This window comes from Myxocyprinus asiaticus, chromosome 15 (genome assembly GCF_019703515.2).
Source record: "Myxocyprinus asiaticus isolate MX2 ecotype Aquarium Trade chromosome 15, UBuf_Myxa_2, whole genome shotgun sequence".
Classification (NCBI taxonomy): Eukaryota; Metazoa; Chordata; class Actinopteri; order Cypriniformes; family Catostomidae; genus Myxocyprinus; species Myxocyprinus asiaticus.
This window is the reverse complement of record NC_059358.1, coordinates 17,960,939-18,105,117: the sequence shown is the minus strand read 5'-3', so window position 1 is coordinate 18,105,117 and position 144,179 is coordinate 17,960,939.

The window sequence follows — 144,179 nt, the reverse complement described above, 5'->3', positions numbered from 1 at the left end:
ATATCCCGATTCATATCCCGAGGTTACCAGAGCCTGCCAGATCCAGCTCCGTTCCTGCTTGGTATCGGACTCCACTGCTACGTATTGCTGAGAGATGACGACAAACTACAGCCGGTGCTAGCCAGACATCACTTCAGTTTTTTGACTTCAGAGGATGAACTGATGCTAACTCCAACTGTAAGACATCGGATACTTCATATGCCACTGCCTGAACCTTGAACTTAGGATGGACCCCACCGAACCTCACCGGCATGACCTGCAGGTTGAACTGCAATGCACCTCATCATTTATCTCTGCCTGCATCTTCTTTGTCTATTGATGGACTACTCTCTTGGAATAGAATACATAGACTATCAAAACAAAAATGCCAACAAAAGCCTTCATCAGCCAACTAACAAAGGACAATGCATCTATGTAAACTTCTGCTGTTAAGACATTAGTCATTAATCGTAAAGTTCATAAAAAATCTTTCCTTTTTATTTTTAAAACACTGGACCTTAACGCTTACTTAATTTATAAATGTAAAACCTTGACTTGCACTGCACACAAATAACTAATATTGGAATTATATTCATGTTGTTTAGCCAGAGGGGAACTGGCTCCCACAGTGAGCCTGGTTTCTCCCAAGGTTATTTTTCTCCATTAACCAACATCTTATGAAGTTTTATGTTCCTTGCCACAGTCGCCTTAAGCTTGCTCATAGGGGTTCTAAATACAATTATTATTTAATTTCTATACACATTTTACAATAATTTTTAATCAAACTACACAATGATCACTGTAAGACATTATAGATATTACAGTTAAATTTTTTTGATTTTGTTAATGCATGATTTCCTGTAAAGCTGCTTTGTAACAATGTGTGTTGTGAAAGGCACTATACAAATAAAAATGACTTGACTTGTTGTCAGATTTTACTGCTGATTATAAAAATGTTCTTTGATCTTTATCTTGACCAACCATTTTGGAGATTTTGGTCTTTTCCCATTCAAGTAGATTGGAGCTGTGGTTGTATGCTGCTTGTTTACATAGAAAATAGCTGCCCTGAAGCGTTTCAAAGATGGCACGGAGTGGACTGACCTGTCTTGAAAAGGACTTTGGTTTCTTGGTTCTTCAGTGCACAAATTGTCTAAGCCCATGTTTGTTTCTAGCGACTCACAATGAAGCAAGGAATATTTTTCTCCCTTTTGAGTGGCAAACACGTAAGGACATCGTTGGCTCAGCGTAAATTTCAGAGCAAATTCAGAGTTTTTTCCAAACATTAAAAGGGACTAACGAGCACAACGATGCTTCATCAAGGCTCGCAATTTCTCACCACAAGGCGTTATCCCCACTTGTTCCAGTTCTACGGCCTCCAGATTTTGAGCTCCGTGTGCTGGAGCCATTTGGGATTTCAGCTTTGTGTCTGAAAAGATAGGAGTGCGAACAGACACCGGAATCCTCCTCGTTGTTTGTTGCTCTCCCCCTGAGAGAGCACGAGTCTCATCAGACATGCTCTGAGGCCTAGCTCGGTGGCCATTTTCTGACAACAACATCTGCGAAAGACCATGTGCTTCGTGAGCCGTCGCCATGAAAAAAATGCTGTATGAGAGAATTTGTCATTGGAAGGAAACAAAATGGGCCCCTTTGTTCCTATTGCCTTTTTCTGTCTCATTCTGGGAGAATGCATATGAATAAAGCAATGGAGGAGCGGCCTCGGCTTCTCTCTCTCTCCGCTCCCTGTTTGAAGCGCTGCTCACGGCGGAAGGGATCATGCATGGACCGGTGAACCTGGCCGCAGAATGAGGGGGCTGGAATAAGAGAATATTCCCCAACTGAGTGATGGCAAACCAATGCATGTAGTGCTTAGTCAATGCCATTATTCTTTCAGGAGATGCGAGGTATTGTTTTTTCTTTCGCCCGTTTCATGGATCACGCGGGTGTTCTGTTGAGAGAAAAGATGTACACTGCTACCTCTGCTCGATTTTTCAATGGTGGCATGGATTTCTCTCTTTTCAGACAGCTGTTGGATCTACACACGATGGTTTTGCAGTCCAACCAAGCACATAGCGTTAAGGAATGCCTTTGAGTTCACCGGCTCCGTTTGGACTTTCCCTCAACTTCTCCCCCAAGGCTCGCACTGGGGAACAATTTGTTCAAGGTGATGGTTTTGTTTGTGAGGGTGATAGACAATGGACTTTGTACCTCCTTCTACGTATCGAGGTTAGCAAATGCTCCACCCCCACATTTATCGTGTGAATAACATAAAAATATTTTTTCAATGTTGCGCATTCTCAACTAAATTTTCTATCCGGTGTGCAAAAGCAAGTACTTCATGTTGTTCCCCTATTATATGATGGGACCAGTTTAGTGTCTAACCCGTTTTTTTCAGTTAATTTGCGCTGGTGAATGAGCATTAAATATTTTCAAGTTGAGTTTTGCCTCTGCCTCCATGACCGCGGGTCTTGGGACACGTGTAATATAACTCAATGTACAATAAAATATAGGTCTACACTCAAGCCTGACGAGTTTGCTGTGTAACGAAGGGTGAGCTCACATTCAGTGAATGAAATTGGACCATATAAACGTATCCGTTTCTCCCCGGTTGTCCTTCGGCCAGTATCAGGATGTATTTGCCGTTGTACACACCTCGAATGCCCGACAACCAGAATATGGTTCAGTTTCCCCCCGCAGCTTGCTCTGGGGAGCGAACATAAAATAATGCTTCCGGAATTCAGCCTCTGTCTCCATGACCAAGGGTCTCGAGACATGCATAACAGTATTCGATGTTCATCAAGCACAAGTGTACACAAAACACACAGTGAACGTAAGCACCCATGTTGTCCCCCCATAAAGAATGCTGGTGTCATTGTAGTGAACCAGTTTTCTCAAATAAACATCCCCCCCAATGTTCACACACTCTTCCCCATTCAAAATACCAGGGAAAATGTTTATTCTGTCAGCATCCCTGCTGTAAATGTATTGCAGGGCACTCATCATTTATGCCTGAATACAATAAAGGCAAAAATGTTATTAAATCCCATTCAACCAACCACAGTAGTAGAGGTGCAAAGGCCCCCCTCCGCTGTGCTGCTGGTTGTGGGGCAGTTGTCAAAAGTAAGCCAAGCGCGCCATCTAGAAGTTACATGTCGCACTACAGGTGAGAGCCATGCATTAATTCCTCTGTCTGCCTGTCTAGTGGCTTGGCAGCAGTTGCAGGGTGTTTCAAACTGTGTATTTCGAATGATAGAGCATGGTTATGTAATTCAATTCAGATGGGCTCCACCAGTATTCAATGGAGTTGTTCCGACAGACGTCTCTGTTCGGGAGGCCCCGTTTTTGATTCGGGAAATTCACTCTCTCTTCGAAAAGAGGCAATAGAGCAGATTCCCCCTTCTCAGAGAGGATGCGGCTTTTACAGTTGTTATTTTCTGGTCCTAAAAAAAGAAGGCGGCTTGTGTCCTATTCTGGATTTGAGACATTACAATTTTACTCTAGTGAAATGTCAATTCAGAATGCTGATGCAGAAACAAATAATGTTACAAGTACAGCCAGGGGACTGGTTTGTGACAATAGATTTGAAGTGTGGCACTACACACTTTCAGAAAATGCATGGATGCAGTACAGACGCCCTTGAGGCTTCAAGGCATCTGCGTTTTGAATTATCTAGACGATTGGTTGGTGTTAGCTCACTCAGAGACTTTGGCTGCCCAACATCGAGATGTCGTTCTCAGCCATTTGAGCAATCTAGGGCTGTGTGTAAACCTAGACAACAGCATCCTGTTGCTAGGGCAGCAGACTCTGTTTCTAGGTGTGGAGCTGGACTCGCAGGCGATGCAGGCACGCCTGTCTCCAGCTTGTGTTCTGTTATTATACCAGTGTCTAGTGATGTTCAGAGTGGGACGTGTTCTCCCTGCAAGAACATTTCACAGGCTTTTGGGGCTCATGATTGTGGCATCCGTTGTCATTCCCCTGGGCATTTTGCATGCAAGATCTTTTCAGTGCTGGATGAACTCCACAAAGGGACTTCAACCACTGACACATGCGCTTCATCCCTTCAGAGTGACACATGGGTGCTACCAAACTCTGCTGCCATGGAAACGCAAGGTGATAACGACAGACACCTCCTCTGTGGGTTGGGGCGTTGTACACAAAGGTCATCCAGCCTATGCAGTCTGGACGGTCCAGCGGCAATATTGGAACATAAACTGGCTGGAGATGCTCACGGTGCTGCTGCTGTTAAGGTTTTTCCTTCTGGAGATTCAGGACAGTCGTTTCCTTATCCAGTCGGACAACAGGATGGTGGTATCCTTTATCAATTGCCAGGGAGGGATTCGCTGTCATGCAATGCTAAGGCTGGCACGTCACATTCTTCTGTGGGCACGGGACAATGTTCTATCTCTATGAGCCATACATGTACTGGGCCAGCTGAACTTGGGGGCAGATCTCCTGTCCAGACAGTGTCTGACGCCTGGAGAATGGACATTACATCCTCAGATTATGGAACAAATCTTGAGAAGTTTTTCCTGTTTAATTGTAACTTTCATTAATAAATCATTAACAACTATTATATAATAGTTAAATATACACTATATGTAAATATATGAATCAGTGGCTCATGAGTTCACTTTCTGAGAACGCGAGCTGCGTATTATTGGTATGGGACACCATCTGAGTGTCACATGGTCTGAGGCCATTATACCATCACGGCAGTTTATTGGCTGATGGCGCTTAAGCGAAGCCCCCTAGGGAGCTACATCACTGGCTCCATAAAGGCGCTTGCTTTTGTGCCATCGAGTCAGATTTTCTGTTCTTCAGTGCACAAATTGTCTAAGCCCGTGTTTATTTCTAGCAGCTCACAACAAAGCAAGGATTATTTTTCTCCCTTTTGAGTGGTAAACACATAAGGACATCATTGACTCAGCATAAATTTCTGAGCAAATTCAATGTGTTTTTTTCCAAACATTAAAAGGGACCGACGAGGACAGCGGTGCTTCATCAAGACCCTCAATTTCTCACCACAAGGCATTATCTGAGAAGATAGGAGTGCGAACGGACACCGGAATCCTCATCGTGTTTGTCACTCTCCCCCTGAGCGAAAGCATGAGTCTCATCGGACATGCTCTGAGGCCTAGCTCGGAGGCCATTTTCTGACAATAACACGTGCGAAAGACCATGCGCGTCGTGAGCCGTCGCCATTAAAAAAATGCTGTATGAAAGAATTGTCATTGGAAGGTAAGGAAACAAAATGGGCCCCTTTGTCCCTATTGCCTTTTTCTGTGTCACTCTGGGAGAATGCACATGAATAAGGCATTAGCAGATTGAGTTCTCCAAAAGGGAAAGTCTCAGTTACGTACGTAACGTCATGGTACATAACGTGGCCTCTTTTCCCCTTCTTTTTTTTCCACTTCCTAAAAAAGAAGGGGGATTATCCGACTGGGCCGCCAGGTCTAGTCGGGGGATGTCCCTCCCAAGGGGAAAACATATGCTACCGTTGCCGTGTTGTCTGTCTGAACTAACACATGCTTGCCCTGGATCAATGGCCGAAACCTCCACAGGGCGAGCAGAATTGCCAGCAACTCGAGGCAGTTTATGTGCCAATGCAGTCGCAGGCCCGTCCACAAGCCAGTGGCTGCGTTCCCATTGCAAACAGTGCCCCAGCCCGTTTTGGAGGCGTCCGTCGTGACCACGACGCACCTGGAGACCAGTTCTAGGGGAACACCTGCCCGTAGAAACGAGAGGTCTGTCCAAGGGCTGAAAAGACAGTGACAGACCGGCATGATGACCACGCGATGTGTCCCATGGCGCCATGCCCATCTCGGGACTCGAGTCTGAAGCCAGTGCTGAAGCGGTATCATATGCATCAACCCGAGCGGGGTGGCCACCGCTGAGGATGCCATATGCCCCAGGAGCCATATGCCCTCTGAAAACGTTTCAGTGGAACCGCTGTTTTCTGTTTGAACGCCTTCGAACAGACCAACACCGACTGGGTGTGCTCGTTTGTGAGGCGTGCTGTCAAAGAGACCGAGTCCAACTCCAAACCGAGAAAAGAGATGCTCTGAACCGGGAGGAGCTTGCTCTTTTACTGGTTGACCCATAGCCCTAGTCGGCTGAGGTGTGAGAGCACCAAGTCCCTGTGTGCACACAACATGTCCCGAGAGTGAGCTAAGATTAGAAAGTCGTCGAGATAGTTGAGAATGCGAATGCCCACCTCCCTTAGCAAGGGCTGTCTCTGCGACCTTCGTGAAGATGCGAGGAGACAGGGACAGGCCGAAAGGGAGGACCTTGTACTGATATGCCTGACCCTCGAATGCAAACCGCAGGAAGGGTCTGTGTCGAGGAAGGATCGAGACGTGGAAGTACGCGTCCTTCAGGTCTACCGCCGCGAACCAATCTTGATGCCGGACGCTCGCCAGAATGCATTTTTGCATCAGCATCTTGAACGGGAGTCTGTGTAAAGCCCAGTTCAGTACTCACAGGTCCAAGATTGGCCGCAACCCACCGCCTTTTTTCGGTATGATGAAGTAGGGGCTGTAAAACCCCTTCTTCATCTTGGCTGGAGGGACAGGTTCTATCGCGCCCTTCCGATGGAGGGTAGCGATCTCCGCGCATGGTAGCAGCGTTTTCGTCCTTCACCAAGGTGAAGTGGACACCGCTGAACCTGGGCGGACGCCCGGCGAACTGAATCGCGTAGCCGAGTCGGACAGTCCGGACCAGCCATCGCGACGGATTGGAAAGTGCAAGCCACGCGTCCAAGTTCCGCGCAAGGGGGACCAAAGGGACAACTTTGTCAGACGTACCGGCAGGTGGGGCCTTGCGGCGGGGCGGAGCTCGAGGTGCCACACCATGTCATGGCCGTGCTGAGTCTAAGGACATCGAAGCACTTACCTGGCTCCTTGTGACCACCCCCGGAACAGCCCAGGATGGGGAAGGAAGAGGCCTGTCCTCGTGACCCGTGGAGACTGTCACATCGGGGGCGGATTTGTGCCACAGCTGGGCGCTCAGGGGCGGGAGACCGCCGCTGGAGCGCCAAACCTGCCAAATAGAGTGGTGGACGGTCGTCGTGGTGACGGCCGTGCACACCGGATACGTGACCCAGGGAACAAGGAAACTGCTCTTGCTGAACTCTTGAGTACTGCAGCCACTTGGGCATGCAGCGCAATTAAATGCAAAAGGTAACAAAAAGATGTAGAGGTCTGCTTACCAGCTCCAGAGCAGCAGGTTTCGTTGTCCCTGGGTCACCCATCTCAAGGACGCTTTGAAGCCTTTCACGGGTTCTGGGCGGCCGCGAGACGGGTGGTGTCTGCTTCCTGCAGTGGGCTCCATGCCGGTGCAGTCACCACAGGGGGACGCACTTGGTGACGAATAGACAGGGTGTGGGATCTTGAGCCGTGTCGGGGCAGGATATGCCGGATAGCCTCCATCTACTGCTCCACCGTTGAGAACTGCTGGGCAAAGTCCTTGACGGTGTCACCGAATAGGCCAGCCTGGGAGATGGGGGCAGCAAGGAATCGTGTCCTGTCGGCCTCACCCATCTCGACCAGGTTAAGCCAAAGTTTGCGTTCCTGGTCCACACCGTGACCTCCATCACTCGGAGAGCGAGGTTGGTCACCGAGCACAGTTCCTGCATCAATTCCGGGGCGGAACTACCCTCGTGCAGTTCCTTTAGCGCCTTGGCGGACTTGCAGGAGAGCCATGGCATGCAGGGTGGAGGCGGCTTGTCCAGCGGCACCGTAGGCCTTGGCCGTCAGAGATGACGTAAACCTACAGGCTTTGGACGGGGGCTTAGGGCACCCACGCAAGGTGGTGGCGCTCTGCGGGCATAAGTGCACCACGAGTGCCTTTATCCACCGGGGGATTGCCGAATATCCCTTGGCTGCCCCACCATCGAGGGCAGTGAGGGTGGGGAAGCTGAAAAGATCGGGACCGGGCAGTAAAAAGTGCCTCCCACGACCTTGTCAGCTCTTCATGCACTTCCGGGAAGAAGGAACGGGGGTGGGGTGTGGCTTTGAGCGGTGCCGCGAGCCCAGGAATGAATCATCGAGCTGCGAGGGTTCAGGGAAGAGCAGAGGGTTCCACTCTAGCCGACACTCATGGCTGCCTGGGAAAGTGTCATCATCTCCGCATCAGCCTGTGACTGGGCAATCGTCCCCGAAGGGAGGAGCCCAGCTGAGGCTTCCGCGTCCGACTGGACGAGCCCGCTCACCGATGCTGCGCTCGAGAGCTCATCACTTTCGCGGGCTCTGAATAAGAGGTCGAACCTGCCATGAGACGAGCCGGCGGACTCATCCGGAAGCCCGATCGGGGCAGACGAGCGTGCTGGGGAACGGGAGGTCCGCGGGGGGATACCTGGCGGAGGCGGTCCCATTGGGGTCCCCAAATCGCCCCCAGTGCTAGCCGCACTGGCCTCTTACCCGTGGGTAAAAGGACCGAGGCGGGGAGCCTCTGGGGTGGCCTGCTTTCTTACGAAGGCAAGCCGCGACTGCATCGTTGCCATGGACATGTACTCGCAATGAGAACATGACCATCCACGAACGCTGTCTCCGCGTAAGCAGTGCCCAGACACGAAAGACATTGATCGTGACCGTCAGAAGGCGAGAGATAATGAGCGCAACCAGGAATATCTTTAAGAAGACGCGTCTTTAAAAAGACGTTCCGTGTGTGCCTCTCTTTTAGAGAAATATACTCTTTTAGAGAAATATACTCTTTTAGAGAAACATACTCTTATTTCTGCCGAAGCACCCAGGGGCATTCTCTGCATTACACCAGTGCAGAGGGGGGAGAAGCCACTGAAATGCGACGTCAGATCCAGCAGAGGTGAATGAACAGTCGTGGGAATTCAGCTCAGTGATCATGACCGTTCGGCTCTGAAGAGAAAATCTGAATGAGTGCTTGCATACCAGCTCCTTTTATACCTGTATGTCCGGGGGAGTGGCATGCAAATACCACTCGCCAATTTTCATTGGCCTTTTATCAAAGACCAGAGGTGTCTCGGCCTCCCAAGAGTGACCCCTAGTGTCACTACATCGACACAACATCGAGTGAGTGACAGATAGGGAACGAGACACTGCGGAGCTGGCCGTACACTCTAGCAGCTGAATAGGGTTGTGCCTTTTGCAGAAAATCTGACTCAGTGGTGCGAAAGAGAACATCTTTACGGAGCACTTGACTTAGCTCCCTATGGGGCATCGCTTAAGTGCCATCAGCCAATAAATTGGTGTGATTGTATAAGGGCTTCAGACCATGTGACACTCGAACTGTGTCCCATAACGATCATACGCAGCATCTCATTCCCCTCAGGGAACCAAGGTTCGCACATAACCGAGATGATTTATAATTTGAATGTACAGTAACATTTTTTAAAACTATATTAACATTATGTATGTATGTATGCATGTTGTCTTCATGGGGGTCCAAAAGTTTAGAACCACATTGTAAATCTGGGATTTAATATCTAATGTAAACCTGGAGTTAATTAGAAGGTTTTAGTCATTATAAATAAATAAACATTATGGCTTAAAATTTATATGAAAAGAATTCTTCACTATTTCTAGGTCAGTTAGCCAATTTGTGACATTGACCATGTTAACTCTTGTTCAGAAGGGGAGATTTTCTTGCTCTCAATGGAGCACACAAGATGCTTTTTTTTTAAATACTCTCATGCTGGGATACCATGGATCATCATGTTTTGCACAAACTTGTGGAGTCCATTCCAGCTTGAGCTCATGCTGTTATTCAAGTAAAAGGGCAGCATACTGTTCCAAAAAGATTAAATTGTGAAATTCACATAAGCTTTCAACAATTTTTGCTCAAATTGTGTTTTTGACAGTATTTATCTGTGGTAATGAAAGTTATTATGAAATGCTACCAAATACAAAAATATGATTATTATTATTTATTTATTTAATTTTTTTGCTTATTGTATTCATGCACTTTATCAGAGAGGGTTTTGTAGTGACCCAAACATGTAGTTATGAAGTAGACGAAGGTTTTTTTTTATTTATTTTTTTACATGTGCCTTTACAGGGATAGATGTGTATATATTATTGTCCACAGTCTGTTCACTTGATTCTCCGGCAAGGGTACTGAATATGGGGGAAAGTTGGACAGTAAACTCTTTATGCAAGGAGGCTGTTTTAGTATGCAGAGCAGGCTCTATTGATGAGCTATCTCACAGTGCCCAGCTACCTCAGACTGCTGACATAGCTCTTCCTCTTTCCCAGCTCTCTCATTCTTTCTGTGTCTCTCCTGAGCATAGAAATCTGCCTCCTCTCATCTATAGTGTGCTTGAGAGGAGGAGAATGAACAAGTGTGTTTGATCTAGAGATAGAGAGAGGGGGAGAGGTCAGTATCATAGGAAATGGAATCTACTTGGTATCTAAGAATATATGAAAAGTTAACCTACTTATTTGTTTATACGTATCTGTCAATGTCAGATTAAAAAAATAAACAATGAAGAGGATTCTTTTTGACTGGCTAGGGACTGCTGTGCTTTGCTATTTATGAAGGAAGGATAAAAGACAAATTAAAAGGTAGAAACAAAACACATACAAATGGTTGAATGATTTGCAATGCTCCAATAAATCAAATCTTGACACATCGAAACAAATTTACACCGAGGTGTGATTTTTAATTTTAGATGGCAAATGAGTTTTTTTGGGAGGCATTCTAAACCAGACCAGTGTGGAACTGACGGAAAAGGAGGAAGCACAGACTGACATGTGCTTAGTGTGTGTGACAGTTCTTCCTTCATCCTGTGTGTGTTTGTGTGCACACATGCACGCTCCATGGCACCGAAGCCCCCCTCCCTGCCCCGCCACACTGCTGCACTGAGAAAGGTTTCCAAGGAAACTGTCACCCATGGTGAGGTCCGGTGAGGGCGAGCTGCCTCCTGTTTGCATACCTAAATTCAGACCCCTAAAATGTACAACACACTTCCCCAGAGCAACAGCCTAACTGAGTCTTAGAAAAGTCTTAGAAAATTAGAGTCACCTGATTAATTGCACTCATTTGCTTCATCCTCTTAGCAATCAACTTGTGTTTTTAGGATTCCATTACACCGTGAAATGAAAATAATGGCTACCTTTGAATCACTGTAATCCATTCAGTTTCCTCTTAGAACCAACAATAATGTGGACACTGACTTGTATTTACTTGTTAGACGTCTTTATAGACATTCTCTAAAGTCAAAATGAAATCAAAATGGACCCTACTTGTAATGTTGTGCATGATCTGTAATTATCAGTAATAACTTGCTCCAACTCTGAAATAACATTCATTTTCTGACACCACCTAGGTTGCATGGGAGAAAAAAATAATATCTTGCCCGTAGTTAACAATAATTAATGCCTTTTAATATTAATATAATTAATTAAGATTATGTTAGTAATAGCAAATAATGATAGATTTGATTAACATTACCATCGGTATATGTCGAGATGATCTTGAGGGTGAATTTGACCTTCAGTCTGCATGTCTTTGGCGAAAAGCCTCCTCAAAAGAGTGCCGGTGGTGTTTCAGGAGGGGAGCAGTTTTCATGATCCAATCAGTTCCCAATGGATAAAAGTCCTCCTGCAATTTTTTTTTCTCTCGTTGAATATCCTGTTTCACTCAGAAATACGTCAAATTACGGAAGTAGCATAGGTTGTGAATGCCTTTTCATGTGGACTTAAATATGATAAATGTTTCAAAAAAGGTGTTACAGACTGATTCCATTTTTAAGTAAGTCCTATGATTCTATAGAAAATGTTTTTTCTGAAGAAAAAAAAAACACCTATGTACTGGTGCTTTAAAGAACCTGGGTTGCCTGGGTTTTCTTTTGTTAACAGATGATAGCTAGAACCAATATACTAGTCTGAACAACCTATAATGTAACATCAAGAACATATATAATGTAGCCTAACAAGAACCCATATATAATGCAACCAAAGAACCATAAAGCTAACTGAAGGAACCATATAGCAAAAATGGTTCTTGATAAGATGAGTATACTTTGTTGAAACTAAAGTGCTCCAAATAACTATTAAAGACACTTTATTGTTAATAGCCTGAGATGGAACTAAAGTGTTGTATTTTGGCACTTTTCCACTGCACGTTATGGTTCGACTCGACTCGACTCTGCTCGCTTTACTTTTCTGAGCTTGCTTTTCCACTGCAGTTTAGTGCCGCCTCAACGTGGGTGGGATTATAGGCTGATCATCATAGTTGCGCCGCCTCTACTGCCGTGACATCATCTTAAATGCGACACAAACATTATTGACCATAAACAATAACACGACTGCTAGCTGTTAGCTACTAGCTCATTGTGCTGCATAAAGCAGTTGTTGCATGGTGATTTTACACAAGTGTAACAGTTAAATTGGCCTGGTTGTTTTAGAAGCAAGCTTTCCAGTAGCTGGTCAACTAAATAAAGTGAAGCTTTCACGCAGAATATAGAGTTAACGTAACAAAACGTACCATCCTCCATCGTGGACTCCAGCAACGCCGTGGCCGAGTCCAGGGCACTCTCCCTCCCATTGCTCGCCGGTCTATTGCCATAGATAGCATCCATTTAATCGAACCACTTCCACTTTCTTCTGTCTGAACCACTTCGGCTGTTGTGGTCCTTGATGGTTCTGTAGTCACTTTTAAGTTTTTTTAACTTTTCCCTACACTGTTGATAGTTTCGGTGGTAGCCGTGTGCGGCCAACAGCTGAGATACTTCCTGAATACTTTTTCGTTTCGCGTCATTTCGTATGTTGCTAACGAGAGGAACATATGCACCTCGTTTATTGACCACGGCGTGGTTTTGCGCACAGCCATTTCTTTTTACAATTCGAATGTCGCGTGAACAAATGATATTGCTGTCACTGTTGCTAACTTTAAAACTAGCGGGTTGATGTCCCGTGTCGCAAATCCAGTGACGCTGGTAGTGACGATTCTCTCTGACCAATCAGTGATCTGCAGGGTTTTGATGTCACATTTAGTATTGGCTCGGCTCGCTTGGAACCTCGACCAAGGTGGTACTAAAAAGTATCAGGTACTAGGTACTATCCACAGTGGAAAACCCCCAAAAAGCGAGCAGAGTCGAGTCGAGTCAAGCTGTACCGTGCAGTGGAAAAGCCCCATTTGTGACAATCTCATACTGTGCTGTTTACTAGAGATCTGTATATTTAATGCTGCACAGCGCAGTCGTTCCTCATTGAAACCCTGCAGCTGTGATCCTAATTCTGATGAGAGATCCCTCTGTTGAGAGAGTGGGCTTTGTTTGTTTGTATATACAATTCATTTAATTGTGTTTTTGTATACAGTCAGTCAATATTGTAATAGGGTTAGGGAGCACTTTTTCTTGGCTGTTGCTGTGCAGGAGGGCAAACACAATTAGTCTGTTACCTGGCGAGCAGCCAAAGCTTGTACTGTGAGTGTTAGACTTCCTCAGAATGTGCCATTATTTCTGCACAGGTGATGGTGGTCAGTATATGATGCATTTATCTTTTAGTGATCTTTGGTTATGTTTGAAATATATCAGCATACTGCACAGTACAGCATATAATGTATAGGTTACTGCACAGGCTATTATTTAAAAAATTGTTTATGAAACTGAATGCAACATGCGAAAAACATTTCAACCAAATACAGCATGCAATAAACGTTTCAAAATAATATGCATTGTTTTTAAGTTACTCAACAAAGTAATCTATTACAATTTTGTCTTACTTGTCTACGCTGCCAATGTGTACCTTCTGCTTGTGAGGGGGAGTATGCCCTTTTTGCTGTAGCCAAAATGCAATCAGATGCACATATTTTGTCAAATGCATTCCATGTAAAGAATATTTATTCCATTATAAATATGTGTAAATCATTTATCAAAGACTTAATTTGCATTTATGTTTACACTTAAGGCATTTACAGTAACACACAATATTATGCAGATTGACTTACGGAAGTGCTTCACACATGAGACCATTGTGATCAACAGCTGGCAAACATGCAATGTATCAATTATCAATCAAATCAGTAGTTGTAATCTTATTTCAGGGATTCAAGGGGTTTCATTACTGAGATACTTTGGAAAGCATGACTCCCAATGCTAGTAGTATGCTACATTTTGTCACATGACCATTTATCGGAAATAAATGTTATTTTGCATTTTCAGTCCATTTTTGTGTAATAATGTCTCACCTTTAGGCAGTCCCATTGATTAATGAGTCAAGAAGGAGATGGATTAAAAATGGCTGTTGATATTAATTGTATTAATATGTTATCTCATGCATCAGGTTGTATACTGCACATTAAGGCAAACGTAATTGGCTGTGCGGGTATTCTATGCACAAAAGTTACTTACTGTGCACAGTAAAAATACTGCTTGCTACTTTAAAAAAACATATAAAAAATAGGTAGTAGGCCATTCCGAACAAATACATTTTAACTACAGATTACACTTCTACTTTAAAAATGTTTTACCGTTTACAATCAGGTTGCCAGCTATACCAAAAAATCTGTTCTTGTCCTAGAGAGGTTTATGGGTCAATGATCTTCATAAATAGTATGTGCACATCATACCCAAATGGATGCAACTTTCCAAGTCTTTCCAAATTATATATGGCAGGTTGCCGTATATCTGCTAACGAGTTTTTGACAGCACATAGACCTTGTCGTAAACCTGCTATTCGCAGATATGGAAACTGCCTCCACAGTGAAGTGACAGAGTTTTACTCGTTTAGCTTCTCAAGCACATTAGCAGTAAGCTTGGCTAAGGTATTATACACAAGGAGCTCTTGCATATGTTTAGCTATGGCTTTGAACCCACCGCCATGTGTTAGTGTAAACAGCAATTATCAGAAAACAAGTGAGAAAGGGAGCGATACTGTGTGGGAATGCAGCCGGTCAGGTGTAGGCATGCAGCCATGTTAAGTTGACCTGCAGTGGCCTCCCCCGAGCTCTCTCCCAATCAACCACAGTGCTAATTACAGCAGTAATTATGTAATTACCATGCCTCTGAAACACATCCAACACAAGCTGAGAAAAGTCAAAGGTAACATGGAGATAGGGCCAGGAAACATACTGGCTCGTGGACAAACACAACCACAAAAACCATTCCTTTTCCTCAACTAGGAATATTTTTTATCATTTGTTGGCTTTAAATCATCCTATTTATTTTTTTATTTTTTATTTTTTTACACTTTATTAAAGTGTTCACCCAAAAATTTAAATTCTGTTCATCATTTAATCACCCTCATGTTGTTCTAAACCGGTATGACTTTCTTTCTTCCTTGGAACACAAAAGGAGATGTTAGGAAGAATGTTAACCTCAGCCACCATTCACTTTAATTGTATGGGAAAAATTGTATGGGTACAATGAAAGTGAATGGTGACTTAGGTTAACATTCAGCCTAGCATCTCCTTTTGTGTTCCACAGAAGAAAGAAAGTCATAAGGGCTTGGAACAACTTGAGCAAGAGTGAATGATGACAGTATTTTCATTTTTTTTGATAAGCTATCCCAATAAAAGAATAGTTCACTGTAGAGCCGAGGAGGGCGGGGCTGGGCTGGAATGAGACACACCCGGTCCCCAATCAGCCTGATGGGGCACGCGAGGGATAAAGGCGGCCGGGGACGACAGTTCAAGAGAGAGAGAGAGAATTGCAGGCAGCTGTACTGTGTGTTTTGTTTAAATTGTTTATTAAATTATTATTTATATTATTAAGCCGGTTCTCGCCTCCTCCTTTCCACTGAACCCCCTTACACTGGTGCCGAAACCCGGGAAGGAGGAGGGATTCCCGTCGCAGAGTCCTCGACACTGCCGTCCACCCAGGGGAGCGCCGCTGCCGTCCGACAGGGGACGGAGTAGCCCGACCACCCGGATGCAGGGAACGGCCACCGTCCGCGAGGCGAGTGGGGACTGGACTCCCCGACCGCCTGGAGCGAGGGAGCCACTGCCGGGGGCGGAGGAGTGCCCTGCCGTCCCCCGGGAACGCGGAGGGGTCGAGAGAAGACCGCTGTCCGCGGGGGGAGGAGGGAAGCGACTCCCCGACCGCCTGGAGTGGTAGGGCCACTGCCAGGGGCGGAGGAGTGTCCCCACAGGACGCCGGAGGGGCGTTCTGTCCGCTGGGGGTCGGAGGTCTGACTCCGGTCTGCCCGGGGAGGAGCGGCTGCAGTCCGCCTGAGAGGGTGGAGTAGTGATCGGGGACCACGCGACGGCGCATCAGAGAACCGGTGAGTTTCTTTTTCTCTCTCTCCTCTCTCTCTCTCTGTCGCTCCGTGTTGGCCTTTCCCTCGCCATTTTGTTTTGTTGTTTTTCCCCTCCTGTCTCCTCCCAGGTCGAGGAAGGCGGGGATGACCCGCCAGCAGTCGGGGCGTAAGGCACGCCCCCCCCGGAGAGGAAGGGTGGGGGATGTACGTCATGCCGGGGGCTCCCCGGCCTGAGGCAACGGCGGGAGGAGTGTAGAGCCGAGGAGGGCGGGGCCGGGCTGGAATGAGACACACCCGGTCCCCAATCAGCCTGATGGGGCGCGCGAGGGACGACAGTTCGAGAGAGAGAGAGAATTGCAGGCAGCTGTACTGTGTGTTTTGTTTAAATTGTTTATTAAATTATTATTTATATTATTAAGCTGGTTCTCGCCTCCTCCTTTCCACTGAACCCCCTTACATTCACCCTAAAATGAAAATCCTCTCATAATTTACTCACCTTCATGCTATCCCAGATGTGTATTACTTTCATCTGCAGAACTTGAACAAAGATTTTTAGAAAAATATTTCAGCTCTGTAGGTTCATAAAAGGCAAATGAATGGTGACTAGAACTCCAAAATCCAAAATGGTACAAAAATGACAAAGAAGGCATAAAAGTAATCCATAGATTAATCCATAGATAGACCCCAGTGGTTAAATCCATATCTTCTGAAGTTATATGATTGGTGTGGGTAAGAAATAGAGCAATATTTAAGTCCTTTTTTACTATCAAACCCAGTAGTCAGCTGAATGTGAAAGTGAATGTCACTTCCACACCAGAATGTGAAAGTGAAAGTATAGATTTAAAGTTAAAAAAGGACTTAAATATCGATCTGTTTCTCACCCACACCTATCATATCGCTTCATATGATATGGATTTAACCACTGGGGTCATATGGATAACTTTTATACTGCCTTTTTGGCTTTCAAAGTTCTGGTCACCATTCACTTGCATTGTGAGGGCCAACAAAGCTGAAATACTCTTTTAAAAATCTTCGTTTGTGTTTTGAAGAAGAAAGAAAGTCATACACATCTGGGATGGCATGAGGGTGAGTAAATGAACTATCCCTTTAATAGGGGCTGTCAGGGAGGAGCCAGTAATCAAAAAGCATAATAGTGCAGGTAACAAGAACGGGTAATGATGCAAGCTACTGTAGACTCGAACGCATGTCAATTGTATGAGCACCACTGCATTGCTGTCACATATTCTCTGTTTTTGTATTGACTTTTATGTTGAAATTCTGGTTTAGTTCCTGTTTCCTGTTAGTTTGTAGTCCGTTTGTAGTTTCATATTATGATTGGTTTTCCCCGATTGTTTCCACAGGTGTTCCTCGTTCCCTTTTTTGCCCCTATGTATTTAAGCCCTTGTTTTCCCCTGGTTTCTTTGTCAGTCTTTACATGTGTTGTCATGTTTTGTGCCTGGTTTCCTGTGGTTTTGTTTTGTTTTGTTTTGTTTTGTTTTGTTTTATTTTATTCTGAGTTACTTTGTTCATCTTTTGTTTTTCATTAAAGCTGCATTTAGATCCTCATTCCTCATCTGCCTCGTCACAATTGCACTTACTTTTAGGCCTCGTCTCTGACAAAAAGTCTGTCTTCTGTTAAAAACTCTCATCAGTTATTTACCTTGTGTTATTTAAAAAGGTTTTGAACACACAAAACATTGTATTGACTGTGTCCTACGTATCTGCCCACGACCATCCAGGTGCGCGAGGGGTGTTTATTTATTTCCAAAATTCTGTCTTAAAAAATGAGGATGCTGTGGGTCTTTCTCTGATGCATGGTCCCCGCCTTACCTCCATCACACCCCCTGCAGGCACAGTGAAACCTCTCCCTGACCTTTTCCTTAAAACACATCGAGTCAGACCCCCTACCAGATTCTGACTTAGACACAGGTCAACTCTAGAGCAGCACACACCGCAGTCTGTAGACACATTTGTGCCAAATGAATTTTAAAATTGTAAAAACAATGTAATTTATTACAGGTCACCAAATATTGTGCATTCACGTACATGATTGTCCAAAATGGCAAAATCGCCCCCTAATTCTCCCATTCTCTATCATTTACTAAATTTTTTGGTTGTTTTTATTTTCCATCATTCTTCTTTCTATTCTTTTTTTAAAGATCCCAGACACATCCGCAGTCCGGAGGCCCTATAAGGAGCTTTCACGCTTTTTGGTTTGCTTTAGATGTTTAATACCCCTCTCTTTTGTGTCAGGGAGCTGGAGAGGCGTTAAGAGGCGCTGATAAACCCACTTAGATCCCTTCCTGGCCCGTCACCCCGGCCTGCCAAGATGCTTTAGTGGGGAGCTGATCTGTGACGGCCTGCCACTCAAACTGAGCACTCCTGAAAGCTAGCACAATAGAGCGAGCAGTGCAACCCAGAGCGCAGTGAACCCGCGAGGAGAAGGAGGGTGCGAGAGAGGGCACATTGCATCCCTTCTCTATTTCATCCTTCTTTTTTTCCTTTCTCCCTATTGCTTTCTCCTCTATGCATAGGGGGCGAGAATACCTTTGACCTTTGGTACACTCTCCTTGTGTTCCTTACTTTCGGTGCCCTCTGACCCTCCTTGGGATAGGCAGTATGACGTATATACTCTGTGACGGTAGTAATGTGTCAACCCTAAGAGATTTTGCTATACCGTTTATACCGTGGTAGATATATAGGTGCGGTTATCAGGTGGCTGGATGGCTTTAGGATAATTACTTGTGAGAGCGACAAAGAAACATGGCGTAAAATGAAAATAAAGAGCAGGATGTGTCCCAAACAAGTCAAAATGATGAAGTTGTAATTAAAGGGTGTTGTTAACCTTTGCTCCACGATGTGCCTTGTTGTTTATGGTTTCCGAGCAACGCTGCAATCACAAGTTGGAGTATTATTGCAGTTTTACCGATTTGAGTCTTATGTTTTTAGCACAAGTGTTACACAAGTGTTACACTGATGCCAGACTTACAGTACCGTTCATTTGTTATGATTAATATTATATTTTGGTTTATGCCTAATCATTTAAAATCAAAAAGAGAAGATAATCATATGAGAGGGAGTTCCCTTAATTTGAAACAATGTAATTTACTGGATTATCCAAAAATAGGCATTATCACATGGTTATTTAATTTTTTTTTATTGGATTTCCAGTAAAAATAAATGTATTGTGATATAAAATTTCTCATATTGTGACGGTTTGGTCGTACCGCCCACTTCTAGACCCACCTGTCCTTCACATCATTCTTTCAGTCTTATTCTGTCTCTCTGGCGGGTGATAGTGGGCTGGTGAGCAGTGAGGACAGAAGGGGTGATATGGATCAATGGTCTGTCCAGATAAAGGGATGCACACTGCTTGGCAGATAATAGGGAGAAAGAGAGAGAGAGAGAGAGAGCGAATGAGTAAAAGGAGAGTGACAGGCAGGGGGAGATTGACAGGGAGGGCTGTGGCACGGTGGCTGTGATCCCAGGGGGCTATTGGGGGTAGCGGAGCCCGAAATGTCAGCGGTGATATCTGCTCCTCTTGCGGTGTCTGCCTGAGTCCTATCACAGCAATGCAGCTGGCTATCCTCGCCCTCTCTGTCTGTCTCACACTCTCTCTATGTCTCTCACTTTCTGGCTGTCTCACTGCTTCAGCATTGCCACATATTCTCTTTTTCTCACTGTTTTTCTGTGTTTATCCAGATGTGTCCTACATCTCTCAGTCACCTTTTTTTCACATATAGCTGTCTCATTCCACATCCAAACACACATACATACAGTACAGTGGAGTCCAAGAGTCTGAGACCACATTTAAAATATGTGATTCAAAATCTAATTTAAACCTGGAAATAAACATAATTTTAGGATTTTGAATGTTTCTGACTTGTAGAGTCAAATGCATGCTATCAAGTGCATGCTATTATTAAAGCAAAAGGGAGACATACGAGATAGAGGAAATTCTGAAATTCAGTTTAGTTATTTCCATTAAAACTTTTAATTCAAACTGTAATGATGATCAAATTATTTTTAATGAAATTTTTTGTAAATTACAAAAATTAATTATAGTAGACTTTTAGACCACACTCTATTTCTGTCTCTCTCTTTACACAAACAAACAGCCTTTATTTGTCTAAATTATGTATAATTGCATTGGCCTTTATTGCCATTTTCTACAATGCATGTAAATAGAGCCATAACCTAGTGGTTTGTGCATGTGCTCCAACACTAAGCCATGGTGCTCATGTGGGCAACACAGTCCTTGCCAACCTTGCATTTCCTGCCCTCTCTGTCATTGCAATAGAAAAAAACAAATAAACTACCTCTAAATCTGAATGTTACATAGGACATGTTTAAAATTTCATCACTGTTGGAGCAATGGCTTAGTGGTTAGCACACATGATTTGACATGTTAAGCTGTGGTACTCATGTGGGCAATGTGAGTTTGAGTCTGGGTCAGATCATACCCTGATTCAATTCCTCCCTCTTCTCCCAAATCATTTCCTGTCCTCATTCTAATATCGCTATCAATAAAGGTGTCAAAAAGGCAGAAAATAAATAAATAAATACATTCAAAAGTCTGTCACCAATTGTGAAAATGCTTCTATTGTGCTTTTTTTTATTTTTTTTTTTTTAATAAATACAATATTAAATGAAATTAAATGTTTGTTGTTCTGCTGTTCTGCTTTTGCATTAAAGGGATAGTTCACCCAAAATTTTTTCTAAAGCTTTAGAAAGATATGGCTAAAATTTGTCTCATCTGGTTTCCACCCACTCCCAAACACACGCTTTATTCCCATCCGTAAATCTGTATTCTAACCTCTCTATCACGAGCATGTGTGTGTCTGTCTCTCTGTCACCTCTTAATGATGTATGCCTGGCCAGTGGAGAGGTCACTGTCATAGACAGGATGGTCAATTGCCGTTGTTCCACAAGCAGTGTGGTGAGCGCTTTCCCTGTAGACTGTGCCATTAAACAGCATTGCAGCCCGGCCCAGACAGAGATGTATTAGCTCTCTATCATTCTTATTGATCTCTCTGTGTTGTGTGTGTGGCGTGTGTGCACCAACAAGGGCTGTAGGCGCAAGGCACAGGCTTCTGTCTAATCAAATGCCCATTAGTCTGTGTGTGTGTGTGTGTGCGGAATGCTACTTTTGGTAGCCAGACAGACAGTGAGATTTTGTGTGTGTGAGAGTGTATTTCTTCATTGAAGGAGCTCTTATTTAGCTTAAACAACATTGACACAGTCGCTGTTCCCCAGTCCTAAAAGTATTACACCACTATCCTAATTCCATTTTGCATTTTGAAGAGGATCTTTAGCTATTGGATGTTTTTGGACGTGGATAGATGTGAGTGAGCACCGTCCTGTCCTTTGCTGTTTGGCCTGAATTGTGTTTATTGCAAGAATTCTGCTAATGGGTAGTAGTGGGAACTTGTCCAAATGTCCATAGTGCTGCAAGCATCAGAGACCAAACCAATGGCCCTTCACATGAATTATCATGTCCTACTTAAAAAATATATAACTTTAAATAAAGCTTTTGGGAGTTTTTCGCATGTGCAAGTTCAAACCCAAGAGTTGTTGAATAAACTATTCTGGTGCTTTTGTTTTAGATGGAAAATCTGGAACTATGCAAATGTTACATTAACCAGCACAACAAAACACTTGACATAATCTGTTGTGTAGAAGCTGTTATTACTGTCATTTGCAATAATAATAATACAAAAAAACTGTTGTATATCTCTGCCAGCAACAGAAAATATAATAGATTCTTGTAATGCATGCATGCAAAGAGACGCACACATTGAGGCTTCAAGCTGTTAATGTTTTAGTTTTGAACTTGGGGCTATAGCTGTGTTCCAAACCCTAGTGAGCTGCTTTGCTGTCTACTGCGCACATAGGCACCTGCCTAGGCAGCATCCTAAACTAAAATGGAGCCTCATAACATACAGATTTGTATTAAGGGATAGTTCACCCAAATGTAATGAAATTTCTCTCATCATTTACTCACCCTCATGCCATCCCAGATTTGCATGACTGTGACGAGGAGGAGGGCGTGGCCGGGCCGTGAGGACGCATGCCCAGCCCTTAATTGTTCTAATCAGCCGGGAGGGGGATAAAGACGAGCTAGAGGCACCAGTTAGAGAGGGAGAGAGACACACGTGGCTGTGTGTTTTGTTATGTTTCAGTTTCTTTATACTATTAAAAGTTTTTGTTGACTGCTTGGCTGGTTCCCGCCTCCTCCTTTCCATTAAGCAGAGACCTTACCCATTACATTGGTGCTGAAACCTGGGAAGGAGGGATGCGCTGTCGTGGAGTCCTTGCCGCTGCCGTCTGCCAGAGGAGGAGCCGCGGCCGTCCACCAGGGGACGGAGGAGTTGCTGCCGGCCGCCAGGAAGGGGAGGAGCCTTCTGTCCACCAAGGGTCGGAGGACTTGCTGCCGTCTGCCAGGGCAGGAGCGGCTGTCGTCCGCCAGAGGGCAGAGGAGTGGCTGAGGACCAGGCGACGGCTTGTCTGGGGACCAGCAAGCAAGTTTTTCTCTTTGTCTCCTCTCGCTCTCTCTCTCTCTCTCTCTCTGTCTCTTCCTCTCGCTCTTTGCCTCTCCCCTCTCCCTCCCCTCATCTCTCCCAGGGCTCTAGAGAGGCGGGGAAGACCTGCCAGCAGAAGGACGGCCGGTAGGGCAACACCAACTCAAGGGCCGGAGGGGAGTACATCATACCCGAGGTTTCCCCGGCCTGAGTCGGGCGGTGGAGGAGTGTGATGAGGAGGAGGGCGTGGCCAGGTCGTGAGGATGCACGGCTGGCCCTGAATAGTTCTAATCAGCCGGGAGGGGGATAAAGACGAGCCAAAGGCACCAGTTCGAGAGAGAGACATACGTGGCCGCTGAAGAAAGTGAAAGTGCAGATTGACTGAGCAGGGAGGAGAATTTATTGTAAAAAAGGACTTAAATATTGAACTCTTTCTCACCCACACCTATCACATAGCTTCTGAAGACAGTGATTTAACCACTGGAGTCTTATGGATTACTTTAATGCTGACTTATGTGATTTTGGAGCTTCAAAATTTTGGCACCCATTCACTTGCATTGTATGGACCAAAAGAGCTGAGAAATTCTTCTAAAAATCTTCATTTGAGTTGAGCAGATACACATCTGGGATGGCATATACATCTGGGTCATACACATCTGGGATGACATAAGGGTGAGTAAATGATCTGAGAATGTTCATTTTGGGGTTAACTATTCCTTTTAAGTCAGGAACTGTGAACCGAATGATTTTCATGACTTTCAGTTCCTTTAAGGTTCTAGAACGTGCATACTTCTGTCCATACTAATGGAAAAAAGTGGTAGTATTTGACGCCATGGGAGTAAAAACACTTTGCAACCACTCAGTGTCTCCTGCTCTACTGTTCATCAACACTGCTATTGAATCAGCAGCGTGAAACATATAGAATCAGAATCAGCTTTATTGCCAAGTACACATACAAGGAATTTGTCTTGGTGACAGGAGCTTCCAGTGTACAACAATACAAAAACAATACAAAAACAGCAGCAAGACATAGATAATAATAAAAAATTTAAAAAAAATTATACACACGTACATACACACACACAGACACACACATACATACATACATACACACATACACATATGTAGTGCAAATCTAGTACAAATCTGTTATCTGTTATGTACAGTGCAAATACAATCAAAAACAAACAAAGAGAAATGAAATGGCAGAAGAGGTTGGATGTGTTGGATAAACATGAAAAAGACTAAACTGTGTATTGCACATAGTTATTGCTCAATGGGGCAGTTTAACTGTTCATGAGATGGATAGCCTGAGGGAAAAAACTGTTCCTGTGCCTGACGGTTCTGGTGCTCAAAACTCTGAAGCGTCGGCCAGAAGGCAACAGTTCAATAAAGTAATTGGCAGGGTGAGTGGGGTCCAGAGTGATTTTTCCAGCCTTTTTCCTCACTCTGGAAGTGTATAGTTCTTGAAGGGGGGCCAGGGGGCAACCAATAATAGTGTTACCTCCCGAACGATTTACACTTATCAGACACTAGTCATTCGTATATTTAATATATTTCTCCATTCACCATCTTGGCCCATCATATTGCATTCTGTGATTGCATTCTCTGTGCAGGATAAATTAATTTTGCCAAAACTAGGTATCTCACGCCTGATTCACATATATTTTGTGAGCGGGGCCTGAGCAGCACGGTCGCATTGGGCTTTCACAGTGGTCGCGTTTCTGCAAGACAGTGCTGCGGCTCTGCGTAGAAAATAAATCTCTGGGTTCCTCACCAAATATTTTTTTAACAAGGCCATAATTTATAATTTTTGAGAGGGGGTAATTGATAAATATATCAGATTTAGTCTTCATGAAATTGCATGTACATGAGTAGGACATGCAATTGGTTTGGTAATGTTTAAAGCCTGTACTATATCCCTACACACATACATACATACATAAACAGGCAAAAGTCCTGAAGTTTATTTATTCTTTCTTTTATTTAGTTATTTTGTGTTTGTTTGTTTGTTTGTTTGTTTGTTTGTAGACCTATAAATTGAGTGTATTGTAGGTTCTGTTTAAATATTTCTCATTTGCTGTTGGTGCCAAAATGAAAACGCCCTGCTCACACCCTGCTCATGAAGTATATGTGAAACAGGCCTTAGAGGCTGGCATAATGGTGCTGCCTACCTTTTGAAACAATCTTCACATTAGAAGTGCCTACAGTATGATGCCTTAAAATGCTGTCTATGTTGGCAGCTCACTTGGTTTTGGAACAGAGCTTGTGTGTCTCTTGTAAACATGAAAGAGCAGTAACCCCTTTTTCTCTCTTTTGCTCCCTCTTACTCTCCTTTGGCTGATGTTAATTGAGTCAAACTGAAAAGAAAACAAGGGAGGGAGGCTTTTGTAGTCATTGAGATCAGGCTCTTTGATTGGGTTGTGGTGTAGAGCTTGTGTCAGCTGGAGAGGACTGAAAACAAAAGAGTCGTGGTCTGGTCATCCACTTGGTCATTAAACCCACCTTCAGCAACTCAGGGTACTTACCACAACAAAGCTCACCGCTACCCTCAATCAGAGTGCTCACGCGTGTGTGTGTGTGTGGATATTGCATTTATTTGCAGAGACTTGCTTATTTTGGGTAGGAATCATATGTGTATAGTGATGGGAAGTCTTTTCGCAAAACGGTTCTTTCGGACGGTTCGTTTCAATGAACTGGTTCAAAATACCGATTCACCAGTTAATTTATGTCATCACATAATGACGTCACTATATATAATGCTAATATGCCGGCGTTGTAGAATACATGCACAAACACATTCAGTAAATCCATATGTAAGGGCATATTGCTGATTGTAACATTTTATTTAAGTCATAATAATAAAGGTGTTTATTGTCATCAGTGTTTCACTCAGTGACCTTACAATACATCCTACATTAAAGTTTTGCACCTAAAGCACCCAATACTGACACTGATATACAAACATGGATGTTCTACACATGTTTAAAGCATAAAAAGTGATTAAACTAGTCTTAATCAACTCACCCTTTTCTACAGAAACCATGATCCAGCTCATCACAACTTCAGATATAATCTGCATGCAAAATACTCTATAGTAAAATTTGTTTACATCTCTCGACTGAAATGTTTCACCCCCTCATTCAAGTCCTCGGTTCATGCATGCTCATCAGCTGCTCACTGATCAGTAGTTCTCAGTATTATGTCCGAAAGAGGCAATTCTAAGTTTAGTGTACTGGTGACTCGCAAACTGCTGTCCTCAGATCAGTGTACTGTTGACTCGAGAACTGCTGTCCTCGGATCAGTGTACTGTTGACTCGAGAACTGCTGTGATCAACTCAATGTACTGTTGACTCAAGAACTGCTGTCCTCGGATCAGTGTACTGTTGATTCGAGAACTGCTTTCCTCGGATCACTGTACTGTTGACTCAAGAACTGCTGTGATCGACTCAATGTACTGTTGACTCGAGAACTGCTGTCCTCGGATCACTGTACTGTTGACTCGAGAACTGCTGTGATCGACTCAATGTACTGTTGACTCGAGAACTGCTGTCCTCGGATCAGTGTACTGTTGACTCGAGAACTGCTGCGAACGACTCAATGTACTGCTGACGTGAGAGCTGCTGTCCTCGGATCAGTGTAGTGTTGACTCGAGAGCTGTAGACTGGATCATCTTCATACATTGATAAAACGGTAATACAATCAAGTCATAAACATATTTCCAGTATGTTTTATTTGCTACACTCTCTGTTGTTCAGCAAAATACACCTGAAACACATGCTCAATGTCAGCAGCTCATCGGTTCTCAGTATGTCGGACACCTCCAAAAGAAGCGATTCTCAGTTCAGTGTACCGTTGACTCGAAAACTGTTATGAGCAACTCATTGTACTGTTGACTCGAGAGCTATTGCGACCCAAGCGTTCAGTCCGATTTGTGAACTAGTTGGAGCAGTTGCAAAGAAGTGTTGGCAAAAGCAGATATCACCAGTTCTAGGATTATTTTACTCACGATTATCAGCTCATTTCGATTCGGAGTGTCAGGCACATCCGAGAGACATGTTAAGATAGAGTAACTTGTGGATCAGTGTTGACTCGAGACAAATTCAATCCGATTTTGTGAACTAGTTCAACTCGTTCACTAAAAAGAACCGGTTCAAAAGAACGATTCGTTCACGAACTGGACATCACTATATGTGTAAAAGGTCTTAAATTAAATGTGCTGATTAATGTTAGCCACTAATGCCCTTAAGAGTAAAATTATGCAAAATTGGGACAGCTGTTACAGCTCTCTTAAGGATGTCTCACATTACATAGCATAAAGACTGATTTTTGATTATGTAATATTAAGTCTTATAAAGATTCTAAAAAGTACACCATTACAGTCTTAAGGGTGTTTCACAGTTCACTCGTTTGAGAGGTCTGAGAGTGATTTGCATAAATTTTGATTGTGACCTGCGGTGTGGTTCGCTTATGTGCATTGTGAATAAAAAGCTCCAAGTGTGCTTTTCCACTTTTCATATTTTGAAATATTATTGACCATTAAAATTACAAAGATAATGTAACACAGTGACACTGAGAGTGTATTCTCCAGATCTGAAATGAGTAGTATAATAGAAATGATAAAACAAATTCTAAATTCTGATTGGGTGAGCAGCCGTGGCTTGGTTGCTTCAAATGCAGAAGTTGCTACAGTACGTTGCTTGCTGACTGCAAACTCCTACAGTTAGCATAATGAACTATATACAGGGTTGGGTTGTAACGGAATACATGTAATGGCGTTTCGTATTCAAAATACAAAAATGAAGTAAATGTATTCAGCCCCCATTATGTTTTCAAGCACCTGCAATCAGAATACAGTTACCAGTTATCAGTTATTAGTTATTACCAGAATCCAGTTATCATCTCGAAAATTAATATGGTTTATTTGCATTTGCATTCTTATCTAAGTTTAAAATGTTAAAATGTTGTTAAAATATTTAAATATTGTAGTTGACCACAAACTGCCTTCTGTTTGCCTTTGGCCTTCCATAAAGAAAATAACTCCACATCTCATTTAAAGAAACATGTCATTCAGATTCACTTAGATTAGTTAAAAGTGGAGGTGTAGCACTTCAGATAAGATAATAATAACATGTCACACATAATTCTTCCAATTGTGCATTGCCTTAATATAAATATGTTCAAAAAGTATTTTGAATACGTTACTTTTTATTTGAAATATCTGGAATACTTTACTGAATACATTTTAGAGAGAGTATTTAGTATTCAGCCCAGAATACTTTCTTGAAATAATCAGCCTAACCCTGACTGTATACTTTATTACTTGGCAGAAGGATTGATTATTTGAATTATTACTGTTATATTGAACTGTTTATTGAACGTTAGTGTCTTTTATCATATTGCTTTTGCTGCCATTTTTTAAAAGCAATAAGCCACTCAAGTTTGCGTTACAGTGATTTTTTCCACAGGTGCGTGGGTTTAAGGCATTCTGCTTCGCATTGCTTACCGTATTTTTTAACAATCAACTACAGAAAGAAATGTAAAAATCTGTGTGAATGGATAGAGTCCACTTTCAAGACCAGGGATGATGTGAATTAAATTTTTTCATCTTTTTGGTCCACATAAATGTGACTGAGCTTGGTTCTTTTTAAAGAGGACTCATACCTTTTTCAGTAAACACATTTGCATTTGGACTCCTCAGTGAAAAAGCCTGGCAAGCTGAAAACAGATTAGGGTAGTTTTCTTTTAACATTTTCATGCAGGGAGGTGTGTGTTTTAGTTTCAGGTTAAGTTAATTGAATTGGATCATTGAATCGAGGCCGAATACACGGAATCTTGTCTGTGTGTTATTAAAACTGGGTTCTGAATCATTCCAAATTCTCACCATAGTGCCAACTGGATTTTTTTTTTTTTTTTTACCTATTTATTTATTTGTTTGTTTATTAGTACATGCTTGTATGAGTGCTTGTTTTCTGTCACCAGGCTTTTCAGGACTATTGTTTGTGTATTTTGTTGTGTATTTTCTGTATTTTTATTTTGGGGAAAATTTCTAACAGCAGTAAGGGGAGGGTAAAGATATAAGCACCTGGGAGAGAATGTTTTTATGTTTATTTCTGAAGTGTATGTGTGTTTTTGTCTTCACTCTGTTTTTTTTTCTCGGAAGGGTATGATTACTCACGTAGCTATGCGGCGAGCTTCCATTCTCTGTGCAGACAAGAACGTGCCTGTATCACCCCGCCAGTGCCTCTCTTTCTCTCTGGTGCTGCCAGTGAGGTTCTTTGTGAGAGACAGAGGGAGACAGAGAGAGTGATGTGGTAAGAGTAACAGAGAGAAAAGAGTAAAATAGGTATGTGGAGAGGTTAGGCTCTTGATGAGGTGATACCTTGTCCATACACACCGACACAAAGTGTGCTGAGGTAATGGTATGGTAATGATATGCTAATGATATGCTAATCCAGCAGCAGTATTCCATATCAACGGTGTGAGAGGATTTCAGTGAGGCCCTTCACCAGTGGGTGGAATGGAGGGACCTCACGATCTCACTGTACACACACATACACCAAATCGACACAGTCTCACACTCATCTCTCTCTCTTATTGTAGGCTTTGGCGAATCTAGGCAGAGAGAGAGAGCAAACAAGACTGGAAAAGAGTTGAATAACCAGCTAAACTTCAACAAGGTCTGTGAGATGTATCAAATACTTACTATTTTCACAATGATTTTGCTGGCAACATTGTGAATATTGCAATGATTTTGAAGCAATTTTTCTTTAGCCATGCCATTTTTTTTTTAAGTCTGTACCATTAGATTTGTGGTTATTTTTTATACATATTAAAATGTTTTGTTAAAAATGTTTGTTGTAAAATAGCTGTTTATTCCTATTGATTAGGGCTGTCAATCAATATTTTTTTTGTTTTACTGAAGTAATGACATGATATGCCGATTAATTAATCAAATTAATCACATATATAAATATTTGGCCCTCAAATAACAATAATTAAATTAATCATTTATTAAATAACTAGTTATATATAAATAACTATAAATATAAGATATAATATAAATAGAATAATTCAGAATATTAAAATGCATTACATTATTGTGGCAGACGAGCAAAGCATTGGACAATATAAAAAGTGGCTTTAGAAGGCAATATATTGTTTATTTCCATATTTTTGTACATAAGCTGATCATTGGCCTACAGTCCACAGTAATCCATTTTACATTTGAATTCGTCAGTCTGTACAAGATACTGTACATTTATTATAAGGGCTTAGAAACACATCAATGTACACATATATCAGACAGACGCTTTTAAAACGTCTCACTTTGGTTGCGTCGCGTCATACACACAGCGTTTTTTGGGTCGCTGTGTCACGTTAAATGTTGTTGAAACATAAAAAAACACGTTTCCAGATCTTTGCATTCGAAATTCGCTTTTTGTCCAGCTGTGTTCTCATCTTGTGTCAAACAAGCCTGAGTGTGATTTGTTATCTGTACAGCTGCACGTTGCCTATACATCTGTAGTTTTGCTTACTGTCCCCTGCTGAAAACAGGTGGTACTTCAAGCTTGAACTGATCCGATAGTAGGAATGTTCGTTATTATGGTCTGGGGTTAGTGGACATGATTAACTGTGTAAAAAATAAGACATTATTTTAAATATAATTATAATTAACACATTAAATTGGCAGCCCTATTATGTATATTTCATTTTCAAATGAAAGTTTTTAAATATCATTCTTTTATGTGTTCATTTAGTGAAAAACAGTGTGGAAAACATGCCTTGATTATTTTGGTACTTACATTTTGAATCTACTCGGCAACAATGGCTTTTTGAGTAAAATGATGGTCCTCTTATTGAAAAGAAAATCACACTTTTAAAACATTTCACTGCAAATACAGAAACATTTTGATATACTTCTTATCAAATATCGTCAAAATATTGATATAATTTTATTATCCTACATTGCCAAGCCCTAAAACACACTCATTCTACATTTTCTATATAATACTCTCTCAGGCCAGCCACAAACACAGACACTTACAGACACTTTAACTCCCCACTCAAGCAATTCATCATAAACACATAAACACATACACACATACTACACACTATTGCAAGACCCACAAGCTGACAGATTAGCACAATGATGGGGAGACTGTGAGAAGCAGGATGTTGAACTGATTTAGGGCTGTCTGTTTTTATCTATTGCATTATTAGAAGTTGTGCTGTACTCTCTCAGGTGGCTTCAGCCCGCAGCTCTTCACAAGTGATGACGCTTGACTCATTACTGACTGCCAAATGCTATTGACAAATGACAAAAAGACGGTTTGTGAATCCTTTTGGGGCCCGATTAATTCAACTTCTGGGTTGTGTTGTGACACTGACTGACTTAAAGCGATAGTTCATCCAAATATGAAAATGATGTCTTCATTTACTCACTCTCATGTCGTTCCAAACCCCTATGATTTTCTCTCTTCATAGACTATAAAAAGAGATGTTAGGCAGGATGTTCGTGCTGCTCTTTTTTTATTGAATGAAAGTGAATGGTGACCAGTTCTTCCCCTTCATCATAGCTCTCAAATCTAATTAGTTTTAATTGATTATGTGCATATTCAACCTGACACGTCACAATCAATTATAAGACACACAGGAACCATATTTGAACATGCCTGAATGAGAATGAGATTTGAGAGCTGCAACAGTGGAGAAGATTTGCATTGGCCTTTTCCTCACACAAAGTTTGTGAATGACTTCAGCAGACTTTGTGCATACGTTTTATGGACTACTTTTATGGTACTATTTGTCATTTTTGGAGCTTGACAGCCCCTGGTCACCATTCACTTTTATTGTATGGAAAACAGCAGCATTGAAATTCTGCTAAATGTCTCCTTTTGTGTTCCACAGAAGGAAGACAGCCATACAGGTTTGGACATGAGGGATGAGTGAATGTAATTTCATTAAAATAATTTACATTTTTGGGTGAACTATTCCTTTAAATTTGAGTTAGCTTCCTTGTACATCTTTCTTTTGACTTTTAGCTATTATTTTTTCCTGCACATGTTGAGTTAAAGCTGTGCCACCTTAATTCGGGCTATGCAGATGTTCAAAAATCCTCAGAAAAGGAAGAGCTTCAGTTCGTCAGGGGGTTTGTGGGACGTTACTGGGCCTCTGTGGTGAGCTTCAATCCAAAGCATTTGAGCATGGGTGCATTGTATGTGGGGGATGCTGGAATGTGTAAGAACAGTGGTCTGATCAGGCTGTTTGTGTGTGAGAGAGAAAGATGCTTCTGGCCTGCAGCCATTCCTTCAATGAAAGCTGATGTTCTGCAGAAATGTTTGATTGACAGTTCTCTCACACATACACACACATGCTTGCACACACACAAGACTTCCAATTGGCACAGTGGGTGTTTTTCTCCTGGAAGTGCATGGACCAGCTTTGAAATTGTCAAGGGGGGTGTAGCTTGCATTTGTGACAGCATTACTTATTTGAAAGGTCTCTATAAAATAAACACGCAAATCTGTTCTTCTCATTTCTGCTTTATTTCTTTGTTTTTAATGTAATTGCAACATAAGAAAATTCAGAACAAAAAACATCAAGATTTTCTTAGCAAGCAAATTAAACTAAATTACCAGCGGGAGATATTGAAGGGCTCGGGCCATTAAAAAAAACTAAAAACAAAAAAGCCAATAGGCATTTGTTACTCACAGCTATGATCCAAACCATGATTAACAAATTGCTAGTTGGTTGGAGGTGGTATTAGGGGGAGGGACTATGTCTTTGCAGAGAGTATTTGATTGGAGAAAAATTTATAGTACAAGATGAGTCATCAGTATTTTTGGTTTGTTAACACCATCCGTAACTGTTGGTAACCTTCCCTGATTAAACAGAGGATAACCAAAAATTGTTTACACACACATTGAGAAAAAGTTATATAAAAATAAAAAGAATAAAATAGAATCATTAAAATGAAAGAAAAACAAAAGCAAAATGATTCAGTGAAATCAATAAGTGCAGCACATTGTTCAGTCAGAAAATGCACAGCTAAACAGATGTGTTTTCAGTCTGGATCATGTTTTGTTATGCTTTTGTTTTTTCTTTCTTTCTTTTTTTTTTTTTTCTGGTAATTATGCTCCCATACACAGATGATGTCCTATCTTTGATATCTTAGTCTTGATAACAACTGATGTCAGTGGCGGGCCGTGCATTAAAAGTCTAGGCCTTCAGTGTGATTCATGCCAAAACACAGTTTCACAATGAATAAGACACCCTATGCCTTTGGGCATCATACATTATGTCGCAGCTAACTAATATTACCAATTGACATTTTAAAAACACGTCCACGCATGCAAGTCAGAACTTGAAACGGCACTTAATGCTCAAGCAAGCCTAATTTTAACTGCAGCATGACTGTTTTGTGAAATGAATGTCTCCCGAACAGACATTCAGTAATCATAATTTTTCATATGAATCTACCAAGGAGGTCTATAATACCTGGAAAAATCTATCTAATAATATTTGCGATTTAAAAGTTGCCTGCAGTACATTTTGTTTCGTCAGGGTACACGGTTATGCTGCGTTCCATGCAAGTTGGATGTGGGATATTCCTACTTGATATCTCCAACCATAAATGCATTCCATTCCCCGATATTCAGAACTGCAATGCTCCCGTTAGCTTAGCAGGGGTTTGACTCTCATTAGAGATGTCTCCTAGCCACCCAAATGAAACAATGCTGCAGCGCTAGCATTTGTGCTTCAGGTGTACGATTATCAAAAGAGATTATCATATTTTATACACCTGTTTTTGCAAGCGTTTGTTAAACAAGATTTAATATCATTTTTATCGATATTACTTAATAAAGTGAATGTTTATCACTTATTTTGTATATCTCCCTGAGTGTCGACATGTTTGTGTGACATTGCCATGATTCACTGTTGTTTTGCCTTGTGTTTTGTCCCGTCATCTGTTTCCCCTGGACTACACTTCCCATAATTCCCTGCCCTCATCACTGCCAGCAGTTCCCTGTTGTTCTCACCTGTGTTTCATTTCCTCGTTTACCCCTGTGTATATAACGCCCTGATTTCTACCCAGTCTTTGTGAGTTGTTGTGTTTCTCCCCTGATCATATGTACCTGTTCCCATTGTGGATGTTTCATTTGTTTTATGTTTCTAGTTCCAAGTTCTGCCTTATTCCTATGTTTACTGAGTTATTTTACACTTATATTCTTTATTAAACTTCTTGCCACATCTAGATCCAGCTCTCGTGACTTCCTTCCAAACATTACAGACATCAAACCCCTGCATCTCGGCAAAATTGGAGTTGAGAATTTCTGCCTACAAGTTGTAATTCTGGTTTCAAGATGCATTCCATTGCACTTTTCCTAGTAGGAATTTGTAAAATCTGACTTTCCGAGTTGAATGGAACGCAGCATTACTTTTCAAAACTTGATCCGACACTGATTGCTCCAGCAGCCTAATTTACACTTAGAAAACTCCTAATGTTGCTATAACAATGCAAAAAGCACTTACCAATTTGCTTGAAGTGAAAATCAGTCCTCCTTTCATGATTAATAAATTAAGTAATCACACGGTCATGCAGAACTTCTCAGGTTTGTAAATCCATAAGGATCTCTTTCTCAATGGCGATAGCGGCAGTTATGACAGTCGACTCGTCAGCAAGATCTCGCGCTCTTCGCTTTCAAATTACGTCACTTAAAGCGTGATTGCGTCACTCAAGGCCAGCTAGAAGGCCTCGACCGGAACATATCCTAAAGATCACACCCACCATGAACAAATCAATCAATATGATTGGCTGATGAATCTGACAATCTGACTTTAGTTGCCCATTAATTTGCACTGTTGAGGGATTCTGTGGAAATTCTGAAGGCCTGAGGGGGTGGAGCTTAAACTCACGCGCTGCTTCGGCTAACGAGCTTGGCTTTGGGCATGTGATTTGTGAAACAGTTGTCACGCTTCACTTGTAAGCATTAAGGAATAAATTTTGACTGGATAAACTTTTCGTTTTTTTCTATTTGTTTGTAGATTAATTAAGAGTGGAAAGTGATTAAAAATATATAGGCAAAAAGGTGATTGAGAATGAAAGGATGAAAAATATTTCTTTATTTGGCATGTTAGGCCAGCAGAGAAGGCTTTGCTGGCCCTGAGAATTCGCCACTGACTGATGTACCAGCTCAACGTTGTTGTCATTACAACAAACTAATGGAACAAATGACGAAGTGCTAGTTACAGACTACGATCTGTGCAAACATTTATAAATGAATGGAGGGCCCCATCCCATGTAGTAACACCTACTCACCTAATACAGTATGCAGATGAACTCCATCCCCCACTGCTTCATTGTGTTAAATGTATATATGCTCCCGTCATTCAGTCTTTCACATATTTTTAGATCTTCCAATACATTTTATTCCATCTTTGGCATATTTTGAAAGTGTCTCTTCAGCTGTTGTGTTAACCACAAGCAGGCTTGATGAAACGTAAACCTGATATTGAAAGCTGATTGGCTTGAATGGTTACCTCTGATAATGACTGATTGTGAATGCATATTGGTTATTTCATTTTTCCTCCATTTGGGCTTTTTGAACAGAAGCAGATGATGTACGTCACTTTAATATCTATTTTGATTGGTCAGTTCACTAATGACAGGAGGCTTTATGCCGTCAGCCTCCTCTGACATTCATACCAATTCATACAGTAATTTAAACTCACCTGGCTGTCGAGCATAAAAGAAAAAAAAAATATTTTTAACAACAACATATTTTTCCATTAAAGGCATTAGAGTTGTGAATGTTAGTAGGTAAATTGATTAAAACAACTTTAATGATATCACTTTTGTTATGTTTATTTTAAATAATTTTTTGAGGAGACTTACCTTCCTTGCCTCCTCTGACGAGCCACCACTGCTAGACATCCAATCAGATCACCTGCCCACTCCTGCGCTTCTTAGTGTAATTTGAAGTGTTTGCGTTAGTTTTCAAGTGAAACTGCCTGCTTGTGTACTTGCATACATTGTATGAATGTGTATACGATGTATGAATGTGTTTCAATGTAGGGGAGAGAGAGTGTTAGCGTGTGTTGTGGAGGTAGGGGTACTCTCAGTTCCTGCCTCCCCCAGTGGGAGCCCCCTCAGTGGGTGGGTGAGGCTGTGGATTCCCCCAGGTCATTCCCGGCACTGGACATTGGATCCATTCATCTGCCAGATATCTTTTCTTCTCCATTACAAAGCAGCGCTGCTCCCCTGACAGCATCTCCCCTGCTGCGCAATATTTATCTATTGTATTTAGTTAGGCTCATCTGCGCTCCCTCTTCCTCTCTCTCTCCCTTTCTCATTCTCTCTCTTTCCTTCCACTTCATATGATCAACAACAGCGCACAAAAACAAAACCAAATCTCCAAACACTTGTGTTAAATATCAGATTGTCTGGGTGCATATTGAAGGCTGGCATTTAAAGCGAGGTCCATTTTGTCCCTCTGTGTTGTGTAGCTATTGTATTAGTTCTGAGAGTAGTTGCGGAGTAATGTTGCTCTCTCTTCTGTCTCTCTCTGAATGTGGTTTATTTTGGAGCTTGATATTCTGGAGTGAAGATAGACAGCCCCCCCTTCTTGTTGAACTCCTAAGTGCACTGTTTTATTAGTGCTGCTGTGTTGCTGAATAGTAACCCACATACAGGGTGTTTGCTTTTCTGCTTTTGCCATATCTCTGCTTTACTCCATCTTCATATACAGTACGTAGTTTTTCTGAAGCATTCCAGGAAGGGGCATCAAATGGGAAAGTGTAAAAGTTCAGGAATGTTTGGCATGTGTTTTTTTCCGTGAAAGAATCAAACTCTAAGTGTGAAAGATCTTGTGAGAGAAAAAGGTGGAAAAAGTCAGGTGTTTTGAAAAGATGCCTGCATTTATGTGAATGCATGAGAGAAAGAGAGCGAGAGAGAGGCATAGGGGATAATTTAAGAATGTTTGTGAAAGAAAAATCGGTGAAGATTCTTAAGGAATGCATTCAATTATACATAAATAATTAGTGTAGTGAGCAGGTGAATGAATTTGTTGTTCAGGTGTTATAATGTTAAACTTGATCTTGTTAAATATAATTTATATAATTTATAACTCGATTGTGCATTTGTGTGTTTATTTGTGGTTCCACTTTTTATTCAATCGTGGTTTCAGTTCCTCTTCAATTTAAAAGTCCTACCTCTTATCTCTAAATAATAAACATACATTTGGCTTCCTAGATAAGCAACTAATAGTGAATATTCCATTAATGTAAAAGTTGTCAGATGGTATTTCTTGTATGTATGTTTTGGTTTGATTCACTTATGCCAGATAAAAACAACAATGTAAGTTACATTGTGATTCAAAGAAAGGATTCTGACATGTATTTTGTTTCCTATACTTACGTTTTTCCCATTGAAACAGGAAGCTGACACGCTGATGGGCTTTTCCTTTTTTTTTTTTTTTGCCTGCCAATAGCCTTTTGATCATACATCATTATAGTTAACATCACAGCTAGACAAAACCATTATTTACTGTACTACTTGTCATGACTTGGTTGCAGAGGGTAATGGGGGAGGGGACATTCACTTTCTAAAAAGTATTTTATTGAACAAACATTTCTGTACACTATACTATAAGCTAATGGACATTGACCAAAAGCCACAAAACTGCAATTTTGATTTCAGATGCATTCTGTCCAGTAACTTTTATTTACTCATCAAAGCTATGTTTTGTCCACATTTGGCACTTGCTTAGGGTTAATTTTGAACCTATAGTACTAGAGCATGACCGATATGGGATTTTTGAGACCAATACCGATTTTAGAGGGGGAAAATTCACTGATTACCGATATGGTGGCCGATATAGTTAATTTTTGAGCTGGAATGAAAACAGACCTTTTCTATGTGGATTGTGCACCGATTTTGCACCGATATGACTATGCAAAGGTACTCACAAGGCTGCTTTCTTAAACAAATATTTTTATCAAAGAATATTTGACATTATTATTATATATTGTGAACAATTTCTAGAAATGAACACTGAGAAAATAAAGAATAAATAAAAATACAATAAATAGCTTAATAAACATCAGTACTGTTTAGTATAAGTCAGTTGCTGACCATTTAAATAAAGAATGAATAAAAATACAATAAATAGCTAAATAAACATCAGTTTTACTGTTTAGTAACAGTCAAATGCTGACTATTTGAATACTGCCAGTCATTTAGAGGCAGGTTGTAAAACAAGAAGCATTTACACCTGCTGAGTAAACAAATAAATGGCAGCAGCGGTGTTACGCCGTATTCTGCTATACAAGTTCAGGTGAAACTTTCAATGGTGGAAAACCAGACTTTTAAATATTAAATTTTATAAATGCAACGACTGGAATTGTTCGGTTGAAGGGGGTACCAAACTGTGAATCCTGAACAAAACAGTTTGGTGAATACATGTTTACACATTAGCTTCCACTTGACATGCAATGAAAGTAGCTACGTGGTTAGCTAGTTAGCTATGAGCTCGTTGTCACGGAGAATAAAAGACAGACGTTGTTTATTTACTTTCCAGCATTGTGTCTCACCAACTAGGTAACAACGTAGCGTAAAATCAACAATTAACAGACACAATCCACCACCACACCGTTGTCTGCTGAGCTGCAAAAAGATGCTCTGCTTACCTTTCAATCTGCTACATTACTGACTGCACTGACAAACTAACTCGGCACTGCTTAACTCAGTTCAGAGTCAGCTCTGTAAACAATGGAGTCGGAGTATGCTCTGCTGGACAAACTACATTATGACACCAATTCTAAAGCGTTGTTTTCTGCATTATATGTTCTGAAAAAAGTTTTAATATCTGCGCATATCGGTAAACATATAGGTCGATACAGATATATCGGTGAAAGGCTAATATCGGCCGATAATATTGACCGACCGATATATCGGTCAGGCACTTTTGAGTACCATCTTCTGTCCCCATGAATCATGCTAAAGGCAGTGTATTATACATTGGGTTAAAGGAAGTCTGATAATGAGATTGTTCTGAGCTGTCAGCTCTGCTAGTACAATACAGTATATCTGCTCTTCATTTTCTTAGATTTGTTTTGCAATAATATACTCAGAGATGGCTTGAATTTGATATCTACTGAATGGGCTGTTTTGATCAAAGCATCTCTAAGAGTTAGACATTCATGCATATCACTCTTATATTGATAGTTTGGAAAGGGACTAAAAAAGAGGCAATGGTGAACAGAGCATGATTTTGGAAAATGGAAATGAAAGAATTGTGTAAAGCACTGGATCTTAACTGGTTGATCACAAACCAGTATGTGGTCACAGTTAAATAATGCTAAATGCTAATAATAAAGTGCAGCTAACCATATAACCATACATAGGATAGCAAAATAAATAGGCGTATCAACTTTTAAAAGGGAGGAAAAAATGTTTTCCATATTCAGTATTTTGTTGTAGACGTCACTGACTCTGTCCAAACAAACATGGCCAAATTTACTGTAACTTCTTATCACTTGGTAGAAGCTCACTAAATTAGGTAGGTACAGTCATGAACAGGTTGCGTGCCATGTCCTCATCCTCAAATACCATGAACATAATGACGTAAGGTTAAAGAAAATACAATTCAGACATCATTAAAATACGGGTTTACTTGTAACAGCAATAAACACAGTTTGTGCTGACCAAAATGTTTCTTGTGCAATTAATTATTGCCTACAAATTTGTGGTTGACCGATATATTGTAGAGTCTGATAATTGGTATTTGTGATACCATTTAATAATTTATACAGAATTATTATTATTATTTTTTTTAAAGGCACCATTGCGGGATGGTGCCTTTAAAAAAATAAAATAATAATAATTCTGTATATATGATTAAATATCTTTCTCTCTTGTGTTTATTTAGTGAAAAGCTGAAAAAAAGTCTTCATTATATTCAACTAGAGGTTTATTTCATGCATTAAACATTTTTAATTTATTTGGCCACAATGGTTGTCCACTGATTAAAAAAAAAAAAAAAAAAAAAGGAAAAAAAAAAAAACTTTAAAGCCATTACAGAGTAAATTACCAAGATATATATTGAATATTGTCAATAGGCTAAAAATATTGAGATAATAATATAAGAAATATATATTTTTTGAATATTTATTTTCTTTCTTTTTTTCTTTGTGTGTGTGTGTGTGTGTGTGCAGTATTGAGTAAAAAAATAATGCTAAATAAAAGTGAATCAAATTTTTAGCAATTTTTTGTACGTCATTTACTATCCAATTATATTGTGTGATATAATATTTCGGCCACCCTGCTCTCTGGGTATTGGCATCAGCCATTACAAAAAGCCACTACTATAGAGATACTATTTTTAATTATATAATTGTTATTTTTATTCAGTATTAAATCATTGTTAAAATTTCAATATTTGAATGGAAACTTTTTATAGTATAGAAGTACTGTTTATTTGCCACTTGATGTCCAATGCAAAATCTGGGTCTTGAAGCAAAACCAGTTGAGATCCACAGGTATAAAGGTATAGTTTGAAAAGAAAGAGCAAAAAAATATTAGAACATTCTATCTTCCACCATTTCTGTCTGTCTCTCTCTCTCTCTCGCTGTCTGCCTCTCTGCTTTCACTCACAGTACAATGAGAGCTGCGCCCATAATGGCTGCAGGAATATCAAGCTACAGAGGGAAATGAGAAAGCAACATCTTATGGGCTCATTCATCAAGAACTAATTGAGGCCTGGGTACTCTCAAGTGCTGATAAAAATGGAAGAAAGAGAGAGAAGAGAGAGAGAGAGAGAGAGAGAGAGAGAGAGAGAGAGAGAGAGAGAGAGTGAGTGTGTGTGTGTTTGCTTTTGTGTTTTCTGCTGGAATGTGTGTGTGTATGCGTTGCCAGAGAAGTGCTGAGGAATTCTTCTCCATGAGAGATGTTTTCCTGGTGGAAGTGACTGCGTGTGTGGCAGAGTAGCATGTGAGCAGAGGACCAATGGGATGGTGGGGTGGTTTGGGTATGGGGGCGTCAGCAACTCTGCATACTAAACAGGTTGGAGGCTACCAAAAGATCGAGGGAAGGTGGGGGGCAGCATTAGACCTGCTTCAGTGGACCTCTCATATGGGGCTGGAGCTATTGTGCTCTAGTCCACCTCACTGTTTTGATTCCACCAGGAGGGAATTCTGCCCCTGTCTCTCTCTCTTTCTCTGTACAGTATATGTTGTTTTTTGGATGGTGGTCACCAACATGGGATGCTGGTTTGTTGGTATACCCACAAGGATTTTAACTAGCTTAACCAGTGAGAGTTCCTGCTTGATCTCATGAAAATGATGCAAATGTTGCAAAGTTTTTGCAAAATTATATTATGTGGTTCATTACACATATTGCGGCGGTAAAATGTCAACTGTGTGGTGCTAAAAATCAAGTTAAATTTTCTCCCTGATGAGTTTTTTTTGGGTTAATGCTTTATCGTGTTTTAAATCAACAAAACCTACCTATGTACCATAAACCTTCAACCAAAACCTAGCCGATAGTGTCATAAAAAAACAAATGTGAGATGGAAAAACAGGTGAGGTTTTGGAGGCAAATGCTCTATTGAGTTTTAAATCAGCAAGACCTACCTACCTCCCTACCCTGAACCTAAACCTAACCGATAGTTTCATAAAAAGCAAATGTGAGATGAAAAACAGGTGAGGTTTTGAAGTCAAATGCTCTATCGAGTTTTAATTCAGCAAAACCTACCTACCTCCCTACCCTGAACCTAAACCTATTTGACCATGCTCGAACAAGCTTGTAAATGTAGATGAATATGTAATGCATACTTTTAAATGTATCTCCTTAAAAGTCATGCATTGTAGTAAAAGTCTTGTTGTCATAAGATGGCACTGTGTGAGAAACAGGGGGAAAAGGGTTAATAAACTGTTTATCTGCCCTTTGACTCATGATTTTTGTGAAAGGGAATAAAAGTCATTGTTGTTTTAGTTCCTTTCGTGTTCATTTCAGCAGGAAACTGCCGTGATACGTTTAATGAGCTGCATGAAAATCATTTAGCAACAATATAGGTAAACATTGGAACGTAATTCTATTAAACCAGGTAGCAGCGTTCCTTGGTCAACCATGCTGGTTGATCAGCCTTTTTTTTTTTTTTTTTGCTCGCACTGCTGGTCCACCAGCTAGACCAGCACCAAACCACCATAAACTAGTCAAGGAATTAATTTCCTGGTCTTTTTAACAGGGCTTTCCCCTTCCCCTTTAAATTTTCTCTCTCTCTTTTTTCCCTTGCTCTCTCTTTCAGCTTCACTCGCTCCATTTTTTTCCCTTCTGGGCCGTTTGACAGCGAGTCTTTGGAGCCTGAAGGATCATGTACACACACATCACCTTTAGCCACCTTTCAGTCGATGCCTATTGATTTTGAAATCACAATGAAATAAATTATTTTCCCTGCACTGGCCACTCTCGATTCTTCTAATGTAATCAAGACCTAAAACTGTTTCAGCGTAGACTCAATCAAATTTACCTGCCTCTCATTTGAGCTTGAATGTGTGTGTGAAGACAAAGTGTCAGGTGCAGGTGTATGTGAGTGTGTGCATGTACAGTACTAATGTGTGTTAGTCTGTAAGGAATGTTTTGTGTTTGCATGTTTGCGCACAAAATGTACACACTTGTGAGTCTCTTAGGAACGTGTGTATGTGCTAATGTGTATCTGTGATTGCCAGTGAGAATGTTTGTGAATGTATTTGGGCCAGTAAAAGTGTAAGAGTCACAGACTGACGTAGACACAATGACGAGAGGGAGATGGGTCAAGTAACACAGATTAGTTTATTAGTGAATCGGCTGGAACACAGTGTTCAAACAGGTAAGATGATCAGTAGCGGGGTTCTTGGAATGCAGGATGGTATGATAGTGATTGAGGGTTTGCCTTACAGATTTCCGGAGCACACACACACACACTTGGAAGGAAATGAGGGGACAAAGGAAGACTGGATGTCGACGTAAGTGACTGGATGATGACTGGGAAGACTGGATGTTGACTTGGGATGACTAGAATGAGGTAACAATGCTGGTTAGAGATCATAGAAGATAGGTTTCTAGGTAGGTAGTCTTGTAGCTTCTGACAAAGCCAGACATTGACTGAGGGGGTGTGTGCTCTTCTTATAGTGCTGGTGATGAGGGTTGATGAGTGACAGGTGTGCCTGATTAGTACTCCGGTGAGTGTGAAGGTTGAGTGAGTGAGGGAGAGCCTGGCCTGATCGTGACAGTGTGTAAGTGTGTGTGAATACAAATGTTTTTGTGTCGGTGTGTGTGTACTGTATGTGTCTGCAAGGAATGTATGTGTTAAGTGCTTGTTTGTGAGAATATGTGTGTGTACACATACTCAGCTATAGTTTGGCTACAAAATTGTCCACAAAATTGAGCTAAATCTGACAAAAACTTTTGTGGAATTTTGGGGATGTCATCTTTCTGAAAAAGTTTCATAAATAAATCAAATAATGCCTTTTAAGCAGGGACGTTTCTGAGCATAAGGGGGACCTAAGTGAAATCCTACCCCCACCCTGGGTCATTACGTTCTCCCTTCCCTCTCAGGCCACAAGGGGGCCCCGTATAACTGTCTAATTTAGCCATAACAGCTGCCTGAGTTTTACTCACAGCTTTTAGTATATTTAAAAAAAAAAAAAAAGGGCCTTTGCCTTGCTGGGCCAGCTGGTGGCTCTGGAGCCCTAAGCAGCCACTTATCACAGAAGTATTAAAATACAAAAATGCTAAAATATTGGGGTAGGGATAGGGTTAGTTTATAATAATTTTCATAACTTTATATAAAAGTAATAGAAACTTATGGTATGTCCCTGTGTGCGTATGTGTGTGTACACCTTAAATTTTTCAATCATGAGGTCTATTACTTCTTGAATTTGATATTGATCTGATTTGATATGATGTCAATACCATTTTGGCTCAAAGTCCTTTTACTTTGGAAGAAGTGATTGTATTCATACATATGAATTCACATATAATTAAATAAGCTTTTGGCAAGTGTGCCATTTAAAGTTAAAAATTAAAACAAAAACAATCCTTTAATAATTAGTGATGCTCATTACTGCTGCTATTTTTTATTGTTGCACATCATAATATTATGCACAAGGGATAGGTTAATAAACAGATTAATCAGATAATGGAGAGTGAGTGAGAGAGAGAGAGAGAGAGAGAGAGAAAGAGAGAGAGAGAGGCATTTTAGTTTCAGAATGTCTGTGGTAGGACACACACACACATTCTTGTATTGATCTGCCACCATGCAGTCACTGCGTGTCTGCATACACCTCTTAGCTACAAATCATGATTCAAAACAGGATCCGTACACACACAGACACACGTAGAGTCTCAGTGGTATCAGTGGGAGGTGTGTCATCTTAAGCTAACCTCCACCCTTCATGATATGACACTGGAAGACAAAGCGGGATTATCTCTTCTTTCAGATCTTCTGTTGCAGAGCTGAGCAAAACAGCAGCTAAAGACAAATGGTTTTAATCAAAACAGGCAGTCCAATGTTTCAAGTTTCAACGTTAAAGGTTTTTCAGGTATACTTAGTAGGTAATACCAATACCAATATTTTTTGTGTGTTTCAGGTGTGCTGTGCTGTGTGATAAACTATTTCTTTATGGACCTCACTTTGTGCACAGGGACATTGTCTTGCTGGAACAGAAAAGGGATCTGCCAAAACGGTTGCCAAAACATTGGAAGCATACAATTATTTAGAATGCCACTGCATGCTCTGTAGCATTAAAATGTATCTTCACTGGAATTAAAGAATAGCCAAACATGTTAATTAAAAGGGGCTGCCCACAAATTTTTGGCCATATATTGTAAGTCTATGGGAATTTTTCACCAATTTTACAGTCAACCAGGTGAAGATGGTCTGATCACTTATAGTAGTAACAACACACATTCACTCAAAAAGCAACACAATTTGAGATATTGTTCACGTCCATTATTCATGCTTTTGAAAAAAACAAACCCGCAGTATAAGCAATTGTAATAGTGATGCTTGCCTTAGCTTGCCTTAAGGTAATAATTTGAGTTTGCTCTTGTCTTGTGATATTAGGTTGCATACTGCAAGATCATGATCAGCTCATGAATTCAGCTCTGTTGCATTATGATATTGCTTAGACATGAAAAGCAGAATTCAAATTGTTATACATTACAATAGCAGGACAAACATGTCAACACAGTAGAGAATTTCCTGATTTACTCATTTCTTTTGAGCTTTCCCGGGTAAAATTACAGTGTCACCTTTGCCCCCACAATCCTCTTTAAACTAGCTTTGCTTCCACAAATGTGGATACGATTTTCACACATTTCAGCTTTATGAATTAGTGTGGATCTATTTATTTCGAACTCAAAGCAAATTTAAATTGGTTTTAAAGTACACTGGGAAATGTCACTCACATAGTTCTAAAAGTTACAGGGAATAAGACGAATGGATAAATAATGTGGAGGTGTCATAGGCTGAGTTGTCTTACATAATAATACAGATCACATACCGATACAAAAGCATATGTGAGTGACAGTAAACATATCTAAATATTAGTAGTATTTATACTGTATATTAAATATTAGAGAATCTTTTGTTGTTTACACAAATGTATCTGACATGTAGTAGACGCTCGCCAAATAAGAACAAAACTATGAATGTAAAAATATGACACCGATTAAAATGTGCTGATCACAATTTGATATTTTGAAAATGAGACAGTTGAGACATTTAGGAACCAAAATTGACAATTTTCCAGTTCAGACAATTTTTTTTATAAAAATTCTGCATATTACTGGGCCTCTGCACTTCTTGGTAATAGTGATGAATTTAAATGTTTGATTTGAAGGATTATTTGTTAGAATTTTGGTACTGTGTTGGTTCGCCACATGATGTCCAATGTAAAATCTGGATCCTGAAGAAAAATCAGTTGAGAACTACTGCTTCAGATAACAATTAGCATTCAGTTCACCTATAAACTATTAGAGCCTCTTGACTACATCAGCAAAATATGGTTGTGTATGTTTACATGCACTCTCGCGGCTCATTGGCTGTGTTGTGTTTTGGTCGAAATGACACTGGCCATCCATGTAAAAATTATTGTGAAGGGGTGAGCTTGGAGTCAGCATTTTTTTCCCTTTCCTCCACCCTCTCCTCATTCTCCCCCTTGCTGTTTAATCCATCCAGCTGCTGTCACGGCGGGGGAGCAGCCAATCTATCATGCCATCGAGACACATTCTTCTCACCTGCTCTGTGCCGGCACAACATCGTATCGGCCCTTTAATGAACAGCCAACATGATTCCGGCTGACAAGCAGGAAATGGATGCAATAAAGATTGTTTCTGCATGCTCTTTGCATCCCTGATAAATCACCTTACTGTTCGACAGACACCAGCCAGCGCTGCACACAAATCTGATTTCATGCAGAGAGAGAGAGAGGGAAGGGCATTGGGCCAGGAAGGGTCAGTTCAATTTAAACGCAGGCTGGCTCGGATACGGAGCCCATACGACTGGTAATGTGTGTGTGTGTGTGTGTGTGTGTGTGTGTGTGTGTGTGCGCGGTGGGAATGGACCCTGAGAGATGGACCCATGACACACCTCACACCTTACATCATTTCTTTGGACACAGCAGGCTGCAACCTGGCACACACGCACTAGAGTTGGGCAATATATTGTATATTAAAAGGATAATTCACCCAAACATGAAAACTCTGTTCAGTATAAAAGCGTCAATACAGATATGTTTTAATAGCAGCTCTGATTTAAACTTTTAAAGTTTGATTCATTTTCGTGAATCAGTTTAGACTGTCCTTTCCAGTTAATTGATTCAAAACTTTTATTCAATGACTCATTTGTGGCATTACTCAAAAATGTTAACAGAAGTCTCACTGTAGCATTTTTTTATATTTTTCATAACCAGAATTTAATTGTATTTCATGTATTGTAAACATTGTAAACATTTTAAGTTTAATAGGATGCAGTTCATGGTTTGTTGAAGTAATGGTTCTTCTGATTTAAAAAAATCATCTAATGAACCCTTTTAACATACTGATGATGCATTTCTGCCTTATTTAGCAGCTTAAATCTTAAACTTTTTTATATTTGCAATTTTTACATTATTTAGTGTACATTTATAACATTATACTTTGTATTGTATTACCCAGGAGTTAGTTAAAAAACTTCTTATCTCTTATGAATTTCATAATCCACCGCTGTCTATTTTTTTCTTCATTTAGAAAGTTGTGGAAAAGTGATGTTGGCATTTTTCTTTTGATGTTGGAGCAAAGGGGTGAATTACATAAAATTATATTTGCCGTGGTCTCCCATTTACCCTATCGAGATTTGGCCTGCAGTCATTTACTTTAGCGTTCCAAAACCCGGAAGTGTGAAAATTGTCAATTTAAATAAATAAACATTGCTTATTTATACAGTAGGTGAGATTATAAAAATAACCTTATCAAATATTGTATATTAATATAACGATATTTGATACATAGTATATATCAAATATTTTTGAAAGACTTATCAAGATATAGTTCTATAGTTAGGCTATTCTGTTATATATTTTTATATAGTTATGCTGTCTAGCCCCAACACACACACTCATCTTGAAGTCAGGTGAGTGGGATTACTCAGTCAAGCAGACCTGTGCTGCCCTCAAGAACACTTTACTCTCTGCAGCTCTGCTGATGATACAGTCGCACACACCAGCCTCGCAACCTTGGATGGAGCACTGTAATGAAAGATGAAAGGAGGAGAGGGCCACGGAGGGGGGAGAGTCAAAGTTGTATGGAGGGAATGAGAGAGGGAGGGGGCGGAACATAGGGCGAGGTGTGGGGATGGAGTGAGTGAAGAGGGAGAGATACAGATCTCTGGGTGGGTAATTTATGATCTAATCTTATGCAGCCCATGCCTGCTGTAAGTCACACTAGGGGGAGAGAGAAAGTGGCATCTAAAGAAGTAAGATTGTAGAGTATCTGAATCTTGGTGCTGAAAGGTTTAAATGAATAGTGGGAGCCAGACAATGAATGGACGAGAGTCATTACCCCTTTTAAATGTAGAAAACTAAGTTTAGTGCAAGTGCTAAACAGTATGGACATCACATCTTTTAAATTCCTCTCTTACTGTCCTCACAGTGTATCTTAGAGTCAACATGAATCCACATTTACAACCCATTTTATATCTGTAATGTGACTTTTTTCTTTTTTTTAATTTTTTTTAGCAAAACAGGATTATTAATAAAACATTTAAAAATTACAGTGGGACTTTTCCCAATTTTATCCATAGGGAAGTGTGTGTTACCAATCAGAATGAAGCCAAATGGATGAAAGGGATAAAAAATAAGTTGAAAAATAAGAGGGCTTGGCGACATCATCCAAAAATGGGAAGTCGTTTCAGGGGCGGAGCAAGTTATTTTGATGAAAAATTACGAAGACATTTTCCATTGGAATAACATGGACTAATGAATTGTGCGCAATGTGCACAAATACAGAAACATGTATTAAGAAATAGAGCTGGGTCAAAATATTGATTTTCTGATGTATTGTGATCCTAATTTGAATGATCTCGATATCTATTCTTAAAGGGCTCATGACATGCTCTTTTTTTTATATATATATATAATTTTATTATCTTCCCTGAGAACCACTTATAATGTCAGTAAATTTTTTTGCACCAAAACAGTTATAATTTAATAATATATGATCATTTTCCACCCTGTATCTGGCCCTTTGTCTAAAAGCTCAGTTTAAAGCTATCTGGGATCATATTGTGACTGGTTCACAAGCAATCCACGCTGATATCAGCCGAAAACACATACAGTGCATGCTAAAATGTTCTGAATATGCAAAAGTAATGCAGTCCATGGTGATGTTGGGTGCTTCAACCGACAACAGGCCAAAGCAAAGATGCTGGTCCTCACATCTCGTCCTCACATGAAGAAGCAGAATAAGACACATTTTTAAAAGTTGCGGTTGTACCGCTCTAAAAACGTGCTGCACATTGCCGGAAACACATGGAAACAATTAATGACGTCCATATAGTGCATGTGTAAAAAAGGCTAACAACTAAAAATAGCACAGATGGGTGCAAAAGCGGTCCAGGATGCCTTCAAAACAGCACAACAGCAAGATGAAACAGAATGGGGATCTCCTTTTTTAGAGTGCTAACTTGACATGATATCGCGTCTTTTAAAAGTGGTGCAAGATGAATGATAATGGTCAAAGCTGTTATCATTTAAATCCAGATAGGCACATGAAGGTGTCCTGTGTAAGTCCCCTTTGGATGAATCTTCCATGACAGGCCCTCTCTCCTCTTCACCTATGTGAGTGTGACTGTCTAAGCACCAGTGGGCGGGACCAAGGGTGCAATGATGGAAAATAGGTGTTGATGTCTTGCTGGAGGCAGTCAGATGCAGATGTATTTGGTTCTTGTGACGTCACAAGTTCCACAAATTCCATATGACCCATTTCTGGAGCCTGGTTTAAATAAATGCTCTTTTTCTATTAAGGAAGAAGTTTTCAGTTCTGAAACTTACAGTATATTTTTATAGTACAATTACCTCCTATATGTCAAAAGATCAAGGAAAATTTTATTCCTCATGTCATGACCCCATTAAATCATCCTGGTTACTTTCATAACCTCTGTTCCCTGATGGAGGTAATGAGACATTGTGTCGATGTAGTGATACTAGGGGTCATTCTTGGGAGCCCTAAACACCAATGAGAATTGGCAAGTGGAATTTGCATGCCACTCCCCCGGACATACGGGTATAAAAGGAGCTGGTATGCAACCACTCATTCAGGTTTTGTGCTGAGGAGCCGAGACCAGGTCCCGGCCATTTCAGCGGGTAGTTCAGCATTGTGGCAAGAGGGACATGACGTCTCGTTCCCTCCATCAGGGAACGGAGGTTACGAAAGGATTCTCGACATTGTGTCGATGTAGTGACACTAGGGGTCCCTATACAAAATGCCACAACTAGCTGAACTATGTTACATGAACTGGCGGTGTGTGATGGGCAGACTGCTGTGTGCCTCGTAGCCAGCACACCAGGCCGTCACGTAACCTCCCCCAATGCTCTTATGAGCGTCGAACGGTCCATCAGGAACAAGTCGACTACCCAACTACAGGGACAGGCTAGCCCAGCCGAGGCCTCTTTTCCCTCTGTTTTCTCCCCAAAAAGAGTGGAATTTGTTAACTGCCTGAGAGCCATAAGTTCTGCGTCGGGGGGGTGTCCCTCCCAAGGGGAAGACACCGCGGAGACCACACCCTGCCCAAAAATGGGGGGGGGGGGGTATTTTGAGTGGTATATGTCACATGGTCTTACCGAGTCTTGTCGGAAGTATGTCATGTGGAGAGGTCCCATGGTAGGTCCTACCTGAAGGGGGAGGAGTTTCTACGGAGCATGGCGACCGGGGGCAGAGGGGTCTCTGCCCAAAGAAGACGCAGTTTACCGACAGGGAAATGATTTTGCGGAACCAGCACATGTGGAGAACCTACCTCAGTACAGGGTCTCATTAGCTTCTCCACAAACTCAACTGCCAGAGGGCTAAGGAGGAAAGTCATCCAGGGATCACAATCTGTGAACATGACTGGGAGTCAAGAGTGCACGTCTTCACCTCAAGGGAGGGGAAAGGCGCTATGCGCAAGTGGTACACCTGGCCAGCTGTCCTGGAACTTACCTGCTCGTGTCTGCCAATACACGGGACGAGACCAGCTCAACCCGGAGATTGTAGAACCTCGCAAGCTGCTCTGCAGATGTCTGCCAAAGAGGCGCCACTGGCCAGGGCCCAGCAGGCTGCCACACTCCTGGTGTAGTGGGCTCGTAACCCTGCAGGAGGTGGCACGTCCTGAGTGCCCTTTGCATACGGCATCCCAGCCCGTCTTGGAGGCATCTGTTGTAACCACAACATGCCTGGAGACCTGCTCTAGGGGAACCCCTGCCTGTAGAAATGCAATGTCGGTCCAAGGGCTGAAGAGGCGGCGACAGATCGGTGTGATGGTCATGCAATGTGTCCCGTGGCGCCATGCCCATCTTGGGACTTGAGTCTGAAGCCAGTGCTGAAGCGGTCTCATATGCATCAACACGAACGGTGTGGCCGCCACTGAGGATGCCATATGCCCCAGGAGCCTCTGAAAAGTTTCAGTGGAACCGCTGTTCTCCATCTGAACACCTTCAGACAGTTCAGCACCGACTGTGCATGCTCGTTCATGAGGTGCGCTGTCATCGAAACTGAGTCCAACTCCAAACCGAGAAAAGAGATGCTCTGAACCGAGGAGAGCTTGCTCTTTTCCCAGTTGACCCGAAGACCCAGTTGGCTGAGGTGCTGGAGCACGAGGTCCCTGTGTGTGTACAGCAACTCTCTAGAGTGAGCTAGGATTAGCCAGACATCGAGATAGTTGAGGATGCGGATGCCCACTTCCCCTAGTGGGGCAAGGGCTGCCTCTGTGACCTTCGAGAAGACGCGAGGTGACAAGGACAGGCTGAAGGGGAGGACCTTGTACTGGTATGCCTGGCCTTCGAAAACCGCAGGAAGGGTTTGTGTCGAGGTAAGACTGAGACGTGGAAGTACGCATCCTTCAGGTCTACTCCTGCAAACCAATCTTGATACCAGGAGTCTGTTCAAAGCCCGGTTCAGTACTCGCAGGTCCAGGATTGGTCGCAACCCACCGCCTTTCTTCGGTACGATGAAGTAAGGGCTGTAGAACCCTTTCTTCATTTCGGCTGGAGGGACAGGCTCTATCGCGCCCTTGCGCAGAAGGGTAGTGATCTCTGCATGCAAGGTAGTGGCATTCTTGCCCTTCACCGAGGTGAAGCGGACTCCGCTGAACCTGGGTGGGCGCCTGGTGAACTGAATTGTGTAGCCGAGTCGGACAGTCCGGGTCAGCCATCTTGACGGGTTGGAAAGCCTGAGCCACGCGCACAAACTCCGGGCGAGGGGGACCAAGGGAATGATCATGTCGGACGTACTGGTGGGTGGGGCCTCGCAGCGGGGTGGAGCTCGAGGTGCCACGTCGAGGGGATTCGAGCCCCGTGGCCGTGCTGAGTCCAGGGACATCGAAGCACTTACCTGGCTCCTGCCGCCCACCATAAGATTGGCCGAGGAGGGGGGAGGTGTTTGTTCCACAGCTGGGTGCACAGGGGTGGGGGGACTGCCGCTGGAGTGCCATACTTGCAAAGATGGGACGGTGGACGGTGGATGGTGGTCGTGACGATGGCAGTGCGCACCGGACATGTGACCCAGGGAACAAGAAAACCACTCTTCTGTTGAATTTTTGGGTACCGCAGCCTCTTGGACATGCGGCGAAATTAAACGAAAACAAAAAAAAAGATTCTCCTCCTGGCCCTCCACTGGGGGATGGAGTGGTCTGCTCACCAGCTCCAGAGAAGAGGGTCTCCTTGCCCCTGGGTCGCCCATCTCAGGGGCGTTTCGAAGCCTTCCTTGGGTTCTTAGCGGCCGGCTGTGAGATGGGTGGCGTCTGCTTCCTGTGCTGGGCTCAACACCGGGGCAGTGTTGTTGTTGTTGCAGGAGGACGCCCTTGGCGACGAGCAGACGGGGTGCGGGGTCTTGAGCCGCACCGGGACAGGATGTGTTGTATGGCCTCCGTCTGCTGCTTCACCGCCGAGAACTGCTGGGAAAAGTCCTCGACGGTGTCGCCAAATAGGCCAACCTGGGAGATGGGGGTGTCAAGGAACTGTGCCTTGTCAGCCTCTCACATCTCAACCAAGTTGAGCCAAAGGTGGTGCTCCTGGACCACCAGGGTGGACATCGCCTGCCCGAAAGTCGGAAACTGTGACCTTCGTTGCCTGGAGAGCGAGGTCGGTTGCCAAGCGCAGTTTCTGCATCAATCCTGGATCAGAACTACCCTCGTGCAGTTCTTTCAGCACCTTGGCTTGGTGTACTTGCAGGAGAGCCATGGCATGCAGGGCGGAGGCGGCTTGTCCAGTGGCACCATAGGCCTTAGCCGTCATGGACGACGTAAACCTACAGGCCCTGGACGGGAGTTTCGGGCACCCGAAATAAGTACACCGTGAGCGCCTTATCCACCTGGGGGATCACCGAATACCCCCTGGCCGCTCCGTCATTGAGGGTAGCGAGCGCGGGGGAGCTGAAAGACCGGTACCGGGCAGTAAAAGGTGCCTCCCACGATCTTGTCAGCTCCTCATGCACTTCCGGGAAGAAAGGAACGGGGGCCCAGGAACCAATCATCGAGCCGCTAGGATTCAGGGGAGAGTGGAGGGTTCCACTCTAGCCCGACGCTCGCGGCCGCCCGGGAAAGCATGTCCGTCATTTCCATGTTGGTCTGGGACTGGGTGACCATTCCCGAAGGAGGAAGCCTGGTCGAAGCCTCTGCATCCGACTGGACGAGCCCACTCTCCGATGCTGCGCTCGATAACTCGTCTTCTTCCCGGGCTCCGAACGAGAGGTCGAACTCGCCCTGAGACGAGCCGCCGATCTCGTCCAAACGCCTGAGCGGGGCAAGCGAGCATGCTGGGGAATGGGAGGTCCGTGGGGGGATACCTGGCGGAGGTGGTCCCATTGAGGTCCCCAAATTGCCCCCAGTGCTAACCGGCACGGCCTTATACCCGTAGGTAGAAGTACCGAGGCGGGGAGCCGCTGGGGTGGCTTGCTTTTTTACGAATGCAAGCCGCGACCGCAACGTTGCCATGGTCATGTTCTCGCAATGAGGACAAGACCCATCCACGAATGATGTCTCCGCGTGGGCAGCGCCCAGACACGTAAGACAGCGATCGTGGCCATCAGAAGCAGAGAGATAATGACCACAACCAGGAATAACTCCCAAATGGAAAGGCATCGTTAAAAAGATGTTCCGTGTGTGCCGCTCTTTTAGAAAGAAAATACACACTTTTTAGAATATACTCTTTTAGTTGTTTCTGCCGAAACGCCCAGGGGCATTCTCTGCACTCCACAGGTGCAGAGGGGGAGAAGCCGCTGAAATGCAGCGTAGAATCCAGTAGATCAGGTGAATGAACTTCACGGATGAATTCAGCTTCAATGAATAGAACCGCTCGGCTCCGAAGAGAAAATCTGAATGAGTGGTTGCATACCAGCTCCTTTTATACCCGTATGTCCGGGGGAGTGGCATGCAAATTCCACTCGCCAATTCTCATTGGCCTTTTTCAAAAAAGCAGAGGTGTTTGGGGCTCCCAAGAGTGACCCCTAGTGTCACTACATCGACACAACATCGAGTGAGTGACAGATAGGGAACCCATGATTGATCTTTCATGCTATACAGCAACCCTGTACATTTTTTAGTAATCACTCGCATATGCAACCAATTTTCACGCTACACGATAAAAACAATTCAGGTTTTACTCACCAGCGATTAAGTAGGATAGTGCCAAAGAAGTCAAATGAAATCTTTAAGGCAAGATTTTCAGTGAATAATGTCTTAAATTTCTGTCTGTTCCTCAGACAAAGCACTGAGATCCTTTCACTGCATGTTAAAAGTTTGGTTTGACACTTTCCATGTAATGTGTGTCCAAAGATGAGATCCATGTAACTCATCTGTGTATACAATATACTGTAAAATGCAATTTCATATTTATCTATGGTATACATGGATTTGTACAATTTTAAAAATCTAAAATGTGACCAAAATGATGAAAAACTAATGATAAATAAAAATTTTACATGTATTATTTTCATAATGTACCTAGTTAGGATGTTTTCTGTATAATTAACAGTATTAGCTGAGAGAGAATTTCTTTGATTTGTAAGCAAAATGAACATTTCAGCTGAAATATAAACATATGAATCAGAATCTAATTAAATTGAAATCGGAAAGGAATCGAGAGCTTGTGAATCAAAATCAAATTGAATCAGGATATCTGTATCAATATCTAGCCATACAGTTTTAAGAAATAATTTTGATTTAATGTTCATTTAGTTCTACAGTGAGTTGAAGTCAACCTCAGATGGGTTAATTTTTTAGCCTTTGTAGCACAAGTGCTATGCCTCCATTTGCACTGTTTACATAGCACACCAAATGTAGTTTTTTTTACAGTATGATTGTTTTTGTTCGAGGGAGAGAAAAAGAGAGAGAGAGAATGCTTTGTCTTCCTCAGTGTTCTGTTCTATTGAGGATCATTCAAGGAAATTGATATTGGCAGCACTGCAGTGTGTGTAATAGTGGCCATATCGACTCCATGTGTGTGTGTGTGTGTCAGCGACTGGCAATGTGGCGTGGGAGTCATTGCCACACTCTGGGGGCCTGAAGCTCATTTGAATGCATCCCGACACTGTCTGACTCCCCCTTCAGTATACACACACACAAACACACACACACACACACACACACACATACACACACTTACTCCCTCTACCTGTTTGGACTGCCATCATTTGCATGAAATGGAAATGGAGCCCTTATTTATTTCAGCAGAAATGAACTGTATTATTAAGGGCACCATTGTGCAAAGCACCGGCCGCCATGAGAATGCATTACCCTGGCTATTTCTGGAGCGCTACAGTCACACACGCTGGCTAATTTACTCAATTCTCTACTCGTACCGCTACTTTGGTGGCCCCGCCACTTGGACGCATTCATTGGAGTGTGGGAGTGTGTTATGTCAAGATTTTTGTGAATATGGGTGGTTGAAGTGTTGAGACAAATCTTGCTTGTGTGGGTGGTGCAGATGTGTATAAGTGAATGAATTATGTGTTTCCACTGTACTAATGTGAAGTCATCTCTAATTTAGAGACATCACCCTCCTTATCGTCAACCAGTAGCTTCTGTTTCTTTTTACCTCACTGGCCTATGAACTCAAACAGGAAGTATACACAATCCCCATTTTCTGTGGTTTCTCCTAGTACTTCATCTTCTCCCTCACTATTTCTTTGTTCTGCAGAAATGGTTCCTTCTATCATTGTAGAAGTACATGTAGTATTACCATGAACTCTTGATGGATATTGACCTACTCATGCTCTGATCTAGAAACCCCTTCTCTTAAGCCGGGTTCATACTGTACGATTTTGGCCATAATTTAGCCATCTAAGACAAATTTTGGAGACCGTAAAAGATTTCTCAGTAGTAGGGCAAAATCGGCAGTCTTTGATCATTAAGTGTAACATGTTCACCGACAACCGATTAATTCTCTTTGCCTCTGACAAATTTCTAGCAGTGTCAGAAATATTGCTTTGCAGTCTATAGTGTGACTGCTCTTACGACGGCAAGATGAGATAAAACACCCAGACAGCTCTGCCAATTGGGACAGTTGGGACCAAAGTCTTGGCTACGATGTGTATTGTACAGTCTGATATATTGTACATGTCACACAGTGTGCCATGGCTTTTACCCAGTATCACACTGGGATCATGTTGTACAGTTTGACAAGCAACAATTGTAAAAGCACTGTAAAAATATTACAGTATGCACTCTGCCTTAATTGTAAGCTGATCACAACCATGATGGAGCCAAACCCCAAACTGGTCTTTGATCAGTTGTATCATCACTGTTCAACTTTTTTTGGAATAGAAAAATTAGTGAACTAATGCTTGGGTTAGACACATACTCTTTGCAAGTACATCAATGCATTTTGTCTGTTTGTACATGCTTTGCATCCATTATTGTGTTATTGAGGTGGATAACAAACCTCAAGGGACCAATTGATTATGCCATTAAACCAGATGTGTTATTATTCATAAAGATGGCTAAAACATGTAAACAGTTTAAAGGTGCTCTCACTAAGTGTTTGCTAATTAAAGTTTTACACATGAAGATGTGAATAGAACTTTTTAGAAATATGATGACAATGATATATGCTCAGATAAGATGAAGACTCCAGCCATGTCAATAACCAAATAAAAGGTGTTTAATTTAAAATTGAGTGGGTCGCCCTCTCATAGGCGCTGCCACGTAGACAGCACATGACAAACTTTGTCATGCAATTGACAATTTATCTAACTTTCTAAGCAAGATTCTCTTCAAACTGATGTTTAGCCATGGCAGTTTACACTAATGGCTACTATAGCACCCCCTGTGACAATGCTAAGGAATGCAATGCATACTTGGTTGCGCTATAAATTGTATTCTGACACATTTCATAATGCAACAACATGTCAAATTGAATCCGTTTAGGTAGAAACATTTACCTTCCTGTACTTGAATAGAGTTTCGTGCCTTAGCGTGTGACCAAGAGTTCAGTTTTTTTCCGTGCTCTGGTGTGTATATTATATTATGTATGCGGTCACACATATCCATACACACTGATTTGTAGCTGTTCATTCCTTTGCAGCCTTTGTAATGGAGTTTATTAGCATTTGAACAGCATTTTCAAGCATATGAAATCTGTCCTTTTGAAGGGTGCCACTTTTCAGTCTGGATCTGGAAAAATAGAGATATTAGCTGTCTGTTAAGTTGAGAACTCACACACACATTCATACAGAGTTTGATGAACATTACTTGGTACTTTCCAAGAGAAGTATAAGACATCTGTAATGTGACATACTAATCTCTGGCTGACAGCATCAACTTTTAAAGACATAATCTGCTCTTACACTGCTATTGCACTTATTTGCCTTATTTGATGTTTTTATTCTGAAGAGCATTTTTTTTTTTATGTGTGTGCATGCTACATTCGTGCACGTGTTCATGTGCATGAATTTGAATGTGTGTGTGCGTGTGTATGCAACTTTGTTGTATGTTAGTGATTTGAAAAAGAACAATCTTTGATCATAAGTGACAGTTCAGCAATATTGATGTTCCTGAGGCTCTTTCAACCTCTGTAAAACTCAGCCAATATCAAGTTATTACCATTGATCAGAGGCAATGGCAGATCTCAGTGTGCAGACTATTGGATTAGATGACACACATCTAAACACTGAAGTATTCATGCTTTCGAATGGAATATCTGCCTTGTAATTACTGTAATAGTTTAAAGCGCATACTAATGTACTGAGGCTTATAATCATGGGTGGACTGTTTACATGTTGTTGTTTTTTGTTGTACATGTTGTTAAAGAGTGTTTTGCTAATGTTTTCTTTTGTGGTTCATGCAAAAGATAATAATTTAAGGATTTGTCATTTTTAATGATGCTTTTTATCTATGTGACTTACAGTACACTTATTACAGGAACAGTCTGCCAGAAGCAACATGAGGTGAAGTGCCTTCCTCAAGGGTGAAACAGTGAGAGCTCATGGATTACCTTTGTATCATTAACATCTCCAGTTCTTGAGCAGGAGTTTTCCATTTCATACTTGTGTGTTTTAATAAATGGCATCCAGCACTAGAGTTTTTTTTTGTTTTGTTTTTTATGTTATGATGAACTGTTATCAGTGGCATTGTGTGAAAGCGAGTGGCGATGTTCTCTTGAACATCCAGATACTCATTCTAATCACTCCACTGTTCCTTTTCAGTTAAATCTCAAAACAAAATGCAAACAGAGTGTCCCTGTTCATGATGTACATCCAGTGATATACAGATGCAATCTTTGTTTATTTTGTATTTTAATAATTTTTTATACTAGAGGCAAAAACTTTACCACCAGACCAAACAGTCATTGACTGAAAAAGAATTGACAGTAGTAGATGTATGGCTCAAGTTAACAAATTAATTATTTGAAATATTAATTGGAGCAGCTGAATTGGTCATCAAGAAACTAAATATCAAAACAGTAAAATATTTTCCCACCACTATTTACAACAAAGTGACGCCCATGTTTGAACCTACAACCTTTAGGTTACTTCTAGTTTTTTAACCACTTACTGTTTTTAGTTGAAGGGATTTTGTCAATTTACTCATTACTCATGTTGTTTCATGTTGTTCCAGACTTTCTTTCCTCTGTGGAAAACAAAAATAGATGTTAGTCATAATGTTAGCCTCATTCACCATTCAGTTTTACTGCATTTCTTTTCAATACAATAAATGGTGACTGAAACTAACATTCTGCCTAACAGGCAGGCTTGTGGATCACACACACACATTGGAAATCAATTGAATGGAAATAATTATATAATAATGACACCATTAAGCAAGCACTCATGGTATGTACAGTGCATACAGCTGTAGCTGCAATCTCCACTGGTCTTACTGTATGCAGCTGCCCACAGTTGAGGAGTGCATGTGATCACTATTAGATCCGCACATGTGTATTAGGCTAGTAATGTCATTGGTAAAAATGTTTATATTGGTGTGCATCGGCGTACCAATCGGTTTTTAAGATTCACTCCAATATCTAAGTAGGTATTTAGCAGACACTTACAAGTATAGCCCATCCTGAAGAAACCTAGTGTTTGATTTGCCTTACTAAAGGGCACAGTGTTGATAACTCATGGCTGGTTCCTTGCCGGAATCGAACCAGTTACCTTCAAGTAACCACTATGCCACACCACCCAAGAAGTGGGCAGTAGTGGGGACTGTACCCCATATTCACCGGGTTTTCTGTGGCCAGCAGTTTCTTCTGAGATAATGTTCCTATGAGCTCAGTACTCCACTATGTGTGTTTTTGTCTGTAAGCCTGATGAGGAGACAGAGGATCAGGGAGTGTAATGCATTATAAAAAGAGCTTGAAAGAGACTTGGTGTGTGTGTGAACGGTTTGTGTATGTGTGTGGCGGTAAGGGACAGGAGGGGCCGAACAGAAATCAAATAACTTAATTGCTGCATTTTTTCATCTCCATCTTTTGTTTTATAGCAGAGCGGGGCTCTAGAGTAGCCATGTGTGATTCATGGATGTCAGGCAAGCAGCGAGCAGCGAGCAGCGCCATCCCTCACCAGGCAGTTCCAGCCCTGCACCACACCAGTGCTATTACCAAGATGAATACGACTGCTCTCCCTTTATACTCCCCAAAGCACATGCACCCATGAGGCTAATGTGAACACTGAGAGAACAAACTCTGTGGGTGAATGAGTGTGTTTAACAGACAAATAAGTAGAAAGATAAATAAAGGATTGAAGAATTATAGAAACACTAACACTAATTAAGACATTTCACAAGAAGATCTGCTGTGTGTACAAACAGAGCAATGAATATATAGTTTATAAAATGGATAGTTGTGGTCCTGGATGCTGACTGATCAATACAGTGTTCTTGCCATGTTAAAAACCACAATTTAGTAAAATCTTTGACACAGAACACCTGTGTACCTAACTGCTGTGTAAATCACTGTGCTTAAATACAGCAGAACAATAGAGCCTCATTAATTTGTATAATAAAAGGGAGATTTAATGCAAATTTATGTCCCTAATATTTTGTATTATGTATTAACCATTTTATCAAGGCCTTGCTATATTGTGATCTCATGTGGCTAGCAATGGCCTTTACCCATGACTATAATCACAATATAGCACAGCAAAACCTATTAATTCTTTTTTTAGTTTCTTTTTCATTGAGTAATTTGGTAACACTTTACAGTAAGTTTAAATTTATTTATTAACATTAGTAAATGTAATTAGTTTAACATGTTAACAATGAACAATACTTTCATTCATTGTTAGAATCTGATCTTAAGGTGTGCCTCCTGTTTAAATCAATAGGCTTGTCTTTTTGAGTGGCATCCCTTTCTTTAGTGAGCTCACCTCTCACACACTGAGAGAGTGGAAGTGTGTGTGTGTGTGCCAGCTGTGAGCGTGTATGGCAGGGAGCGCTGGATGGTGTAGCAGCTTTCATCAGCTTAGAAGGAGAGGAAAGGTGTTTTGTCTGCCAGCTTGCCTCCCTTTTGACTTGGTAAATGCACACAGGCACTTTAAGGAGGAGCTCCCTTCTTTTATCCCTCATTTGTTTGTGAGAAAATGTCACAGCATGACGGTTGTTTATTTGAAATTGGTATGAGGCACTGGATCAAGTGTGTTTGTGGTGGAGTACATTGGAAATGTTCCACTCATATTTGCTCCTGCTGAACCAAAAACAGCCTAGGAAAAGAGGTGGAATAACAAAAGAAAAAAATAATTGTTGAGGCACTGGTAGGATATAGAGATGAGTCATGATGGTTGAGACGTCCAAAAACATACTGTTTGATTAGTGAGGTTGACTTATTTTTAGAGCTGCCAGTCGATTACATTTTTTAATCTTGATTAATCGCACAATGTTTCATAGTTAATCATGATTAATCGCAAATTTTGAAAGTGCTGAGATTTGACTATATACTTTTCCTGTCAGCATGCATTTATTTCCTTCTTAGGAAAGAAAACCATACAATATATAACAATAATGCTTTAATAAAAATTTTCAAACAAGTAACATTCAAGTAACACCAAGTAACATTCAAGTAATTCAAGTAACAGTAAAATGTTTCCCAAAGTCTAAGTGGGAGGTTGACTAACTAAAAGAACTAGTCCCCATGGGTTGAATATTCATTGCAATGGGTTCTCAAAATTTTATCATCAACAGTTTTTATCATCCGGCAGACTGTGGCTATCCTTTTTGCTACAGAGATCCTGAATTCAGTTTGGCATTCACAATTTGCATCAGGGAGTCAGTGGTAGCTTTAAGCACTGCTTTGAACACATGAAAAGTGCTTACAGACAACATCTCATTCTGCATTTTCATGATAGTTAAGACTTGACGTGCTGCTCTGATAATTAAATTGTGCCTTACAGAGGCTGAAAAGTACTTGATTTCTGTCACAAGTTACATTTGGGCTTGTTTTTGTACAACAATTAGCATTAAGGTATCCTTTTTCCATCACTTGGTCATTGACACGGAATCGCTGTTGTGTGTGTGTGTTGTGGTGTGTGTGTGTGTGTCAGTGTAATGCCCAGGTGGATGCATCGCAAAGGTTACGCCCTACTCCAGCAAGTGTTTAGACCTCACACGGAGCTGAATAAAATGCCAGAAAACTAAAATCAAACTGGTAAATATGTTAATCCTGATTAAGAAAAATGTACTTAAGTTAACTTTGACAGCTCTTATTTTAGATTTTCCTTTTCTTTTCTTTTTATATTTTAAGCTTTATTAAAAGTTTTTATTAACATTTTTGCACAATCAAGGCTCAGTCACATTCACCTTTGCACAGCAAAATTTAGCAGACAAGAAACATGTGAAACATGAATATTTATCCAGTAGGTAGTGATGTGTACAAAGAATGCGAACAAAAGAAGAAGAAAGTGAAAGTGGAGATTTATCGGAGAAAAAAAGGACTTAAATATTGATCTGTTTCTCACCCACACCTATTATATTGCTTCAAAATTTATACATTTAACCACCGGAGTCTTAAGAATTGCTTTGTGTTATTTTTGAAGATTCAAAGTTTTGGACACCATTCACTTGCATTGTGAGGACCAACAGAGTGGAAATATTCTAAAAATCTTTATTTGTGTTCTACAGAAATAGAAGGTCATACACATCTGGGATGGCATAAGGGTTTGTAAATGATGAGAGAATTTGTATTTTTGGGTGAACTATCCCTTTAAGTTTAAATATATAATAAATTATATATATATATATATATATACAAATGTATAGTACTTATAATGGAATCGGGAATTTAAATATATTTAAAAATATTTTATGTTTATAAAGCTGTAAATTCATTATAATTGTTCAATTTTTATGCTGTCAAAATGGCCATATTGTATGTTTTAACATATATCCAAATGTACAAATATGTATGTTTAAAAGTTACAAATAAAATGTTCAAATAGCTACGTATAATTATGACATCAAGCTGAACATGCATGCTGGGGCTCTGCATTCTGTTGCGCTTTATCCTGCTAGAAGGATAGAGTGTAGAGGGATAGTGTCATTGTGTGAACACCCCCTTAGACACAAGTGTCTCTCATAGCATTCATGAACGTGCAATGGACGTCAAGATTTTTACTGAAAAATTACATTTTGGGTTGTTTCTCACCAAATCTTGGAATCTGACGCACAAGCCACATGGACTACTTCTATGATACTTTTGCATGCTTTTTAAAGCTTTATATAGGTTTGAAACAACATGAGGTGAGAAAATTATTAACATTTATTTTTTTTATTTTTTTTTTTGTGAACTATCCTTTTAAGACAGATTAGTTGACTAGTTGTTCAGGCCACCCACAGACAAGTAGGTTTTAAAAATGTGTCATTTTGCACATGCCTAGTTGGATATATAAAACCATGCTGTGATGTCCATCTTCATTTATTCCTCCATTCACCACAGTTTTTGAGATGAGATGGAGAAAAGAAAATGTCTATACCATTTGAGAGAGTTAGTGTCCTTGAGAGAGTTAGATATCAAGACTTCCTGCCTTTCATTTCTGCTGCCTATTTATACCTTCTTCTCTCTCATCCTTCTTTCAACCACCACATGGAGCGGTTAGGACAGATGTTGCTTGCTGTGTGTTTCTGTTTAAGATAGGGACAACGAAATTGTGTCTCAGATCCATATTTGATAGCTTCCTGCTTAGAAGGAAGAGGTCCACGGCCATGACAGTTCTATACAGTTCACACACTCACTTTTTCACGTCAAGTTTACAGTTCAATCTCAATGTCAGTGGACCACCAAAGCCACATCTCTTTTAACGTACATACTTCACCAGGGGGTAGTTCACCAGGGGGGACATTTTTATGCTATGTGTGAAGCTGGCATCCATACTTTAATATTAATCTCAAGGTCATATGCACACTCTTATTCTCTAAGTTAGTGAATGCAAGTTATCTCTGATGCTCAAATCTCAGTGTCATTGGTTTACATGTGCAAGTTTACATGTACAGTAGATATTATATTTTCAGTGTGCCTGATCCACAATGTGGGTAAGTGCTCTGCTCCTGGGAGTCCTTATTCATCACTCCTTACCACACATACACACACTTACACAAACAGCTGAATCCAAAACACCACTAATACGTTATTTACTCTGCTCAAAATTCACAGTCCAAAAGGCAAGAGAAAGAGAGAGAAAATTAAGTCAGGCCAATACAGGGTTGAGTGGAGAACTTGATCAGTAGACTTTTAAGCTAAATTGGTGACTAAAATGAGCGAGTTTATAATGAGCGGATGTACCGCAAGACTCTACACACCGAGATGTGTACTCTCAGAGTCAGTAATGATGAACATGTTGTTTGTCTGAGACATTTCCATGTTCTCTTATCTTTCTCAAGCTGACAAACACACACACTTTGCACCTTAAGGCTTTACTCTCTGTGCTATCGGCTCATGCACTTTTCCTTTTGGAAATGGTTGATCAAAATCAGATTAGTATGCTAGTGTGCATATTTGTAAATATTTTGTCTATTTTTTTAGATTTGGGCATTTTAATTGTATGACCAATTTTCATTAAACTGAATTGATATTGACTGGCTATTTAACTAAATATACATATTATGAATACATTTAAATACAAGCACATATTATATTTAAATTTAAATACTTCACATTTATGCTTGATTTATCCTAATGTAGATTATTTGAAGACTACTCAATTCAATTTAGCATAAATCTTTAAATTAGACTGAAATATTTTGAGTGGTTTGTATTGTATCACTGTACATTTGCCATGCGTTTCTATTATTTGTTACAGAAAGGACCATATTGGTTGGTACGTTGTGCAGTGATTCATGTTTGTGTTCCTCAGATTTGGGTGACACAGGTTTGGGTCTTGGCTGCAACGTGTTCCATCCTGACCCTCCTACCGGTGCTCATGTGGGTGACACAGGTTTGGGTCTGGGCTGCAACGTGTCCCATCCTGACCCTCCCAAAAAATTCAGCTCACTCTGTACTTTAATTGTCAAATAAAAGAGACAATAAGCCTTAAAGTAAAACACAAGATAAAGAACCGAAATGACTATATGTAATGGAAACAGGGAAGATACAGAAGGGTTCAAAAGTCTGCTTGTGTAAATGCTTTCTATTTTTCTAATTTAAAGGGATAGTTCACCCAAAAAAATTCTGTCATCACTTGCTTACCCTCGTGTCGAAGTTTTGAGGCTAATTTTTTTCTCTGCATGCAATTAAAAGTGGATGGTGACTAGGGCTGTCAGCTCCTAACATACTGCCCAGTATCTCCTTTTGTTTTTCATAGAATAAAGAATGTCATACAGATTTGGAACAACATGAGGGTGAGTAAAAGATGACAACATTTTCATTTTTAGGTGAACTGTCCCTTTAATAATATTTTATTTACCCATTCAAATGATATTTTTAGCATAACAATTGGAGTGAAAAGTTAAATTGATAAATTACCAGATTTTCAATGCAGACTGTTTGAACCCACTGTATATAAACATGTATAGCTGAAATAACCCCTTTATAATGTAATTTACCATAGGTACTGACATGACCATATGTAAAGGCAACAACCATGTATCCCAGAGCAACTGAGCCATGCATGATACGGCTCCACTCTTTCTCACCTCCCGCTGTCATAAGTCACTTGACTGTAATGTCAGCAACGAGTTGCAGTGCAGCATCAGTAGCTAGTGTCACTCACAGTGCTGTTTGAATCAGCATCTCTGTCAGACGACTCTTGTTCTCTCTGATTTTACATGTGTCACCAACACCGACATCTGATGCCATCTCTTCGCGCAGCCAACCAGCACAGACGCTGAGTACACAGTGCACAGTAACAATACGGCAGCCTTGTTTTCCAGCAGTTAAATTTGGGCTTATTCATCACAAAATGTATCGACAGGAGCACAGAAAATCCTGTTTTCAAGACAGATGCTATCAAATTTCTGGCACTGTTACAACTGCACTCCCCAAGGCTGTGCAATGACATTTCGCATCAAATCTATCTAGCCCAGAGCCCAAAGAGTATCGCTGCTAAGCTCTTTAGAGTTCTTCTCACAGCTGGATATATGTTAAACCCCTGTCATGTATGTGGCTCCATATAGGGCTCAGCTAGTGCTCTATCCTCTTGGTGAGTTGTAGGTTACACCTCTTTAAGGCACATGTATTGTTAGGATACATCACTGTGAATCACCTGCATTGCATGCTGCTACATTGGCAAATACATTTGAGGGTTTTTGTCAGCGGGAGGGTGAGATTTCGGCAGGGGTTGTGGTGCGCTGGTTGGGGGGAAGGGAGAGAGGTTGGAGGTAGTGTGTATGGAGCTGACAGGAGGTTGGATGGGAGAAAGCCTGAGGGGGGCTCGGCAGGGGGGCTGGCACTGACCCATTATGGGCCCACTGGTCTTTGATGCTCACAGGCTTTCAGGGCAGCTAGGGTTGGGAGGGGGTAGCTGGTAAAAAAAGAGGGAGAGAGTGAAACATGTTGGGGGAAAAGAAGGTTACCTGTGGATCTGTCAACCTTCAGTGCGGAGTGGGGAGAGGAGGCTTTGAAGTGAAGCCAGGTTGAAGAGCAGCATCGATCGCCATGGAGCAGAGAGAGAGCGAGAACGAGGGAGCTGAAGCCTGAGATATAGATATTAAGGATGGCAGTGGAAGGTTGGAATAGGAAAGAGGGTTGGTGAGTTGGAGATGACGGGAAGGCACTGTAAAATTTGTGTTTTTCATACTTTTATCCACACTGGATAAATTTATATGCCTTCTTTTTGTCTTTTTATTTTGACACATTGAAAGGAGAGTAGAGAGAGGTCATGAAATGATTGTGGAAAAAGCGAGGGTATGTAGAGGTCTACATGGGCCTTAAAATGAAACCCGACCCGTACCCGAGACCGTGTGGCCTGACCCTACCCGATTTTAAGCCAGAACCCGAAATCGCTTACCATCTAATTCTTCTCCTAGCAAGAACTGTTGCAATAGGCTGTATTTTATGTAAGCATATAGGCAACATTCATAACAGTACTGAAACAGTTAACATACACAGTTTTCACAAGGCACAGCAGCCCCTTAGTACACTAGAGCAGAAGGGAAAAAAAACATTTCCTTACCGTTTATTTGCTGAAATTTCACCTGGTGGAGAACAAACTGGAATAATATGAAACACTGCAACAGTCCCCACTATGCAGCCTAAACTTGTTCAGTTTGTTGAATCTTTGTGACAACTGTGCTTAAAACAATAGACGCAGCGCAAAAAATGAAACAAAGTGCAGGTGTCTCAACATGTGTTTTTGAAAATTTGAAGTTCTTTTTAACTTGACACGGTGTTTAAAATGTGCCGGTCCAGCGTGAGACGCTGAAGAAAAAGTGAGACACGGTGCAAATGTCAAAGACATTCGTCCAGCATGTGTTTACATAGGAAAACAATGGGAAAACAGAACAGACGCGTGCAATAATACATTCGGTGTGAATGGCCACTAATTCGTCCGTTCAAAGCGTGTCTGTGAGTGAGAGCGTGTGCACGAAACAAGTTCAGTAAGCCTGTTTGTTTTTTCATTCATACAAATCCAAAGTCCTACTTGAAAAACTGACCCGAACCCGGCCTGAAACCCATCGAGTTCTCGAGTCCTGTCGGGCGCGGGTCGGGTTGCAGACCTCTAGTGCTTGCGATCTGGAATCAAACTTGTTCTGCCCACGTGAGCACCACAGTTCTACATGTCTACAGCATTAGGCCACAGTGCCGAATGAATCGATTTTTTTTTTTTGCTCGTTACACCTATTTATAGCTGTTTACATTCAACCTAATAATCTAATAATTACCCATCTGAAAGCCCAAAAGTTCTGAAAAGCCTTCATGTTAACACCTCAGTTGAAAAAAAAAGATCAGATTGAGCTTGATCTGAATTATTTACAAAATATTTGTAAAATACTTGAAATACATGTCCACATGTGCACTACATCTGCTTTGTGATACTCTATTTGTACAGTCAATTACAGGGAAGCAGAAAACCAAAGTATACAGTACTCTGTATGATTGCTCAGTTGCTCTTCCTACAGCATTTGTCAAAGATTGTGGAGTAGATTGATATTCCTAGTGAAATCAGAATGAAGTTGTTTAAGGCACATCCAGATGTGTTAGAGGTAAGATTTTACATTTTCTCTCTGGAAAAGATCACCTTAGCTTAGTTTAGCTAAGGCTTAATTACTCTAATGTATGGATATAGAGTCAGAATGTCTTAATGTTCTCTTAATGTTCCTGAGCAGATGTTGTGTATGTGTTAGGTGTAGCACTAGAGGAATAAAGTCAGTTCTGCTGAGTACTGGGAGTCTGGCTGTGCAGAGGCAGATCAGAGGCATGCTGTGCTCAGGTTCCCCCTCCCCTCTCTGGCTTCAATTCTCTGTGCAGGCCCCTGCTGAGAGATGACTCCCACCACAATCCCAGTCTTCATCCAGCGAGCCGAGAAGTTTTTACCCAGTTCAGACCGAGCTTCTGCAAAAGACCCACTCTGCTGCATAGGACTTGATTTCACACTAAAAAGCTGTGATTCAAAATCTAATTTATACCTGGAGATAAACCTGGAAAGTTTTTAAGATTTTGAAAAAATTAAAACAGAAAAATGATGTATGCACAATCAATGAGAATATTTGAGCCTGTACTATTTGTAGGTCACTAATCAAATAAGCAAACTTGTGACACTGACCATGTTAACTCCCTTGTATGAAATGTCAGATTTCCTTGCTTCTACTGAAGCACACAAAATGCTCTTTGGAACATTCTCAAATCATGCTGGGATAACAAACTTGTGGATCCCATGCCAGCTCAAATGCATGCTGTCATTAAAGCAGATAGGGTACATATAGTAGCCTATACAAATACTAAGAAATTCTGAAACTTAATTCTCAATTCATTTACAATTAATCATTTAGCAGATGCTTTTATCCAAAGCGGCTTTCAAATGAAGAACATCATGCAATTTATCCTTTAATAGCTAAATCTTTTTTTGCAGTACTGCAATGACAAGTTAAAGAGTAAATTCAGCTTTACACTCAGCTTGCTATGTTGATGATATCATTTGCAATGAAAATATGTTTTAAAAAATGCTAAATGGAAGCATTTTCACAAGTTGTCTCAAACCTTTGAACCCCACTGTACATATACTGATCATGCACGTAGACTACACACTTAGAGAGAAAGTAAAGAGAAAAAAAAAAAAAATGCTTGTAGAGAATGGCCAATTTCCCAATGTAATCTGAGGAGGTTCATTACTCTTTTTCTGTAGCTCACCTCACCCCTGCTGGCCTCTAAAACCTTACATCTCTCTCTCTCTCTCTCTCTCTCTCTCTTCTCTCTCTCTCTCTCTCTCTCTCTCTCTCTCTCTCTTTCTCTAAACCCTCCCTCCAGCTGTGCATCTCTCCCTCCACGCTCCAGGCCTCTGCCCATCTCCCTATTCACACCTCCATCCCTACTCCCTTAATTATGATGTCATCTTTATGGGACTGTCACGGCAGGGTGAGATATAGAACGAGTGCTCGGCAGCATGTAAAGCACTGTAGGGTGTCTGGCACAGATGGGCTCGCTGCAAAGAAAAGACTCCATTTTAGACGGATGCTTAATTACTGAGAGAAGGATTGGGAAAGCAGAAATGAGAGAAAACGAGAGAAAGACAGAAGGGGGTCTGGGGGTGGAAGAGGGGGGTGTCAGTGGTAGATGTTTTTTCTTGTGTTTCTATTGCAATATAACCCTGACATTTATTTATCTTTGCTATTTATTTGCTAAATGGGAAATATGAATTTTTAAAATGAAATCCAATATCTTAGCTAGACTGAACTTGTCTTAAAAACTTAATTGACTAGATTTAAAGATATAATGTTCAAACTGCCTGTCTTTTGTATGCATAATACATGTTTTCTTTCCCTCTGAATGTCTGCTACCAATGGGGTCACGTACAGAGCTGATGAGGCCTCTGTAGCCCACCTCCCAACACCCTGTTAAAGTAAAATTGATTTCTAATTGAAGAGTTGCCAAGTAAAATCAAGAAAAACTGCTGTGAAATCATAATTGCGTGTTTATGAACAAACCAGCTTGCTGTGGCAGTGGGTAATTATTTTCCTCCGAGATTGTGCTCGCTGTTCATGTGTGAGAGTATACAAGTGTGTCTCACTGAAGATACAAAACACAATATATAGAACAGATTTAGCTCTTGTTGCATAGGTATTCTTTACTTATAGATACACAGTAATCGGTTTAGCAGATTTGACAGATAATCATTTTCCTCTGCTAATGCTTGCTGTTGATGTGTGCGAGTGTGTCTCACTGAAGTTAAAAAATACAATATATAGAACCGGTTTGGCTCTTGTTGTGTAGGTATTCAGTTTGTAATAATTAGAGACAGACCTATTATTGGCTTGACCAATATTTTTATAAATGTTTTTACCAATATTCACACTTTTCTACTAAGCCGAGAATCGGTTCTTTAATGTTGGGTATACGGTCAAGTGCTGCAATTTGTTGGGTCTCTAAGGAATAGCATTCAACAATGCCATTGCACTGTACACCACAGGAAACAACAGTGTCCACAGGTAAAGAAAACAACTAAGGTATTGTTTGCATAAATTAATTTGACTTTTTATTACTTGTTACGCAACAGCCAATCATTTTCATGTCAGAAACATTTTAACATAGCTTTTTAAACTTAACAGTTAGAGATAATACAAAACAAAGATGAAAATAAACTTGTGAACGTTTAGATTACAAAAGACCTTTGCATAAATATAATAAAAATTTATATTATGTTTTTATTGTTGTAGTCATATAACTATTTATTTATTATTGTGTCAAAAAACAGAAATTACACAATTAAAATCCGTTCTTCATTTCGGACATGAAAATGAAAATAATCGGTAACAGTCATAAAAAAAAAGTAATATCAGTTGATCTCAAATAAAGGGTTTTGTAACAGGGTAATGTGGGCAAGGAGGAGGCGGAGACCGGACAAACCATCAAAATAATGTTTATTGAAAACTTAAAAAGACATAAACAAACACACACGGCAGCTGCATGTGGCTCTCTCTCTCCTGAACTGCCGCATCCGGCTCGGCCTTATCCCTCTCCTCAGCTGATCAGCCCGGTTGGGGGTCGGCTGTGCGCATTCATGGCCCGGCCCCACGCTCCTCGTTGTCACACTCCTCCCTTCTTTGCCTCATGCCGGGGAACCCCCTCGCCAGTTCCCAGACATGGCGTCGCCTGGTCCTCAGCCACTCCTCCACCTTCTGGCAGATGACAGCCGCTCCTCCCCGGGCAAACAACAGCGAGTCCTCCGACTCCTGGCGGATGGAATGCCCCTCTGTGTTCTGGCGGCCGGTAGCGAGCCCCTCTGCCCCTGGCAGCGGCTCCACCACTCCAGGCAGCTGGCAGCGAGCCCCTCCTCCCCTCGTGGATGGTGGCCGTTCCTCCGACACCTCCGCGTTCTGGCAGCCGGTAGTGAGCCCCTCCACCCCTGGCAGCGGCTCCACTGCTCCAGGCGGCCAGCAGCGAGCCCCTCCTCCCCTCCCGGCAGACGGCCGCAGCGGCACCTTTCGGCAGATGGCAGTGGCGAGGACTCCATGACAGCGTATCCCTCCTCCTTCCCGGGTTTCAGCACCAATGTAACAGGGTAATGTGGGCAAGGAGGAGGCGGGAACCGGTCAAACCATCAAAATAATGTTTAATGAAAACGTAAAAGACATAAACATAAACACATACGATTGCTGCTTGTGGCTCTCTCTCTCCCGAACTGCCGTATCCGGCTCGGCCTTACCCCTCTCCTCGGCTGATTAGCCTGATTTGGGGATGGCCGTGCGCATTCATGGTCACAGGTTTATTCTCATTCTTTCTTTTATTTGTTAAATACTGTATAGTATATAATATACAGTAAATTACATAACCTGATTTAGCCGTGTTTCACTTTGTTATTCCCTGCTCACCCTCTAGGTCTCCCATCCATCTTCCCGTTCTCCAATCCAACACTAATGACTCCCACCTTCTGTATTTACCCCCATTTACTGGTTCTATTTAAATGCAGTCTTCTGAGTGTGTGCTGGGAGTGAAAGGGTTAATTTGAACTTTCACTGGGGGGTTAACTTGATGACTCCCTGCCCTTATCGACATTGGCGGTGACCTGCCTTTGACTAGTCCACCACAGCCAACCCCCCTGTCTTGCTTTATTGACGAAGGAACCATCCTTTGGGAGCCTTCCCTGACACTGACCTCTTGCTTATGTGCTCCTCCCACCCCCCCTTCCCCGCATCATGGCTGTCTCCAACCTGACGGCACTGATGGATGCTTGTGGTGAAAGCATCCTGACCCACCACACACACACTTACTCTGACACCAACCTGCTTGTATTGACAGGCCCGCATCGATAGTGCCTTTGACCTGACACTGTGCGGCCCATTGTGTCCTAAATCACACCAGATCATTACACATGCATGACAAGTTGAAGACAGCACGGGCCCTTGTTGCACTTAATATCGGCCCCTATTTCTGTTGTATTAAGGTCCAAATGTCTTTTATGTGTCTGTCTTTTTGTAAACAATGCATAATTTGAATTTGTTGAGACACAGGTTTTTTATGCACTCAAATAAGTAGACTAATTGTTTAATGAAAGTATTATTAATAAAGTAAACCAACTGGTCCTTTATACACATGTCCTTTAAAACAACTGATGGTGAGATCAATAGTACAATGCAAGTGTGTTGTTAATGTAAAATTTGCATTTAATAGAAAAAAAAAGCAGTAAATATTGTCTTCTTTGGTAGATATTTATCTTCCCGTTTTGATTATTATTGATTTTAAAATTTTTGAACAGTATGTGAAAGGTTTCTGCTTGACAAAATAGTTTCTTCTTTAAAAAAGGTACAATGCACGCCCTCAAATATGTAGATTTGATGGACTCATTGTGAATTGAACGTTGCTGGCATAAGGTGTTTAGTTCTTTGTAGAACAATAAGCTTGATGTCAGTGCTGGGTGATGGAGATGCATTCAGTGTGTTCGGATTTGATTAACACCATTTAAAACACTCTGCGTGCTTTTTGTTTTAATGACTTCTTTGATGCTTAGCATGGTAGTTTTCTGCCACACTTGCTGTGTGTATATGTATATGTGTGTGTGAAGTAGTGTGTCCTTGAGGCTGTGTTTTAACATGTTCAGGTTAACGTGTGCGTGCGTGAGAGTGTCACAATGCTTATGGGCAATACATTTTCACTCTCTCTAGACTCAGAGGTGTGGCAGTCACATGTGCACGCACACACCAACACAAGCTATCTCTGTTGACAGGGAAAATTGTATGAAGAGCTTTAAAGGCAATTAGTGCATTGAGCAAAAGCTTTTCTTCTATTCATACTCTTCATTAACAGCTTCTTGAAAAGAAAAAAATTGATGCTGATATTGTCTTCAATTCCTCCTGCTGAGAGGAGGCAAGGATGTAGATTTGGCTTGAACATTGTGGGGGTTACAGTGTGAAGAATTTCCATGTTTCCATTGATCATGGTATAAATATAGGGGGGGGGGGGTGTACTTGCCTGCTTTGATTATTGGGGTGGTTACCTCCCCCCATCCCCCCTGGAATCTACGCCACTGAGAGGAGGCCTTCTTTAGATCCACAAAGTCCCTGTGTCTACGTGTCTGTGTGTGTGTTTGTGTGTGTATGTGTGTATACGTGTGCAGGTGTGCATTTGCCTGAGCAAAGAGGATATACTGCATCGGTTTTTTCATGTGAATTAAAAGCACATAAAAGTGTATTTACTCTTAGCCACAATTGCATTCAGATCCCTGGAGCATGCTTACAATATGTTGTAAGAGATATCTGCATGCATGCCCATCTACCTTAAATTGTGTCCTCTGTGTGTGTTTGTAATCTTTTTATAAAAGGGTTAGTTAGAGATCTTTAAGCCTGTATGAATGCAGTCTGTTTTCTTGCTCAAATTGGATCTTGTCTAAAGGCTATTAATGATATGAACACACTCATCACTACTTGGATTATTATTCAGAACTGGTTCCTTTTTTTATTGCATTAATGGTTCATCAATGGTTCATTCAGTTCCAGTGCATCGCAGCTTGCTGCGTATGGGGCTGCATAGCCACAGACCGGTCAGAGTGCCCATGCTGACCCCTTTCCACTGCCGAAAGCACCTACAATGGGCACGTGAGTGTCAGAACTGGACCATGGAGCAATGGAAGAAGGTGGTCTTATGAATCATGTTTTATTTTAGATCATGTGGACGGCCGGTTGCGTTTGCGTCTTTTACACGGGGAAGAGATGGCAGCAGGATACACTATGGGAAGAAGCCAGGCTGGCGGAGGCAGTGTGATGCTCTGGGCAATGTTCTGCTGGGAAACCTTGAGTCTTGTCATTCATGTGGATGTTACTTTTACATGTGCCACCTACCTAAAGATTGTTGCAGATCGTGTACACCCCTTCATGGCAACGGTATTCCCTGATGGCAGTGGCCTCTTTCAGCAGGATAATGCACCCTGCCACACTGCAAATGTTCAAGAATGGTTTGAGGAGCATGACAAAATGTTCAAGGTGTTGACTTGGCCTCCAAATTCCCCAGATCTCAATCTGATTGAGCATCTATGGGATGTGCTGGACCAACAAGTCCGATCCATGGAGGCCTCCCCTTGCAACTTGCAGGACTTAAAGGATCTGTTGCTAACGTCTTGGTGCCAGATACCACAGGACACCTTCAGAGGTCTTGTGGAGTCCATGCCTCAACGGGTAAGAGCTGTTTTGGCGACACGAGGGGGACCTACATGATATTAGGCAGGTGGTTTTAATGTTGTGGCTGATCGGTGTATATGTTTTACCAAAAATTCCTATTATTTTTGTTTAGTATAATTGTGTAGAATATAGTTAGGAGCAATTATTCTTTTAGTACAAAACTCTTAATGGAATTGTTAAGGAACTAGAACTACTAAGTGGAATCCCAATTAGAACAGAACTGTTCAATTCCATACAATTCCCATCTCTAAACACTACCCTGTCTCATAGATGCAGGCTGTAATGTTTGCAGGAATGAGGCTAGAGAAAAAGGATCTATGTGCAGGCTATTAATAAAGAACTCCATGAAAGGAAAACAACTGACAATGAATACAGGGGAACATGGGGACTAAATACACAGAGAACTAATGATGAAACGTGGGGACACCTGACACTAATTAAGTTAAGGACCAATGAACAAAGACCATGAAAAAGAACTTAAAAAGCCATAAACAAACAAAAGACACAAAATGAACAATAAACATACATAGCAACCCCTGGTGGTCACCCAGATAATCCTTACAGAGCCCCCCCTCCCCTCCATCTAAGGAGTGGCTCCAGAAGCTCCTTAACACATATAAACAAAAAAAGAAGCCTGGGTAGCTCAGCGAGTATTGATGCTGACTACCACCCCTGGAGTAGCAAGTTCGAATCCAGGGTGTGCTGAGTGACTCCAGCCAGGTTTCCTAAGCAAACAAATTGGCCCGGTTGCTAGGGAGGGTAGGGTCACGTGGGGTAACCTCCTCGTGGTTGTGATTAGTGGTTCTCACTCTCAATGGGGCATGTGGTAAATTGTGCGTGGATTGTGGAGAGTAGCATGAGCCTCCACATGCTGGGAGTCTCCGCAGTGTCATGCACAATGAGCCATGTGATAAGATGCGCAGATTGATAGTCTCAGAAGCAGAGGCATCTAAGGCTTGTCCTCCGCCACCGGGATTGAGTAACGGCACCACCACAAGGACCTACTAAATAGTGGGAATTGGATATTCCAAACTGGGAGAAAAGGGGATAAAATGTTTTTTTTCTTTAAGTTCATGGGAGGAGCAGGAGGTGGAAGCCCAGGGGCCAGAGCTGCAGGAGGCGGAGACCCAGGGGGCGGAGCCTCAGTAATCTCAAAGGTCAGGGCAGCTGTGGACTCAGAAGGCTCAGAGGTCAGGGAAGCTGTGGGCTCAGAATTCTCAGAGGTCAAGGCACTAGGGGATACAGGGGTCAAGGCACTAGGGAACTCAGAGGTCAAGGCACTAGGGGTCTCAGAGTTCAAGGCACTAGGGGACTCAGAGAGCAAGGCACAAGGAGACTCAGAGAGTAAGGCACTAGGGGACTCAGGGAGTAAGGCACAAGAGGACTCAGGGAGCAAGGCACTAGGGGACACAGGGAGCAAGGCACTAGGGGACTCAGGGAGCAAGGCAGCAAGGAACTCAGAGGACTTGTCGACAGCCTCAGGGAATGACAAGGAAACAGCCTCCATGGCCGTGAGCACTGGCAGTGGCAGTGGCAGTCAGAAGGGAATGACCTCCGTGGCCGTGGGCACTGGCAGTGACAGGGGACTGGCCTCCGTGGTTGTGAGCATGGGCAGTGACAGGGAAACTACCCCCATGGCTGTGGGCACTGGCAGTGACAGGGGGATGACCTCTGTGGTCATGAGCACAGGCAGTGACAAAGAAACAACCTCCACGGCTGTGGGCACTGACAGTGACAGGGGAACAGCCTCCGTGGCTGTGGGCTCTGGCAGTGACAGGGGAACGGCCTCCATGGTCGTGAGCACAGGCAGTGACAGGGAAATGACCTCCGTGGTCGTGAGCACAGGCAGTGACAGGGGAGCAGGAGCCCTTCTCCCCCTCCACTGTGGGAACGGTCTCTGTGGCCAAGGACGCTGGCACTGGGATGGCTGAGGATTCAGGTGCTGGCTCAGGGATGTGGCCAAGGATGCAGGCAATGGGAAGGCCAAGGCTTCAGGAGCTGGCTCTGGGACAGTCTAGGCTTCAGGTTCTGGCTCTGGGATGGCTGAGGCTTCAGGTGCTGGCTCTGGCATGGCCGAGGCTTCAGGCGCTGGCTCTGGGATGGCTGCGGCTTCAGGCGCTGGCTCAGGGACGGACGAGGCTGCTTCAGGAACTGGCTCATTGACCTTAGCAAGCATGGGCTCTGGCTCATTCACCATGGCAAGTGTGGGTGCTGGCTTGTTGACCATGGCAGGCATGGGCGCTGGCTCGTGGACCATAGCAGGCATGGGCACTGGCTCATGGACCGTGGCAGGCGCGAGCACTGGCTCATGGACTGTGGCAGGTGTGGGCAATGACTTGTGGTCCGTGGCAGGCATGGGCACTGACAGCGGCAAGGGATTACTGTCATACCCCACAGTGTAATGAGAGAATATGAGCCTCAAGTCATAATCAAGGAATTCCATCAGGGAAAGTTCACATCTGCCTCCAGGCAGACAGGATTTCACAGGCTCGTTGAGTCCAAAACAATAACAGTCTTTTAACGCAGTGTCTTCCCAACTGAAAATCTGGGCGAGTCTGCAGAAACACTCAGTATACTGCTCAATGGTATCGTCACCTTGTATGAGAGACAGTAATTGTAAAGCCGCTAGATGCACAGCGATGGTCAGTTGTTCTGTAACGTTTGCAGGAATGAGGCGAGAGAAGGAGGATCTATGTGCAGGCTTTTAATAAAAAACTCAAAGAAATAAACATAAAGAACTCAAAACTCAACCATGGAACAAACCATTACATCCATGAAAGGAAAACAACTGACAATGAATACAGGGGAACATGGGGACTAAATACACCAAGAACTAATGATGAAATGAGGGACACCTGACACTAATGAACACTAGGACCAATGAACAAAGACCATGAAAAAGAACTACACAACCCATAAACAAACAAAAAAAAAGACACGAAATGAATAAATATACATAGCGACCCCTGGTGGTCACCTGGGTCTCAGTGTAAAATGGAACAGAGATGCATCGCAGGGCTTTGATGAGCAGATGACCAAGGATCTGCATTATTAATGACTGACACACATTATTACACGCAATTCACATACAGCTGTGCATGCTCCTCAGGGTAAACGTGTGTTAAAACCGTGGGTTTTCTGGCCCCTCTCGATGTGTCTCACCCATTTGGGATGAAGTAAACCACTTGCCACCTCTATTATTCAGAAGCATGCTGTATTGGATCCCAGTGCTGAATCTCACTCCCAGTCGATCATCAATAGCTGATCACACTTTTTTACAATCGCCTGGCCACATTATCAACACCTCTCAGGGTTTAACTCTCGGATCATTAATATTAAAATGTATTATTCATTAAGTAGATAAACTTATCCTTAATACCTATAGACTTCATAACAACTGATGGTGAAATTGTTAGTAACTGTATAGTTACAATGTAATAACATTGTAACAAAGACATATACAGCAAGAGAATGGGCAGATTGTTACATTCACTGTGTAACAACAAATTTTAAACACAGTAGATATTCTCTCCTTAGGTTAATGCTATTTATCCATCTTTTTCAACTATTATTGATATTTCATTTTTAAACAGTTTTTCAAAGGTTTTGGCTGGACAAAACAATTGTTTACTTCCTCTATATTTTCTTTGAGTATAGACTTCTACTAAATACAAAATGACCAAAGAAGAACTAGATGCTGTAACTGCCCTAACTGGAAGAATTTATTTGAATAAATCATTGCTAGGAATACAGCATTAAAGAAAGAAACATGCTTTGCACAGGAAAATGTGAAGTTTCCTAAGAACTGGATGAAGGGATGAATCCAAATGTTAGATACATGACTTCTTAAAATGCAGAAAGTGTTGGTTTGTGCAGTTAAGCATGGAGGAGGTAGAGTTTGCTTTGATGATAGTAACAAATCTGGTGTTATAGGGGTAGTTCATCCAAAAATGAGATTCTGTCATTTACTTTACAGTATAACGCTTATGTCATTCAAAACTCATGTGACTTACTTTCTTCTGCAAAACACAAGAGGAGCATATTGTAGATTATTAGACATAATTATGGTCAAGTCTGTTGAGAGTAACTTTACACTGAGATTATACTCATATTAATCCTGCTCTTAAACCCAACAGCAGCCTGAACTAAGTCAGACCTAAATCCAGACACCATGTACAAATTCATCTCACAGTGGTAAATATCCTCCGAGCTATGTTCTTCACACACAACAGCAGTCATTTGCCAGAAATACACATATCTACCTTCTAAAGAAACCTTTTGTCCTTTCCCTGGCACATTATTTTAAAAACATCTCTATTTTCATCCATGATCTTCTCGGTTTTCACAGTTCTACCAGACATAACTGCCAGCTTTTCAGGCTGAAATAAAAAGACCCAATAAATCACAATGGATAGAGGGCATGTGTTTCTACGGAGATGCATAATTTCAAATGGGGGTCAAAGGTCAAGTGTTGACTTGGGGGCCAGCAGAGGATCGATTAGCTCTTTCCCAACCTACATGTGGCAACCTTATCGATTAATGCATATATACCAGTGGCGAATTCTCAGGGCCAGCAAAGCCTTCTCTGCTGGCCTAACATGCCATATAAAAAATATTTTTCATCTTTCATTCTCAATCACCTTTTTGCCTATGTATTTTTAATCGCTTTCCACTGTTAATTAATCTACAAACAAATAGAAAAAAACTAAAAGTTTATCCAGTCAGAATTTATTCCTTGTTGCTTACAAGCAAATTGTGACAGCTATTTCACAAATCACATGCCCGAAGCCCGAAGCCGAAGCAGCGTGTGAGTCTGAGCTCCACCCCCTCAGGCCTTCAGAATTTCCACAGAATCACTCAACAGTGCAAATGAATGGGTAACTAAAGTCAGATTGTCAGATTCATCAGCCAGTCAGATTGATTGATTTGTTCTTGGTGGGTGTGATCTTTAGGATATGTCCCGGTTGAGGCCTTCTAGCTGGCCTTGAATCTAGCTGGCAATGCGTCCCATTGTGACGCAATCGCTTTAAGTGATGTACATAATTTGAAAACGTAGAGCGTGAGATCTTGCTGAGGAGTTGGCTGTCACTGCCGCTATCGCCATTGAGAAAGAGATCCTTATGGATTTAAAAACGTGAGATGTTCTGCATGACCGTGTGATTGCTTAATTTAATCAACAGGAAAGGAGGGCTGATTCTCACTTCAAGCAAATTGGTAAATGCTTTTTTCATTGTTATAGCAACATCAGGAGTTTTCTAAGTGTAAATTATGCTGCTTGAGCATTCAGTGTCGGATCAAGTTATGAAAAGTAATGCTGCACTCCATTCAACACAGAAAGTTGGATTTTATAACTTCCTACTTGGAAAAGTGCAATGGAATACATCAAGTCAGAATTACAACTTGTAGGCTCGTGCAGAAATTCTCAACTCCGATTTTGCTGAGATGCAGGGGCATGATGTCACACAAACATGTAGACACTCAGGAAGATATACAAAGTAAGTGATAAACATTCACTTTATTAAGTAATATCGATAAATAGTTTGTTTCCACATTACATGATATTAATGCTTGTTTAACAAACGCCTGCAGAAACAGGTGTATAAAACATGGTAAATGATCATCTCTTTTGATAATTGTATACCTGAAGCACACATGCTAGCTCTGCAGCATTGTTTATCAGCTGGGTTGCTAGGAGACATCTCTAATGAGAGTCAAACCCCTGCTAAGATAACGGGAATGTTGCAGTTCTGAATATCGGGGAATGTAATGCATTTATGGTCGGAGATATCAAGTAGGAATATCCCACATCCAACTTGAATGGAACGCAGCATAACCGTGTACCCTGATGAAACGAAATTTATTGCAAGCAACATTTAAATCGCAAATATTATTAGATAGATTTTTCCAGGTATTATAGACCTCCTTGGTAGAGTCATATGAAAAATTATGATTTTGAATGTCTGTTCAGACGTTCATTTCACAAACAGTCATGCTGCAGTTAAAATTAGGCTTACTTGAGCACTAAGTGTGGTTTCAAGTTCTGGCTTTCGTGCGTGGACGTGTTTTTAAAATGTCAGTTAGTATTATTAGTTAGCTGCGACATAATATATGATGCCCAAAGGCATAGGGTGTCTTATTCATTGTGAAACTGTGTTTTCTTAATGGCATGTATCACACTGAAGGCCTAGACTTTAAATGCATGGCCTGCCACTGGTATATACTGTATCTTGTATTCTGTCTTTGTCTGATGTGGATGGGTTTGTTGCAAATCCTAGTGAGCTGCCTACTGCCTACAAATGCAGCTATCTGCTATGGCCAGCCTAGTATAATAGAAAGAATGTTGCTTTAACTGCATTTTTGCAAACTGAGTTTTGCATGCCACATTCTTCATTTTGCTGCAGTTTTCTGGTGGAATGAACACTAGAGGTGCTACAGCAACTTTGTGTTTTATTCACTTTCATATAAATCCAGAGTACAACAGCTGATTATGACTTTATAACACATATACATATATATATTTTTGTCACTCTATTACACACACTGCTCTGTTATGATATCAAAACAAATGCATCATTTGAAAAACTATAAATTTTAACACTTGTATTACAGACCCACCAACATTTACACACTTATTTCAATGTGATAAGCTTGTCCGGTAGCTCACCTGATAGAGTGTTGGACTTGAAACTTGGAAGACCACATTTTGAGCTCAGCCAAGCACACAAGCTGACACATGAGACAAAAGTGTCATAGTAGTGATATGAAATGAAGTGGTTGCTTCACAAAATGTGCTTTTCATGTTGCATTTCCTTTTAGGACACTAAGGGTGAGGTTTAAGTGTTGGTGTAGGGTAAGGACGTCTGTTTTGTTTACCTCTCACTTGCTAAGAGAAAACCTCTTAAGACCTCCATCTAATACTCACCTTTAAAACCTTGTCTGACACCATTTCACTTGCTTTTGTGTAATGAAGCATGTAATTTTGTTTACAAAAATGATGCCACGGTAACTTAATTTTCACGAGATCAGGCTGGTTATGGCAGCATCCTACCTGACATGGAAGCTCATAAGTGACTGATTTGGAGTGCTCTACACAGGCAGCAGCTTCGCACACCACACAAATTGTGCCTTACAGTACATGTGAAATGCCCTGGAGACTTGACTCGCAATTGATTTCAATACAAGGTGCGAGAGGAAAGTTGTAATACTCTAAAGAACATAAAAACAGAGCACACACATTTTTCTATTATTTTTAAGTATTTTTTTTCTATTTTTAGAATTAAATGGATTATTAGTATATTTATAATAAACATTTCTCTGCTCAGGTTTCTCGAACAGAGCTTATGTGTTCAATACAGTGTAACTGTAGCTTTGGAACACAGACTTGAGGGAGCAGTTATCTAGTACTTTGCATATGTAGCAATTTAGCAGTGTAGGGCTGAATTAGTCAGGCAGTGTGGATACTTCAGAGCACTTGTACAGCTACTGCTTGACCCAACGCTTGGCTGTGGAAAGCTCTAGAATGAACGTATTCAAGGACACGTTTTTCTAACCTTTAACCTTCTTATCTAGCATTTTCACACACTCCATATGCCCACTCTGTCTGCCTCCTCATTTTCTCTGTTGATCTTTTACAAAAAGTAAAGCTGTAGAAGATTTGGAATTATTCAGAGAGATTATACTCACAAAAAGTACTTTGATGATACTATAGTACAGTGATGGTATCAGATGGTAAAACCATGGTACTTTGACATACCTGTAAACCATGGTACTGAAATATACTGTATAACATTGTACACTTACAAAAAGTAGTTTTTTGGACATGTACCATGGTACATGAATTTATATTTTTATATTTACGTATATATTATATTTATATACTGTTTATATTTATATTAAAGTGATCTCCAATGTACTTCCAAAAATAGCATGGCACTACCATGTTTTTTTGGACATGGTGCCATGAACTTTTTGACAGATACAATGGTGCTGCCATGTTTTTTGGACATATACCATGGTACTTGCATGGAAATGTAGTAATGTAGGAATTACTTTGTAAATATAATACATGAATTTATATATCAAAGTACATATCAAAGAAAACCATGGAATTACCATCTGATACCACCATTGTACCCTTTTTCCACCACAGTACTGTTTTGTAAGGCTACTCCATGGTACAGTACTTCCAATAATAAGACTGGTCCTACCATGGTAGGCCTACATGTCCTAAAAACCATTGTAGCACCACAAGTAACCATGGTAGTTTTGATGTGGTATCATGGTAACCTCGAAAGTGCCTTGAAGTACTGTGTAAATACAATGAAACATGAATTTCAGTACAAAGTACCATCAGTATCTGATACCATCACTGTACCATAGTACTGCCGCAATACTTTTTTGTATGGGTGTTGTTGGCTCATTTTGCCTCCCTATACACGCTCCCCCCTTGCCCCCCACCATGGGTGACATGGCCGGCACACTGTTGCTATAGCAACAGCAGTCGGGCTTAAAGTGTGTAATGATGGTGTCGGTGGGTGTGTGCGAGATGCTGATTTCCTGTACATGCGTTTGCGTGTGGCACAGAGAGCGATGCTGTGCCCCCTGCAGATGTTCCCCAGCTCCCCCATGCATCCTGCCAGCTGCTGCTGCCCTTCCAGTGCCTCATTAACAGAGTGAGCCACAGCACACACATCCATAATTATACAGTACATGCACACACGTCACAACAATATAACACTGCTAATTCCAACCTAGACTCTATTAACCACACCTATTTAAGCTGTGGGGACCGTAAGCAATCTATGGGGAGCGGTAACTGAGCAAGCACACATAGACGGACACACACTCACACTTTTACCTGATTTGACATCAGGCTTTAGGGTTGGTTCTGGTGTACCTGTCAGGGTTACTTCAACACAGTTTCACTTAAGATTAGTGTAGAGTATGATAGAGCAGAGTACTTCATGGCCATATGTACATGTACAATAAAATTTATTTTTCTTGGCCGTTTAGACTGAACTTGTTCTTTTGCTAAAAAAAGCTTGCAGCAGCGCAGTGAACAGAGCAGAGCACAGGTGTCTTGAGACGCGAGTTCTTTTTAGCTTGACATGGCATCTAAAAAACAGCACTCTTGTGCGAGATGGTGAAAAAACAGCAGGACGTGGCAAAACGGTCAAAGACATCCATCAAGCACGTTTACATAGAAAAACATTTAAAAAAATAAATTAAAAAAATTAAAATGCAGACGAGCACAAAATGCATTCAGTGTTAACATTCCCAAAGTTACTTTGTCTTCTTGTCCAAACAAGACAGTAGACACATCACAGTATATGTATGGATGTAAAAAATAATTAATTCAAAAGTAGAACTCTGTGTGGACTAGAAGAAAAAAGAAAGAAAACATGTATAATATTATTAAGGTAGTTATACAATGTCCTATGAATTTAACATACAGTTTGGATATTAAAGGCGTTAAGTGCTTTAATCAAATGATACAAGTATCACATACAGTTTAAATTTGATGGTGCAAATTCCTGGTAAGTGCAGGTATCAACACAACACAATACTTTTTGTTTATAGTAGTAAGCCATGGCTCATATTTAAAGCTGATATAATTTTTGATATTTAAATACTTTCTCCAATCCCAGCTTTATATGCAGAGACAACTATAAGTAAACCATTTGTAGGTTGATTTCCCAAAAAGTGTAAACACTGTGGCTCTGTGGCACTTTCAAACATTGATCTATCTGTTTGTTTTAGTGGCCTGGCCTGACTTTTGAGCTTAGTACTATCTGTTTTTTTTTTTGTTTGTTTTTTTTTTTTCAACCAATGGCAGATGGAGGGTGTATTAAAATCTGTTTGAAATCAATGTTAATTTTTTGCAGTTCTATTTGGTGTCACTAGTGCCGCAAAAATTACACACTTCAGCTTTAAACAATTTTACATCTACGATTCTCTCTCATTTACTCTCTCGCTCACTCACTTTCTCATGTTTCCATCTTCCACTCATACACACACACTGAAGATAGTTAGTAATTCCCTAATTTCCGCTCTTCATGGCATGTGGAAGGTGTCTGAGATAACCTGATTTATCCGATTGGTATTGGCTGTATTAAAGCTGTGGACATTAATGGCACATCGTTTAAGCCACGTCGTGAGACTAATGGATTTCAAAATGAATTTGTCAACATCGCTGGCTGTGAATACAATAGCTGAATAAAAGTGAAACGATGGCCGTGACCCTGGCTATCTTTGAAGAGTGTGTGTGAATGTGTAAGTCAGAGATTTCCTTAAAGAGATACTTCACCCAAAAACACTTTCACTCTTTCTTTCTTCTGTGGAACACAAAAGGTGATCATTCATCAGTCTCATCACCATTCACTTTCATTCTATCTAATTTCCATACAGTGAAAAGGAATGGTGACTGAGGCCCTCATTCTGCCTAACATCTCTTTTTGTGTTCCACATAAGAAAGAAAGTCATTTGATGGAACAACATGAAGGTGAGTAAATAATCACAGAACTTAAATTTTAGGGTGAACTATACCTTTAAATGAAATCCAGACCTCCATTCTGGTACATATTTCTTACATGACCTGCTGAAGGAGATAAAATGGCTGTAATTTTGTCTTCTTCATTCGTCCTGACATCAGATTTGTATTTTCTCTCATAATTGTCAAGGTTCATATTTAGACTGAACTAATCCTGAAGTTTTCCCAGACTACCAGCATCTGCCTTTTTAAGTCTACATATAATTTACAAACCAAAAGATAGTGTGGCTGATTTGATATATTTACAACATATTGCATATTGTCTTTTGTTGATGATGTGAGAGTAAGGTCGCAGTTTCACCCCTATAAAACAAAGCACTTCTGTTTTTAGTTCTTGCTGTTTCTTCTGTGTAAAGTCTATGTATTAGTTTGCAAATTGCCTCTGTGTGGGGGCTGTTATAGGCCATTAGGGTGTATAGATGTGTTTACTTTGCATATGCATAGTTTTGTTTACTTATGACTGAGATTGCTTGTGTTTGGTGATGCATGTTGCCATCAGTGCTGCTGCTGGTGTAATGTTATTACAGATTTGAACGTGACGCTGGCCGCTAAAAACATTATCACTCATATACTGCAATCAGGAGTGAGAGAGACAGACGGAAAGAGTGAGCGATTAATTTAGAGTTCTGACAGAAGAAAAGAACAAAGGGAATTGCTGAACTCACAACGAGAAGCTAAAAAGTCCCAACAGATGATCTTTGTTGCTGCATGTTTTCTTTCTGATAACTATCATGAACAGGCCAAAGGTTTTTTTTTCTTTTTTTTTTCTTCATTTTAATTCAGACCTTATATAGACAGGCACACACCTGTCTATATAAGGTCTCGCAGCTGAAAATGCATATCAGAACAAAAACCAAGCCATGAGGTCAAAGGAACTGCCTGCAGAGCACAGAGACAGGTTTGTGTCGAGGCACAGATCTGGGGAAGGCTAAAAAAAATAATACAATTGCCTGCATTGCAGGTTCCCAAGAACACAGTGGCCTCCATAATTCTTAAATGGAAGAAGTTTGGAACAACCAGGACTCTTCCTAGAGCTGGCCGCCCAGCCAAACTGAGCAATAGTGGGAGAAGGGCCTTGGTAAGAGAGGTGACAAAGAGCTCGATGGTCACTCTGTTTGAGTTCCAGAGATCATGTGTGGAGATGGGAGAAACTTGCAGAAAGACAATCATCACTACAACACTCCACCGATCTGGGCTTTATGGCAGGGTGGCCAGACGGAAGCCTCTCCTTTAGAGCACCTAAAGGACTCTCAGAGTGTGAGAAACAACATTCTCTAGTCTGATGACACGAAGATTGATCTGTTTGGCTTAATTCGTCTGGTTGACTTCCTGTTCCGGTTGCTGCCGACATGCTGCATGAGTGTTTGTAGCTTGCTAGCCTGCTTAGCTTTGCTTATTATTATTCTTATACATTCATTGTTTTATCCTTTGTCATTTTACCGTGTCCTTCGGGTTTTTCCACTGCATGTATTTTACCGCGCGCACCCACTTTCTCTCTTTTTTCTTTTCCCGCTTGTCTACATCTCGTATCTCAACTGTGTGCATTCATATTCTCCACTGTGTTTTACACAGATTATTGCGTCAATCTCAAACATCTGCTGATCAGGAACCACATCGAACCACATCGATCTCAAACCCTCGCCGCACAAGAACAACCATAACAACAACAACAAACAATTGCGGTAAGTCATGGCATCCGCTCATGTTATTTCTTCTTGCATTGCATGCCACATATTTAGTATAGGCTCTTCTGTCAGGAGTGTGGGATTCACATGTGATAAATGTAAGGAATTAGTCAGGCTGAAGGAGAAGGTTAATGAGTTAGAGACACACATCCGAACACAAGTGGAGATCAGTGAGAGAGAGAAGCCGGTAGATACTGTTTCGGATGCGGGTAGCACAGCGAGCAACACACACACTTTGTTTCCGGCTCTAGAGCCCCCGTAGCAGGGCATTTGGGTGACATATCGGTGGCATACACACTCAGCAAAGTGACACCACTCTCCCATTCCTGTTAGGGTTTCCAATCAGTTCTCCCCGCTCAGTTATGAATCCACTGAGAATCATGTTGAAAGAGCCTTAATAATTTGTGATTCTATTTTAAGGAACGTGGAAATAGAGACTCCAGCCGCCATTGTTAAATGCATTTCCGTGGCTCAAGCATCTGACATCAGATCAAATTTACAAGTGCTGGCTAATGCTAAACGTAGATTTTCTAAAATTGTTATTCATGTAGGCACTAGCGATGTCTGGCTTCGCCAGTTAGAGATCACAAAAGATAATGTTAAAGAGGTGTGTGAACTTGCAAAAAGGATGACAGACACTGTAATATGCTCTGGCCCTCTCCCTGCTCATCGTGGTGACGAGATTTATAGTAGATTAGTGTCACTGAATGGTTGGATGTCTGAGTGGTGTCCTGAGAATAGCATAGGATTTATAGACAATTGGAAGAGATTTTGGGGTAGACCTGACCTGCTAAAAGAGACGGACCCCAACCCATCAGGGAAGGTGCCGCTCTCCTCTCTAGTAATTTGGCTCATATTCTTAATAGTGATAGTATTTGACTAATGGCAATTTTTCACTGCACGTTACGGTTTGACTCGACTCGACTCTGCTCGCTTTACTTTTCTGAGCTTGCTTTTCCACTGCAGTTTAGTGCCGCCTCAACGTGGGTGGGATTATAGGCAGATCGTCATAGTTGTGCCACCTCTACTGCCGTGATATAATCTTAAACGCTACACAAACATTACTGACCATAAACAATAACACGACCACTAGCTGTTAGCTACTAGCTCATTGTGCTGCATAAAGCAGTTGTTGCATGGTGATTTTATACAAGTGTAACAGTTAAATTGGCCTGGTTGTTTTAGAAGCAAACTTTCCAGTTGCTGGTCAACTAAATAAAGTCAAAACGTACCATCCTCCATCGTGGATTCCAACAACGCTGAGTCCAGGGCACTCTCCCTCCCATTGCTCTATTGCCACAGATAGCGTCCATTTGGTCGAACCACTTCCACTTTCTTTTGTTTGAACCACTCTGGCTGTTGTGGTCCTTGATGGTTCTGTAGTAACTTTTAAGTTATTTTAACTTTTCCCTACACTCTTGGTAGGTCCGGGGGTAGCCGTGTGTGGCCAACAGCTGAGACACTTCCTGAAAGACTTTTTCATTCCACGTCGTTTTGTTTGTCGCTAACGAGAGGAATGTCTGCACCTCATTTATTGACCACGGCGTGGTTTTGCGCACAGCCATTTCTTTTTACAATTTGAAAGTCACGTGATCTTCAGTGAAATGATATTGCTGTCGCTGTTGCTAACTTTAAAACTAGCGGGTTGATGTCCCATGTCACAAATCCTGTGATGCTGGTAGTGAAGATTCTCTCTGACAAATCAGTGATCTGCAGGGTTTTGACGTCACATTTAGTATCGGCTCGGCTTGCTTGGAACCTCGACCAAGGTGGTACTAAAAAAAGTATCAGGTACCAGGTACTATCCACAGTGGAAAACCCCCAAAAAGCGAGCAGAGTCGATTCGAGTTGAGCTGTACCGTGCAGTGGAAAAGCCCCATAATTGGGGCCCAGGTCAGGAAACAGACAAACTGGTTAATCTGAACATCTGCTAGCTGCCTTGAGACATCACACAGGTCACATAAAGTACAACACATAGAGACTGTATCACCTAGATATCATATAGAGAATGTGTCTGTTCACCGAACTACCAAACACAAACCCCTCATTAAATCATTTAGAAAAAATTTAATTAAGGTCATACTTGAAAAAATAAAAATAAAAAATTTAAGATAAACATCATATAAAGGTAGGGCTACAAAACGTTAGATCTCTTTCTACCAAAACACTAATTGTAAATGAAATTATTACAGATCATAGTTTGGATGCGCTCTGTTTGACTGAAACATGGCTTAAACCAGATGAATATATTAATTTAAATGAATCTACTCCCTCAGGTTATTGTTATAAACATGAGCCTCGTCTGAAGGGCTGAGAAGGAGGTGTTGCTACAATTTACAGTGAAATTTGTGGTGTTACTCAGAGGACAGGATATAAGTTTAAGTCTTTTGAACTAACAATGCTTAATGTGACACCGTCAGATATAAATAAAACATCTCTGTCTTCTTTTGCCCTTTCTATAGTATATAGATCACCCGGGCCATACTCAGATTTCCTTTGTGAATTTGCAAATTTTCTATCAGATCTAGTAGTTAAGCTTTAATTGTTGATGACTTCAACATTCACATAGATAATGAAAATGACACATTTGGATTAGCATTTATCAATATTCTCAACTCTCTTGGAATCAGACAAAATGTGACAGGACCAACTCATCTTCATAATCATATGCTAGATTTAATTCTGTCATATGGGGTTAATGTTGATACTATAGAAATTCTACCACAGAGCGATGACATCTCAGATCATTACCTCATCTCTTGTTTGCTGCAGTCAGCTAATGTCACCCAATCTACACCACACTATCATTCAGGTAGAACTATTCTTTCGACCACTAAAGACAGCTTCACTAATAATCTTCCAGAATTGTCTCACATATTCAGTAAGCCAAAAAGTCTAGAAGAACTTGATGGAATAACGGAAAATATAAATACAGTCTTCTCTAGCACTCTTGATAGTGTCGCCCCCCTTCGATTAAAGAATATTCCAGAAAAAAGCCCCACACCATGGTACAATGATCACACTCATGCTCTCAAGAGAGCAGCTTGGAAAATGGAGCGCAAATGGAAGAATACAAAATTAGAGGTATTTCGCGGTGCATGGAAGGATAGTGTCTGTAGCTACAGACAGGCACTAAGAGCTGCCAGGTCAGCATATTTTAGCAAACTCATTGAAAATAACCACAACAATCCTAGGTCTTTATTCAGTACTGTGGCTAAATTGGTTAAGAATAAAGCAGCGACTGAACCAGATATTCCGTCGCAGCACAATAGTGAGGACTTCATGAATTTCTTTACTGATAAAATTGAAATAATCAGAAATAAAATTGGAACTATGCAATCAAATGTCACAGCACCTCAGAAAACAGTGTCTCATAATTTTCCTCACGAGCAACTTCAATCCTTCGCTGTCATAGGTCATGAAGAGATAACAAAACTTATCAAAAAAATCAAAAGCCACAACATGTATGTTAGATCCAATACCAACTAAACTCTTAAAAGAGGGATTCCCTGTAATCTCAGAACCTCTTCTTAATATTATTAACTCCTTGCACTGTTTGGGATGCAGACACACTCACTCAGTTTAAGTCTTGACTAAAGACTCATCTACTTAGCCAGGCATACACCTAATTTATTCTTCACCACACAGTTATACTGCTTTAGTTAGGTCTGCCGGAACCTGAAACATTGATCATGATCTATAACTCTGTAAAAAATTGTATGGCATCTATGCTAATATTATTCTATTTGTTTCAATGTCTCAACCTTGGGACTCCTATCCCGAGGTCACCAGAACCGGCCGGATCCAGCTCCATTCCTGCTTCGTCGCTCTGCTTGGAAGGTTCAGCCCGGATTTGAACCCAAATGAACATCTCTGGAGAGACCTGAAAATGGCTGTCCATCGACAGTCCCCATCCAACCTGACAGAGTTTGAGAGGATCTGCAGAGAAGAATTGCAGAAAATCCCCAAATCTAGGTGTGCAAAGCTTGTTGCATCATACCCAAAAAGACTTGAGGCTGTAATCGCTGCCAAAGGTGCTTCAACTAAGTACTAAGTTAAGGGTCTGAATACTTATGTCAATGTGATATTTCAGTTTTTTCTTTTTAATACATTTTAAAATGATCAAAAATCAGGTTTTTGCTTTGTAATTATGGGCTATGGAGTGTAGACTGATGTGGAAAAAATAATTTAAAGCATTTTAGCATTAAGCTGCAACATAAAATGTGAAAAAAATTAAGGAGTCTGAATACTTTATGAATGTACTGAATCTGAAAATGATGACGTATTTGTTGTCATGTGACACAGTCATGTGATCCATTCAACCAAAACAATCAAGATGGCGAGCCGTGTTATAGCGCCACTGTTGTGCCTGATATTCACTTTAATAATGTTATTAAAGATAAATGTTACTTTTTACAATATTCACATTGCATTCCTTCAAAGACAATGGAAAGTTTACTCGGAACTGGTGTCCGGCACGAGCACAATTGCGTTTCAGACCGTACATGCAATGGCGATATTTCCCATGTGCAGTAAGAGGATTTTAACATTTTCATAAGTTTCATTGTGGACAAGCAACTTTTGGAAAATACTTGAAAATGGCAGTGTGGACAGAGAGCGTTTTGAAAACGAAAATGCTGTAACTAATGTACAGCAGACTAAGCCTTAGGGGCTGTTCACAGCGTACACGTTTTTGTGTCAATCTGTGCTTTTTTTCAATAGTTTTTATGTAAACATGCGCTAGATGGACTTCTTTGACTATTGTGGTGCGTCTCATGCTTGTGCTGAAGCGCTGTGTTTCTTTGATGCCGTGTCAAGTTAAAAACAACTTTAAAAAAAGCATCTTGAGACACCTGAGTCCTGATCTTTTAATTGCGTTGTGCCAGTGTTAGATGTATTCTGATTACAAAGTAATTAGTTAACCGTAATAATGTAATTATGTAAATTAAAAATAGAATTAAGTGTAATGGATTACATTTGAAATTCTAGTACTCGGTTTACAGTTCCTGACTTTCAGTTAAATAAAAATAGTTTTCTATATTGTATGCATGTTTTAAAACATGAAAACATTTTGGCCAAATTTAAAATAGCATCGCCCAGGTAGGCAATCCCATATTGCACCGTGATGAGCTCGGTGGAAAAATAAATCCAAGATGGCAGATCAATTAAAATAGTTTAATATGACTGAAAATGTCATGGTTACTTGTGTAACCTCCGTTCCCTGATGGAGGGAATGAGACGTTGTGTCTATGTAGTGACACTAGGGGTCACTCTTGGGAGCCCGAGACACCTCTGGTCTTTGATAAATGGCCAATGAAAATTGGCGAGTGGTATTTGCATGCCACTCCCCAGACATATGGGTATAAAAGGAGCTGGTATGCAACTACTCATTCAGGTTTTATGCTGAGGAGCCGATATAAGGTCCAGCCATTTCAGCGGGTAGTTCAGCATTGTGGCAGGAGGGACACAACGTCTCGTTCCCTCCATCAGGGAATGGAGGTTACACAAGTAACCATGACGTTCCCTATCTGTCACTCACTCGATGTTGTGTCGATGTAGTGACACTAGGGGTCCCTATACGAAACGCCACAATTGGCTGAACTGTGTTACGTGAACTGGCGGTGTGTGGTGGGCAGAATACTGTGTGCCTCATAGCCAGCACACCGGGTCGACACGTAACCTCCCCCAATATAGTTATGAGTGTCGAACGGCCCTTTGGGGACAAGTCGACTACCCAAGAGAAAGAGACAGGCTTAACCCAGTCGTGGCCTCTTTTCCCCTTCTCTTTTTTCCACTCCCTAAAAAAGAAGGGTGATTATCCGACTGGGCTGCCAGGTCTAGTCGGGGGGTGTCCCTCCCAAAGGGAAGACACCGTGGAGACCACACCTCGCCCAAAGAGATGGGGGGATATTTAAGTGGAAAAATACATCACATGGTCTTTCCAACCATGTGGAGAGTCTTAAAGGTAGATCCTACCCAACGGGGGAGGAGTTACTACAAACATGGAGACTGGGGCAGAAGGGCTCTGCCTAAGGAAGACGCAGTTTGCCAACAGGGAAATTAATTAGTGGAAGATATATATCACATGGGGTTAGCCTTACAGGGAACCGCCACATGCGGAGCACCTACCCCAGAACAGGACTCTTAGTTAGCACGTGTACTGGGCCGGCAGTGAGTCTCTCCGAAAACTCGACTGCCACAGGGCTCGGAAGAAGTCAACCAGGGAACAAAACTTGTGAACACTACTGGGAATTAATGGCGCACATCTTCAGCTCAAAAGGAGGTGGAAGGCGCTATGTGCAAGCGATACACCTGGCTGGCTATCCCAGGCTTATCCGCTTGCACTGCGTGCCACTATCTGGGATGAAACCGTTTCCACCCAGAGGTTGTAGAACCTTGCAAAGGTGTTGGGTGTTGCCCAGTCCACTGCTCTGCAAATGTCTGTTAGAGAGGCACCACTGGCCAGGGCCCAGGAGGCCGCTACACCCCTGGTAGAATGGGTTCATAGTCCTACCGGGGGTGGCATGTCCTGGGCATGATATGCCATAGTTATGGCATCAATGAGCCAGTGGGTGATCCTCTGCTTGGAGACAGTGCTTCCTTTCCGCTGTGCACCAAAGCAGACAAAGAGCTGCTCAGAGATTCTAAAGCTCTGCGTGCGATCCAAATAGATGTATAAAGCGTGCACTGGACACAGCAACGACAGGGCTGGGTCTGCCTCCTCCTGGGGCAGCGCTTGCAGGTTCACCACCTGGTCCCTAAAAGGAGTGGTGGGAACCTTGGGCACATAGCCCGGTCGGGGTTTCAGGATCACGTGAGAGTAACCCGGACTGAACTCCAGGCACATATCGCTGACGGAGAACGCTTGCAGGTCTCCTACCCTCTTGATAGAAGTGAGTGCAGTCAGGAGGGCAGTCTTCAAGGAGAGTGCCTTAAGCTCGGCTGACTGCAAAGGCTCAAAGGGGGCTTTCTGTAGACCCAGAAGAACTACAGAGAGGTCCCATGAGGGAACAAGGCATGGTCTGGAGGGAATCAGCCTCCTGGCGCCTCTTAGGAACCTGATGATCAGGTCGTGCTTCCCTAAGGACTTACCGTCGACTGCTTCGTGGTGTGCTGCTATGGCGGCAACATACACCTTCAAGGTGGAAGGGGACAGCCTCCCTTCCAACCTCTCCTGCAGGAAGGAAAGCACTGATCTGACTGCGCATCTCTGGGGGTCTTCCCGTCGGGAAGAACACCACTTAGCGAACAGATGCCACTTAAAGGCATACAGGCGCCTCGTAGAGGGGGTGGTAGACCACTTAGGTCTTCCGCGTCCTGTCCAGGGGCCAGACATGGAGATTCCAGAGGTCTGGTCGCGGGTGCCAGAGGGTGCCCCGTCCCTGAGAAAGAAGGTCCTTCCTCAGGGGAATTCACCGGGGGGGGGGGGCTGTCACGAGGAGCGTGAGGTCCGAGAACCACGTCTGGGTGGGCCAGTAGGGTGCTACCAGGATGACCTGCTCCTCGTCCTTCCTGACCTTGCACAGGGTCTGTGCAAGTAGGCTCACTGGGGGAAAACATATTTGCGTAGGCCAGGGGGCCAGCTGTGTGCCAGCGTGTCTATGCCGAGGGGAGCCTCGGTGAGGGCATACCAGAGCGGGCAGTGGGGGGATTCTTGGGAGGCGAACAGGTGCACCTGTACCCATTCGAATCGACTCCAAATCAGCTGGCCCACCTGAGGGTGGAGTCTCCACTCTCCCCTGAGGGTAACCTGCTGTGACAGCACGTCTGCTGCAGTGTTGAGGTCGCCCGGGATGTGAGTGGCTCGCAGCGAGCTGCTGACTCCAGAGGAGGAGACGGTGGGCGAGTTGTGATATACAACAAGATAGCAGACCGCCTTGGCGGTTGACATATGCTACTGTTGCCATGTTGTCTGTCCGAACTAACACGTGCTTGCCCTGGATCAATGGCCGAAACCTCCGCAGGGTGAGCAGAATTGCCAACAACTCGAGGCAGTTGATATGCCAATGCAATCGTGGACCCATCCAGAGGCCGGCGGATGCTTGCCCATTGCAAAAAGCGCCCCAGCCCGTTTTGGAGGCGTGTGTCATGACCACGACGTGCCTGGAGACCAGTTCTAGAGGAACACCTGCCCGTAGAAACGAGAGGTCGGTCCAAGGGCTGAAAAGACGGTGACAGACCGGCGTGATGACCATGCGATGTGTCCCGTGGCACCATGCCCACCTCGGGACTCGAGTCTGAAGCCAGTGCTGAAGCAGCCTCATACGCATCAACACGAGCGGGGTGGCCACTGCCAAGGATGCCATATGCACCCGGAGCCTCTGAAAAGGTTTCAGTGGAACCGCTGTTTTCTGTTTGAATGCCTTCAAACAGGCCAGCACCGACTGGGCATGCTCATTCGTAAGGCGTGCCGTCAAGGAGACTGAGTCCAACTCCAAACTGAGAAAAGAGATGCTCTGAACCAGGAGGAGCTTGCTTTCTTCCCAGTTGACCCGAAGCCCTAGTCGGCTGAGGTGTGAGAGCACCAGGTCCCTGTGTGCGCACAACATGTCTCGAGAGTGAGCTAGGATTAGCCTGTCATCGAGATAGTTGAGAATGCGAATGCCCACCTCCCTTAACGGGGCAAGGGCAGCCACTGCGACCTTCGTGAAGACGCGAGGAGACAGGGACAAGCCAAAAGGGAGGACTTTGTACTGATACGCCTGACCCTCGAATGCAAACTGCAGGAAGGGTCTGTGTTGAGGAAGGATTGAGACGTGGAAGTACGCATCCTTCAGGTCTACCGCAGCGAACCAATCTTGATGCCGGACGCTCACCAGAATGCGTTTTTGTGTCAGCATCTTGAATGGCAGTCTGTGTAAGGCCCGGTTCAATACTTTGGCCGCAACCCACCGCCTTTTTTCGGTACGATGAAGTAGGGGCTGTAAAACCCCTTCTTCATCTCGGCTGGAGGGACAGGTTCTATCGTGCCCTTCCATAGGAGGGTAGCGATCTCCGCGCGCAAGGTAGCAGCGTTTTCACTCTTGACCAAGGTGAAGTGAATACCGCTGAACCTGGTCGGGCACCTGGCGAACTGAATCGCGTAGCCGAGTCGGACAGTCTGGATCAGCCATCATGATGGATTGGAAAGCGCAAGCCACGCATCCAAGTTCTGCGCAAGGGGGACCAAGGGTACAACATCATCGGACGTACCGGCAGGTGGGGCCTTGCGGCAGGACGGAGCTTGAGGTGCCACACCACGTCGTGGCCGTGCTGAGTCTAGGGACATTGAAGCACTTACCTGACTCCTTGTGACCACCCCCGGAACAGCCTGGGATGGGGGAGGAAGAGGCCTCTCCTCATAACCCATGGAGACTGCCACATTGGGGGTGGCTGTGTGCCACAGCTGGGTGCTGAGGGGCAGAAAGACTACCGCTGGAGTGCAAATCCTGCAATAAAAAAACCCATGGACGGTAGTCGTGATGACGACCGTGCACACCGGGTATGTGACCCAGGGAGGAAGGAAGCCGCTCTTTTGCTGAATTGTTGGGTACCGCAACCACTTGGGCATGTGGCGAAATCAAACAAAAAGGCAACAAAAGATTTTCTGCCCGGCCCTTCACCGGGGGATGGAGTGGTCTTCTTATCAGCTCCATGTGAGTGGGTTCCTTTGTCCCTTGGTCGCCCATCTCAGGGGCGCTTTGACGACCTCCGTGGGTTCTTAGGCGCCGACTGTGAGACGAGTGGCGTCTGCTTCCTGCGGTGGGCTCCACGCCGGGGCCGGGCCAAAGGGTGTTGCCGAATAGGCCAGCCTGGGAAATGGGGGCAGCAAGAAACCATATCTTGTAGGCCTCACCCATCTCGACCAGGTTGAGCCAAAGGTGGCGCTCCTGGACCACTAGTGTGGCCATCGTCCGCCTGAGAGACTGCGCCGTGACCTTCGTCGCTCGGAGAGCGAGGTCGGTTGCCGAGCGCAGTTCCTGCATCAAATCTGGGGCGGAACAACCCTCGTGCAGTTCTTTCAATGCCATGGCTTGGTGCACCTGCAGGAGAGCCATGGCATGCAGGGCAGAGGCGGCTTGTCCAGCAGCACTATAGGCTTTAGCCGTCAGGGACGACGTGAGCCTACAGGGCTTGGACGGGAGTTTAGGACGTCCGCGCCAGATGGGGGCGCTCTGCGGGCATAGGTGCACCGCGAGCGCCTTATCCACCGGGGGAATCGCTGTATAGCCCCTGGCCACCCGCCATCAAGGGTAGTGAGAGCGGGGGAACTGCGGAATCGGGGCTGGGCAATAAAAGGTGCCTTCTACGATTTCGTCAGCTCCTCGTGCACTTCCGGGAAGAATGGCACTGGAGTGGGGCGTGGCTGCTTTGAGCAGCGCCGCGAGCCCAGGAACCAATCATCAAGCCGCGAGGGTTCAGGGGAGAGCGGAGGGTTCCACTCTAACCCGACACTCGCGACCGCCCAGGAAAGCATGTCCGTCATTTCGCCATCGGCCTGTGACTGGGCAATTGTCCCCGAGGGGTAAGCCCAGCTGAGGCTTTTGTGTCCAACTGGACAAGCCTGCTCTCATCTTCGCGGGCTCTGAACAAGAAGCCAGACTTGCCGTGAGACGAGCCGGCGAACTCATCCGGAAGCCCGATTGGGGCAGACGAGCGTGCTGGGGAATGGAGGTCCGCGGGGCATACCCGGCAGAGACGATCCCATTGGGGTCCCCAAATCGCCCCCAGTGCTAGCCGCGCTGGCCTCATACCCGTAGGTAGAAGGACCGAGGTGGGGAGCTGCTGGGGTGGCTTGCTTTCTTACGAAAGTAAGCCACAACCGCAACGTTGCCATGGTCATGTTCTCGCAATGAGAACATGAACCATCCACAAATGCTGCCTCCATGTGGGTCTTGCCCAGACACGAAAGACAGCGATCATGACCATCCGAAGTTGAGAGATAACGACCGCAACCAGGAATAACACACAATCGGAAAGGCATCTTTAAAAAGACACATCTTTAAAAAGACGTTCTGTGTGTGCCGCTCTTTTAGAGAAATATATACTCTTTTAGAGGAAAAAATCTCTTTCAGAAAATATACTCTCGTTTTCTGCCGAAGCGCCCAGGGGCGTTCTCTGAAGTGCACCAGTGCAGAGGAGGGAGAAGCCACTGAAGTGCACCGTCAGATCCAGCAGAGGTGAATGAACAGTAGAATTCAGCTCAATGAGCACGACCGTTCGGCTCCGAAGAGAAAATCTGAATGAGTGGTTGCATACCAGCTCCTTTTATACCCTTATGTCCGGGGGAGTGGCATGCAAATACCACTCACCAATTTTCATTGGCCTTTTATCAAAGACCAGAGGTGTCTCGGGCTCCCAAGAGTGACCCCTAGTGTCACTACTTCGACACAACGTTGAGTGTGTGACAGATAGGGAACTGACTTTTTTTGCCCAAAATGTGTGCGTCCTATGTATACTTATGCTTATTAGCATATCACGACATTCCTGTCGCGTTACCTGTATTGAAATCAGTTGCGAGTCGAGTCTTCTGTGCTCTGCGTGTCAGAAGCGCTGTATTTAAATAGCTCGTGGAGTTGCTGCCTATGTAGAGTGTTCCAAATCGCTCTCTTATGAGGCTCCACTTAAGTTTGGATGCTGCTAAGACAGTGCAATGTGTCTGAAAAAGACTGTATAATAGTCAGGTTGGGTCAGGCTGGTTCTTAGGTACTGAGGTCTGTTATGTTTGTGCCCCCTGCGGGAGCTGAGGTAGACTGTGCCCAGTTAAATGCTGAGCCAGTGGTGAGCAGGAACTTGCAGGACAGCGGGGACATTGTGATTTCTCAGAATACTAATGTGCCACTTTACCAGCACCACACACAAACTCTCAAATAACACATGCCGCACGATCGTAGTGGCTCACTTAGGTACACATATTCAGATACAGCCACACATAACACGCACAAACAGCCCGAGCCTTCTAGAATTGCTCGCATGCTGCCTCTCACAGCCAGCCCTGAACCCAGATCCCTAATTATCAGTAGGCTCGGAGTCCGCCTCAGCACTCTTTAACAACACAGTGATTAATTAACTAGAGGCACAGGGGCAAGAAGATAGATTCAACACACACACACAGAGAGAGAGAAAGTGGGGAAGGGAGGGGGAAACTGAGAGGGCTGACTGCTATTTTTAATGGTCGAAGCCTGAAGAACAAAATTACACTGAAGAAAAGAAAATATATGTTTTTTTCTCCCCTTCTGCAAGTCTGTACCAATGGCTAAGGTTTGGTTTTAACATTGGGAGGGACATTTGAAACTCAAACTACTTCTAAGATAAAGTATTTGTCCTCTATCTTTTGTACACTGTATTACAATGTCCAAACAGTACTCTAAGTTAGATTTTATTTATATCCAGGGGTAAAAATAGTCATAAAAATAAGTGTTTAAATTTAGTTTGATTTCATAAAATGGTTTGAATAGGGATGGGAATCAAGGACTTAGATGATTCCAGTTAAGATTCCTCTTAATGATTCTGGATTCTTAGTGGTTAAAATTTCTTACATTTGAAGAAGAAATATTTGGAAATAAGAAATGCAATTCTAATTTGATTTACAGCCCTCTGTAGCCTGTAACCAAAGGATGAGATGATTTCATATTTTAACAGAAGAGATTCTTGCAAAACTTGTGTTTACAGATTTTTATTTATATTTTAATCTAATTAATTACATTATAAAATACAACTAATTACAACAAAACTCATAGGGCCTGATATACTAAACCCCAAATAATGGGTGCTTATTTGCTTGTGCAGTCTATCAGATTGCATGTACATGTTGAGGGTTTATTGTGGGTGATTTGCTGAGAAAAAAAAAAAAAAACTGTGCAACAACTACTCATGCAAATATATTGGACACACAAAAAGAGGATTTTGCATTTTAGCAGTACAACTTTTACTAAACAATACTTTTTTTTTTACATTTTATTTTTATTCAACATGGATTTTATTCATAAATGTATTTACTTATAGGATTATACATTATGATCATAAAATACCTGCTATTTAGCAAGTGTAAGAGTAGTTAATGAGAATACCTGTGTATGAAACTGCTTTTTAACTCATAATTCAAAAAGAAAATACAATATCATGTAAATGTTAAGCCATAGCACTACTGATGTAGACTTTATCGAAATCTGAATTTCAAACCGCAAATATCATGACCATGGTAAAGTTGTACTTAAGAGAGACATGGAGGGCGCATGGGAGAGAACCAGCGCTCGCTGCTCATTTAGCGGGAGCAAGACACATCTGTTTGGTGTACTGGTGCATACCGGCCAGCCCACTCAATCGAGCACTGGAGAGAACCACCACCAAACAATGTTTAAAACATTACAATATGACTTAATTTGGGTATAACTTGTTTTTATAAGAGTTATAGGAGTTGTATGTTCATCAATATGTTATATCAGTTATGATTTCCAGTTAAATATGTATTCATGCAATGCAAGTCAATTGGGTCTAACAATTCCAAGCCTCAAAAAGCACATAAAGGCAGCATTAAAATAATCAGAATAACTCGAGTGGTTTAATCCATGTCTTCTGAAGTGATACGATCGATTTGGGTTGAGAAACAGACCAAAATGTACTGTAACTCCTTTTTCACTCTCGTCCATACCCAAATCTACTCTCTTGGTCTGTACCATTTCATAGTTTAGTGTAGATGAGAAGCTATACACATCTTTCTATGAAAGAAAAGTGTGTGTGTGTGTGTGTGTGTGTGTGTGTGTGTGTGTGTGTGTGCACAGCTGCCTTCCTGCCATGAGGTGGGGTCAGCTGAAATCAAGACCCCTCTAGTCATCCTCAGTTTAACTCAGGCTCACCTTCAACAACCATTAGCTCATAATGTTTCTACCACTTACACCTCTGTTTTTGTCCATGTGTGCATAAAAAATCAGTTTGAAGCAAGGTTAAAGTGTGTATTCAAGGCAGCTGGAGTATATATAAAATCAACTGTGTGTACTTTTTTAAGGTGTTGAGAAGGTCATTAGCTTTACACAGGCAACACAGCAAAATACATGTGTACATACACACTCCATCACACAGTTATCATTATCATTATAGTCGGTCCTATAGGAGCAACAACCTCACTTCTTTCATGCCCATCATTTTCTTTCTCACCATCTAGATTAAAGTGTCTACATCCTGCTCAGAGATACTACAGCATTGGTCTGATGCACAGTCTACACACACCATTGTACAATAAATGCAATGGTTCTCAATTTGGTTGCAGTTCTCTTGCTCTACTGGTGTTGTAGAGAAATGTCAATCTAGCATCAGTAAATTTAATCTCGATTCACAAGGTTTTGCCTTGTAATTCAGAATTTGTGACCATATTCCTAATATAGCATTCAGATTGATGTCTTTGCATCACCATGCCAAAAGCTTCGTTTGATCTTTTGCTTTGATTCTTCAGCTTGTGCTGCTGAGAAATCAAATCTGAAAGTGTTTTTTATTGATTTCTAAGGCATATGAGATGTTGGTGGTTTGTAGGGTTTGCACTCAGTGATGCAGGTGAGTAGTGAAAGCAATTGTGTGGATATGTGTTCGAACCCACCTGTGAGAGGGAATGAGTAAGCTCGACTCCACTGTGAGAGGCCCAGGTCATTTAGATAAGCTTGTTTCACACCGACTCTCGCCACAGTACCACAACTGCCATGCCGCTGAACTAGACCAACAAGGGAGGCCAAATGAGAAAGAGTGTGTATATATAAGAGACAAGGAATGATTACAGTAAGTATAACTTACCTAGTTGAACACAATCAGATTTAGTGGTCAAAGGTAAGTTACGTTTTTTTTTAGTTACCTTTGTAGGTTGCCTGCACGAGAACAAGACCAGGTTGTCCCAAAGGTTCCTCTGTCATCAGACATGTCCCTGGACTCATCACGGCCACGGGGCTCGAGTCCCCTCGACGTGGCACCTCGAGCTCCGCCCCGCCGCGAGGCCCCACCTGCCGGTACGTCCGACGTGAATCGTTCCCTTGGTCCCCCTCGCCCGCAATTTGGGCGCATGGCTCGCGCTTTCCAACCCTTCATTATGGCTGACCCGGACCGTCAGACTCGGCTACGCGATTCAGTTCGCCAGGCGCCCACCCAGGTTCAGCGGAATCCGATTTACCTCGGTGAAGGGCGAGAACGTTGCTACCTTGCGTGCAGAGAACGCTACCCTTCTGCGCAAAGGCACGATAGAGCCTGTCCCTCCAGCCAAGATGAAGAAAGGGTTCTACAGCCCTTACTTCATCGTACCGAAGAAAGGCGGTGGGTTGCGACCAATCCTGGACCTGCGAGTACTGAACCGGGCTTTGCACAGACTCCCGTTCAAGATGCTGACGAAAAATGCATTCTAGCGAGCATCTGGCATCAAGATTGGTTCGCGGCGGTAGACCTGAAGGACGTGTGCTTTCACGTCTCGGTCTTACCTCGACACAGACCCTTCCTGCGGTTTGCCTTCGAAGGTCAGGCGTACCAGTACAAGGTCCTCCCCTTCGGCCTGTCCCTGTCCCCTCGAGTCTTCACGAAGGTCGCAGAGGCTGCCCTTGCCCCACTAAGTGGGCATCCGCATCCTCAACTATCTCGACGACTGGCTAATGGCTACCCGCTGAAATGGCTGGGACCTGGTCTCGGCTCCTCAGCACAAAACCTGAATGAGTGGTTGCATATCAGCTCCTTTTATACCTGTATGTCCGGGGGAGTGGCATGCAAATTCCACTCGCCAATTCTCATTGGCCTTTTTTAAAAAAGCAGAGGTGTTTGGGGCTCCAAAGAGTGACCCCTAGTGTCACTACATTGACACAACGTCTCGTTTCCTCCATCAGGGAACGGAGGTTATGAAAGTAACCAGGACGTTTTTAAACTAATAATTACAGTTCTAAACTTAAATAACTAATATTGATATTATATTCATTAATTTTCTGTTATAGCATAATTTCATGTACAGCTGCTTTGAAACAATGCCTGTTGTGATAAGCGCTATTCAGATAAATTTGACTTGACTTGACCTGGTCTCATAGTGAAAACGTTACTCTATACATTTTTGCAAAACTTGTTATATGTGTCTCCAGGTACAATTCCCTGCAGTTTCCAGGTTACAACAACTGTGTGTGTATTCACTCTTACTCAAATCATGACTTTAATTGCTGATATGACATTATAAATACTTGTTTTTCTCTCTATTACTCAGAACCTGCTATTTTATGATATCGACACACTTTTACTGTAAAGCATCTTTACATTTTACGATACATTTTAATGCTTGTTTTACAGACCCACCTACATATATACACTTATTCCAACATGAATAGCTTGTGTGGTAGCTTACCTGATAGAATCAAGTCCAGCCATGAACTCAGTCTGACATGTGACATGACACATGGTGGTTGCTTCAGAAAATTTGCTTTGATTTCGTATTTTAAAACACTGTTGGTTAGGTTTTGGCATTGATTAGGTAAGGATACATTTTTTATCATCTCAATTATATTTTAAAACACCAATGGTTAGGTTTAGGCATTGATTTGGTAAGGATGTCTTTTTTAATGTCTCATTTATATTTTTAAAACACTAATGGATATGTTTAGGCATAGATTTGGTAAGGAATTTTTTTAAACATCTAATTTAGGTTTTTCTATTGGTAGATTCAGGCAAAAGTTTTAGGTCAGGGAGATACAAGGGCATAGATTTGGTTGTACTTGCTTGTTTTGCTTGTTACCTTTGCTTGAATCTACTCTCCTGGGAGATATGTTTTAAAAACATCCATCTAAAGTTCACCTTAAAACCTCGTCTGAATACAACACCATTTTATTCGCTTTTAGCACCCACAGCTGGACATTTCACTGGAAAACTGTAGCCAAATGTGATATACAGCACGTAAATTGCTGAACATTACATGTAAAGTGACCAACCGGTTGATTATCCGAAACCTGTCAAGAAAATGTCCTGGTCAGATTTACCCCAAATCAATACAAAACAAATTAAATAAAAGAAATATACAAAATCATGTTTTGCCTATAAATGAAGCCTAAATTTAGGACCATTAAGATTTTTTTGCATTGTAACATTGTTGTGGTAATGAGAATCAAGGGGCAAAATGTGTATAACTGTTATGAAAATAGTCACAATGTAAAAAATCTTAAAAATAGGCTTCACATTCTATATGCAAAATATCATTTTACTCGCTTTTGGTGCTCCCAGCTGGACATTTCACCGGAAAACTGTAGCCAAACGTGTTATACAGCACGCAAATTGTTGAACGATACATGTAAAGTGGCCAACCGCTTGATTATCCAAAACCTGTCAAAAAAATGTCCTGGTCAGATTTACCCCAAATCAATACAAAAAAATGCAATAAAATAAATATATTAAATCATGTTTTGCCTATAAATTAATCCTAAATGTAGGACCATTAAGATTTTTTGCATTGTAACATTGTTGTGGTAATGAGAATCGAGGGGCAAAATGTGTGTAACTGTCATGAAAATAGTCACAATGTAAAAAACCTTAAAAATAGGCATCACATTCTATATGCAAAATATAATTTCTTATTTGTTTCTTTTGATTTTGGAGTAAAACAGGACCAGGACATTTTCTTGACAGTTTTTGCTAAAATCGCCCAACCATCGTTAATTTTGTTTTTATGTGCAATTTAGGGGAAATCCATAACATCACAATAATAAGTCAGCATAGACAACTGAAAACACAGAAAAGGAGTCATGTGACGCCATGTGAGGATCGGACGTGTGAACGGGAGCTCTGCGCACTTTGCTAGTTTTAATACTAGATACACTCTGTTCCATAACTGTTCTAGGAGGACAGTATATCAAAGAATTCAAAACTCCTCAGGTTCTGGAGACATTAAAAGACATTTACGTGCTCAAGCTCTTCAAATCAATTTAGTCGGAGAGGTGCGGGAAATGCGGCGAGAGATGTTGAACATGTTGGCAATGCTGACGAAGGTCGTTGCTGACTTGGAGGATCTTGCTGTGATACATCGATCAATCACTGCCATGGAGGCGAAGTTCACTGATGCGGTTACAAGAGTGGGGGATGTCGAGAAACGGATCGATTACCTGGAGTCATCGGAGAGGGAATTATCTGCTAATCCGCTAGCGACCAAGGTGGATTTGGAGCATATCTGGGAGAAGTTGGAGGACATGGAGAACTGTAGCCGGTGGAATAATGTCCGTATCATTGGAATCCCTGAGGGAGCAGAGGGACAGGATACGGTGAAATTCCTGGATGGGCTCTTTTCGAATCTGCTCGACACAGCAGGCCATAAGCTGGAAATCGAGCGAGCTCACAGTGTTCCTGCTCGTCCGGGGCCAGATGGCTTTGCCACTGAATTTATTAGATCTTATGCTACAGAACTGACTCCACTTTTGCTAGAAGTTTATATGGAATTATTAAAGAATGGAAAGCTTCCGCCAACCATGACACAAGCCCGGATCAGTCTGATTCTTAGAAAGGACAAAGATCCAAGTGGCTTGGGAGGCACTTAAGGCAGTTCTTAGGGGCCTGATCATACAGTATTCACCAAAAAATCCAAAGCACAAGAACTCGTGGAATTGGAAGGGAATATTAAAAGTGCCGAGGCAGAGCTGAATCGCCGAATGTCATCTAATGGCCTCAGAGAACTGACCCGATTGAAATACAGATATAATACTGTTTTGTCACGGAAGGAGGAGTTTTGGCTATTCAGGGAAAGACAGTCATACTTTGAGTCAGGGGACAAAGCAGGGAAGCTTCTGGCTAGATATATAAAACAGAGAGAGTCTTTTTCTTCCATTCTCTCAGTGAAATCTGCTGGTATTGAAATATTTACAGTACCTCGGCCACTGATATTAATAATGCTTTTAAAGAATTCTATCTTGATCTTTATAGTTCCACATCTTCATCTACTGAAGAGGATATTAGAAACTTTGTGGAACCATTAAAACTTCCTAAAATGTTGGCCGAGAAAATAATCTCTTGATTCTGAAATAATCTTGGAGGAGCTTGGTGAGGTAATTAAGGCCTTGCCTACAGGCAAGGCTCCGGGGCCAGATGGCTTTGCCACTGAATTTATTAGATCTTATGCTACAGAACTGACTCCACTTTTGCTAGAAGTTTATATGGAATCATTAAAGAATGGAAAGCTTCCACCAACCATGACACTAGCCCGGATCAGTCTGATTCTTAGAAAGGACAAAGATCCAAGCAAGTGTAAGAGTTACCATCCAATTTCCCTGATCCAGCTTGACATAAAAATATTGTCAAAAATTTTGGCTAACCGATTAAGTAAAGTTATGACATCTCTTATACATATAGATCAGGTGGGGTTTATTTGGGGCCGTAGCTCTTCTGATAATATTAGGCATTTCATCAATATCATCTGGTCAGTGACAAATGATCAGACTCCGGTCGCTGCCATCTCACTTGACGCCGAAAAGGCATTTTATATGGTAGAATGGGGTTATCTTTTTAAGATTTTGGAAATGTACAGGTTCGGGAATAATTTTATTGGATGGATTAAGTTACTTTATAGACATCCGGTAGCGGCGGTACAAACAATTGGATTAATTTCAGATTAATTTACTCTGGATAGGGGCACACGGCAGGTTTGCCCTCTTTCCCCATTATTGTTCTGTCTTGCCCTAGTACCATTAGCAGCTGCGATAAGAAAGGAGGATGATTTTCCAGGGGTGATGGCAGGTGGCATGGCGCATAAACTTTTGCTTTACGCAGATGATATTTTATTATTAGTCTCCGACCCCACTAGATCTATGCCTTGCCTCCACAGAATTATTAATTCCTTTTCTAAGTTCTCAGGATACAGAGTGAATTGGTCTAAATCCGAAGCTTTAGCTCTGACAGCATACTGCCTGGTAATGGCTTTTCAGCCTGGTGCCTTCTAGTGGCCCAAACAGGGCATTAAGTATTTGGGTATTTTATTCCCAGCAAATTTGTGTGATTTAGTTAGAGTTCATTTTGACCCTTTAATAAAAAAGTTTTCGAGTGATGTGGGCAGGTGGGTTTCATTACATTTATCTATGATTGGGATGGTTAATGTTATTTAAATGAATTGTATTCCAAAATTCAACTACCTGCTACAATCTTTCCCCATAATGTCCCCCTCTCTTATTTCAAGCAATTTTAAAGCATAGCAAAGTCCTTCATTTGGAATGGTAAACATCCCAGATTACATTTCAGTAAGTTGCATAGGCCGATTGACAAAGGTGGGCTAGGCCTACCCAAGATTTTGTTTTATTATTATGCATTTGGTCTCAGACATTTGGTTCATTGTTCGCTTACACCTGAGATAGCCCCTTCCTGGTTTTGTATTGAACAGGAAGTTCTTGCCCCTATTTCGCCATTGCAAAGCCTTTCTATCAAACTAACTGGAGAAGTTAAGTTACACCTCGTTATCTCGCATTTGCACACAGTATGGACAAAAGTGTCCCGAGTGTTTAATTAGACATTTATTTAAATGTTGCTTCGAGCATATGGCTGAACCCAAATTATGTATTAGTAAGTCCCCTTTCTGCTGGAGAGAGTGGATTGTGAGGGAGGTTAATACGCTCGGTGACCGATATGAGAGTGTTGATATCCTTTGAAATTATGGTTCCCTATCTGTCACTCACTCTATGTTGTGTCGATGTAGTGACACTAGGAGTCACTCTTGGGAGCCCCAAACACCTCTGCTTTTTTGAAAAAAGGCCAATAAGAATTGGCGAGTGGAATTTGCATGCCACTTCCCCGGACGTGCGGGTATAAAAGGAGCTGGTATGCAACCACTCATTCAGATTTTCTCTTCAGAGCTGAGCAGTTCTATTAATTGAAGCTGAATTCATCTGCAAAGTTCATTCACCTCATCTTCTGGATTCTACGGCGCATTTCAGTGGCTTCTCCCCCTCTGCACCTGTGGAGTGCAGAAACAACTAAAAGAGTATATTCTAAAAAGAGTGTATTTTCTTTCTAAAAGAGCGGCACACACGGAACGTCTTTTTAAAGATGCCTTTCCGTTTGTGTGTTATTCCTGGTTGCGGCCGATATCTCTCCGCTTCTGATGGCCATGATCGCTTTCTTACGTGTCTGGGCACTGCCCACGCGGAGACATCGTTCATGGATGAGTCATGTCCTCATTGCGAGAACATGACCATGGCAACGTTGCGGTCATGGCTTGCTTTCGTAAGCCACCCCAGCGGCTCCCCGCACCGGTCCTTCTACCTACGGGTTTGAGGCCACGTCGTAAGCACTCGTCGAAGTGCCAGGCATACAAGTACAAGGTCCTCCCCTTCGGCCTGTCCCTGTCCCCTCGCGTCTTTACGAAGGTCGCAGAGGCTGCCCTTGCCCCGCTAAGGGAAGTGGGTGTCTGCATCCTCAACTATCTCGACGACTGGCTAATACTAGCTCACTCTCGAGAGTTGCTGTGCGCACACAGGGACCTCGTGCTCCAGCACCTCAGCTGACTGGGACTTCGGGGCAACTGGGAAAAGAGCAAGCTCTCCCCGGTTCAGAGCATCTCTTTTCTCAGTTTGGAGTTGGACTCTGTCTTGATGACAGTGCGCCTCATGAACGAGCATGCACAGTCAGTGCTGAACTGTCTGAAGGCATTCAGATGGAGAATAGTGGTTCCACTGAAACTTTTTCAGAGGCTCCTGGGGCATATGGCATCCTCAGCGGTGGCCACATCACTCAAGTTGATGCATATGAGACCGCTTCAGCACTGGCTTCAGACACGAGATGGGCATGGCGCCGTGGGACACATCGCGTGGCCATCACGCCGATCTGTCGCCGCCTCTTCAGCCCTTGGACCGACCTTGCATTTCTATGGGCAGGGGTTCCCCTAGAGCAGGTCTCCAAGCATGTCGTGGTTACAACAGATGCCTCCAAGACGGGCTGGGGCGCCGTATGCAACGGGCACACAGCCGCCGGCTCCTGCACTGGCCCACGGCTGCATTGGCACATCAACTGCCTAGAGTTGTTGGTAGTACTGCTGAGGTTTCGGCCATTGATCCAGGGCAAGCACGTGTTGGTCTGGACAGACAACACAGCATCGGTAGTGTACATCAACCGCCAAGGCGGTCTACACTCCCATTGCATGTCACAACTCGCCTGCCGTCTCCTCCTCTGGAGTCAGCAGCGCCTCAAGTTGCAACAAACCACTCACATCCCAGGCAACCTCAGCACCACAGCAGATGCGCTGTCACGTCAGGTTACCCTAAGGGGAGAGTGAAGACTCCACCCTCAGGTGGTCAGGTGATTTGGAGTTGATTCGGTTGAGCACAGATCGACCTGTTTGCTTCCCAGGAATCCTCCCACTGCCTGCTTCGGTACGCCCTGACCGAGGCACCCCTCAGTAAAGATGTGCTGGCACACAGCTGGCCCCCTGGCCTATGCAAATACATGTTTCCCCCAGTGAGCCTACTTACACAGACCCTCTGCAAGGTCAGAGAGGACGAGGAGCAGCTCATCCTTGTAGCACCCTACTGGCCCACCTAGACGTGGTTCTCGGATCTCATGCTCCTCGCGACAGCCCCCCCTGGCGAATTCCCCTGAGGAAGGACCTTTTTTCTCAGGGATGGGGCACCATCTGGCACCCACGTCCAGACCTCTGGAATCTCCACATCTGGCCCCTGGACGGGACACAGAAGACCTAAGTGGCCTACCACCCTGGGTGGTAGACACGATCACTCAGGCTAGGGCTCCCTCTACGAGGCACCTGTATGCCTTGAAGTGGCATCTATTCGCTAAGTGGTGTTCTTCCTGACGTGAAGACCCCCAGAGATGTGCTATTTCGGCTCATCACGATGCAGTAGATGGTAAATATTTGGGGAAGCACGACTTGATCATCAGGTTCTTGAGAGGCGCTAGGAGGTTGAATCCCTCCAGACCATACTCGTCCCCTCATGGGACCTCTCCGTAGTCCTTCGGGGTTTACAGGGAGCTCCCTTTGAGCCCTTGGAGTCAGCTGAGCTTAAGGCACTCTCTTTATAGACTGCCCTCCTGAATGCGCTCACTTCCATCAAAAGGGTAGGGGACCTGCAGGTGTTCTCTGTCAGCAAATCGTGCCTGGAGTTCGGTCCGGGTTACTCTCACGTGATCCTGAGACCCCGACCGCACAAGGTTCCCATGACTCCTTTTAGGGATCAGGTGGTGAACCTGCATGTGCTGCCCCTGGAGGAGGCAGACCCAGCCTTGGCGTTGCTGTGTCCGGTGCGAGCTTTATGCATCTATTTGGATCACACACAGAACCTTAGAAGCTCCGAGCAGTTCTTTGTTTGCTTTGGTGGACAGCGGAAAGGAAGTTCCGGGACAACTGGCCGGGTTTACCGCTTACGCATAGCGCCTTTCCCCTCCCTTGAGGTGAATACGTGCGCTCTTGACTCCCAGTCGTGTTCACAGACTGTGATTCCTGGAAGAATTTCCTCCTTAGCCCTCTGGCAGTTGAGTTTGCTGAGAAACTCACTGACTGGCCCAGTATGTGCGCTAATGAGCCCCTGTACTGAGGTAGGTGCTCCACATGTGCTGGTTCCCCGAAGGCGACCCCATGTGATATCCTCCGCAAAATTGTTTCCCTGACGGCAAACTGCATCTTCCTTGGGCAGAGGCCCCTCTGCCCCCGGTCGCCATGCTCTGTAGAAACTCCTCCCCCTTCGGGTAGGACCTACCATGGGACCTCTCCACATGACATACTTCCGACAAGACTCGGTAAGACCACGTGATGTATTCCACTCAAAATACCCCCCCCCCCTTTTATGGGCAGGGTGTGGTCTCCGCAGTGTCTTCCCCTTGGGAGTGACACCCCCCGACGCAGACACTTATGGCTCCCAGTCAGTTAACAAATTCCACTCTTTTTGGGAAGAACAGAGAGGGAAAAGAGGCCTTGGCTGGGCTAGCCTGTCCCTGTAGTTGGGCAGTCGACTTGTTCCTGATGGACCGTTCGACGCCCATAAGAGCGTTGGGAGAGGTTACGTAATGGCATGGTGCGCTGGCTATGAGGCACACAGCAGTCTGCCCATCACACACCACCAGTTCACGTAACACAGTTCAGCTAGTTGTGGCGTTTTGTATAGGGACCCCTAGTGTCACTACATCGACACAACATAGAGTGAGTGACAGATAGGGAACATCCTGGTTACTTTCGTAAACTCCGTTCCCTGATGGAGGGAATGAGACGTTGTGTCCCTCTTGCCACAATGCTGAACCACCCACTGAAATGGCCGGGACCTGGTCTCAGTTCCTCAGCACAAAACCTGAATGAGTGGTTGCATACCAGCTCCTTTTATACCCATATGTTCAGGGGAGTGGCATGCAAATCCCACTCGCCAATTCTCATTGGCCTTTTTTAAAAAAAGCAGAGGTTTTTGGGGCTCCCAAGAGTGACCCCTAGTGTCACTACATCGACACAATGTCTTGTTCCCTCCATCAGGGAACGGAGGTTACGAAAGTAACCAGGACATTCAACATTTTGGGATTCCCAGGTCTCAATTCTTCAGGTATTTACAGCTGCGCCACCTACTTTGTACTATATTTGGGAGTAGCATACACCCCTCTAGAGTGGAAGATACTCTCGGAGTGGTGATTACTGCTTTTGGAAAAGGTGTATTACTCCCTGCTAATTCAGAGTCTGGGGGACGGAGCTTCAACTTCTCATAAGAGATTATGAGAGAAAGATTTAAACTTGGTATTGGAGGAGGGAGTGTAGGCTAGGATTCTAAAAAACGTCAAGTCTACATCTAAAGATTCAAGGGTGCGCCTTATGCAATTTAAGATTTTACATCGATTCTATTGGACCCCCTCTAGATTGTATAGGTTTGGTCTTAAAGACACACCCACCTGCTGGCGATGCCAGTCAGAAGATGGGGACACAACCCATGTTTTTTGGTGGTGTGTTAAGATCCAAGAATTTTGGTTGAGGGTTCAGAGTTTTATGTGTGATGTATTGGGCAATCAAATTTCATTTTGCCCCAGACTCTATATTTTAGGTGATGGGGCGGTCATTAATATAGGAGATAGACACATAAAAAAATTGGGTCCTAGCCAGTGTTATGATTGGCAGACAGCTTATTCTTAGGGGATGGAAGTTGGCTGGAGCACCCTCATTTAAAGAGTGGTGCACAGAGATGGAGAGGGTAGCGGCATTCGAGGAAATGTCATGTAGAAGACTAGGCAACTTAGATTTATTTAATAAAAAATGGGGCAGCTATTTGGCCATTTTTGAGGGCTCTCGGGGAGGGGCAGTGGAGAGAGAAGTGTAGTTTTAAATGTGAGTGATTATTTTATATATATATATATATATATATATATATATATATATATATATATATATATATATACAGGTGCATCTCAATAAATTAGAATGTCGTGGAAAAGTTCATTTATTTCAGTAATTCAACTCAAATTGTGAAACTCGTGTATTAAATAAATTCAATGCACACAGACTGAAGTAGTTTAAGTCTTTGGTTCTTTTAATTGTGATGATTTTGGCTCACATTTAACAAAAACCCACCAATTCACTATCTCAACAAATTAGAATATGGTGACATGCCAATCAGCTAATCAACTCAAAACACCTGCAAAGGTTTCCTGAGCCTTCAAAATGGTCTCTCAGTTTGGTTCACTAGGCTACACAATCATGGGGAAGACTGCTGATCTGACAGTTGTCCAGAAGACAATTATTGACACCCTTCACAAGGAGGGTAAGCCACAAACATTCATTGCCAAAGAAGCTGGCTGTTCACAGAGTGCTTTATCCAAGCATGTTAACAGAAAGTTGAGTGGAAGGAAAAAGTGTGGAAGAAAAAGATGCACAACCAACCGAGAGAACCGCAGCCTTATGAGGATTGTCAAGCAAAATCGATTCAAGAATTTGGGTGAACTTCACAAGGAATGGACTGAGGCTGGGGTCAAGGCATCAAGAGCCACCACACACAGACGTGTCAAGGAATTTGGCTACAGTTGTCGTATTCCTCTTGTTAAGCCACTCCTGAACCACAGACAACGTCAGAGGCGTCTTACCTGGGCTAAAGTCCTCTTTTCAGATGAGAGCAAGTTTTGTATTTCATTTGGAAACCAAGGTCCTAGAGTCTGGAGGAAGGGTGGAGAAGCTCATAGCCCAAGTTGCTTGAAGTCCAGTGTTAAGTTTCCACAGTCTGTGATGATTTGGGGTGCAATGTCATCTGCTGGTGTTGGTCCATTATGTTTTTTGAAAACCAAAGTCACTGCACCCGTTTACCAAGAAATTTTGGAGCACTTCATGCTTCCTTCTGCTGACCAGCTTTTTAAAGATGCTGATTTCATTTTCCAGCAGGATTTGGCACCTGCCCACACTGCCAAAAGCACCAAAAGTTGGTTAAATGACCATGGTGTTGGTGTGCTTGACTGGCCAGCAAACTCACCAGACCTGAACCCCATAGAGAATCTATGGGGTATTGTCAAGAGGAAAATGTGAAACAAGAGACCAAAAAAATGCAGATGAGCTAAAGGCCACTGTCAAAGAAACCTGGGCTTCCATACCACCTCAGCAGTGCCACAAACTGATCACCTCCATGCCACGCTGAATTGAGGCAGTAATTAAAGCAAAAGGAGCCCCTACCAAGTATTGAGTACATATACAGTAAATGAACATACTTTCCAGAAGGCCAACAATTCACTAAAAATGTTTTTTTTATTGGTCTTATGATGTATTCTAATTTGTTGAGATAGTGAATTGGTGGGTTTTTGTTAAATGTGAGCCAAAATCATCACAATTAAAAGAACCAAAGACTTAAACTACTTCAGTCTGTGTGCATTGAATTTATTTAATACACAAGTTTCACAATTTGAGTTGAATTACTGAAATAAATGAACTTTTCCACGACATTCTAATTTATTAAGATGCACCTGTATATATATATCATTTTTTTAGTTTTTTGTTTTTTTGTGTGTATATACTCAAGTATGACCACAGGGATATTTGTTGAGTGTCAGGGTGGGGTTGGGGATTGAGAAGGGGAAAGGGGACAATGGGGGTTAAATGTTGATTCTGTGAATATATGTTTTTTCTTTTCTGTGTCAATTATGTGAATCAATAAAAAGTGTTAATCGGAAAAGAAAACACAGAAGAAATGGGCAGAAATGTGTGTATAGACTTGTAATCAGAATCTCTGTCCATCTGAAAGTAATAAATACAGATTATGTGGGCAGTCCTTGGCTGTGTTGTGTGAGGCTGTGATTAGCATGCATGCTGCAACATACTGAGCTGTGGTGCTCATACTGATGACACATGTTGAATCTGGTTTTTAACATGTACTTGTGTTTCCTTTTTCTTACTTGCCTAAACTTTCTACTTGTATAGGTGATGTTCACACAACAGTGAATCAGATGAAGAATTGAGTGCTCCTGTGGTGCTCAACAATAGATCTAAGACCTCACTTGCTACCTTACCATTTCAATGAGAAGAGTACGTTAGTTGACCCTTTAAGCTCAAAATTCATAAGATCTCCCATAGCTGTCTCTTTTTTATGCATGGTACACCCATGTCTCATTATTTGGCTCCACATTCCACATCCGATAAAGTCTGCCACTGGAATGACACAGCCGGCTTTGAGAAATTAGATCTGTGCACATACACACCATCTCATCCAATCTTGCCCCATACATCAAACAGCACTACAACCGCCAGACACCACTCCATTTCTGTCACTCGTAATCTGACCACCATTCTAAAGATCAAAGCTAAGTGGCACAACATTTTGTTTGTTTGTTTGTTTGTTTGTTTGTTTGTTTGTTTTTTGCTAAAGTGTTTATTGATTGTCCAAACAAACAGTCTTCTCAGCTGGGTGAGAAACAGGAGACTCTGGTGTGTCAGACATGTCACGAGGGTGGGGGGGGTTGGGCTCTTTCGATACATGTTAACAATAGATATCTCAAAACATAAAAAATTAGTCTTTGTGTGTATGTTGTTATGCATAAATGCAGATGTTTGAAGACTGAATGTGTGCATATTTGTAGAAATGTTACAATAACTGGATCTAAGAAGTCATGAGGTCCTTAACATGCATCACAGAAAAACAAGATCTGAACCTTCTTTTTACCTTACACTTGAATGTTGCATACTCATCTTTTAGGACATTTCTGCCTATATTTGACCTGCATGGTGCTCATGTTGTCCCACACCACTGAGAAACAAGAACATCAATAAACATTAATGTATTTAAAGATGATATTACCTTGCTGTTATCATGCAAGTACATTATTAACTATTATTAACCATTAAACTTGATAAATATGTTGTAAAATGCATGTAATAAATGAGAAAATCACATTATATAGATGGTTATGTTCTTCTTGTTTATTGTTGAATACATTTCATAAAAGTGGGAAGCCTTACACACTTATTTTACCAAGTTGAATTTACATATTTTCAACCACATGCAATATTTAATCCTGTTGGGTTGATGCTGTTTTTGTTGGAATCACTGCTTTTTTACTGCTGTTTTGAACTGGTATTATTATACTGTCTCAGAGAGGGGCAGTGGATGCCAGTACATCATACTGTGGAGGACAAAATCTTTGAAGGAATATTCAGGGTTCAATACAATTTAAGCTCAATTGACAGCATTTGTGGCATAATATTGATTACCACAAAAATAATATATCGACTCATCCATCCTTTAAAAAAAAATAAAAAAAAATCTGGGTTGCAGTGAGGCACTTACAAGGAAAGTAAAAGTAACGTTTTTAACATTAAAATACTTACTGTTTCAAAAGTATTGCCACAAGACAAACAATATATGTGTAAATATGATTTTAGTGAGATATAATCACTTATTAAACTTTTCTATGTAAAGTTATAGCCAGTTTTACAACTTTGTTTCCATGATGATATTATGTCAACAAACCATAAAACCCTAAATTGACTGTAAAAATTACAATTTAAACAACTTTACAGCTCAAATAATTCATGAGTTTTAATATAAGAATTAATGTAAGTGCTTTTATAAAATTACAAGCTTCACATTTCTGCCTTTAAATCCTCCAAAAATGGGCCACATTCACTTTCACAGTAAGTGCCTCACTGTAACCTTGATTTTTGCTTTTATTAAAGAAAAGGAGGGACGAGTCGAAATGTTCTTTTTTTGTGGTCATCAGCATTATGCCACAAATGCTGTTGATTGAGCTTAGCTTGTATTGAACCCGGAATATTCCTTTGATGCCAAGATAGGAGGTGGGTTCTGTACTGTAAAAAAAAAAGAAAAGAAAAAGAAAACAACAACAAAAAAACAGATATCCTGCACTTAGTTATATTATACAGATTGTAAACACTAGAAATTAGTTATTGGAAATTATTTTGTATGATTTGTAACTATTTAATTAATACATTAAATTGTTGCATTACAGTGTTATTTTTGCTTTACATTATATTTATTTATGCAGCAGACATGTTTGTCCAAAGCAACCTATAAATGAGGAATACAGCAGCATAAGTGATTCATCCTTTTTTACAGTATATACAAAAGAGAGCATTAACAATTGTGAGCTGTGCATTGAGAAAGTGCTTTAACCATTGTGAGTCACAGGAAAAATGTGTCTTTAGAAGTTTCTTGAAGGTAGCGAGGAACTCTGTTGTTATAGGGCAATATGAACAACAAAAATAAGGACATGTAGAACTAAAATCTAAAGTTCAGAACAGAAGACACTGAATTGTTGCCATTTAATGCCTCAAAGCATTATGGAATAACAGAAATGTATCAGATAAAAAAAAAATCTAAAAAAAATAAAAAATAAAAAAAAACATCTAAATTCTGTTTATGCCATTTTACATTCAGTGCACCATAATGGTTATATGCTATTACAGAAAGGGTATAACAAGAGACTTTAAGAGAGTCATACATCTTTCTCTGAAAATAAACAAAGCAGCATACATGTCTAAAGATGTGATATAGCCTGCTAAAATGCAGAGTGGTAGACCATGGTAAAACAATGCAGAAGTATTAGAGAGGCAAAACATGATGTGTAGCTGATCTCTCAGCAGGTATTTGCTGGATGGGGTGGTGTCTGACTCAGTAAAAGACAACTCAATAACAACTTCATCAATCTCTACCCCTGCTGCTGGGATACCATAGACGACAGGGCAAAGATTTGTCATGGCCAGCGCTTGTGAATGTGCAAGGTATGCATATACACACCTGTCAGCTTCATTCTTTGGTTTTATATGTGAATGACACAAATGCATTATTTATGATTCATATATTTGATCATACAAAGCAGTTTTCCATTTGTTTCAAAACTGGTAATGGAAAAGTTCAGCCAAAATTTCAAACCTGTATGACTTTGGCCATGTCCACATTAATACGTTTTCATTTGAAAACGCAGTAATATTGCTAGGTTTAAGCCTCTCATAAACACTAGTATGGTATTTCTTCTTTCGGAGTAAAAGGTGATCAAAAATGTTTTTCATCACTTGGAAAGTGTTACTTCAAAAAACGACGATGTTAGGAAACTGAAAATTGAGTTTCAAACTTTAACGGGTTAGTGTGTACGTAGCCTTACTTGCTTTTATGGAACAAGTAACAAAATGTGTTCACAGGTGTTTCCTTTCTCAAAATAAAGTGTTGGATAAAAGGCTAGCGAAAATTTGGTGCCTGTATTACATCAAGTTGAATTTCTGTTTGTTTATTGGTTGCTCTCTATTGGAATAAATGTCATACCTATTCATACAAGCCAAGTTGTACGATATCTTCAGATTTCGCCTTCTCGTTCGAGTTGTCATGAGACTATGTCAGAAGAGATAGCTTGTATCACAATGTATTACACCAGAGAACATGGTGTAAGAATAGCAATTCCCCCCTCTTTGTAACAGATCCTTTTCAAATGCTTCTTGCCCACATATGGGTGTGTGTGCATCATCTATTAGCATATTGGGAGGAGCAGGTTGAGACCTCATATTTGTTTGGGGTTCTGGTAATTCAAGTAACAGTGAGCGATCATTGCGCTAAAGCTGGCTACGTCAACACTGTACATCCCACCCTCCTCAGATAGGCCATCATGGCGGTCACTCTGATTGGCACCACCATCCACAACTCTCAACTGGTGAGGTTGCCATGGCAACAGCCTAGGGGCAAAAACGGCACTGAAATGAAAAATGAGTTATATGTTGATTAGATTAGGAAGTGCATTTCGACCTTTTGGCAGTTCGTATCCCACTTTCATTTGCAAACAAAACTACAGCGGAAGCAAAATGTCTGGATTGCATTTACCATCGATAGATTAAATGGATCATTTTTAGTTTCTAGGTCTTGGCAGTCAGCTAAATTTAACACAATTAGTGAGCTTGTTAATTAACACCAAGTCGTGTAATATCTGCCCCACTGTGCAGCCTGTATGTGAACAGCTACAGTTAACTGTGTGTGTATGCCTGAAAAAAGACTCCTGATTTAGCTCCTGTTTGACTCCAGTTAGAGAGCAGGCAGTGTGTGATATTTATGGAGGCATGCAGGCTGACCTAGGTTACACTGGGTCGGTGGTGTGTGTGAGAAGGTGTTAATTGGGGGTGAAGTGGCAGTGTGAGCGAGAAAGAGAGGTGTTGATGTGTGGACACAGTGCACTGGTGAAAGCAAGCCACAGTTGACATGGCGGCTCTGTAACTGCAGATGCACATCCACTGTAACCTGCAGTCTCGCCACAATTACTCTTTTCTCCTCTGTTATATCCATTTCTCTCCTTCTCTCTGTGTCTCTCACTGTCTTTCACACCCATTCAGACCATCAAAGGTGCTAAGGTGGGTGTTTGTGTTGTTCAACCTTGGTGAAGCCTGTGTCAAACAATTCACAGGGACATCTAGTGTTGTGGCCATAACAGTCAGACTCCTGGCACTACAGTAGTTTGAGAGGTCAAATACATACATAGCCCTGTACCTTAAATACAGCCTGTACCATCCATCTCAAGTGATCTCATCACAAGTGGACAGCAATAAATGCTAGTGTAAACCGGGCCCAATGTGTCTTTTAAGCACCTTATGACCTGATCATGTAAACCATATTCAGAAGTTGTCAGGGATGCACATGGGCACACTGCATAAATGTTAAAGGAATGTTCTGGGTTCAATACAAGTTAAGCTCAAATGACAGCATTTGTGGCATAATGCTGATTACCACAAACATTTATTTTGACTCGTCCCTCCTTTTCTTTAAAAAAAGCAAATATCTTTGTAATCTTGGTAATCCGCAAATGTTAAAATACTCACTGTTTCAAAAGTTTAGCCACAAGACATAAAAGATATGCGTGTAAAAATTATTTTAGTGTGATAAAATAACTTACTAACCTTTTCTGTGTAAAGTTATATCCAATTTTACAACTTCATTACCATGATGATGTAATGTCAACAAGCCCTAAAACCCTAAAATGACTGTAAAAATTACAATTTAAATAACTTCACAGCTCAAATAGTACAGGAATTTAACAGAAGAATTAATGCAAGTGCTTTTATAAAATGATAAGCTTATAATTAAGCACATTTCTGAGTTTAAACTCTCCACAAATTAGCCCCATTCACTTCCATTGTAAGTGCCTCACCGTAACCTCGATTTTTGCTTTTTTTTTTTTTTTTTTTTTTAAGAAAAGGAAGGATGAGTTGAAATTAATTTAGTGGTAATCAATATTATGCCACAAATGCTGTCGACTGAGCTTAACTTGTATTGAACACAGAACATTCCTTTAAGCTTGTATGGCTATGTACAACCTTAAAAAACAACTACCATCAGTTCAAAAGTTTTTGGAAAAGCCCATACATATACACCCATAAGGCATGCCTGACATCAACATGCAGTGACACACTGACGTAAAGTGTTGTCTGTAATTATGAAATCATAAACCCTTCCTTTAACGAAATCCAATCACTAGCGGTGATAGGAGATGCATTTGAGATGTTATTGCCAGGTGTAAACGGCAGTCTGTATCAGCTGATCACTTGTGATCAGATAACCTATGAAAGACATTACTAGGTGGAAGCTAGAGATGTGTCTTTGCCTTGGCTATTCATATACACATATAGGGATGGATAAAAATATGGATTTTCCGATGCATCGCGATCAATCTTTTACTCTTATGCACAACCCTCCAAAAGATTAAGCAGAATTACACATATGACAATTAAACGCTTGTATCATGAAAAAGTGCAGTGTGTCAAAGCTGTCTTAATGTGATCTGCCAGGTCCAATTTACCTCTGTAATTGTCGGAAAAACGAACATTTACAGTGACAGCGAAAAGAACTCTTGAGCATTTTCAATAAAGGGGTGGTGTAGACTCACACCATCAACACTTGCTCCCATATATAATCCATTTCGATCGGCTTTTCTCAGTAGCTTCAATACAAACAGGAATGTAAGATACAAAACACGGAAGCGTGCAGCACTGAAAAGTGGCGGGGTTGAATAAGTCAACCAATGAAGTATTCAGCAGCAAGAATCTTTCAGTGTGTGTTAAGGGTAAAAGTTGTTTCATAGTGTGTCTAAAGACAAGATCCATGTAAACCATTGTCATTGAATAATGTCTCTTTTAATATCCTTTCTGTACTCTACAGTCAGTTGTTACTCAAAAACATGTTTATCTATTTATTTATTTTTATTACACATTTACCAGCAGGTGTTCATTAAATCAATAAATAGTATAAAGTATTGAATACATGGATTTGTTAATTTTTAACAAGTCAAATATGTGACCAAAATGATGAAAACCTAACAAAATATAATTTGTAAAATTAATATTTTCGTAATGTACCTTAGAATGTCCCTTGTATAATTAACAGCCTTACCTGGGAGAGACTTTCTTACATATGTAAGCAAAAGGACATTATAACTGAAATATACCTATATGAATCATTATCAAATCGAATCGAAATAGGAATCAAGAGCTTGTGAATCGGAATCAAATAGATTCTGGAAATCTGTATCAATACCCAGCCCTATACACACAGTAATATTACTTTAATTGATCATGTATTCCCATTTGTTTATAATGAGTTTGGATTAGTCTCTGGTCATTAACAATTTATTCGAAAACTGCAAATCCAATCCTAATTCAGAACAGTCTGAAAGTCTGTGCCGAGTCTGGTGGATATAGCTTTAAAGCTCTGGGAGGAGTTACATTTAGGTTTGGTTTATGAATTTTGGAGAAAAACCCTAAACCATGTGTGTAGAATAACAGTATTTGACTTTGTAAAGACAACATAATGATTTGATCTGATACTAGCTGAAGCAGAACTAGTAAATCCAACCATCTAATCCATGCTCAGGAGAGCTGAAACACTGACCACAAAACAGCCGTCCCTGTCTCAGTTTCTTAGGAAACAAAAAGCTTTGCGTGGTTGTTCGAGTGATTTATTGACAGTTGTAGACTTGAGCGCACTGTCTTTGGCCTCTCCAGTAGTAGACTGAGAGATCCTCTCCATTTGAGAGAGGGAATTAGAATTGGAAATAATCTGATTCACTTTCCCTCATTTGCATGCCAGAGGCGACACCTGTGGAACATGCTAATGAATTAATGAAATCAGAATAACATTTTGCCTGTCCATAGGCTTGTGTGGGTATTGTAATAAGACACTGTGTTTATGTTGCCATCCCACTCATGTGTAAATCGCTCTCTCATTGTGTACATCATGCACTGTCATGTACAGTATACACCCTAACAGCTACATTTAATTAGATGGGTTTTTTTTTTTTCAGTGTTTGTATAAATAGTGCAGTCTTTCAGAATGTGTAGAATAAAATCCTCTATTGATTTTATTTATTTTAATTAGTTCTGCATTAGTTCATTCTAAATATATTAATAAATCTGCTTTGCAGCATGCATTTGATCTTTTTACCCCCTTTACACATAAACGCTTGTATCATGAAAAAGTGCAGTGTGTCAAAGCTGTCTGAATGCGATCTGCCAGGTTCAATTTACCTCCGTAAGTGTGGGCAAAACAAACATTTACAGTGACAGCGAAAACAACTCACGAGCATTTTCATGCAGTAAAGGGGTGGTGTAGGATCTGTTCTTTTTTGTGTTTTCTCTCTTCTTCTGACAGCCTTTCCATCAAGCTGTATTGGGGTGGTGTGGTTTCGTGACTAAAGCTCATGGCTGATTAGAGATACATTGATATATTGACCAAACATCGGTATAGGCTGAAAAAAAGTAATTATCTGACATCTGACATCGGCAGATAAACCCCTTGAATTTTTATATAATCTAAAATAGCCCAATGTTTATGGAAAATCAGATAATCTGAAAGTTGTCTGAAAAAGACTCAAGACTGGTACAGACCGTATCTGTCAATTTGCTTTCATGTGTTGACAGACGACAATATGGTGGACGCATCAGTGTATTGCACCCCACAGCTGCTAATTAGGTATCTACATATAGATATCTATGGAGGGGATGGCAGAAAAACACATCAGACAATTTGTGTGCAACTCACACTCAACAAAATGTCTCTTGTGGATTTGCTTAGAATTGGGTGACAAGTAGAGTTGCAATTTGTAAGCTTTGCACAGGTAGAATTTCACGAGGTGGAACTACTGTTAAATCTTTTAACACAGCTAATTTGATTAATCACCTTAAAGCTCAAGCTAAAGTGAAGGCTGCTTCAGCTAAAAAGGGACAAGCTTCATCATACAGAATAAGTTAAGAACATTAAAATAAATAAATTAAGAAATCTTGTTAATTTTATGTGAGCCTGAAAGAGGCTATTCAGAATTCAGTTCATGTGAGTTTACAATGTGCTTTTTTGTTTCAGTGTTTTGTTTATAACTGAGACCAGTTACTCTGAAACATGGACATGTAGAGACTTTATACAGTATAAAGTTATTATTTAAATTTCTTTTGAAGCTGTCTACTTAATTAAGAGTGATTTGAAACAAGGTAGCATAAAAAAGCAGAACCACTAAACCATCTGTATTGGTATCAGCAGATATTTTTCTAAATAATCGGATGTTGTTTCGGCACACAAATTTTGTATCGGTTTATCCCTGGGGCTGAAAATATTTTTTACTGTTAAAAAATATACATTAGTCCCAACCCTTACCAACCCCTGTAATCAGAAGGAAGTAATGGATTGATAACAATATTGTTCAAGCCCCAACCCCAGCCCTAAGCAAAATCCTAATCCTAAAATCTGATTGATTGAAAGCAGTTTAAAACAGTTTTTACAGTATATTTTACGGTGCAGTACCGTTGTTTATATTATTAAATGATAAACTTAATATATTAACCTTCTGAAACTGTACAAATCTGCTTTTCACTTTATAATGTATTGTTAATCACCATAGTAATTACAGAAGGGCACATGATGACATGAAGTTCATCATTAGAGGCTCTTCCAGGAGCAATGACAAATAAACATGTAGAGACAGCACTCAGTGTCTCTCACACAAACACAAAACACCATCAGGGTAACATGTGAAATTAAAATTATGCAATAAACATTAACTAAACTACATCAAATATAACACAGAACACTCCAAAGTACATAACTGATATTAAAAATAAGAAGAAACATAACTATTCCCATAAATATAATGAAATGTAATGGCTCACGAAGGGAATTCTGGGAATGCCCATTTACTGGTTTTTACTGTAATTTTAACAATAATTTACCATAAAAAGTACATGAACTTTCTTGTTAAACATAATATACATTTTAACCGTTAATTATGACAAATGAAAAATGAAATTTTTACAACATTTTACTGTAAAACTACATGTATTGTCTTTTTATATATATATAAAAAAATGTAACTACTCGTTAACTAATTTATGTTTTGTTTTTTGTTTTTTGTTTTTTACTGTAGCATTTTTACAGTCTTTTACCGTTAAAATTACAGACATTTTTTACAGTGTAGGGGTGATATTTTAGAAAGCAGAGACTGTAGTCAACCTGTTTGTGCTTGCATGTTCCACTCTAAATAGTCACTGTCATCAGTTTACTCTTGCACAATTCTTTTCTGCTGTGTCCAGGGTGTATGGAAATGCAAGCTTTTTCTATTAGTCTGATGTTATGTACTCTTTTTCTCTCTCTCAATCTCTCATTCAGTCGTTTCTCAGGGAAGTAATCATTCTGTCATTGAAGCCTTAGAGAGTAAGTCCACTCTTCAGGGATTTCACTAATCATGCTAGAATCTCATTGTAGATGTTATGCACGTGCCATGCTCCGCCTCCCTAATCGCTTTTAACACCGCATCCAGCTCACCGAATCCCCGCAATACACGCAAAAAAACAAGACTTGCTTGTGAATGTGTGTGTTTGTGTGTGGATGTAATGTCAAAATCCTTTGGCTCTTACTCTCAATGATATCTAAAGACTTTTCTTTTATGCTCTCACAATTTGCCTCTTTCTGATTCCTGAGGAGGTGGTGTTGGTAATTTCTGAAATAAAAAAGGTTAAATGTGTTCTCCAACCTCTGTATTGTCCTTCTACACAAATGTGATGTGTCCACACACACACACACACACACACACACAAGTCAATAGCTCTTGAGACATGGCATCATCATCGTTTTATCATCATTTTGAATAAATTATTGATATTTCTCTCATTTTGCTGCAATAGATTCTCATTGTTGTACCATAACACAGAATAACCTATAGCTGCAGGTGTCTGTTCTGTTTGAAGTGATTTAGATGTGCTATCAACACAAGCTTCACTAATGACTTTATCAATTAGCCCAGTCCAATAGCTACATGGCCCTGATTTCCTTTAAACATTCACCATCCATGGCACGCTGATTTGTGTAGTTAATGAGAGCGTGTTTCAAAGAGCCTGCTGGGGAGAGAGAAATTGTGTGTGTGCGCAAGTCAGCTTGGCCATGTAAGTACTGTGTAGAATGAAGATGAATATAGGATTCTGTCAAATCAAGATGATGGTCATGCAAATTTATGAACATGAAACATGGGGCTAACTATTCAATCTGGTCCCTAATAATTATAAAATGAAGCCATGTTTCCTTGTTACTTCTATTATTAATTAGCAGTGTTGGGTGTAACGCATTACATAAGTCGTGTTACATAGCCATATTACTTTTTGACATTAATAAGTAAAGTAACGCATTAGCTCTTGAATTTACACTCTAAGGGGCCATTCAGACTAACGCTGTGTATTGATACAGATTTCCCGATTCGATTCAATTTTGATTTTCAAGCTCTCGATTCGATTCCAATTCATTCGGGTATTTTTCAGTAATAATGTCCATTTTACATATGAAAGAAATTCTCACTCAGCTACTAATGCTGTTAATTATACAGGGGACCTGTACTAACTTTGTACATTATAAAAAAATAAATGTTGCAGGTTTTATTTTATCATTAAGCTTTGCTTTGGTTAAGCACTTAACAAGTGTGGAGTTGAATAGCTTCTTTGCCGCATCCGTGCTATGTGTGATTAGAACTAAATGTCTCTTTTTTGTTGTTTTTATCAAACAACGGACTATAAAGAACAGAAATGGCATTAAAGAGACATTATTCAATAAAAAAATAGATTGTGTGGATCTCGTCTTTGGACACACATTACATGGAAGGAGTCAAACCAAACATTTATTCTCAACATGAAGTTAAAGGATCTCAATGCCAAATTTTTTGCCACTACTGTATTCTACTTAAGTGAATTTTGAAAATGTACTAGCCAGTGGCTATTGACATTTGGTGTCAACTGCCCTTAAAACATTTTTCAAATAATATACTAATTACCTTTTTATTTATTTACTTTATCTACTTAGTAACTTTTTTAAAAATACAACTGAAAATCTTTCCCTTCGATGTAACATAGTCACATAGATCTATGCATTGCACATGACACTGTATTAGCAATTTAAGCGAGAATTGTGATGTGATGCAACAACTATCGTAGATTGCTCCCATTATAATCAACAAAGCAGTCTGGACTGCAGGAAGTATGACGTCTTTACAGGGGTATAGTTGTTGCATGCAAACGTTATAGTGACAAAAATTGTCTTTTAGGTGGTAGCAGATTTTTTCTGCCAGTAGTCACCCAGGTCAAGAACAGAACAGTTGAAAGAGCAGGTATAAGGCTTAGAAAAATAATGAACACACCTTGCACACATGTATCGTGTGTCTACATCTCTCTCTTTGCCTTTCTCTGGCTCTGTCTATACAAAAAAAAAAAAAAAAAAAAAAGCAGAACTTATTAGTTGTATCTAGTCAGATGAGATTCCCTTGCCTGATAAAGGGGAAAAGATGTGGAGAGCTGCTTTCTTCTTTCTTCTCTTGTTCTGGTTTCCTCTGCTCTCTTTATACCAAAAGCAACATTAATATTGTATTGTGCGTTCATGTGCAGGAATAGCAGTGACCTGGAATATTTCACAAAGTGTTAGAATTGAGGAAGGCTGCTAATTTAAATGGTGAAATAGACAAGTGTGATTTCTATTTCTTAAAATGTACTATAATATTATTGAGTGCAATACCCCACACCCCACCCCACCCGCTACCACTAACCCACACCACCCCACCTTCTCTTGTAGCACAACCGTGCTTCAATAAATTAGTTCTCTTCATGCTCGCAGGGCCCTGAGCTGCTCATTTTATACACGCACACACACATTCACTCAAGCCTCATTGATCTGCCCACAGCTCAACTTAATTGGAAACACAGTAACACTGTCTACAGACACGTATGCATGCACAGGAAGAAGGATGGGGGGTGGGGGATGAGAGATGTAGAGATTGTTGCACATTCTGCATAGTGTATGGAGACAGTCCTTAACACTTTTGAATCATAAAAGGTACCCGGACGAGCCCCCATCACTGTGTTAAACACATGCACACATACAAAATGGCACACAGCAGACCCGTGAGAGCCTCAGAATATTGATCTGTCCGGTGAGCTGACGGTCATGCAGCTAATAGATTCCATCAGCCATATCTGAGTGCTGAAGTCAATGAGGGGTTATCCTATTAACCGGGGATTTGTAAACAGTTGTATATTCTGGCGCTGACTGAAGGAGAGGTTTTCTAAAGCTTGGTCAGGCCAGATCAGGGTCAGATCAGGGTGATATACCTTTAGTTGTAAGGTTATGTCATGCTAGCACAAGACAACCTGTTAGAGTCAGGGTTGCTTTATGGCCATTTACACACTGTTGTCAATCCTCTTCTGAGCTCTTAAGGCCCCAGTAAACTTACAGAGAAATTCTTCTTTGTCCTTCGTTTAGAGGTAAAAATAAGTTCAAAACAGCTAAGCAACAACATACTGTTTGTGAACTTTAAGACATGCAACTGGGGGAGGTGTTTAGAAATACATTTAAAAAAAGAGGATGCTCAAGACTACAAATAAAACATCAACCGATATGACATTTAACTGTGTTATCAGTATTCACAGGAGATCAGTAAAGAAGCTGTATTAACTATTTGATGACAATTTAAAGAGATAAATATGCAGTGGATAATGTATAATTTGTAATGTTTACATTGTGTCTTCAAGGCGCTAATGCGCTATCACGTGATATGCGGCCCTAATATGCGCTGTTATTGTATTTTATGATGACACTGACCCTAACGATAGTACAGATGTAGATAAATTTACACCATTTCGCTAACAACTCAGCACACCTGTGTGTTCATGTTGACTGATCTTGACTGACTGAACAGCATAAACCAAATTAGCTGTCTGCCTCAAAGTAGATGGAGATCCAGGTCACACCTATCGATGAAATGGACCAATGGCAGGAAGAAGTTGTTTAGCAGCTGGTAACAGAAGTTTCCCTGAAAGTTCGGCCCTGCAAGATGTTACAAACCACCCAAACAAACTCAAAAACACCTTGGTTTTGGCCAGATTTTGTTCTAAATTACGTCACACCCGTTCGTTTCGTATTATGTGTTCAGGGGCCTTTAAAGGGATACTTCACTAAAAAATGAAAATTCTGTCATCAGTTACTCACCCTCATGTTGTTCTAAACCCGTAACGCGGCACCTCTGCTGACGTCGGTTTACTAAAAAATTATGGTCAATAATATTTCTTCAGTTGCTAATATTTCTTTCATCAAAAATAGCGAACACCATAGAGGTTAAACTATTTGTGTCTGAATTTTTTAAAATCTGTATCTTTATTGAATTAAATTATTCTATTGAATTATCTATTAAATTTCCATCAACAGATTTGTCTTGAACTTGCATTTATTATACTGTGTATGTATATATTGTTACGTTTATTGTTTTCATGCATAATTTGTTCTATTTACAAGTATTTACATTGAAATGTACAACAGAACAGGAACTTAAACAATACTGTCTCTTTAAGAATAGCAGCAGTTCAGCAATAATTTGGGGGATTCACTACCGCATTTAAATGTGATAGTCACTCCTAAAACTTTTAAGTGTGTACATGGCCTCTGACTCTTTGACCCAAACTTGTCCCAAATGTCTCCCTTGGGAATAAACCTCTTTTTGTCCTTTTGGGAGAAAAACAGAAAAAAAAAAAAGAAAAAAAAGAAAGTAGCAAACTTGACAAAAGTGTGTTTTTCAAGAGCGAAAAATGCTTTTTGCAAATAAATAGATCTGTATCATGTTTCGGCTAACTCACACTAGGTTTCAATAATTAATTCCTGTGTTGCGAGTTTCAGAGACGTGCTGATTGGGCTGATTCTCTCTTCTTCTTTTCCCTCTTTTTTTTCTTCTCTGTTACGATACAAAGGAGGCCGTTTGAAGTAATTTGTCCCAGAGAGAGTGGCTTGGAATACCATACAAGCTTTGATTTAGCAAAGCAAATTTAATTTTGTTTGCTTTATGCAAACCAGCCAGGACTGAAGGGGCTTTCTCTGATTTCACTTTGGGGGGGTAGGGGGAGGTGTTTCTAATGGGTGCGTGAGAGAGGAGCTTGTATGCTAACGGATTCGCGCTCCTGACGATATCTAATATAGCACGCTCCTATACTCATTCGCAACAGCTGTTCAAAAGTACAGCTCCCATCCCCTGCCTCCACGCCTTTGAAATGGAAGCTTGAAATAATTGTTTCATACTAATAAAGAAGGCAATTTCAGCTTGTTATGTTTTGCTTTTGTAGAGCTACATGATGTGAATGCTCTTATTTCCTAATATGCTTAGCTAATCCTCTCTTTGCATCCAGCAAACTGGTTGTGACTGAAATGTTTCTGGCTGTGGTTATGGATCTATTGGGCACAGTTCACAAACCTTAACAGCTCCTCTCTGTGTGGTATTGTGTTCTATTCCATATAGCAAGGCTTTCTCTTCAGGGTCACATAGTCTACTGTTTGTGAATTGTCTCATTCAGTGTGGTACCAGCAGCCACTCAGGTTGGAATCACGAAGAGCTCTGGGTAACAACCCTGGATAAAAGTGGGATTATAATGAAACAGAGAAAAATACCCCCAACATACTTTGGCTGTACCTTATTCTTAATTTTAGTTTTCAGTTCGTACCTGGAAAAAAAAACATAAAAACATTGGCATAGAAAATGGGTTGTCACCTTTTGTTGAAAGTATATTAAAAATAATAATAAAGCAAAAGCCCTTTTTAATCTTGTTACATAAATACTGAGAAACCTCTCCTTGACTAGCCTCCATTCTTTTGTCATACAAAACTTAGGAAATATCTTTCAAGCTCTCTGTGCAGTTTAAAGGTCTTAAATGGATTCCATCAATATATTGCTTGACACAACTTCAAATCTGCCAGATTCCCTCTCTATTCTGTGGAGGAAAGCCGCCTCATTCATTCTGTTGAGCTTTGTAATGCCGTGAATATTCTTGGTTAAATTGGCGGTTTTCAGAGCTATTATTTAAGCCTGATTGGACTGCAAAAGCATGTTTTAAATGAAGTGAATGTCTAAAAAGAAAGGGAAAATAGCAGATTACCTCTACTCACTGGTCCCTGTAAAGTATGTCGCTCACTGTAGACCCACTCACAGCATTCTTAAGACTAAAAGTGTAAAACTTTGTAAGTATATGTATGAAAGGTTCAAATTACTAAGTTATTAAAATAGAATCACACTGCTGGGCTTTGAGTGGCAGTCAGCGTTGCCTTTCTCTCACTGTGTTTTCTTTTATTCTTTATTCTGTAGCTTTGAACTGACATTGAGAGATGTTTGACTGCCAAGACAGCAAAGAAGCCTGACCCTACCGAGAAAGGGTGGGCAATAAAAGGAGCAGCCACATATTTCCATTAATTTATCATATACACATAAGTCAGTTAGATCATTGCACATTGCATCTGAAATACACTCCACAGAATGTTGCATGAATAGACCTCTGGTGAGATTTAAGTCTTGGCAGGTTTGTGGTGAAGATACCATGTCACATTCAGTATTGACATTCAGTTAGTCTTATTTACTTGAAATTAGCAGACACATAGCAGCCAAAGTCACTTCCAGTACAAAAGGAGCAGAACCCTTGGAGTATGATTGGGTTAGTGCCTTGCTCAAGGGCACAATGAGGAAAGGGGATATCGGTATTTATTTATTTAGGCATTTATTTGCTTGATGCTTTTATCCAAAGTGGTAAACTGTGCATCCAAGCTATGCATTCCCTGGGAATCGAACCCATGACTGTGGCATTGCTAGTGGAATATTCTACTAGTTGAAGTTTAGGAATATCTTTAACTATCCAGTTCATGGTATAGACGAAGTTACTATTTAGTACACACCCTCTTTTGGCACCCCAGAAAAGTGCTTTCAATGGGTGCTTCGAATGGGAGCTTTGAAACACCCTGTATCCGAAAGATTATTGGAGATTTGGGCATCTTTAAATTTCTATCAAGATCGGTGGATCAGGACAAACTCAGGATTTCCAATCGCGAACAGATTTTTTCATTTCCAAAGTGCAACCGCTGTCATAGAAATGAGGCCTATTATGTTCTAACGATGGTCTTATACAATTATACCACCATGGATGATCAAACAGGATGAACAGGACCCTGTCTTGCCACCACTGCAGCGACTTCTGCTCTTTGTGAAAGGATGTGCGAATAAAATAATATACTTCTAAAATATGTCTTTGCATTTATTTTGAATGTAACTTTTTATATATAAATCAGCTGTTGTTTAGTTTGAAAAGCCTATTGAATAAGTCAAATATGATTATTTACGGTATTTGGACCAATAATTTAAAGATGCATATTGCATGTTTGATGGTAGTTTTTAGATTACAAATTTCTCAGGCTTTAGATGTGTGTTAAACGTGAGGATGTGTATTCATCAACCTGTTACATATCTGACAAAATCACCCAAGTCTATTGAACCAAGATAAAACTGGTTTTGTCAATAGTTCAGAAGGAACCAACATATATTTCTTCACTACAAACCATAGATATCCCTTTATAATAACATAAACAAGCATTATTGTATTATATAATGCTTGAAAGATTATTAAAACTGCAGCACTGCTCATATCCACCATTAGTCATTGTCAACTTTTGTCACATTTATTTGTATAGTGCTTTTCACAACAGGCATTGTTTCAAAGCAACTGCACATGAAATTATGCTATAACAGAAAATGTATGAATTTAATGCCAATATGAGTTATTTATGTTTAGAAATATTAGTGGTTAAAATTAGTAAAGTAAGTAAGTGTTGTGGGTCAATGATTAAACAAAATGATTTTGTATGAACTGTAAGGTTTAGTGTTAAAGTCCTTGAAGTCATCCCAAATTAACTGCGGAAATACATGCGGATATATTGTCTTTTGATTTTGGCCAATGAAGGCATTTGTTAGTGGTTAATTCATTTTCTATGTAGTTTAAGAGAGTGTTGTCCCTCCTTTGACCGAGTTGATATAGGTATCATTCAGTGAGGAGCATCGCAGTCTGGCTGGAAGCTTATAGCAGGTAATTTTGGTGAACTCCATCCTGATCCCATGTTTCAGACAGTGGCTCATGAAGAATCCCATGTCTTTGAGTTTGCATCAATTCATCCTCTGTGAAGTCCATCTTAGTAGACTGAAGTGAAGTCTGGCTGGCACATGCTGCAGTTGGTCATCATCACTCAGCGACACAGTGGTAATCGGACAACAGACAGGACTGGAGATGGATCTGGCAGGCTCTGGTAACAGGGAAAGAAACAGAATAAAATTAGCGTAGATGCCATTCACTTTAAAGCAGGGTTAAAGAATAAGAGAAGTGTTTTTGGTTCCGGAAGATCTAACTAAAGCAGCATAACTATGAATTGAGGGATAAATTAGGTTTATGCCTGGCTGAATAGATAAATATTTAGTCTAGAATTAAACTGAGATTAGAAGTTGCTTCTCTGAAAACCCGGAAGCATGATTGCCTGCGGTGTGACGTCACATTAATTTTATCTCCTGTATAAAACCAGCAATATGAATATTTGCACTGCAGACCTGGTGGAATGGTATTTTGTTCCACTCAGAAATTTTAAATAGCTAGAAGGACAATAAAATTGAACTTGACTTTGATTTACTTGCCCAGATCCTTAACCCATTCGGCTACCACCCCATTAGGCCTGTTGTGTTTGATGATCTATTATCTTTTGACACAAATGTTGTATATGGTTTGACTTTGTTTGTTCCTGAGGATTTTGACTGTGCTGTCTTTTATGCTACCTTCTTTTTTAACAGTTGACATTACAAGGACATGTGAGCATGTCCAAGCACATTTTTTGTCTTTGATTTACTATAGTTTGAAAATAGCTACAGCACTCAACTAACGTATGAGCTGGAGGTTTCAAGGAAATCAAAATGAAGGGCATTTTAAGCACACGTTCCTCCAGGCATCATATAAACACTTTTACAACACTTTTACAATGCTTTTACAATGTCACACTGTCAAGACGCCAGCAATCACAAATGTTTTTTGGTTTTTTTTTGCGATAGATTTTCCTCCAGCCTACAGTGATTGTGATTGTCTCTCACTCCCTCCCACACATTCTTACTTTCTCCGTGCAGAATCATATAATAGAAGCCCTGGTAGTCACAATGTGGAGCTGAAATAATAGATTAATCTGATTAGGATGATTCTAAACAAACAATACCTTTCCTGAAACATATCGATGTTGTCTTACGTAGCCGAGGCCTGGTAATGCCTCGATCAAATTGCCTTTCCACGCAGATTGCACTAATGATATGAAGGTGAAAATGTCATGGATATTCACATTTGCAGACTCGCAGCAGGATATAAGTCTTTTTATCAGGCCCGTTTGGGATGGATGATGAAGGATTGTAAGATCACTGGTGCAATTAAAGTGATGCTGAAGCACGCGATTGGTCATTTTCAGAGAAAATTCTTCTATAGTTTGGGTTGTGATTTGCTGAATTATTTAATTCTGTTTGGTTGAGTTTTAGTGCAGTAAAGGGTTAGATTACCCAGAAATGAAAGGTCTGTTGTCATTTACCCAAACTCATTTTATTCCAAACCTGTATAACTTACTTCCATTGAACACAAAAGGAGATTTTAGGCAGAATGTTGGGGACTGACAGCCTCAGTCACCATTCACTTTCATTGGATAGCTTAAAGATGCAATCAATGTAAATGGTGACTGAGACTGTTTTCATTTTAGAAAAAAGATATATGATCAAGTTTATACACTGCTTGAAGGACAAATATCTCGGCTACAAGGAGGGGCACAGTGACTGTGAGGCATGACAATTTGTAGAAAATAAAAAAAGAATGGCTGCATATCCTAGCGTCCCTCGTGTGTGTGTTTATGACCTCAGAGGAGAATGTGTTCCAAAGGCGTTGATGTGGAGGGGCGAACCCCTAGCTCCCATCTCCCCGTGACTATAAACATGACAGTCGACACACGCCGCTGCAATCTGGAACCAGCTTTACTGCCCAGGAAATATGGCAGCCCTTTTATTGGTCCAAACACTTGTCACTCATAATTTATTGGCTGTTGCTAGGTCTGCTGTGATGTCAGTGAATCCTCCCTGGCAAGAACATGAGAGTGAGAGAGCGAGTAAGAGAGAACCTGTTTCATTCATGAAGGGCTTTGGGTTTTGTCAGTGTCATTGGTTATGTTTGGAATAGCATACTACCTTATTACTCTTAAAATTGCTGCAGTATATACTGTGGTATGTTTGACTTACAACACTTGCCAAAGTAAGCTTACTGTGTGCAATATCCCACAATGTACTTGATGAGTTTCCATTTTGAATGTGACAAATTAACCAGAAGGAAAATCAGTCAAGATTTTTAATATTTATTTCTTGACTGATGATTTTATCAAACTGACAAAAATGCAAAATAACATTTCTTTCCACATTCACACAAGAACTTGTGTTGTTTTTAGCTCTAAACCGTGCAAGTTCTCATGTGTATATGAGAGCCACTGTAAATTAGCTTCTCTCAACAGACAAACACCATGAATGCACCAGTGTTTCCTACAGAATTCTGCTTTTGCAGCAGGGAAACTCCCCTTATGTGTATACGGTATATGTATATACAGTATACTATATTATTATAAACTATACATGTACATGTATATACTATATTTTTTTTTATATTTTAAGATTTGAAGTAATTTTTGATTAACACAAATCTGTATCTTTATTTACACATTGTCACATGGACAACAAGTGTAATGACTGATTTATGTTTCATGAACCTTGAAGTAAAGACTTGCAGTTCTGTAAATAACTCTATTATGTGCTTCAGAAGACTTGTAATATGACACATGTATTGCATGGACTACTTTTGTTTATACACTTTTGGGTCCTTTTTTAAGCTTTAAAGTGAGTCCATATCAAGTCCATATTCATTTCATTCTTTTAAACTTTTCTTTTTGTGTTCCGAATAAGAAAGAAAGTCGCAGGGGTTTTGAATGATATGAGGGTTAGTAAATTATGACATCATTTTCATATGAATGAATTATTCCTTTAAACATGCAGTGTGTCATGTGACAAATGCTGTGAGTTCATCTTACAACAATGTAGCATACTACTGTTTAAAGCATCTATTATATATAAAAGATTATGCTATACAGTATATACTGCCCAGTGTTCAGCAAGTAGTAAGCTAGTATTCCATTTAGAATATAGACACACTCATCCGCACCATTTAATTTCCTGTATACCCATATATACCCAATTCCCTGCAATACACAACACATTCAGATTGGCCAGCTAGAGAGAAACCAAAATATTGTCACTTTTTTAGTCAATGAAAAACAAAGGAAATGCACACAAGGCCCAGTTACAACTCTTTCTGGACCTAGAAACCAAAGAATGTACAGGGTGGAAAGAACAGCACGTACAAACAAGCTTAATTTCATTTAATCTCTTTTGATAGAATAGGTGAAACCACTGCAATTATGGTGTCAGACGTGTGCAGAAATTGAAGAAAAGAAAAGATCAAAGCAGCCTGTCCTTTCTTGAAAAGACTAAATTAATATCAAGGAGAATGTGAGAGCAGTTGGGTGGGATATTTAGAGAAAGAGAAAAAGAGGCAGATAAAAAAATGAAGTGAAATGCCAATGACTCTTTTGAAAAATGATGCACGATTTATGAAGAACTATTAAAATGTGTATATTTAGAGCATTTTGTTCCGTATCAAAATAATTAATTGCCACTGTTTGCAAATGATATGTACATTACAATGTGATTAAGAAAGAAAATGGGTCCAATCTTCCCTAAATCATCTAGAGAGAAAGATAGATAGATAGCTGCAATACATTATGTGATTAGAGATATGTTATTATTTTGAACAGGGAGCCATCAGTTCAGTGTGTTGTTATGGATCATGGGCTGTGCTAATGATATCACTTTGTTTTTCGCACCATTTCATCACCTTTGAATTGTAACCGATATTTTGTGTGAAATATTTTAGACTTTGACCCTGATCTTCCTTTTGATCTATTGATGCTTCTCGCTATAATACAAACAGGTCAGTACACAACACTTCAAAAAGACATTGCATTTTCTTGGCACACTCACTCTCCCCCCGCTGGTAGAATGCCTGCAGTTGGAATGACATCTATATCGCAGCCAAACTAGGCCCTTAAAGTATCATTTTTAGCCATAACCTTTCCTCTTTAGAGAGAAAACAGATATAAAAGTATATAGCATGTGTTTTACTATCCCCCTTTCACCTTGCCTGGCAGCTGTACGCACTACTGATGGATGCCTTGCGTCGCCACCCTTTTAATTGCTCGTAAATTTTTGATCCAGTGAAACGATGCATTTTTCTTGTAGCACTGCCGACGTGGGTGACAGAACAGCTCTAGGAGAGGCAAAGAGCAAAACCAATACAACAGAGAAGGCAGGAAAGAGAGAGAGAGAGATTACTATACAATAAGTAAGTTTCACCTTACAACAATGAAGGGCAGTGGTAAAACAGAGTAGTCAGACCTTGGTTTACTTTTCCTGTTCAAAGAACATTATAGGCAAGTGCTTCAATGTATCATATTACAAGACAAATACTGATTTTACATTAATTAAATGCCATTAGTGACTGCTTCTGTTGAATGAAAATTAGACTTGCACAGGACTGTGTAACAAAGATAAGCCATTTGTGTAAAAAAAAAAAATGACCCCAAAAGAGTGTTTTTCCATCTCAGTTCAGGATTAAATTCAAACCTTCGAATATGTAACAAAGGTGACCCCAGTTTTGTTATTCTACCCAAACTCTTTGTCTGGTTTGTAGTATGACTCCACTGAAAGACACAAATTTACAGTACGGTCCTCTGCTGAAAATTTCAATAACGCAAATAAGCCATAAGAATCTGTGAGTTGCAATGATTTTACCAAAAGTACAATGCGAAGCAGAGTTTTTAAAATCCATACCTGTGGCTTATTACTTTTATAAATCAAATCAAATCAAATCAAAATCAAATAACTTTTATTGTCACACAGCCATATACACAAGTGCAGTGGTGTGTGAAATTCTTGGGTGCAGTTCCGATCAACATAGCAGTCGTGACAGTGATGAGACATATACCAATTTACAATAACATCAAGTTAACACAACATAATTTAAAGTCTAATGTACACATAATTACACACAACACAACATACAAATAATAACATACACTGTACAGTATACAATACACACAATATAGATACACATTATTCAATAAAAATAAAAAAATAAAAAAGTATATATAGTAGTATATATAGAATGTACAGTAGGTTGTATTGTACTGTATTGATATTCAGGCTGTTGGTTGATAGTAAGTTGTTAAGAGAGAATATAATATAATAATAATATAATTTATGACAGTCCGGTGTGAGATATAAGAGTAAGAGTAATAAAGTGCAGTGCTGATGTATTTTGATCGTGGGAGATCAAGAGTTCAAAAGTCTGATTGCTTGGGGGAAGAAGCTATCATGGAGTCGGCTGTTGCGGGTCCTGATGCTGTGATACCGCCTGCCTGATGTAGCAGTGAGAACAGCCCGTGGCTCGGGTGGCTAGAGTCTCTGATGATCCTCTGAGCTTTTTTCACACACCGCCTGGTATATATGTCCTGGAGGGAGGGAATCTCACCTCCGATGATGTGTCTGGCAGTTCGCACCACCCTTTGCAGTGCTTTGCGGTTGTGGGCTGTGCTATTGCCGTACCAGGCGGAGATACAGCCAGTCAGGATGCTCTCTACAGTGCAGGTGTAGAACCGTGTGAGGATGTGGCGGTTCATTCCAAACTTCCTCAGCCGTCTCAGGAAGAAGAGGCGCTGATGAGCCTTCTTCACAACGACTTCAGTGTGGATGGACCATGTGAGTTCCTCAATGATGTGGACACCCAGGAACTTGAAGCTGCTGACTCTCTCCACTGGTGCTCCATTGATGGTGATGAGACTGTGTTCTCTGTCTTTTCTTCTGAAGTCCACCACAAGCTCCTTTGTCTTACTGATGTTGAGGGAGAGGTTGTGCTCCTGACACCAGTGTGTCAGAGTGTGCACTTCCTCTCTGTAGGCTGTTTCATCATTGTCAGTGATCAGACCTACCACCGTCGTGTCATCAGCAAACTTAATGATGGCAGTGGAGCTATGTGTTGCCACACAGTCATGTGTGTACAAGGAATACAAGAGTGGGCTGAGAACACAGCCCTGTGGGGCTCCAGTGTTGAGGGTCAGTGATGAGGAGATGTTGCTGCCTATTCTAACCACCTGGCGTCTGCTTGACAGGAAGTCCAGGATCCAACTGCACAGCGAGCTGTTTAAGCCCAGAGCCCGGAGTTTCTCATCTAGCTTGGAGGGCACTATGGTGTTGAATGCTGAGCTGTAGTCTACAAACAGCATTCTCACATAAGTGTTCTTTTTTTCCAGGTGGGAGAGAGCAGTGTGTATAGTAGATGCAATGGCATCATCAGTGGAGCTGTTGTTGCGGTAAGCAAACTGCAATGGGTCTAGAGAGAGAGGCAGCACAAAGCAGATGTAATCTCTGATTAGTCACTCAAAGCATTTGCTGATGATGGGGGTCAGAGCAACAGGACACCAGTCATTAAAGCAAGTTATTTTTGATTGCTTTGGAACAGGCACAATGGTGGATGTTTTAAAGCATGTGGGGACTACAGACAAAGAGAGGGAAAGGTTGAAAATGTCTGTAAAAACACAAAGCCAGCTGGTTCGCGCACGCTCTGATGACGCGGTCCGGAATGCCGTCTGGGCCCGCGGCTTTGCGGATATTCACCCATCGGAAGGATCGGGTTACATCCGCTACAGAGACGGAGAGTGAACTAACCTCTGTAGCTTCGGCCGCGAGAGCTCTCTCCGCGAGGGCGGTGTTATTTCCCTCGAAACGAGCATAAAAAGTATTTAGCTCATCCGGGAGAGAGGCAGCGGTGTTTATGGCGGAGTTTTTATTCCCTTTAAAGTCCGTGATGATGTTAATTCCCTGCCACATGCTTCTAGAGTTGGTGGTGTTAAACTGTCCTTCAATCTTGTTCCTGTACTTGCGTTTTACTTGTTCCTGTACTTGCGTTTTGGAGGGCATAACTGGCTTGTTTATACTCCTCCGCGTTCCCGGAATTGAAAGCGGAGGTCCGCACATTAAGTGTCGTTCGAACATCGCTATTTATCCATGGCTTCTGGTTCGGATAGATCCGTATTGTTCTGGTCAGAACAACATCCTACATGCACTTTTTGATGAAACACATTATGCTATCAGCGTAAAGCTTGATGTTGTCATCAGAGGCGGACCGGAACATCTCCCAGTCCGTGTGATCAAAACAGTCCTGTAACATAGAGTCTGATTGGTCCGACCAACACTGGATTGTTCTGAGGGTGGGTGCTTCCTGTTTCAGTTTCTGCCTGTAAGCGGGCAGAAGCAGAATGGAAGAGTGGTCTGATTTTCCAAATGGTGGGTGGGGGAGGGATTTGTAGCCATCCCAGAAGGGAGAGTAGCAATGGTCCAAAACCCGGTCCCCTCGTGTGTTGAAACTAATGTGCTGGTGGTATTTTGGTGCGACTGATTTCAAACTGGCTTTATTAAAGTCCCCGGTCACAATGAACGCGGCCTCAGGGTGCACGGTTTCCTGCTCACTTATACTCCCATACAGTTCCTTGAGTGCCCGGTCTGTGGCGGGATGTACACAGCAGTAATAATGACCGCTGTGAATTCCCTCGGTAGCCAGCATTGTCAACACAGAAGCATGAGAAATTCCAGATCAGGAGAGCAGAAAGACTTGATAGAATGTACGTTCCTCTGATCACACCAGGATTTGTTGATCATAAAACATACACCACCACCTCTGCTTTTACCTGAGAGGTCTTTCACTCTGACTGCACGGAGAACCCTGCCGGTTCAATGGCTGAGTCTGGAATCTCCGCAGACATCCAAGTTTCCGTAAGGCAGATAATGCAGCAGTCCCTCGTCTCTCGTTGGAAAGAGATCCGCGCTTTCAGCTTGCAGAGCTTGTTATCCAGAGACTGAACATTTGCCAGTAGAATACTGGGTAGCAGGGGTCGATTTGTGCGGCGTCTTACTCTGATGAGAACGCTGGCTCTGTTTCCCCTTTTCCTCCTGCGTTTCCGCGTCCGGACTGCCCAGACAAAGGGCTCCGCTTGCATGTTTGTAAACAGTGGGTCGGCATTGAGGAATTTGAAGTCCGGTTTACGGTGTGAAATTGCTGAACCAATGTCCAAAAGTGTTTGTCTGTCGTGGACAATAAGGCAGACAACATCCAAGACAAAAAACATAAGAACTGTGAACAAAACAAACAAAACACTACCATGTTGTATCGGAGCTCGCAACGCAGCAGCCATACTCGGTGCCATCTTGAGTCTTTATGACAGTAACGACAGTAACAGTAAACTACTATGATAAAAGGCATGTCATCTAGGCCACATCCGCACTAATTGGTTTTTGATTGAAACCTCGTTGATTATGCTATGTTTACACCTCTCATCTTCACTGGAACAACTTTGTCTGCCACCAAAATTGGAGACTTAAAAACCCTCACTAGTAACACATACTTTGTAAAATGATGCTATTTGGAAACCGAAAATGGTTTTCATTAAGAAATGAAAACAGAGTGTTCAGTCGAAAGTGGATTTGTGTGGATGTGGCCAGTTCAAAAGCCTAACTGTAAGTTAGCCAAGCAATGGCACATTCATATATATGTTAGGCCCCTTGTACTCAGATAGGAGACAAAGGCAGTCCTATATACAGTCATAAAGCCTGACTGTGGCCTGTAGGAAAACTAGAAGCCTGATATCCACAACAACAGTGCCGAAATCAAACAAAGGGAGTCCAAAACAGACTACAGATCCATCAAGCCTTGCTCACTTTACACATATGTGTGAAATTCTGAAGGATTTAACTCTCAACAACTATTGGATGAAGCGCATGACAGAATGCGTCCCTCAACCATGACGTCATCGAGAGTATAAAAACCATGGAGATCTTTCTAAGCTTTGCTTCCAGCAACAGTATGTGCCATGTCTAGTTGCAGCCCTGCTGCTCCCAGGTGTAGCCTCGTTTCCCAAGGAAGTAACATACGTACTTGAACTTTGCCATATCGCTGGACCAGCTCGTCCGGCCATCTCGCTGGACGAGCTGAGATTTCTCCGTGTTCCACCGAGCATGCTAACGGATCTGAAGGAGACCGCTGAGCAATCCGCGTCTCACCCATTTGCCTGCAGAAGTGAAGAAAGAGGATTGCTCTTCCTTCTTCAACTGAGTTGACTTTGCTGATATCTCCGCCAACCCGCCGAGAATCAGCCGCCGTACTGCCCACTGACAGAGTGAGGAAATGGCCTCCAGTCATCACCCGAGCTTCAAGGAACTGAGTTGGAGTCAAACGACGGATGAACACACATTCTATCCGCATCCTCACGCGACTCAAGTAAGAAGTTTACGTCTGGGCAGAGACTGATTATTATAGTGTGCTGTTCTTGTGAATCAAGGCTATTACTTGTACAGTTTATGGACTGCCAAGTCCGCTCATTGCTGCTAATAATACTCATGGTATTAATGTAACTTACTGTTACCACAAATGAGATTTGCTGTGTTGTCGTCCAACCACATTGGACCGTTTGTGCATTTCCGCCATCGCGGGTGAGACCGGCACACTGAGTTTATCCATTAAAGAACCAAAAACCGCGGCAGATGGATTACGAGCGGTTCACCGCGTTTCTGAGTGATAAAACTAATGGTTGCCTTCTCTCCCACGATCGCTAAAACCGGCTTTGGTGTCGTCACTCTGTTCTCTCTTGTACTAACCACACACACACACACACGACCCCTCACAAACATACCCGCACACACATTTGGCGAGCAGATAACTTGCGATAGAGCCCAGCTTTGTCCCTAAGTTATCGTACCAGCGGAGACGCACATTAAACGGGCAGACGCCATTGACCAGTCTCTCCGCCCACATTTATGGCCACATTCTCTGGCCGGAAACCTTGCGTGACGTACTCTCCACGAGAGGCACGTCCGCCATATTGTGCCATCCTTCTCTCCTTACACACACACACACACACACATACACACACACACACACTCACACACCTTCCTCTCATGTATTATAGGTTTATCTGTTACCATATCTAATCATGTTACTGTTTAGTTTGTTGTTTATCGACTGCATTGTATTGATTATTAATTGATATTACTGCATCAATAAACTTTGTTATACTTTAAAGAGAAGTGTTTTGGTATTGTTATGCTTGCACCTGTGCCAAGGGCTGGCAGGGGATGTCAGTGCTCGGATTCAAGCCTTCATTGTTTTCCTTTTCTCCGGATGTCGACTTTCCTAAAAGAACAATCCTATATTGAGACTGCTATACTGTCTGGTTATTAGTCCCTGATTCCAGGGTGGTGCCCCAGCAATATTAATCCTTATTAATATTCTATAGATTTTGATATTTGATAGTTATCTTTGAGGATTGTTGATTTGAAGGATTATTAAGCTAATGTTGATTCTAATCAATGTTCTATTGATTTTAATAATTAATAGTTGTCTTTGATAATAATTAATATTCTATTGATTTTGATAATTGATTGTTATCTTTGATGCTTTTTGATTTAAAGGATTAAAAGCTAATGTTGATTCTAATCAGTGTTCTATTGATTTGAATAATTAATAATTATCTTTGATAATTATTAATTATTAGTAATAACCAAACCCGCTCCTGAACGAAGTGTCCAATATAGAGCCAATTGGCATTTTACAATGGCTTCGAACTTGGCTCATTCAATCAGAATTCAGAGTCAGAACTATGCTTATCATAAAGCAATTTTAAAGCCGTACTAGTCATTAAAATAATAGCATGGCTCTAGAACTATGATTAGTTTCACTACATTTTTTGCTGAGGCCAAACTGTTTCTGCATCATTTTGGTATGATGGTTAATGATTATGGTCCTCTGTATGGTCTTGATGGAGTCTTGATACATCCATGTATAAAGCACCTAGATTAGATTACCAATCAGACCACTTTCAGTCTGTCCATGCAATGAACCACAACTGAGAACACTATGAGAGCCATTACAGATAAATTGGTATGGTTTGATTGGCCATCTTTACATTGCTAAAGAAAACACATCTGAAGCAGTATATGTACCATGTAAAAGTGCATTAACACAGACTTTATAATGCAAAATAAATGCATTTACACTGGAATCACAATAGCTAAACTGCCAAAAATGATGCTGTTCCCATCAGCACCATTATTGCACACTCTCTACAAACTTTCATGCATGGCGTCACTGCTTGTGGGAGGAGCCCAATCCCATGGTTTGCAGGAATGCCCCATTGATTTGTGCAACTCCACTAGTTTGATATGCAGTACTGAGTCCAGTTTATGTATAAAAGTTTCAATGAAATTATAGACAAATTTGACTGGAAATTGATAAATAAAGAAATGTTCTGGGTTTAACACAAGTTAAACTCAGTTGACAGCAATTGTGGCATAATGTTGATCACCACAAAAATAATTTCGACTCGTCCCTTGTTTATTAAAAAAACAAGAAGCAGATAATAGCAAAAATTTCAGTATGAATAATGCACACACAGTGAAAGGGAATGGGACCAGTCCATAAACATTCAAATACACAGTTTCTTAAATATGGCTACAAGATGTAAACATTATACATGTTAACATTGGTTTACCGGGCATTGCAGTAATTTGTTATGACAACATAGTTGTAATATTGGTTATTAAACTTTACACAGATAAGGTTATTAATTGATTTTATTGCACTAAAATAATTTCAACCTGATAACATTTGTCTTGCGGCTATATTTTTGAAACTGGCCCCATTCACTTCCATTGTAAGTGCCTTATACAGGTGCATCTCAATAAATTAGAATGTCGTGGAAAAGTTCATTTATTTCAGTAATTCAACTCAAATTGTGAAACTCGTGTATTAAATAAATTCAGTGCACACAGACCGAAGTAGTTTAAGTCTTTGGTTCTTTTAATTGTGATGATTTTGGCTCACATTTAACAAAAACCCACCAATTCACTATCTCAACAAATTAGAATACATCATAAGACCAATAAAAAAAACATTTTTAGTGAATTGTTGGCCTTCTGGAAAGTATGTTCATTTACTGTATATGTACTCAATACTTGATAGGGGCTCCTTTTGCTTTAATTACTGCCTCAATTCGGCGTGGCATGGCGGTGATCAGTTTGTGGCACCGCTGAGGTGGTATGGAAACCCAGGTTTCTTTGACAGTGGCCTTCAGCTCATCTGCATTTTTTGGTCTCTTGTTTCTCATTTTCCTCTTGACAATACCCCATAGATTCTCTATGGGGTTCAGGTCTGGTGAGTTTGCTGGCCAGTCAAGCACACCAACACCATGGTCATTTAACCAACTTTTGGCAGTGTGGGCAGGTGCCAAATCCTGCTGGAAAATGAAATCAGCATCTTTAAAAAGCTGGTCAGCAGAAGGAAGCATGAAGTGCTCCAAAATTTCTTGGTAAATGGGTGCAGTGACTTTGGTTTTCAAAAAACACAATGGACCAACACCAGCACCCCAAATTATCACAGACTGTGGAAACTTAACACTGGACTTCAAGCAACTTGGGCTATGAGCTTCTCCACCCTTCCTCCAGACTCTAGGACCTTGGTTTCCAAATGAAATACAAAACTTGCTCTCATCTGAAAAGAGGACTTTGGACCACTGGGCAACAGTCCAGTTCTTCTTCTCCTTAGCCCAGGTAAGACGCCTCTGACGTTGTCTGTGGTTCAGGAGTGGCTTAACAAGAGGAATACGACAACTGTAGCCAAATTCCTTGACACGTCTGTGTGTGGTGGCTCTTGATGCCTTGACCCCAGCCTCAGTCCATTCCTTGTGAAGTTCACCCAAATTCTTGAATCGATTTTGCTTGACAATCCTCATAAGGCTGCGGTTCTCTCGGTTGGTTGTGCATCTTTTTCTTCCACACTTTTTCCTTCCACTCAACTTTCTGTTAACATGCTTGGATACAGCACTCTGTGAACAGCCAGCTTCTTTGGC